Raw genomic sequence first — 144179 nt, forward strand, 5'->3', positions numbered from 1 at the left:
TCTGAATTCTAAATAGTACTGATTCTTAGTGGAGATCTCAAGCAATACAATTGAAATGGTAAGATTAACAAAATCCTTATTCATTCCCAATTAGGGATGAAAGGTTCTACACTTAAGATTGTCATTAGAATGAATAGGATAGATGAACTTGGCATGGTGGCCCAGCACCCAGGTGGCAGAGGAAGATGGAACTCTATACATTTGAGGTCAGCCTAGTCCACACATAGAGTTCCAAGCCATCAGGGGTACATCCTCAAACTCTCTCTAAAGGGAAAAAGATGCAGGGGGCAGAAACTGTGAAATTCATGGTAGGAAACCCCCCAAGCTCAAGTCAAGTTAATCTCAGTGCATATGTCTGTGTGTCTCTGGGCCCAATCCATGTGTGCAAATGTTGACATCTTTTCCAATCTTCCTAGTATAGATTCAGATGATTTCTAGATCCCAGTGGTCATCAGTTCCCACACAGTCCTCATGATCATTTCAGAGTAAATCTATAGAAAGATTCTCTTTGGATTAGGAAGAATCCAGGAAATAGTCACCGTACTTCTAAATTATTATTAGTGGTATTATTTCACTTTTTTCCTCTTAAAAACAGTACCATAACAACAGAATGTTTGAGATAGGTGAAGTAAATAAGGAGATAATATGAGATTGACTGCGTTTCAGGTGGAAGACTTGCTAACATAGATGTTCCTCAATTCTAGGACCTTGTGAACTAATTCTCTACACTTCCCATTCTAGAGTGCTCTTCTGGAGACCCGGGGAAACCTTTTTCTCACTGTTAAGTACAAATAATACAGACTGATTTAAATCAGCTGAATTCCTTTATACTGACAGTTGTATCCTTTTATTGAATTTTAAGGATCCAAACTCCTGAAACCTATCATTTTACCTTATTATCATCTCATCTGTCTCTGTTATATATAATTCTTTATCTTCATCAAACATAAACAGTTGTTAACTATTTCAACTTAAAATCAACTGGGGGCAGGGCGGGGACAAGTCTTGAAAACTGTGGGGCACCACGATGTTGTTTTCCCCCTTGTCTCTCAAGCTTTCCACTATGTTCCCTTCTGCTTCCAAAGCATCTGTTGTTCCGGCTTGTGAACTCCTGGGGATGTAAATCATGCCTTTTTCACAAAAAAAATGGAGGTAGTAAAAGAAGGATCTGGAACCTGGAAGTTAATTAAATATACACAAACAGATTTCTCAGAGGTGCAGAAAGTATATAGTGACTCAGGACCCTGGGCCAGTGAGGGATAGCTGTGTCCATTGCAATAAACATTCAAGATAAGCATATGGTAGACCAATGGTACTGGCCAATCAATCTTTGTGGCAGCCACTTTTTTGGGGGGAAGGAATATACACAGGTGAGAAAATAAAGATAAGACCTTCTCCTAATTCACGGTGGGAAGCACTTTGTGTGAAGTCTCTTAAGCAGGACTCATGCTGAAGCATGCATTTATGCATTTCCTTGGATGTGCATTTGGCCACTGGGGCATGAAAAGGATAAACTTAAAAATATGAGGTACCAAGTCTACTTCAGTGAATAAAACTCATAGACTATATCTACATAGATACAAGACTGCATATGCAAATACAGTTGTATTATTTGGAGACCAGTTGAGAAAAGGTTCATGGGATGTAGGACAAGGTTTAAGTGTTTCAAATTCAGTTTACTCATTTTTAAAATTATGATCATTTTAATACACTCTTTTCTCATTTTATGTAGCTATTCCATTTCCACTTTCTCCCCTCATACCTCTCTTTCCCACTTCCCCATCCACTCTTCAGAAAGGGTAAGGCTTCCCATGGGGAGAAATGAATGAATCTAGAAAAAACTTTCCTGAGTGAGGTAACCCAGACTCAGATAGACAAACATGGTACGTACTCACAAATAAGTGGATATTAGCACAGTCCCAGAGAAGCTAGATAACAAGGAGAACCCTATGAGAGACATACATGGATCCCTCCTGGGAAGAGGGAACAGACAAGACCTTCTGAGAAAATTACCAGTGGGTGCTGTAGTACAATGGTCTGTACCCTATCAATTGTATTTTAATTAAACGTCATTGCTTTATAGAGCAAATTCAAATTGCATGACATGAATATGATTGGAACATGCAGAATTCCCAGATTCGTTGTTTATGTGATGTAGTAGAGCTAGAAATATGAGGAAATTCCACGAGGGAAGCAAAGGTACTTTGTATAACCCAGGGGGAATTAAACTACTCAGACTTCTGTCTCACGAGCAGATCAAAGTGCCCATTTCTGGTTGCTGTGTACATCAGCTGTGAACAGTGATTACTTCCTTGCCTCCTCTACTCGGCTTATGCCGTGGAGGAGAGAGCACAGAATGTATGCTCTCTCCGAAGTAAGGCATCTATAATGAGGTTAACGAAGTGCCGTGGGTCAAGTTGCAGCAGGAGTGATGGTAAATACATGAGAATGAGTCAATGCTGGATTAAAACAAAGAATGTAATTCATGGAAACCTCTCAAATGTACATGTTGGGATGTGCTGAGCTGTCGACCTGAGTGGATCTGTAGCAGCATGTGGAGAATTTACATAAATGGGAACTCATGCCCAGAACATAAATGCAACTAGCAACATTGCAGCTCTGGGATCAGGGAAACTGCACCAAGAATCTGACACAGTTGATAGTAAATTTTTTAAAATGAGCATCCTTCACTAAGTCTAAACATTTAGTGCATGCCTGTGCTGCAAGGATGAGACTGTTTGAGCTGGCCTTAGGAGCTGAAGGGCTAGAGAGCCACACTTATACCCCTCCCTATGGGAGAGGAAGATTACTGTGTTGCAGAGGGTGGTAACTTGGAATGAATTCAATTGGAAGAGTTGAGGAATGTAGACAGAAGGATAAGTTGACTCTGCCTGTCTTATAGCATCCAATTTGATGTGTCCACCTATAAAAGACTTGTTCAAACCTCAAAATTAAGAGTGTTGTCTTTTGTTTTGGATCAACCCTCTCTCCTGACTCTTTTCCTTATCAGGGCATCTATATTGTGAGTTTTTACGGCCACTTATTATTTCTCCTAATCTAAACAATTACCAAGTTACACACACTCTTTTCTGTAATGCCCCTAGAAGCAATAGCTTCTTATACTTTCTAAGTTCAAGTACTCATTATCCCATACTAGAAATAACACCATGGGCTGTTAAGAGGTATACTTATCTCTGTCTCCATCTCTTGCTCCTCCCATCAACACTATGCGGTTGACACTTCATCATTTTAAAGGGCAATATAGCTCTATCACTCTTTCGACCCAAGAAACTTCAGTGACTGTGCACAATCTTCTATTCCCAATGTAATTCCCTCACCCTAACACTAAAGTCCTTAAGTCAGATCCTCAGTCTTATTTCCCACTGACACCTCTGCACACACATTTTGTTGCTACACTATTCTCGGACCATATGTTCACCAGCATATGAACTGATAAACAAAGAAGACATATCACAAAGAAAAGTCATGCCATTTTCATCACATTGAGATCATTGTGTTAAGTGAAATAAGTCAACATTAAAAACGAAAGTTAAACAGATTTTATCTCATGTGAAATCGAAGGACATGGAAGAAGGAGTATGAAACTATGAAACAGAATCAGGACTATTAGATATGTGGAAGGGGAGGAAGGGGGAAACATTGGGGGGGTAAAGAACAAATAATAATAACAAAAGGATTAGAATGATAAAAGTACAGCATATTCCTGTATGGAAATGTCATAATGAAACCTTTTAGCTCATACATTTACAAAAATAGCAGAGAAAATTTAACTTTAATCTAGAATGATTTTCTCAGTTTCAGGGTTATGGGAATGAAAACCTGGATAACTCTTTGCTGTGGGAGGCTTTATTGATACCCTTCACATGTAACAAATGATAAAATATTAGGAGATATTGTCACAGGTCTCAGAGAATAAAACATTGTACTAAACAACATAGATCTATTTTATTATTCAGATATGCCTTAGACTTCTCCCAACCCCCACTCTCACACCCTTATCTTTTTATATCACTGGGTGACTTGTATCTCAAACTCTGTGTAGGCTGGCTTTAAACTCTTGCTTCTTCTACCCCTTCTCCCTCCCCCAGTATTGGAAGTTCAAGAGTACAGACGTGTACTACCATACTTGCCTTTCTTAAGTTAAAAAAAAAGGGATAAAAATATTTCTTTGCGCTTTACATCACTAAGGTATATGAAATGAAGCTTAAATACTTTATCTTCATTTTAACTTTGTTTATTTAATTTGGTTTAATGCCAGGTGGTGTATGCCTGTAATTTCAGGAGGTTGAGCAAAGAGAACATTGAGTTCAGGGCCAGTCTGAGCCACACGCAAATACTCTATCTCAAACAAAATGACACAGAAGCAAAGTTCTTGTCAGTTATTAGATGAATAAATATGACATGACTTAAGCAAACTATTATGTATATGCTTTCAACACGTATTCCCTCACCTTTTAATGCCTCTCACAAATGCATGCACCCTCTTGTATAAATATTGTATTCAGTCATATAAATATTGAAAACATTTTTATTTCAGCTTCTCTCACTGATAAAAACAACAATGTATGCAATGCTCATTTATGAGATGAGGAATACAATAAAACATACCCCTTCTGGAAGGAGACAAACATAAAACCAATAACCAGAGATAGCCTGACCTTAGAAAACCATTTGTAACTTTCTGTTTTTTTAATTGTTTTTATTGAGCTACATATTTTTTTCTCCACTCCCCTTTTGTCCCCTCTCCTCCCCTTATACCTTCTCCCCATGGTACCCATGCTTCAAGTTTACTCAGGAGATCTTGTCTTTTTCTACTTTCCATGTAGATTAGATTCATAAATGTCTCTCTTAGGATCCTCTTTGTTGCCTATCTTCTCAGGGATTGTGAATTATAGGCTGGTTTTTCTTTGTTTTATGTCTAAAGGCTACTTACAAGTGAGTACATATGATATTTGTCTTTCTGGATTTGGGTTACCTCACTCAATATGTTGTTTTCTAGAACCATCCATTTGCCCACAGATTTCAAGATGTCATTATTTTTTTCTGCTGTGTATTACTCCATTGTGTAAATGTACCACATTTTCCTTACACATTCTTTGGAAGAGGGACATTTATGTTGTTTCCAGGTGGAAGAGGGACATTTCAATTGTTTCCAGGTTCTGACTATGACAGTTGTCTTCTCTAAGTCATTGAAATGTTAGGCTGGCCAATGCCTCTGCTGTGTCTGTCACAGCTGGGGGAAGTCACATGGTTAGAATGCATTGCAATAGACTTGCTGTCCCCCAAGTGGGATTATGAAAGCAATCCAACGTGTACATGTGCAGTCATGGGTGGCAGTCTGTGTTGGGAGGATGGCAGGCCCTCTCATGTACCAGCTCTTTGGGAGGCTTGCAGGATTTGTTCAAGAACAGAGTGATTTTGGCCAAATGTGGCCACAGCAGGTGAAGATTAAACTGTTGTGAACTCTTAAAAGCATATGGAATGTCAACTGTGCTCAATATCAAATTAAAAACATCAAGGCAGGAACTGGGGATTAAACTGTGAATTCCTGTCTTGATATAGTAAAAACATTTTTAATTTGCTTTAATTGCTGTAGTGTTTGCCAGTTGCAAATGAGAAGGTCAAATGCAACTCATCCCCAATCCTATATTGTTACTTTTTCAGTTCACGTGAATACAGACAAGCTATGATAAAGGAATAAAAATGAATGCCTCAAGTCATGATGTCTGTATGGTTTTAGGACTGACTGTGTTCCTTTTGATTTACCAATATCCCAAGAGATACTCTGAGAGGGAGGCTGTGGGAATGCACATGGAAGGCAGGCTATCCATTTATCTATCCATCTATCTGTCTCTCTATCCGTCTATCCACCTATCCATCTATACATCCATAAATCTACCTATCCATACATACATCTATCTACATCTATTTATCTATCTATCCTTCTATTATCTAACCATCTAGTCACCTATCCACCTGTCTATCTATCTGATATATGTATATCCACTGATTATTTATATAATCACTGCCTTTCTGTCTCTGTTGGTCTGTCTGACTCTCTCTCTCTCTCTCTCTCTCTCTCTCTCTCTCTCTGTGAGTGTGTGTGTCTCTGTCTGTCTTTCTGCCTGCCTTATGTACAATAATGCAAGGAAAGTCTTTTCATAACTCTATGCCAAGAATAACATCTTCCTTCCAAAAAAAGTCTGTCAAAAGAAGATAAATGTTTTATTCTTAGCAGGTTTTCCACAATAGTATAATCTGATAAAGACTGACCCTAAAAATGCAGCAATGCACACTGAAATAAAAGCCTCATAGCAAGTGATAGATAGAATAGAATCCCCGAGTCTAATGAGGAGAAACACCCTCTTGGGCATAGTGCAGGAAAGGACACAATCTTACACAACTTGCCTTGATAAATATGCTGCCAACCCCTACCACATTTCAGGGACACTGGTTACACACAAGTTCTAGGAAGAACCAGCCTCTTGCTCTTGTGAAGTAACTGATTTTGAGCAATAAGGTCATGTTTGTTAAAGCAAAAAGGCATCTACTGCTCCAGATACATTTCTTATTTGGACATTTATTCTCGTAGAATGTGTGCCAAGAGACTACACTCCTCTTTCCAAAAGGACGAGAAGAAGGAGCAAGTAGCATGTCCAAACAAGACATGAAATCCTAGCCTTCCTGCTCCCTGAGTAGAGTCCAATGCCCCAAGATAAAGGAAATCCACTCCGTAATCTGATAGGCTTGTTACTGAGTGTTTTGCCAAGAACAACGCCTTCCCTTCATAAAGTGCCAGAATCCAGGTGCATAAGCTGCAATCCTGGAGACGCAAGTAGGAAAAGAAAATGTAAGAAGGAAAAGCTCCACTTAACATTCAGCCGAACATGACGGGCAGAGCTGCGGAGTGTTTCAGCAAGTGTGTGGAAGAATGCTTAGCTTATGTCTTCACAGACACTTCATTGGAGGCCTTTGGCTTAATTGCTAAGGTCAGAGCACAAATATAGAAATCTAAAATTAGATTACTATAATTGCTTTTCTCCTTCTCCCTAACTCAGATGCAGGCTCTTGCAAAGAGCACCTTTGAAAATGCAATAGCTATCACAGCTGTAGGTACCTTGTGCTAGGAAAATGTTTTGCAAAGAAAGAATGGGTTTTTCCTGTTCCAGTATCTGGAAGTTAAGGAAAAGAATAACACAGAAAGTAAAAAAAAAAATTGTTTCTGTAAATGTGTAAATAACATATACATAAGAGTATATAATTTTACATGTAGGTATGTGATGTGGGATTCCCCTCTGTATGTTTTGAGTATGTTTTATTAGTATTGGTTATTAAAGAAGCTGTTTCACCCAGTGGCTTAGTAGAGTAAAGGCAGGTGGGAAATCTGAACAGAGATCCAGAGAGAAAGTAGACAGAGTCCAAGGGACGCCATGTAGCTGCTGGGGGAGACAGACCCCGGACAGACAGACTTGTGGTGGTACACAGAATAATAAAAAAGGGTTAATTTAAGATGTAAGAGTTAGTTAATAAAAGCCTAAGTTAATAGGCCAAGCGATGTTTCAATTAATATAGTTTCCGTGTGATTATTTTGAGTCTGGGCAGCTGGGAAATGAATGAGCAGTCTCTGCATACAGGTATGTGTGGTGTCTACTTACATAGATGCTCATATGCCTATATGGATGTATGTGTGTCTATGTTCATGCCCATGTGGGTGTACTTGTGTGTGTGTCCATGCACATGGAGGTCAAACACTGATGTCAGCTGCCTTCTTTCATCACATTCCACGTTTCATATTGAAGCAGAGTCCCTCGTTTGAACTGTAGTCCACCTATTCAGCTGGTCCAAATATGCAGCTTTCTCCTGGGTTCCATCGTCTTTGCTTCTGTGCCCTGGAATAAGGAGGATGCCACAACCACCCAGGCCTTACCTGAGTGCCGAGGATCTGAACTCAGGTCTTCCTGCCAGCACAGCAAGTACTTTACCCACCGAGCCCATTGCATAATTTACAAAACACTTTTGCAAATATTATCACATTCATCCGTACTCCCAGGTGATCCAACCAATACTCAGATTGCTGAAATAACCTGTCAAAACAATTTGTTTTCAAGCACATCTTTGTGAAGATGAGTTCGGAGAAAAGTAATACCTAATGATGAAAGATAAAATACGTTTTTAAACACAAATAAAAGGATGGAGAGAAAGCAAATCTGTTTCATAAAGTCTGGAAGAGGTGCTTAGGAAATTCTTTCTCAGAATTGATGATTTCCTTAAAAGAAATGTATCCTAAATTACACACCATTATATACATTTCGCTATATACATGGATCATGAACTACGATATTCTATAGCATATGATCTCATTGATATATTTTTCTCCAAGGCTAGTCATTAAAGATTGGGCAAAAATAGTGATTGAAGTGGCTGAGCTGGGAGGCAGGAGGTTAGAGGAAATGCGGGTGGGGGAGCAGTACCTTAGCTCTGCAGTTTCCAAAATCTTGAAAACCAGAGGGAAAGAGTTTCTTCTAAGAGTTGCAGGGTGGAATCAAGACAGAATGCACCAAAGCAGAGGTACTGGGAGCTTCTGAAAGGAAAAGCAATGGATCTCAAGAAAAGGCAAAATTAATTTCCCATTTCAAACACCACTAGATGGACTCAATGGATTGGACATGTGTGTGGCTATTGTAATTACCGAAAAAGATCTCAAACTTTAGAGGCAGGGGAGGACATGGGAGGGGCAATAGGAGAAAGGGAGGGGTGGAAATGATGAAAACACAGTAGTTTTGTATGAAATTCTCAAATTAAAATAAATCAAATTTCCTCATGATTTTCTGGAGCCAGATGTAGTTTGGGGATGAAAGGTTTTCTGAACTAGGGGGACTCTTTAATTGTGGGGATCAATACACATGTGCTGGTTGCCATGACAACAAGAGGAACATATACCTTTAGAAAAGTCACAAAACTGTACCTATGTGCACGTGTGTGTGAAATATACTGTAAAAGGATAATTAGCCTCTAAAGTGTTACACGCGAACCAAGAGAGTAAAGGGGAGACACATAGGTCAGTTGGTAGAGTGCTTGCTTAGCATGCAGAGTCCTGGGTTCAGTCCCCAGCACTGTGTCTCCATGCTTGGAATCCCAGCATATAGGAAGCAGGAGAAGGAGGATCTGAATTTAAAAGGATCCTCTGCCACACATAGAATTCAAGGCCATTTCTGCGCTGTGTGAGACATCATCTTGCATACATACATAAATGACAAATAAATAAAGATCATTTTTAAAGAAAACAAGGGAAACATGAATTTTCAGACATTTTCAAATGTATTGTGCATAGCTATTTGTATAAGAAACATGTGTTTTTATCAGAAAGGGAACAAGTATTGAAATCAGTTGACCTGGGACATATCTGAGGGAAGAGGCTCTGCCGTGGATGGTTCATGCATTGCTCAAAGGAAGGGAGTTCTTCCTATGCACTCACTGCTTGTGACTCCACACTGTGGCGTCAGATCCACACTGGAGTTGGAGGCAAGACACTCTTTGTTTGATCACATCACAGTTGTTTCACCTGCCAACTCATAGCTCCGATCCCAAGCAGTACAGACAATTCCCAGAGGGACAGCTTAGACCAAGCAGAATTCATGCGTGTGTCCTTTGTCCTGTGTTCATAGCTCTAGGTATGTCTAGTAGATGTATCTAACGCTCAGGACTGCCTCAACTGCCTTAATGTGACCTGGAATCAGACTTCAAACCAGAGACACTGAAGTGAAACTTCAGTGGTGATAAAGTTTTCCCTCATTCGTGCATCTTGGTGTGACTACAGCATAAAGCACATTGAAGTCCCTGCACCTGAGAAGCTCGCCAGTTTTAATGAGACTCTTCTTATTCGTAAGCCCATTCACTCAGCATCTTCAATGGAGTCTGGAGATAAGACAAGTCACGTGACTGGGTACATAGTGAGGAAAGAAAAGGGAAAGAAATACTTAAAGAAGCCTGACCAGCTTGTGTTCACGAAGTAGAGTGTGATGAGAAACCCTCTCCCATCCCCCATGCGAGTGTTCAACACAGTTGCTATTGTGCAAGGCTAGATGATGCTACTATTTTCGTAAAGTCCAAAGAGGAACTAAGCACTCAATATTAATAAGTGGTAGAAAAATCCTAAACAAACAACAAAGACAACATAAATCAAGACCCCCCCACACCCAAAAACTAGCATACCCAGATGTAGAGAAAGACAGAGCATAGAACACCCTTCTCATATTCTGAGCTGTACTTAAATAAATTTCATTCTGTATTTGTTTGGTAGCCCTGGATACAAAGGTCTGGAAATTATATATTCACTAAGTAAAAATTTTCAACCATAGACAGTCAAGGATGTTTTCTCTCTTGGCAAGCATACACCTGGTTTCAATAGGTATTTAAGCAACAACGTCAGTCTGGCTTTCCAAGTGGCACTAGATAAAGCAGAAGCCTTTTTTACTTGCAGGTTGCCAGCTGTCCTAAAGGGAAAAATCCTTTCATATTTCTCCATGTAAAGGACTAGTTTGCCTTGTAGGGAGACCCAGTGTCCTGCCCTGATTATATAGTCCTCTTAAATCAAAAGCTCCCAGGAGACAGACCTACAGACAACAAATCAGCTGTGCCCTGCCTCAGCAGACACGCCCTGTCCCTTTGCATTTTCCTCTTGAGAAAATTCTATGGTGTACACAACCTCATGCAAATCACTAGCAGGAAGCCACTAACTGGTACAATCACCTTTCAAAGCTTGCCAAGGAGCAGGCCCAGGACTGCCCTGATTCAGCAGGAAGAGGGGGAGTTCATTTTTTCCCTATCAGAAATTTTAATCCAGAAGCCCAATTAAAAAACATATCTACGCAATTTGAACATGTCCTTCAAAGGAGCCACTAGTAAGGTCCTTTTGGCACCCCCCTCATTGTGAAATGACCTGTCTATTACAAGTAGCGACAAGACTTTTAAAAGAAGTAGATTCTGTTGGCCTCCTCTACTAATAGCTTTCTTGGCATTCTGCTGTCTGCTTTTTATTAGCTTACAAAAAAATCTTCATAAACTTACAGAATGTTCTAGACATCCAGATATCCATGAATGTCTAAAGGGTGAGCAATTTCAGGAGCTGCAGGTAAACCTGCATGGCCCAACATAAGTAGCCACTGTAAAGGGATCCTATTAACAAAACACTAACAGGCATATGTCAAGTGTGAGCTAGCCAACGTTGGGAATGAAGAAAGTCTAGCTGTCTTATCTTGGCAAATCTGCACCTCACTTAAGTTAAATAGAAAAATGGAGATTCTCCCTTGAGTGGTTCAAATGACTTGAAATGGGAGGAAGAAGCAAGTGAGCTGTAGACAGAGGCAAAAGTACATACTGTATTTATAATTCAACACAGCTTTTTATATAATTACATCTTTGTGCACTTTTTATTTTTGGTTCTTGAACATAGTCACTCAGATGAAATTAAAGAGCATGCAGGAGAAGGTGCTTCGATGCTGTTTCCAGTTTCTATGGCAACTTGGGGGCATCTTATTCAACTGCCTCATTGACTGTGAGGGTACTCAAGTGATGCTGGTTCCAACTTTTAGCTGATTCTGGAAGTAGTACTTGGTGATCTCACGGCCACCAGCAAAAAGGTACAATAGAACTGAAGGAAACCTCTGACATGTTTATTCAACCTTTCCTTGCTGGCTACAAATAGGTGCCATCTGCGAGTGCTTTGCCAAGAGTGTGTTGGTCAGGATGTGTCTGAACTTGCCTCTGAAATGGTCCTATTAGTAAATAATGTGCTTTTTTATAAGTAGCTTTCTGATGGAGTTAACGACGTATTCTAAAACAAACTCCTACATACTATTTAGTGAGATCCTCTTTGCTATAGTATCGCATTAAAAAAGATTAGCTGATGCTTCAGATAAAGAACAGTCTTAGGAAAAAAAATGTGCAAAACCAAATGCAAACAAAGTTTATAAAATGGGAGAACTGATTCATTATTTTTTTTTGTTACGCCAACATGAACCCAAGTGTTTACTCAAGGCAGGTCAACTGCCCCTCCCCTAGGAGACCATGGACAAGGTGGTCACGGCAGAATCTCGGATCTGAACTGACAACAGAATGGAAAAAAATAAATAAGACTATGTCCATATGAGCACAATCCTTTAAAAAAACCTCTTGAAGTCTGAGCATGAACAATTTAGATTGAGCATTACGAAAAAAAAAACGGTATTTGTCAACTTAAAATCATTTGTATGCAACATGTGTTTGTGTGTACTCATTCATGTGTATGAATGTAGGTACCAACATGCCACCATGCATGTGTCAAGGTCAGAGGACAAGCTTTAGTGTTGGTCCTCACCCTCCATCTTGTTTGAAACAGTGCCTGTCTTGTTGTCTCCAAATGCACTGTGTACACAAGACTGGTTCACCCAAAAATGTCCAGCGACTCTCAGTTCTCCGTATCACCCGTCTCTGCAGGGATCCTGTGATTCTAGGAATTTGTGCTAGTAGTTTGTCTTCTCTGTGGGATCTGGGGATTAGAACTCATGTTCTCCTGCTTTTGCCCACAGTTGTCAACTTGCCTTTTCCACTTTTGTCATTTCATCCAGGTTCTTAATTTTTTCACAAAATAGTAAAATTTAAGAGGCAGGTTTTTTTTAATTAACACTCATTGCATAAATACTAAAATCCATGATGTGATAATGCTTAGAAATCCCTTCACTTCCAAGTGAATGTTTTTAAATACGTATTGTAAGAGCTATTGATCTATATTCGCGAGACCCAATAGGTAGTGATTTCTGAGTAATTATTACTTACTGTCATATGTATACTTTTAATTTCTAAGTCCAACTACGTTTCCTAAGACTAAGAGAACAGCCATGCTGACCACTTCCCAAATGGTAACCTGTTGAAGTCAAATACAACATAGAAAGCTTTAAATACCCAAAACTATACAATCACTACTCCTTTTGGCTGAGTTGGATAAAACTCTCTAGGATTCAAACTTCTGAACAGCTTCAGGATCTCAGAATAGAAGCTCAAACCTGAAATAAAAAAAGTACCTTCGATCCCAAGTGTACTTGCATGAGTCTGCGATCCCAGCTACTCCCAAGACTGAAACAGAGAGAATATAAATTCAAGGCCAGCCTGGACAACTTAGTAAAACCCTGTATCAAAATTAAAACAATAAATGGGGATGGATTTTAGATCAGTGGTTTGCTGCTCACCTATTATTAGCAAGGCTCCAGGGCCATAAAGGAAGAAACTGAGGCAGGGGTGATGGTGAACAGGGTTGAGAAAGGAGAGGAAAGTGATTTCTGAAGATAAATAGAATTATCACAAACTCCTCATTTGAACCAGATCTTTCTTGTTTTACCTGGATCTCTTGACTTGCATGGTGCTGCTAGTCTGACAGCAGTTTTTGATCATCTATAGCCTACGTGATAGACAAAGGAGTTTATGACGGCATCTGTAACATGGCAATACAGGGCCTATGCATCATGGTGCATTCATCTGTGTTCATTGATACCAAAGATCCGAGGGAAAGCCTGAATTGTGCTAGGTGACAAGTGTCAGGGAACAAAAGCTCAGGTTATGGTTTCACAATAAATAAAACATGTAAAACTTTAGATGCCGCCATGAAGAAAGGCCTATATTAGCTTCAGTAACACAAGGAAATGTTAAATAATATATATCATTATTTTAAACCAGAGGGAGAATTATAATTTAAGAAAATCATTTCTCCAAACAATGAATATCCCCGAGGCTACACATTTTCGTTACTTGGAGAGAGCCACTTATGTATAATTATTCGTCATTATTATCCTTGGGATTTGGTAACTCTCCCATGTTGGAGCTGGCTCACCTAGCTTAATCTCCTCCCTCCCATGTTTTCTCTAGCTGTCCCCCTTCATCACCAGTCATCCTACGTCTCCCTCCCAGTCTTCACTGAACATTCCCTGCTTAGCGCTGAAAGACCAGCACCTCGGGAACCCACTACCTTATTTCTGAGCTAAATACTCTGATAGTTTTAGTCCAGCTTTGTCTTAAATGGTGTAAGTTACTTTTGAAAAAGTCTTTAAGGATAAGCCTCAGACAGGGTTTTGATTCGTGGGACCATGAGGTTAACAGGGTCACGTGAGAAAAGCATTAGAGAGATCTCAAACCATGTGCATCATGAACTCGATGTGTGGGTCTGGTGTTCCCTCTGTATATGTAGGTGTGTTTAGCTTTACAAAAACAAATCCATTTGATTCAATCAATTGCCATACCTCTAAAGTTAAATCTTCTAGAATTAAATACATTTCCTTCTCCACAACTATTATCCAAGGACCTGTGGCCTACAACACCTACAGATTGGAGTATTTGAGTGTGTCCCACTCAAAGTCTCACCTGATCAACCAAAGTTTTCTGAAATTTAACTTGGAAGTTTATCTATGGACATTATTATGTTAAATATCTGGATACATATAAAGATAAACATTTATAAAAAAATAAATAAATAAAAAGATAAACATTTATGTGTGGACATACAAACGAATGAATGAATGAACAGAAACAGAGGTGGTGTCTTTATTGCATCTGTCCTGGCTTTATCATGCCATGATCTTCTTTCCCCTCTGAGCCACAGGAGGGTTGTTACCTTCCGGCTGCCCACAGCATGGAGAAAGCAGAAGTGAATGAAGTGCTTAGGTATCTGCTGTTTGGTGAGTGGCAGATCTTGGTGGTTTTGCCTAAAGACAGGCCTGAGCTATTTGAAGTGAACTGAAATGCCTCGGAAGCTTGAAATGTATACAGGTCACAAAATTCGTATTTACACATACAATGATTCTACCTCTTTTCAGTGACCCCTCAGCCCCGGCTGTCCAAGTTATAAAGGAGGAGTAGTCTCAGCCTCAGCACCTCTGCTGCTTGAGCATTTCCTCATTCTTCCTGAACCAACTGGCTCAAATCCCCTGCAAAGTGCTTCTCCAGGCCTTGATCACTTCATTTCTCAAGTCTTGATTGAACAGGAGCCACAGAGTTTTGCCATTAAGGTGAAATTAGTTAATAGTTGCCAAGAAGTTGGAACCACATTTGAAAGGGTTCTCTGAGTAAAAGAAATAGCAAGAAGCACATATTTAGGAACAGCAGGGTCCCTTCTGTCTCCAGCTTTGGAAGAATTGGTGACTTGATAGAAGGATTGACCCTTTTCCTCAGAAACTATCTAGAGCTGGTAGTGCTGTGCTCTGAAATAATAGGTCACATAGTGGAAGCAGATCAAGTGAATTCAAATTTTATCTCAGTGATGTCTTAGCTTTAAAAATCATCCTCACTGTCTTTGTTCATCATAGATATGAAAAATCAAAGGCAACCAACCAAATATGACCCACTTCTTGTACTTGTAACTCAGGTTTTTTGCTCCAACACTTTGGCTCACTTTTGCTACTGTTGTCTGTGACTGTACTACTTTTGGACTATAAGGGTAGATTGCTGAATTAAAACAAAAGCCCTCTGGCCCAGGACGTCAAAATATGTTCTCCCAGTGGTTGCCGCATCTGCCTTCCTAGTCCTACACTAAACATACAATACCTTGATTTTGTTTTGTGGGGGAGATAAAATATAGTAGGAATGTAGCTCAGTTATCAGAGTGCCTAGCATGCACTAAGACCCTGACATAATCTCCTTGGCACTAAATAAACTAGGCATGGTGACATGGTGATTCATGCCTGGAATCTCATCACTGAAGGTAGGTGCAGGAAAATCAGAAGTTCAAGGTCATTCTTGGCTACATAACTAATTCAGAGGCCAATGTAAGATACATTGAGCTACATGAGATACTGTCATAAGATTAAAAAAAAGGAAGAAAGAAAACAGGATAAATAATATACAAGGTAGAATCTACTTATAGTCAAGGGTCAACAAAATGTTATTACTGCAAGCTAGTAATCAAAATACAAAATACAAACCATTTTTTTAGTTTTATTTTGTTTCCTTTTTTCCTATCCTCTAAGCTGTTCTGTCCCAAACGAAAATGCAAGCTTGATTTCCTCTAACTTGGATTAAACTAATCTGCCAGTCCCCTGCACCTGTGTGTTCAGGCCATTTCTATAGTCTACTCATTCAAATAACCAGTGTTTATGCTTCATTGTCGGAGACTATTGATGCTAATGTCCCTACAGCAGTCATACAAGAAATCCAATGAAAGTTTCACAAATTCATTTTCATTTTTTAATTTTTATTTAGAAATAATAAAATAAGACATAATATATAAAAAATATGTACAACCCATGGTTTGTGCAGTACAATAGGAAGACTTTAGATACAAAAAGATGGCAAATGGGAAAAATAATAACTATCATGATTGTCAAAGGCTAGGATTGTTCAACTCGCCAGAGCCCAGAGCTGAAACCTACCATTCCTAGGAAAGAAACTATAGTTTACTGAGGGTTGTGGGAGGGGATGCAATAATGCAACCCTTTTATACTTTTCACCTTAACATCATGAAACAGAGTGATGGGGAGCTTAAGCCACCCCTTAGGATGAACCGTTTGCTTTTAAGGGGTGGCTGATTATAGGAGAAGAGCTGACATTCGTTGTCTGCAAGGGGGACCAAGGTCATCGGACACACAGCAAGACTGAGGGAGAGAGGAAGTGAAAGACAACGAATAACGCGTTAACAGAACAAGAATGGAGTCAAACAAACTTTCTCTAGGGATTTGGAAATGACTACAGTGCTCTACGACATTCTAAAAATGTCTGATTCAAGTATACTCTTAGAGGGATAGAAAACTATTCCTTTCTCGATAATCAAAATAGAATTCACTTTGTCTACCTTTTATTTAAAAATAGAATAACCAGGAATCTATGCCTCCCCCCTCCAAAAAAATATATAATGCCCTTCCAGATACGGGCATACATTCTTTAAAAGGGAATACATCCTAGAGGGATTTGCTCGCAGCAGAGAAGCGATGGGCATCTGGGAATAAACCCCAGATGTTCAAGGTGAGTCTCTCCATCTGCATACTAGTGGCAGGTGTGTGCACTAGTTCCGGAGGCCCAGTCAATAAAGACAGATATTCTGAAGGTAAAAATGCAGGGAGAAATGCCGTGCATTACCTATGTCTTGGCTCTTGGCAAAAACAAAACAAAAAGCCATGTAAAGCGCGTAACTATTAAAATGCTAATAACTACAAAAAGCTCTTGAAAGGAACAGTCCATGCTGAAATAAATAACAGAAGAACATACCAAAACGAACCTCCAAAGGCTGGTAATATTCGCTAAAACCATGCTAACCGGTAGCATAACAGGTGCTAGCTCTCAGAATCACTGCTGTAATTACACCTCCTACGGTACTTTTTTTTCCTTTACAGATTTCTATTTACATTTGGCTTTAAATATGAAAATATCTGATAAACTTTATAAAATGTACACTTTAAAAATGTAGCTTCTGCAAAAGTTTCTTGAAAAAAAAAACAAACAAACGAAAAACAAACCTATGCACCAGAAATTTTAGATGCTTTCTTCTTTTTAAAAAATAAGTTGAAAGACTCCCCTCCCTCTTCTCCTGTCCCATTACCCACCCCTTTTCAAATAACTCAAGTCTTTTTAATGGTAGCACTGTGTGTCTGGAGGGACCCCCAGGTGGTCACCCCCCCCCTCCACTGCATCTTCATTTGATTGACATTTCACTGAATACTCTTTGGTTTGATAATTTTCCTCTGCTAATCTCCTTAATAGCAGCACCTGAAGCCCTCCATATGGCCTCAACTGTCAAAAGCCAGTCCCTTTTGTCTTCAACCGACCCCTCCAACTCTGATTCAAGCAACTTCCGAACCCTGCCTTTAAATGCGGATGTACAATGATGAACCCTTTCTCAACGCTGCCCTCTTGATTTCCGTGAGAATAACACCCACAGTTACCCACTCTTTAGACTTAGGACAGTTGACAGCAGAAACTGGCATCATTTTACAGGCCCTGCGTTCAGATACGGCTGCTCACAAGCCACAGACCGGCACAAACATCGACTGAAATAAAATACATGATTCAAGAACAAGCTGATTTTTAATGGCATATTAGGGTATAATACCATTCGAGAGTTGATTTTCAGACTCCAAACTAAAAGGCAAAATTAGCAACCCTGGGATCCACAAACAGGGGACTTTAAAACCGAAAGAAAGAAAAGGGGGAGAATTTCATTATTGGGCTAGAGTGAGGGTGGGGAGAGGTGTTTTCATCAAGGCAGGTGACAAGGCAGAAGAGGATTCTAGAAAATAGTGTGTCCTTGGTAACCGGCTTCGGGACTTTACAAGAGACAATGACCAGCTCATAATAGTCATGAGTGTGTACATAGAGAGAAATAACCCGTTAGACTCTTAACTCATTAGCTTGTCACTGTGTTGTATTTGTATGGCTCACTAAGACCCTAAAATACTGAGACATTCTCTCCTACCCTCTTCTGCCATTAAAAAGGCAGCTTCCGTCTCCTTTGTAAAGTAGATTTTTGCATTGAAGTAGCACACACACGCACACACACCCACCCCACACACACACACACACACGGAAATCCCCTGCTTTGGCATATTCAGCCCATGTTGTCTCTCTGCAGATGCCTCAGAAGGACAAGCCTGGAGGCCAGATATCGTTCCTAATGTGACACCAAGTTAGAAATGTCCTGACCGTCAAAGCCATGATTCAGTTGCAAAATTTCAAATCTATCTTCCATGCTGGATGGCTCTCTTTGTAGGATGTCAGGTTACCCACCAAATTCAAGCAAGATCTGATCTTATGGAATAAACCTTGGAATGTGCAGAAAGAGAAAAGCTCAGAACGTTCTGAGTGGAGTATCTCTTTCTCCCTCCTTTGAATACATTAGCCTGATCAACGCTACCTATCAGGGACAGAAAGACACTGGGATAGTGTGTATGTAGGTGTGACCCATGTCCCCTTTCCCTTCCCCTTCAAATAAAAAGGATGCACAAAAGAACAAAACTGAAAACACACATTTATCGACTTTGTGTCTCTATTTCAGACTAAGGTGCAGAATGAACAGGCAGGCTGTTCAACATCTTGCTGAGGTTCAAAGTTAGGGTCTCTGGATTTCCCAGACAACCCATGGGGCTTTGTTTCCTTCTTAATATAAACTCCACTGTGCAAAAAGATGTGCATTCTCTTTGGTATTTATTTTAGGTAGTCTAACTGAAAATTGGAGATAACCTATTAGTGTAGTGGAAAGGAAAAGAATAAGACCCAGAGGCTAACATTTGGCTAGGGTTACATAATGCCCTTACATAACAAGAAAGGGGAGAGAGAGAGAGAGAGAGAGAGAGAGAGAGAGAGAGAGAGAGAGAGAGAGAGAGAGATCAGAGAGATCAATTTTAGCAAAAAATAATTACTGGCCTCAGAAAATCAGGCTCTCCTTTTGGCAGTTAATAGCCAAATACTTGACACTTTGAAGCACAGTGTGCGCCTTCAACAATGTTCAACACTGACTTTTTAAAATTATGTAAAAGGTAACCTACACTGCAACAAAAATACAGTTTGTGTTCATGTAGTTAGCAGCTTTTCAAAAATTAAGGCAGAGTCTTGCCTGTGTTATGCCATTAAAATCATTCTTGTTCCCCTAAAGAGAAGCATTCCAGATATGCTAAACACCCAAATTGAGGCTTGCCTGCATATTCAAGTTTTGTAAAAACACAAAACAATACATTTAAAACCCCACAACCTTTCCTACAACAGATATGTGCCATCAGGTCGCTCGGAGGCCTGCCAAGAGCTTGCCGTCAGTCATCCTGCTTCCAGTCTTTTCTTGAAACCTTTGTGCTAGCCTTAGTCTCTTGTGGCTACTCGCCTTCACCCACCTCTCGACCAGTACCATGGTCTGTATAACTGTCTCGGACCTCTGACCAACAACAGACTGTGTAGCGATGTAACTATTCCAAAGATGGAATCCGCCAGTCATATCTCCGATTCTCGTCTTAAGGGCCTGGGCTCTAGAGGTACGCTGGCCTGGTTATGGAGATCTATGCCAGGAGGCGAGTCTGTACTGGTGCTCTCTGGGACTCCATTTTCACTGTCCTCTTCCTCTTTGCTTGTGAGGGCAACTTCATTTTCATAGCAAAATGAATTCGCATTGGAGAGGATGTATTTCTTCTCTGCTAAGTCTCTAGCGCTGCAAAGCGGAGTGTTAGGTACCTCATAAGTCTTATGGAATCTGGAATAGTCCACTTTGTAGTAGTGTTTCTCTTCAAAGAGCACGGGTTCGTAGCGGTGACCCCAGAGAATTTCGTTGGCCAGATATGAACTCCGGCACTGGGTCGTCATGGCGGTGGCCTCCACCATGCCTTCCAGTATGACAACAATTTCAAAGTCTGCATTGTCAATATCCTGTTTACTCAAGTCGTATAAAGGGCTGTCTTCATCTATTTCATGGACGATGGTGATAGGGGACACTAGAAATATGCGGTCAATTCCACTATCAAACCCAACGTTGATATCTATCTGGTCCAAGGGGATATACTCCCCTTCTGAAGTGATTCTGGATTTGAGTAGCTGTGCCCGCACGTGAGCTTCCACGAGGTGGCTTTTGCGAAGATTGCCCACCCTCCACATTAAGCATAGCTTGCCGTCCCTCATGGCAATCACAGCATTGTGACTGAAAACAAGAGTCTCGTTTCTCTTCTTTGGCTTTGCCATCTTTGCCATGACTGCACCAATGATGAAGGCGTCGATGATGCAGCCCACGATTGACTGAAATACCACCATGAAAACAGCAATTGGGCACTCATCTGTCACACACCGGAAACCATAGCCGATGGTTGTCTGGGTCTCAATGGAGAAGAGGAAGGCAGCCGTGAAGCTGTTGACCTCGGACACACAAGCTTTGCTCTCTTTAGAAGCATCCAGATCCCCATGGAGCAGGGCTATCAACCAAAACACGCAACCAAAGAATAGCCAGGAGAGCACAAACGCTAGGCAGAAGATCACCAGCATCCACCGCCAACGAATGTCAACACAGGTGGTAAAGATGTCTGCCAGGTACCTCTGTCCCTTCTCACCGACATTGATGAATTGAACATTGCAGTGCCCATCCTTCTTCACAAAGCGGCTCCTGCACTGTTGTCGCGTGTGGACTTTACTCTTGCCATTCCCGAAACCGTTGGCCACCGCCATGGTGGCCAACTTCATGCCATCTTCTTCCGAAGAGACGATGCTGTAGCGGTTGGTTCGCACACTGCCCATTGCTTCCGCCGTGGACGCCAGTGTTTCTGCTTTAGAAAACAGTCTGAGTTTTTGCAAAACCCTTTGAAGAAACAGTTTTGAATGTTCGGTGGAGACACACACGCCAAAAATTAAAAAAAAAGAAAGGAAAGAAGATGAGGAGAAATGGATGCTTCCAAGGACCTTGGGATTCTACCAAGGTTTGCCTTTTCACCAATAGAGTTACCTTAGTAACTCAGCTGACATCCAGAGAACTTGTCCTATAAGAGAAGAGAGTATTTGTTATAAAACAGCTATACTTAAAGGAGTCCTACTGTCTAAGACAATATCCCCAACTTAAGAAAAACAGACTAAGACACAAACAAATGTGCTTTGGATTGGTTGTGTGGAGTTTTCTTTGTTCCTACAAATGCTCTTTTAAATTTTTATTTAAAAATCACAGTCCCTGAACATGGATGAAGTACCTCTGCTGGTCATTTCACCAAAATTTCAATTTCCATTTCTTCTACTATTTGCCAGCAATCTAGAATATTCTAGAATCCATATCTACTTATCAGTTCTTACTCTCTTCCAGGGTCTCAAGGTAATAAACAGAAGATTCATTCTGATTCTAAGGTTTGCACCAGCTTCTAAAAGCAGGATATGTCCAGAGAATATTTCATAAGAACAGCCAGGGTATTCATCCAGATACATGTGCATGAAGAGAGAATAGCACAGCCCTTGCTGACAAGGTTGACATCTATGGGCATAGACAGTTTTGTTTCAGTCATAATGTTGGGCAGGCAGTCCTTTGCAGCATTTGAAATACACCCTAACTTCTGGATACTGTTTAGACTTGCTCTGTCACTCCCAACACTTGAAGCAGACACAGCGCAGAAATGTCGGATACCATCTCCCTGAATGCAAGTGACTCTGATTCAAAGACGCAGATTTGCTCTGGGGGATAGAGAGCCATTCTGTTGCTTAGCAATATCACTCCTGAAATTCTCCAGGGATGGGATTGCCATATGTAATGACAGGGTAGGGAGGAAGCCACCTCTGTTCCAAAGGCCCAGGTCTTTAGCGGATTGAGATAAGGGAAGGGCTCATTTCATGTGAGTCCAAGGCTGTGTTCTCTCTAACAGAGACAACTTTGTAATCAAAGTCGCTCATAAACGCCACTCAGCTTACTTTCGCTTCTAGTCCTCTTGTTTGCTGCAGGTTCCTATGGAGAAGGCACTCACCTTTACCTAACATGAACAAATAGTAGCTTAGTTTCCAGCTCCCTCCCACTGCTTCATTCTGCCCCAGGTGGAATTTAAAATTTAGCTACTTGCTTTGACTTTACCTCGACTCAAAAATAAAACAAAATAAAAAACTACATTTTTTGTAACACAAAAAAAAACAAAAGGAGGAAAAAAAGGAAAGAATAACTAAGAAATGGCCAAAGGTGTTTTCTCTGTGTAATGGGGATTGATGAAGCCTAGAAGTAAATTAATATTAATATGGCCTAGAACTAAAAACTGAAAGTGATTTCCATCTTTTCAAACTGCTGAATCCATGTCCTGTTTTTAATAGGGACAATAGAGAAGATCAGAAATGTGTTGAGGCCTTGGTGAGAGGGCTCCAGGTTTGATTTTCCCCGAAAGGCACATGAATATGGATCAGTCAACAGAGCTGTTTTCAGCCAAGCCAGCTGCAGACATAGAAAGTGATCCATTTGTCCTTATTTCATGCAGCCCTTTACCAAGAGGCAAGGTGCATTGTCTCTGGAAATGCCATGCTTGGGTCTTCTGGCTTCTCCTTCTCTGTCTACACTATTACCAAGCTGTGCCCCAACTTAGTTTTCTTGAGATTAGTCACCTGTGAAAATTGCAATGTGTGTTACATTTTGCCAGCTTCTGACACCTAAATGATGTTTTATTTGAAAATGCCTTTGAATTGCTTTATTAAAAAACAGAAAGTTCCTATGTTTGGCACCTTCCCAACCTTCTACCTACTTCACTGTTTTGTCTGCTAGCCTACGAAGTGTGCATTTGGACAAGTGCACAAAGAATCATATTTCTTAGACGTCTAGATCCTGGACTTGGAAAGGAATATGTTATCAGTATTTTCAGGTGATTTGGCTCACACAGTGTTGCCAAATGTTTCTCCATGAACATGGAGACAGTGGTAGGACAGCAAATGCAGGTGTGCTTTCCTTTAAAACATGGGAATAGGTCAAAGGGGTCCCTTCAGAGAGTGCATCTGAGTTAAACTTAACTGTAGCGTATTTTAAGATAATCTAGTGCCAATGAATCCCTTTCCACTATTCAAAAGAAGTGTTTCATGCTTTAGCATCGTGGGCCATTTCTTCACACTGACTTCTGCCTCTCTCCAGATAAGAACTTAACAATCCCATGAACTCTGAGGGCCCAATTAGGACTTTCCAATACCTCCATCCTAGGACATCTGTTTGAATTCCACAAGTCCCACAATAGCTGTTTCCTATGAATAGCTTCCCCCACTTGGAACCTTGCAAATAGCCTGTACTGAGGGGGCTGTGATTGTCTCATTTCCATTGCTAATGGCAGAATTTGTTCCACATGCAAGTGCATCATTTTCAGGTCTTACCAGTACTTCCTGGAAAGGAGAAAAAAAATAACCACTCCCCCGCCCCTTTCTTTCCTTGAAATGGAAAATTTCCTCGTGTCAAATACATGTCAAACCCAAACAGAGCAATGTTTGTATGTGTGCACACACGTGTCATCTGTCTTCAGACTCTGGAGGAGCTGGTTACAACTGTGGAAGTCTAGAACCCACTGTACTCTGACAGGCTCGCTGTCTATAGAGTTGGCTGTGCTTTTGCAAGTGACCTGCCCACAGGTCCCAGCGACGTCACGTAAGCAGAAAGTTCTCTTGCCCTTGCCTCCCAAAAATAGGACTTTCATGCAGTTTTATTTCAAAAATTATCTGAAAAACAGCAAACTAGTAATCTACTTAGATACTCTTGCCTCCTTGATGGCTCTAGTTCCAGAGAGCTGATAATGACTTTGGTGAGTAATATACAAATCCCCGTTACGCTCAAATGTTTAAGACACCAGATCTAAACTCAATGGACATGAATAATCATTTCACCCATGCCATAACCAATGAGGTAGAAAGTATTTCTGGGAAACTGAGAGGCCACATGTGGTGCGCTTCATGTTAAGGCTATTTATAGGCTGATCCAAAATTAAGCATAAGCAGTGGAAAAATATAGTCCAGTGCCTCAATCTTAGGTAGATATTAAAGGAGAGAGAGAGAGAGAGAGAGAGAGAGAGAGAGAGAGAGAGAGAGAGAGAGATACAGGGGCAAGGAGATCAGGCAGCAAAAGTGAGGGAATCTGAATTGTTTTGTATGTAGGAAATAGCTCCAGTAGAGCATGGGAGAAACTCGATAAAGGGACTTGGGAAGAATAAATGAGAATCACAGTGTCCCATAGGAGGGTCATTGGCTCTCAGTGAAAATGTAAGCTTTTGACAAAAGACAGGACATAGCAGAAGAAAAGGTGCTGGGTGAGAGAAGTCTGCTAATGAGTGCTTAGGCAGCTATTCCCCAGCTGACGCCATGCAGACCAGTCCCAGAGTGCTCTGGGCACAAGTTGCTATGTGAGTCCTATTGCTGCAGAGCAACCTCTGTGAAGCTCAGTAAACAGAAAGGGGGGGAGGGATCAAGTGGAGAGGGGGAGACACCCATTTATATCTACGTGAGTGCTGCCTCCAACATTTATACCCAGCAATGTTTGTGGAAACTCTAGGCACTTATGCATGCCAAGGACGACTTGTGTTCAGTAAACAAAAATTTACCTTGTTTAAAAAGCTTGAAATGGTCCAAAGTTCAGGTAAATATGGGATCAATCTTTTAGACTTCTCAGAAGTCAGAGAAGGACAGTTGACAAGTGAGTTTTGATAAGGAGTGTCTGAAAGGTGTTGACTGATTTGTTTAAGTAATTTCACAAAGGTGTGCAACAAATATCTTTACCAATATCAAGAACATAATAATAAAAGAATATCACAATATGGAGTTCTAGGCACAAAGCAAGGTGAAATGACCTTGACCGCAACTGCCACCATTTTTATCATACTCGAAGTAACCTATCTCTTTTCCGGGTATGGGGAATTTTTTTTTTCCTGCAGAATGAAAAATAAAAACTTAAAAATAAAAAGCCCAAGACTTGGTTGCGATCAAGACGAGGTGAACAAGCATAGTGGTACCCAAAGGGCACATAGAGCTGGCTGGCAAAAGGAACTATGACAGCCTATTAATGATTAATGTGAAGAGACCATAAATGACAAAGGGAAATATTAAGCCTCGTCTCCGCTTAACCAAAACAGACTTTCAAGTAACACCTGTATTTCATGACAGGTATATTTGGAGGTTGTGTAAACCTTTGGAAAGGACAGTCTCATCCAAGTCTCCACTGACAGACTGAACCAGATCCATTTCCTATCTTGGTTTTTCTTCCAGCCGTCCCAATGAATCCATGTTATGATGCAGTCTTTTTTTTTTCATAATCGTGTCTCTTTGATCACTGCTTCCCTAAAACCACACTGTCTTCAAATGAGGAATTTACACCATTATTACTAAGAATAGCAAAGTCCTTAGGGCAAACTGACATAGGATGGGAAAGTTTTTCGGTCTTGAGGCAAAAATCCAGCTCACGCTCACACTCTGTTTCTCAGCAAAGGAATCTGAGACTCGACTCGAGATGCTCACTCTGGAGCTCTGACTCTGGAACTCTGTGCTGTATTCGAAGCAACGACACACACACACACACACACACGCACACGCACATGCACACACGCTATCCCCCCTCCACACACAGATGCCAAGGATCTGGATTAAGTGCTGAGTCTCGCAGTCAGAGACCTGCGCTCAAGAAGGACCTCCAATGCCCAATTACCTTCTCTTCCTCCCTCGAACCCCGTATAAGAGGAAGAATCCGCTTCAGTCTGGCGCTTGCCTCTCAACCCAGTATCTCGCTACAGCTGGTGCATTGGAAGTTATGAGCACAAACAGATGCTGCAGAGAAATCTGTTTCTATTGCTCAACTCTTCCAAGCATGTCTCAGTATTTTTAGCTCTGAAGATGTTCTGGTGCGCACACAAACTATATAGGCAGTGAGCCGGGACTCCAAAGCTTGCAGAGGAAAGCATTACAGCAGCTTGACAGATGGGCACCTCCAGAACAGTGGAGACAACAGGGTAGGGGACTGTGGCGCTAGTCCACTGCCCTACACACGCAAAGAGGAGAGGAGAGGGAAAAAAAAAACCACTGAAGCCCTTACCTGTTGCTGGCACAGGATCATGGGACCATGGAGTGGAAGTGGGGTTACAGAAGCATGTAAGATCCAGTGGTTTTTGTGAAGGAGAGTGAGCCGAAGCAAGTGAGAATTCCTAAGACCCTGCTTGCCGGCGCCGGGAAGGCTGCGCGCTGGCCAGGGCTCCAGTGCGCTCTGCGATAGCCTGGGAGCTTTTGAGGCGGATCTTTGTGATAACCGGCCTTCTTGGCTCCGCCCCCTGTCCACTGCTGGCCAATCGGAGAGCACCTGGCTACACCGCCAGCCCGGGGAACCGCCACCGGGAGCGGGGAGGAGGGGGGAGGATCTTTACACCCGCGGCCCCTAGCTCTGCCAGCCAGGGAACCTGCGGTGGCTTCCTCTACCTCCTCCAGCTTCCTAGCCTGGTCTGAGAGTCCAGTTCAGGGCTGGGGAGGAGGAAGTCGCGGCCCAGCGGGGACAGCAACAGGTGGGAAGCTCAACCTCCAGGCCACTGCTAATTGCAGCCTGGCCTTGGGCAGAAAAGCTTCCTAGTGCGTCTCTGAGACCCACGCGCCCCAGTTTCTTTCCAGGGTGGAGGCCGGTTGTACACGTTCCTGTAAGGGCCTCGGAGGTGCCAGTGCCTGAGAAAGACGTCTGCAACCGGGAGGGAATGAATGATCACTGTGGTGTGTTTCCCTCTATCCCTTCTCCTGCATAGAGACCTTCGAAATCACAGCGCATTCAACAGCAACTCGCGGGTAATCCGCTAATTAAACAGCGAAAAGTGTCCAGGGACCCGCACTCAGTACCCAGCAAGATTTAGATGCGCACAAGCGTAGCGATGGCTTGTCTAACTGGGCTGTTTCTCTACCCGAACGGTGGTGAATTACTTACAGAAAGCGCCCGGACTTCTCGGGGGAGGGTGTGGAGGGAGGGGGGGGGGCGCTGGTTCCTCTCGCCTTGTCCGCCCTCGATCTGTCGCCCCACCACCGCCTGGCACGCTCTGCTCATGTAAAATCAGAACAATTAGAGAGTAATGAATTCACTGGAACAGAGTCCTACAGACTCTCAGCTCTGCCCTCGCACCAGCGCCTCCCAGCCCTCCTTCCCAAGCAACAAGGCAAGAGATTGCAGACTCTCAAAAACCAGCTATGGCTTTAACTGCGCCTCCACCCTAACCTTTGAGAAATGAATCCTTATCTGAGTGTGTAAAGTGAGTGCTTATTCTCTCTGAGTACGACGGTATCATAGCAAAAGAACAGCGTTTAGTGGTCTTTCTTCTCTTCCACGGAGTTTGCCGTCCGGCTTCCTGATTGCGCTTCAAACGTTCCACAGCATTCCGCGTGCCTTTTTGTTTAAACCCCTAAATATTGCGTTGAGTCACCAAACGACTCTACAAAGTATTTCTCATTCTTGGTTGTACAAGCAGGGTACAAGAGGAGAATGGAAAGGAACAATTCCGAGTTGCTGCTGGATACCCTCCTCCTAGTCTCATATCCTCACGTGGCCCCTAGGAGGTGCTGGTGAAATGCGGATAGATTTTCTTTTTGCGTCTCTTTTCCTGGCACTTAAGAGGGTGTGGAACAGGTCATGCAAACCCCGCGACTGTTTTTTTTTTTGTTGTTGTTTTTTTTTTTTTTTTGAGGGCCAAATACTGTTTCGTTAGTTGGGACTGCCTTTACATCAAGTCGGTTACGGAGGTTTGCCTTTTAAAACTTTGTATACCAGGATATTGTCTCCCACAAGGGAGCTAGGTCTCCTTTATCATATAGTAAGCCATGTATTATTTACAAATAGCTTGGATTAAATCTGCAACGAAGATGACTATAATAGAACCCAGTTTGTAGCCCAAATCAAGAGACCGGGAATAAAGTAACTCTACATTAGCCAAGGCAGAGAGAGAGAGAGAGAGTTATCAGCTCACTTACATTTTTTCTCTTTCTTTCTTTCTTCTGCGTTGTGACTAATTGCATAAGTATATGCTGAAGAATTTTCCAAACTGTATGAACACCCCCATCCCCGGCTCCCACAGGTAAGACTCTCTGTTTAAAATAACTCCACTACCCAGAAAAGGCAAGTATTTTCTAGAATCTTGGTTTGCAGTTGCTTTCTTTTAATATTCTACGCAGTAAAATGAATAAATCCCAGGCCAAGACAGCTCCATGGGACAGGAAAATCATTAAAGAAATGAGCCCAATATTCTATACTTTTGTTTGTATTGTATTTTTAGCTGTAGAGGTATATAAAAGACAGGCCCTGGGCTTTCTATCAACCACCGATTTTATTCTCACTCCTCTCCCAAGAGACTGGATGAATAACAGGCCACAGGGCAGGTATCTTAGAGGAGAAAGTTCAGGAAAATTGGATTTTTCCGAGCAATTTCCCAGTCTTAGTAAAACCTTCCCCCTCATTGTTTAGTTAAACAAACATGAAAGATTTAATTTTGACTAAAGCGTTTTCAGTATATGATAGGTAGACTTACATATCTCCCTTGCATTTAAAAAAAGAGCATAACTGTGCATTTTAATTAATAAATACCTTTTAACTTTGTCTCTATTAGGAAAACTCTAGGCTGCCAAAGCATTGACTTTGATAAATATGCTCTTTTTTTTTTTTTTTTTTTTTGGAGCAGTGAGTGGTACAGATTTTTCTAGTCAGTATACCTCTTTTTTTTTTTTTGACTGACTCAGGTCTTATTTAGCACACACACACGCACACACACTTCCCATTAGTTTTGAGTACTGTGGCAGTTAGGTGTTGGGGTCCATCTGTGGGTTACTTTTTCCAGGAAATGACACTTATGCTCTCACTGGCTCCCTCCACAGCAACCCCCTAAAATATCAGAGCCAATGTTAGTCAGACTCGGGATGAGAGATTCGACTGTGCATGGCCACGTGACATGGAGAGTGACTGCCTCACTGGAAGCATAAATCTTTCCTTCACACATATCTTAAGAAACAGGAACACATGCACTATTAGACAAAGCCTCCTAAGGTGGTCCTTTAAACACTGAATGGCATCTTTATTGGAAAGCTGCTTTGCCTTTGAAAATTAATCAGTATTATTTACCATTCTCATTGTACTTAAATCTTCATTTTGATCTTGATTGACAGACTTTTAAAATAACAAATAACTACTCAGCACAAAGTCAAAGAAGCAATATTTTCCCCCAGGTGTTTACATTTCCTTTTCTTTTTTCTTTCTTTTTCTTTTTTCTTTTTCTTTAGACAACAAACAAGTAAAACAGTTAAATGACCCAATGCTAAAAAGAAAAACAAGACACAAAACACATCATTATATATATTGGTATTGAGGATATTAAAAACATACCAAAAGACAACCTTGCTGCCTGATTGTGTTCATGTCTGCATGTACCCGTGATGTCCACCTCTCTCTATGTTGAAGAAATCACAAGTGTACTTGTCAACTTTTGAATACTGCATCCTCACTGCTTGTCTCTATGTCCTCGGAGCCATTTAAAGAATGAAAGGACTCCATAAACATTGTTTTGCACCAAAATGGAGATGCTCTGGGGAGGGAAGAGACAGATCTGGCATAGCTGGGAGAACAACATCTTGCATCATAGCTTCTCTGAGGAAGTTTGAATTTTGGAAATTATTTCCTCTGAATTATTACACCTAGACCTCTGTTTACTAACACTCTGAAATTACCCCTCATATAACTTATTTTTCTCTGTTTTTGCTGCTAAAATATTTTCCATATGTTTGGGGTTTTTTGTTTGTTTGTTTGTTTGTTTGATATGGAGTTTCTCTGGAACTTTGAAGTCTGTCCTGGAACTAGTTCTTGTAGACCAGGCTGACCTGGATCTCACAGAGATCCCTCTGCCCGCCTCTGCCTCCTGAGTGCTGGGATTAAAGGATTGCATCACCACTGCCAGGCCCATATGTTTGTTTGTACCTACCCACAAGCAGATTTTCAAACTTCAATGTTACGTCATTTTACTTCTATATTCTGGTCTCTTTGCACTTAGGTAAGTGTGTAAGTTACTCTCCACGAAAGTCAGTTTCATGGTGAAATGAATAGAAGAAATAGAAATTCTTTATTTTTTTTTTAAAAAATGGCTTGCATAGTGACTCAGTGTTATAGTTTGCATATGAGATGTCCTCCGCAGCTCATTTGTAGATATGGTCTTTAGCTAGCAGTAATGGAGACTTTAGAAGGTGGGACCTCACCGTCTTTGGTCTCTGCACCTCTCTGTTTCTTTCCGTTGTGAGATGAGCAGCCTATGGCACATGCTCTTGTTGCCATGATGCCCCCACCTCACCTTGGATCCAGAATCACTATAAGCAAGCACTATGAGACTACGAGCAAAATTTATGTCAAATACGTTGCTGCAAAGGCAAACAGCCATGCTAGTATATTCAGTATGCTTATATAATAACTATTTTCGGCTATTTAATTTTTACCTGCAACACGTCAGGCCTATCGGAACACAGTACAATCATTTCCTTACAGCAAATGACTGGACTCACTGGGTGTATGACTTTTTGCTTAACCTTCTTTCTCCATCAGAGAAAACCTTCGCTTTACAATTTTTCTTGTGTTAGCGTGCTGTGAATATCTCAGGCAGGAACCACGCTGTGTTGAGTTACTTGATTCTAATCTCTGCTAGGCTGAGATGTTATATAACCAAGACTGTTAAAAAATATATGGTGACTAGAAAGAAATATAATCTAACAAATCTAAAGATGTATTTTTTTCTTTTAGATAGTCTGAGAAGAATTTCAAGTTACCTTATCTTGGTCAGTTTTCTGGATCTATTTAAGGCATACATTTTAGCTTTGCACACAATTAAATGCCGCAGTATTTGTTACATTGTGAACAGTGAATAGTCCAGGAAGAGCTCTGAGAAAGGGGGTGTCTGTGTGTTTGTAACTATTTGTGTGTTAATAGGTGTACGCGTAGCACAACCGTACTTATTCACTCAGCAAACGCCTTTGCTGACTGTGATGACGTATTATTAAAAGTCTTCACTTCCCGCCCGATCTGTTAACACCAATAACAAATGGGTCTGTTCTTTAAGCAGCCTCCACTTCCAAGGCAGGTAGGTTATTATTTAGTATATCAGCTCTTTTATAATGTTCTGAGAGCCCATGTTCACCTCAGGTGTGAGATAATTACACTCTGAAAATATCAAGTTCATCACAGGCCGGGTCTTAATTTACTGTTTTGAACCCAGTGATTACAAGGACCATTTTGTTTTTATTATCCATGCAGTGATAGTTCTCGCAAAGGTAGTGAGGCCTGCAGTCTTCCTTTTTCAGCTCTCACCACGAATGGCAGCTTCTTAGACTGGGTCATTCTGCCATCAGCACAGGTCACTGACTGCGGAGAATCCAGCTGAGAAAAAAAAAAAAAAACGCTAATTATTTGATTCATCACTACTGCCACTGGGGACAGGCAAGCCTTACTGCTCGAGGCTCAGTGCCATGCTTTGATAAGAGCGATGAAAGTTTAGTAAGAAGATCAGTAGGGAGCCAGCATGGATGGAGAACTTGCCAAGCGGCCAACGCTGCTGTTGTACTTCATAATGTGTGATGCCCAGTGGCTCAGTATCAAATGGACATAAACTCAAGGAGATCATAAAAATAGGAAAGGGGGGGAAGAAAGGGTGATGCTCTTAGAGAAAACTGGTTTTAAAGAGACACAAATGCCTTTGGCGGACTCCAGAAGGTGCACACCTATAAAAGATGCACTTACTTCTAGAACCATGGGTCCTCCCTAATACAGTACAGAGTAAACTCTATTACAATTAGTAACTAAATCCAAAGTCTAAAACACTTGCAGTGATATCTCTTTGCTTTCAAAATAACTCACTGGAGCATCCTAAGTCTCACCCAACTTAACTTTTACTAGCATCAAAGAAATAGACAGCCAAGGCTCACAAGTTTATGCAAAATAAAAAGTGTGAAATATATATGAACCAATCAAATACACTGTAATGATACTTTGAAAAGAAAAGCTGTATTCTTGAGATCTTTGGTTTTAGGATTCTGTCTTGGACACTCCTCAATTTTTAAAAAATACAGTGCATGCTCCCTGCAAAACATTAAATGATTTTAAAACCACTTGGAAATGAAAAGATGTGGAGCTGGAGAGATGACTCAGCTGTTAAGCACACTCTCTCCTCCTCCAGAGGACCTGGGTTCCACTCCCACAGCCACCCAGTGGCTCACAGCCCTCTGTAACTCTAGTTCCAAGGTATGGTGTGCCTCTTCCGGCCTGTGAACTCACTGTGCTCATGTGGTGCATGGACACATGTGAAGGCAAAAGCTCATACACAGAAAATATGAAAAAAGATTAAAAATAAAATATAGATTTATGTTGAAAAATAAAAAAATGAATGAAAGAAGCTCTTTTCTCCTTTATTGAGGTAAATAAACTTTAGCTGTATAGGATTTTTCTGCCTTCCCCTCCTTTTCTGCATCATTTTCATCATTAAGTTAACTAAATTTAAGAACACATGGGTTCTTTTTTAAATCATGATTAATACTTTAAGAATCTGCGATGCAATTAAAATCACTGAAAGACAAACTTAATGACCTTTGTGCTCATGATACCTAGGAATATAGTCATCTCTGAGTCTTCTATGTTTACATTCATATTTGGATTTTCCCTTTGAAAGAATGCTTTAATTATCTGTGAAAATTAGTGTTTATCTTCAGCTTTTCCATTTTCTTTGAATAGATTTCTAGCTGTGGAATGACCAGGTCAAAGACTTCCAAACCACCTTCCTTTCAATTCTCATTAAATTGTTGAATTTTAAGTTCTAAACTTTGGATTTTGAAAATATGTATACTTAAGGAGAAATGTTTTGAGAAGTGGGTCACAATCCTGCCCCGGTATGACTTTGAAACTTGAGTCTGCCACTTAGTACCTATGAAAAAATGTCACTAGTATTGGAAATCACATATTTGAAATTCATGAGACATATTGATTTTCTAAACTATGGTAATTATTTACACTATAGCTCTATCTAATGATACGGAAAACTCCATAGTCAATGGATGTAATTTTGGAAGACTAAGTCATGTGTCTAACAATCTTTTAAATAACCTATAAATCTTTTGCAGTGTCCAACTAAACGCTACAGTGGTAAATGAAATGAAAGCACCCGAGGAAATTGGGAATGTGTCCTGGGCAAGGCTGAAGGTGCAGGCCAGCAGGAAACCAAAGGAGGAAATCAAATGCACTTTCCGGTTGACGGTCCGCATTTGAAAATTTTCATGATGGCTAGGAAGTCAACCCAGTAGGGAGGTGCTTGTTGTGCAAGCACTAGGAAGTATGTTCAGATCCTTGGTGATCATGTAAAAAGCTGAATAGGGCGTGGTAACACATGCATAAAATCTCCGCTCTGGCGTTGCAGAGACATGAAAATCACTGGGATTGCTGTTTAGCCAGTCTGCTCAATGGGTGAGCTCCAGGTTCAGTAACAGAACTGTCTCAAATCAAAGCAAGATAAAGAAATGATGAGGAAGAACAATGGACGTTGACCTCTGACATGCACACACACACACACACACACTCATGAATTTTTTTTTTAAAGAAGTACTCACAGAAACATAAAATCTGGGTAGATTGTTAGTTGTAAAGAACAACCAATCAGCAGTTAATTCTTCACAGAGCACAAACTCTACAAATCCCTCACAAGAATAAGGATGGGTGACGAGGACTGGGACATTAATCAGACTGGCGTTTCTTCATCCATGGCCCCTGGCTATATCCATACCATCTTATCTTCCTTTTTGTGTGTCTTGTTTTAGTTGTTGTCATTGTTTTTTGCTCACTGTAATTCTCCAAATCCCTATTTTAAGTTTAGAAAAATATAGAGACATTAAAATTTTATTCTGGTAACCCTGCTCTCAAGTTTGCAGTCTGATGACACAAATTCTAAGCCAAATCTGCCAGATCTAACATCCCCCATCCCCTGCACTTCACTGTGCAAAATATAACTCTCATGGTTTCCCTAAAAGCGTTATTCAGCAAACAAAGAAGGACTTATATAGAGAGTCACTTATTTCTTCTCTCTAAATCATTTCCATGACTCTGAAATACATAAACTTTGACTTTTTGTTCTTTGTACAGTACCCAGCTCTAATTGTTTGGCTCAGATTTCGTGCTTCCTATTTTTAAAATGAATCTGATCAGTATCTGTGGGTTTTCTCTAGCACTGACCAGTTTTCATTCCCTAAGCTCACATTCTCCCTCCCAGAGTCAAAGTAATTCTTTATAGCTTACAAATCATTAAAACTGGCATTGAAACCGTGAAAAAAAAATCAGAGAGGCATACTCAATTATCACCAGCAACAGTGACAGTAACAATGTAGCTGTAAAGTATGAAATCATTTTTAAAAATTCAAATATCATTGTTCATTTCGCAAGTGTTTTGGTATTTTTATGGACCTGTGAAGATCAGATCCGGGTTTTCTTCCCTTGTACTGAGGCTTGAGCTGCACTCTTTTCGTTTTAAGTATCCACAACCTTGAAATGAGTTCCACACATATGAAAACGTTTTTGAGGTTAGCAATGGGCTCTAAATCCCTTCCGGACTTATATTCTATCACCAGGGCCTCAGCTTCTGATCATCTTTATCAGTAAGGATCTCATTTTAAAGCTTTCATTTAGACAGCAGTCTATTCTTTTGTGTGCTTTGCCTAACTGAGTCACCAAGTTTTAGTAAAGCAGGAACTGGAACCGTAGACAATGCCTTTTCTGCAGCCTGGTGGCCGTTTCCCAGCCACCATTCCCTGCTGAAACCATGCAGTCACACGGTGGCTTTTAAGGCACCTTGGTCAGTAGGACTCTGGAGAACTAGCTTTCACATTTGTTGCGATTAAATGTTGTTTATGTGTTAACACATGCAATGCTTCCAAATAGCTCCTTTAAAAATGATGAATTTCCCACTTGGGAAAATGTCAAACCCCAAATCTCTTGCTCTTCCTGTGCATTATTTTACATATAAACATTATACATTAAGGAAAGAGGAAAGGCTATACCGAATGTGTTAGTTGAGAGAGAGAGAGAGAGAGAGAGAGAGAGAGAGAGAGAGAGAGAGATCCAGACTTATACAAACCCTATAAAGAAAGGAGAGGGCCAGGCTTTGGTTTGCAATGATATGTTTTGGCAGAAAAAAATCAGTGGTCATTTCAAAGATTCTCTAATTGAGAAACACCCTACTGTGAATCTGATTTCATGATGCTTTAAGTCCAGTTACATTTCACAATTTGCATCTTTAAAAGTCGCCTACTAACCCACTGCACCCACTGCACACACAATTTTTTTTCTACATTGGAAGTGAGAAAAATCCTAAATAGATACTGACACCTCCCTCAGAAAGTTTTGGAAGGCTGGCTCACCAACAAAGATCTGAAGCTAAATGGTTTCAACCTTCCAGTAACAATACAAGCTAAGGACAGAGTTAAGCAGCAGAGAACAGAATAGCAATCTTCTTTATATTTCTTTCTAGGATCAATCAGAACATCTGCCTGGTCACAGTGTTGGTTAGCATGGTGGGCTTGATCTTAGTCACCAATGCTGTATCCATAGTTGCAAAATTCAGGCAACAGGATAGAGATTTATAAAAGTTTCCTTAATCCTGGGCTCAGAATAAATCTCTGTTCCTCCCAGAGTGATGTACGCACAGAAATTAGCTCAGCAGTTGCAATGATCTACCTTCTGTCTTTGTATGTTCGTTGCTCCTCTTTCCTTGTATGTGTGTTGCTCCATCTCATTGATTTCTCCTCTCCATGGCCCCTACATTATTTCAAGATCTACCCCAAGACAATTAAAACTCAAATGTAACAGTGTTCCAGGTAAGTTTCCTTATGTACAGCTGTTACTATATTTTTGCATTCGGTTCATCTCTTTAAATGGAGCTCAAGATTTGCATGATTCTAGCTTCATCCAAAAAGCATCACATGTCAAAGGAACATGCCAGAAAAGCACCAGGCACATCTGACAAAGTAAGCCTAGCCAGACTCACAGGATGAAACAATTCAGTCTGGGAGGAAAATAGATCAGTTTAGGAATATTTCATCATAATGGGAAAGCAATTCTTGATGAGTTAACTTGTTGATAAGAATGGGGAAAAGGAGGGAAGAGGAGGAGGTATGAGGAGGATAGGAGGAGGAGGAAGGGGAGGAGGAAGATGGGGATGAGTATGATAGAATGAGGGGTAAAAATAAGGGAAGAAAAAGGAAGAAGAGGATTAAGACTAGCAGGATAGAGAAAAGAAAAACTTCTAGGAATGGACATATGATCCTTCTTTTTCTTGCACCTGAACCTCCTTCTAGTTCCTATTTCTAGTAGTTATTACCTGGAGGTCTCTCATGCACAAGACTTTATCCATGATGCTATTGAGGACCCCTTCAAGAGCCCTTTTTCTCACAAGAGAGCTTAAGAGAGTCCATGAATCCATGTTTGCTGAGAGTTTCATAATTTCCTTTCTGAAATACCAAGGTATTTATTTCGCTTACGTAATTTCCAGGGAACCAGTTGCATGAGCTGACTTCTATTCTGCTGGGCTAGTGAGAGGCCTTACCGTCAGTCACCCTCGGTGAGAACAGACCCAAGGGCTGATACATGACTTCAGAGGACCTTAACAATTCCTGGAAGGAAAAGGGTTAAGAGCCAGTAAAAACAGCATAAATTTACACATGACCTAGTGTGAATACACTTTAATTCTCCTCCTTGCAAGGGACAACAACAATGACAGCCCCATAACTAATGCCTCTTGTATCAAAAACCTTGTCCCTGCAGGACACGTTTTCAGCCTGTGCAGATGATGTCAGCAATGCTCCAGTTGAGACAGATCTGCTACTGAGTTTTCTTTCAGAGGAACCTAAAAGGGCTATTACATCATGGAAAAAAAATAGCCTCAAGAGCTGAGTTGCAAGGAGCAGCATTCTGTGGCTTGAGTCTGGCTGACAAGTAAGTATTTTGTCTCAATCTCAATTTGAAGGCTTGGATTAGGAGTCATACATGCAAGCTACTGAACGTTTTTTGTTAAAGCAAAGGGAAAACCTATCTTAGACAGTTTTCTACTGCTGAGATAACCACCAGGATCAAATTCAACTTGGGGAGGAAAGTGTTTATTTAATCTTATACTTTCCAGTACATCTTCCATGGAAATCAGAGCAGGAACTCGAACAAGAAGGCAGCTGGAGACAGGAACTGAAACAGAATCCAGGGAGGAATGTTCCTGCTGGGTTACTCATCCTGTTTTCTTACACATCTAGGACCACCTACTCAGGGGTGGTACTACCCACAATGGGCTGGGCCTCCACGATGGATCGATGGATCGCTAATTAAGAAAATTTACTACAGACTTGCCTACAGGACAATCTTAAGGAGGCATTTTCTTTCTCAGTTGAGAGACCTTCTTCCCAAATGACTCTAACTTGTATCAGTTGACATAAAACTAACCAGGACAATGGCCCTGATATTATACTCTTTCATCAAACCAAATACTCTGCTACATTTTCTACAATATGCAGGATGAGTATTGCCTAAACAAGTGATAAGTAGTTGGGGGCAAATAGAGAAACTGTGTCTGTCAAATGAAGCAAAAAGTAAGCAAAGTCAATGCTTAAGTCTGCTACCCTAGCCATGCAGGAGAAGCTTTCCCAGATGATGAAGCTGGCTGCAAATGAGCTCTCATTAGGAGGTTGCCAGGAGTGTGGGCAGGGACAGGCTGCAGCTTTTCTCCTCCTACTTCTCAGAACCCATCTTCACAGAGCAGTACATTTTTCTAAATGTGTTTTATCTTCTATTCTTCTCCAGAATGTTTTCATCCATTGTCACATCAGGGTGAACTCGACCCTCGCCTTTGGTCTTGGGTCCATCAGAGGAGCCAAGAATTTGAATGTGGAGCCCACAGATGGTAGGGAGTCACAGGAGTGCTGCAGTAATATCCTATCAGTGGCTGCTTGTGGTCTTCTGCCCTTTTCCCTTTTTATCTACATGCAAACTCTCCCAAGACTACTTCCAAGGTTCAAGTTTCTAGAACAGTGGCTATTCAGAAGAGCTGTGTTTTTGAATGTTTGATGACTGCCGATTATATAAGAGATGTTAATGTAGGACTGAATTAAAATAGAAGTAGTAGCCAAGACAGAAAAATCATAATGAAAGGTGGAGCAAGAGGATCATTGGGAGAACTTTTAAAGTCCACTAGTATGTTCTTTTCTTTGTTTATGACAAAAAATACAAGAGTGAGCACTGTGGATGGGCTAAGTATATCTTTGCTAAGAAGAAGAACCAGAGCAGAGATCTGTGACTTACAAAAATGCAAATGTAAAAAAGAAATGTGACTTAATGGTTCCATTACTGGACTTATAACAAGTGAAATTCCAGGCCTTTTAGGGAAAACTTGAAATCCAGGATCTTACTCAGTGGACTCTAAGACTTGTCTTCACATGTGTACATACAAGCAAAGCTAAATGGATTCAGTAAGTTATATGTACATATGTATGCGCATGTAGCAATAACAGTTAAATGAGAATTAAGATTTTGAGAGGCAGGGAAACGACAGGAGTTGGGGAGGGAGGAGTGGCAGGAATGCTGTAGATTCAATGCTCACGTGAGAAGTTCTCAAAGAAGCAAAATCATTAAACAAACAAACAGAAAGAATGCAAAGAGGCGATTTGGAGAAAATGGATAGAACTGGAGATTATAATATGAAGCAAATAAGGGAAGACTCAGAAAGACAAATATCACATTGCTTGCATTTATAGATATATAAAACCATATGCTGTGAAAGTAGAAAGAATAAAGAGGACCAACAGGAAGGGGGTAGAGAGGAGAATAAGGGACATTATAGGTTGAAGAGAAATTTCCCACATAGGTTCACGTATTGAAATACTTTGTCCCCCCCCATTGGGTGCTGTAAGGAGGCCACAAGTTAGTTCCTGATTGCTCAGCCCCAAAATAATCACACAGAAACTACATTATTTAAAAGATTTCTTGGCCATTAGCTCTAACTTTTTATTGACTAACTCTTACATCTTAATTTAACTCATTGCCATTAATCTGTGTATCGTCATGCAGTAGTGGCTTACTGGGTAAAGTTCCCAGTGTCTGTCTCTGGTGGCAGCTCCATGGCTTCTCTCTAACTCTGCCTTTCTTTCTCCCAGCATTCAGTTTAGGTTTTCCCACCTAGCTAAGTTCTGCCCTGCTATAGGTCCAAAGCAGTTTCTTTATTCATTAATAGTAATCACAGCATACAAAGGGGACTCCCACATCAGTTGGGTGGCACTGTTTAGAGAGAATTACGGAACCTTTAGAAGGTACGGTTGTGTTGTAAGCAGAATATTACTAAGGTGGGCTTTGATACAACCTCACTCCACTACTCTACCTCTGGAACTGTAAGACAAAATAGACTCTCCTGTGAGTTGCTTTTGACCATGTTATTTTTCTCAGGGCAACATAAAAGTAATCAATTCGAGGGGTATGGGTGAAAATATAGTCTATAGTCAAAGGATATTGCATAATTGTATTAAACTTTGTGAAAGTTAATATTCTATATAATGAACAAACAATCAGTATCAAATGCATAGGGCTTTTCCAAACTCTCATTAACATATTTTTTGAGAGGAAATTGAGTTGAAGATGCATTCTATTAGTAACTCTCCTGAACTAGTTTTGCTTATCACAGACGAATACTGATATATGTAAAAACTCTTCAGAAAAAATATTGATTTAGATCAGACCATGTACCCCAAACTGATCTTTAAAAAAGGAAAAAGGTTTTCAAGAAATATTAGATAGCCTGATTAGTCTGCTTGCACAGAGAATAATTAGTCAAACAAATCATGCAGCATGTAAAATTTACAACTGCTTTTAGGAGAAACACAAACAAGAGGATAAAAATAAAATGGACTTTTAAAATACAATGAATTATGAAAATCCATGAGACAATTTTGATGGAATATTCATCACAGTAGAAATTAACACTCACCCAATAATGTTGATGGAATCTTGAGTTTCAAAAAATACTCCAATAAAATCAAAAGAGGGCCTGTAGAGATGGATAAATGGGTAAAATACTTTGTAAGAAAGCCTGAGACCCTATGATTAGACAAATAGAACCCAGATAAAAGCTCAGTATGGGGCAACCTCATATCCAATCAATTCAAAGATATTGTTGGTCATTCAGTCAATCTTTTCAACACACATGTAGAAACCTGGGGTAAAGCAAATATTGGATATGGCTGACAGTAATTAACAATCAATGATACAATGAGCTTGACACTTTCGAGAATGATCCACTGTGAATATTTATCAATAAGCTTAAGAACAATTGTCTGTAGGGCTCTATCATTTTCATGTAATGACTCATATTAAGATGTTCTAAATAAACAAAACAAATAGAATGAATATATATATATATATATATATATATAGTACATAGGGATTTACTAAATTAGATTAACTGATAACAGGCTTCATAGTCTAATCAAGGGTACCTGCACTCCAGAAGGGCTGAGAACTCAGTAGCTGTTCAGACCATGACGCTGGATGTTTCAGAAGTCCCAATCTGGTGCTGAAGACTTCCAGCATTGTTGGAGAGCTTCTGGTCTTCAGTCCTCATTGGAAAGCCCAAGAAGGTGGGTTGTGATATCACTGTAAGATGGCAGCAGCAGTAGCTGCAGCAATAGCATGGTCACACTCAAAAGTAACACTGTTTTCTCTCTGCTCTCTTTATGTCTGGAGTATATCTTTAATGGTCTTCTACTCTGAGAAAGGGTCTTCCTCCTTCAGTTTATACTATCCAGAAATGCCCTACAGATCCTCCAAGAGGTATGTCTCTTAGTTGATCTGAGATATAATCAATTTGACTACTTTCCTATTCTGTTTTCTATTCCTATGATTAACACTGACCGAAACCAACCAGGACAGGAAAAGGTTTATTGGGCATATAGGTTTCAATCCCTCATGGATGGAATTCAAAGCAGGAACTGACATAGAGACCACAGAGGAATGTTGCTTATTGTTGTTCTTTCTCTGTGTTGTTGAGCTACCTTTTCTTATTCAGCCCTGGACAACCTGCCTAGGGATGGTGCACCCAAAGTGGACTAGGCTGAGCTATATCAATCATCAGTCACAAAAATGCCTTCTCAGACAAGCACACAGGTCCTACTGATAGAAGTAATTCCTCAATTAGGATTCCCTCTTCCCAAATATGTCTAGGTTTGTGTCAAGTTAACAAAAATTATGAAAACAATCAATGTTAGCTGTCAAAGGATTTCACAAATTCAATGATATGTCATAGCTACCTCATAGCAACTTTGTTGCAAACCAAATATTGAATTGTGATAAGGGAAGCACATCAAGAGCATTCTAGTTTTTGTTTACATCATAACAAATGATAGTCACAAATGGAACTATATTCATCAGTCACATAGCTGCAGTGCATACCTATATATATATATATATATATATATATATATATATATATATACACACTCAAGCACATTCTGTGTCATGAAAATGGTGTGGCAAGTCCTTCTGTCTATGTGTTTATTGTCTTTTATTGGTTAATGAATAAAGAACTGCTTTGAGCCTATGGCAAGGGCAGAACAGAACTAGGCAGGAAAAGCTAGGCTCTATGCTAGGAGAGTCAGAGAGATGCCAGGGAGCTGATACCAGATCCAGACATGCTGAAACTTTGCTGGTAAGCCACCGCCACGTGGCAGTACACAGATTAATGGAGATGGGTGAAATTAAAATGTAAGAGCTAGTGGATAAGAAGTTAGAGTTAACAGGCCAAGCAGTGTTTTAAATAATATAGTTTCTGTGTAATTATTTCAGATCTAAGCTAGCTGGGTGGCCGGTAACCAAACAAGCCCACCTCCTTCTACATGAAAAGACTTCCATAAGACTGGCAACCACCACTATTCCTTTTGATGGCTTTGCAAATTTAAAGGGCATCCCTTTTATCTCATTCTCTGGTAGATGCTCTGAGATAGATTTTAGCATTACTAAGTGCTCTGTAGCAGTGAATTTTGAAATCAAGAAAAATACATTTAAAAGCCCAATTTAATAAAGTTTTGTACTAAAGGGATTTGAAAGTGTATACTACAAACCAAGGAAATTGCACTAAATTCATTCATATCTGTTTCATTAACCCCTCTCCAACCTTCCAAAAGTCAGCAGAGGAAAGAATCAATTGATCAGAATTTAACCATTAATAGGATTTAAAATAGGATTGAGATTTTAATTAAAAATCAACTTGAACTTACACAGAAATGTGTAAGAAAAAATAATATCCATAGATGGAAAAATGATAAAAAAATCAAGAAGAAAAGCAAATATTTGATTGATGTTTCCTTTACCAGTTCAATGCTGTTTATCTCTAGTACCAATCCATTTTACCCACTGTCTACCACTCATTTACAGTTTGACTTAAACAGATTCATTTTTTATGCAGTTCATGTATTCTCAAATGAGACTTCTTTTATTATGTCTTTAAATAATATATGAAAGCATATGAATTGGTAGACAGAGTTGTGGGCTGAGGTTAAGTATCTCTGATAGAATTCAAACGTATTTTGCAAATTTCCCTTCAACAATTGATTATAATAACTGATCCAATAAAGGGAGAACTTCTTGCTCACTCAGCTACTAAAGTCATGAAATGGTGGTCTTAAGCAACATGGTGTCCTAGTCACTTATTACTAGATCCTTGAAATTGAGTTTTTGATTGCAGATATAATCAATTCTCACTCACTGAAGCCTCAATACATGTCACTTTTTAAAAGGTAAGATGAGCATATAGTTCAGTTCTTGTCACTTATCAAATGATAAGCCCTTAGGAACTATAGTTCAAAGCAAACAAAAGTAAAGCAAATAAATACTGGTCTCCCAAGCTGGACTGTACCTCAGTGGTATAGCATTTGTCTATTGTGTTTGGAAGCCCTGTTTTCAATCATCAGCAATATAAAAAATTGACAAAAGGGGGGTGATCCCAAACATCTCAAGAGATTGAGATTATCAGCAATGTCAAGAAATTGTCTTATTTATTATTTTTCTAATACATGAATGTAATTTATTCACAAAAAAATGAGGTGTGGTTCAGACAATGACCAGGTTAGCCTTCTTCCTGCTGTTAGAGGGGATATAAGTAAACTCTCAAAGTGTCCTAATCTCAGTTATCAAGACATATGAAGGGTGACTGGGACCAGACTAGGAGCTCTTAATGTTTTTTCCTCTTTTATACCAGAGTTTTATAGACAGGGAAGTCAAGTCTGGCTCTGTACTTCTTCACCACATGTTGGACAACCAACATGGTGATTGGTGGGTAGGACTCAACCCTTCCCTTCATCTGGTCAGTTGTTTAGTGACCAATCCTCCCATCTGAGACATAGAGTGCTGGGATTAGAGTTGTGTCTTTTCACTCCAGGCCAGCCCTGTAGTTTATACCCAAATCCACTCAACCTCCTAACCTCTAGGGTGAGTAATGAGTATTTGAATATTTTCTCCCCCCTCAAATTTCTGACAATACTTTTAATTTTCCTATGATTATCTTACTTCTCAATGAACTTTTAAGAAATGGAAGCATCTACCTGCTGATGCTATTCCTTTGTGGTATCTGTAGCTAAGGTGACATGCTACTCTGGGCTATTCATAAACTAGGTAGCACCCCTTCTCCTGTGTTCAAGGGGTTTAATTTTCTTCTTGGCTTCATTTAACCCATCTCTACTAATCTGTGTATTGGCACTAAGTTGTGGCTTACCGAGTAAAGTTCCAGTATCTGTCTCTGGCAGGGCTAGATAACTTCTCCGTCTCTGCCTTCTTTCTCCCAGCATTCAGTTTAGCTTCCCCTGCCTAACTAAGTTCTGCCCTGCTCTCCTATAGGCTCAAAGTATTTTTCTTTAATTAACCAATGGTACTTACCGTATACAGAGGGGAATCCAATATCATTTTTCTCCTATATTGCCTATTTTCCCCTAGCAAGCCATCATCTGTTTATCATTATTATAAACTATCTCCAACTAACAAAAGAAAATAGTTACTAATTTTAAAGAAGATAGTGTATGCTTTCTTTGCCTTTCTATTTCAAACTCATTGTTACTCTGCAATGACTTCTGTTTTGATATTTGTACTTTCCAGAAGTTATCTCTACATTTTCACTGCTCTGCTAGCAGAACCGTTCAGTCAGACACGTACCTCAGACATTTTATTTCACAGGCATTGTAATTGTACCACAGCAGCCTATTACTCTCTGCTTTGGATTGTGTTCTTCATCTGAGTTTTAGATAACTCGTCTCCTCCTGTTGCTTCTTCTCTTTGTTTTTTAATACATTGTTTTGTGTCTAAACTGCACAGTGTTGATGGGTACTGGCTTTTTAGGGTTCTGTGATTCTCTTTTGCTATTTGATCTTTAGGAGATCCAAGCCAGACTTGTATCATTAACAAGTACTTATGCAAATAGCTTTTCAATTTATAACTTCCGGTCTGACCATCTCCCACAAACCCAAGTTCACACATACTCTTTCTACTTTTAGCTCCTAGTTGGTATCAACTAGATACTGAAACACATCCCAGTCAAAACAACCTTTGTTTCTGTTCCAGATTCTCAGATTCTGCTTCAGGCACTGATAGCTATTTGGAACTCTTCCTCCAGGTCTCTGCATGCTTAACTGTCTCTTGCCTGGGTGTCTGAGCACATTGTACCAAGAACAAACAAATTCCTTTAAGCAAATAACTCTGATATAAATATGTATATTGTTCCTTTGCTTAATGTTCCTTTGCTCTATGTACTTTAGGCTGCATAATGACAAGATTTGTTTCTATTTAGTTTATTATTGTTTTATAATGTCTGTGAATGACTCAACATATGATATTCTCTTAATAAAGAAATACATGAGTTTTTTATTGTTTTTAAAATTTATTAACTGACTAGTGACAGCTAATTTTTCTTATCAGCTATGTTAAGTCTAGTTTCGAACACAAAGGTTAAAAAAGAGAAGGTATAAATTAGGAGGGATGAAGGAAGCAACAAAGGAACAATGGAAAGATGGAAAAAAGGGAGGGAGAAGGGGAGGAGATAAGGGACTGGAGGAGTAGAAAGGGAGAGGAGTGTAGGAGGAGAAATAATTTTGGCTCAGAATTGCACTTTGTATTCATTGCCCTGAACTCTGAATAAGAGAAAGAGAAAGCATGGATGTTTTAATGAGTTTTGCCACTTAATAACCTGTGAGTAAAGGCAGGACACCCTTCTTTAGTGTGCTGTGTTGATAAGGCAGCTGTTCAAAGAGGTACATGCAAGAGTCCATATTAAAGTTCTTTGGAAACAGTTCTAGTTTATGGTTATGTTAGACCTATAAAGAAGGCTGTTAATGCCTCTTAAGATCATGATTGGAATATTAAAAACTACTCACTTTTTTCATACAAAAACAAATAAAAATAGTACAACGTATTGGTCAATTTCCCTGATTTTAGAAGATATTTATTCACCTTTAAGTTTTTATTTTTATTTTTCTGTTATATTTTTACTTGTAATTATTTTTTGCACTTTAAAGTGAAATATAATTGCATCATTTCCCATTTTTTAACAGTTGACATGTCATTTTAATTGTCATAATTTTGTATGGAAAGCATCTTAATTCCAATTCAGTGGGTAAGAAAAGACCCTAAATGTTTATATTCATCTTCCTAAAGCCATATGGAAGAATCCAAAGAGTTTGGATCCACATCAAGATTACTAACTATCATAGATTTTAGTGTAAGATAGATGGTAAGAACAAGAGAGGAAGAGACTGAGAAGCTAAAATATGCAGGGAAACTATGGTGTATAGGAACTAAAGAAGATTCATCAATTCATTTCTTTTATCTGTAGCTCTGTGTCCCGCGCTACCGTCTCGCCCGCAAGAACGACGCGGGACACTTAGGATTCTTCTGCAGTAAAGCTTTATGCGTCTTGAGAGGGAGAGCATAAGCTTACATGGCGGAGACCCAGAATGAGGGGAACCCAGCCCTTATAAAGGAAACAGTCCTTGCTTCTGACGTGTCACTCTTGGATTGGTCCGCTGCCCATTATCCCAGATGATGCCTTGGGAGTAGGCAGGGACGCAGCGGTAGAGAGTTAACAAGCACATGCGCTGGGATTAAAGGCGTGTGCTACATCACCTTGAACTCACAGAGATCTGCCTGTCTCTGCTTCCCAGGCATTGGGACCAAAGGCGTGTACTACCACGCCTTGAGGTCACAGAGGTCAATCTGCCTCTGCCGCCCAGGCAGCAGGACTAAAGGCGTGTACCGCCACACCTTGAGGTCACAGAGGTCAATCTCTACCTTTGTTCCTAGAAGCAATGGAGAATGTGGTCCGGCCCTCCACAGCTCTGATTTTAAAAAAAACCTTTAACAAATGCAATTTAAGGGAGAAAACGGTTATTCTCTATTTGAAGATACAGTGTACTGTATTAAGGGTTAAAGGTGTTGGGTACTTGAATTAGCTGGTCATATGACATTCATAGTCAGGAGTGCATCCTGGTGCTCAATGCCCTTTTTCCATTTATACACCCCAGGATTCTAGTCAGGGAGTGGTCAGCATCCACCATGGATGGGTTTTCTCTATCTCATTTAACTCAATAAAGATAATCTCCCACAGGCATGCCCAGAAGTCTGTCTCCAAGGTGATTCTAGACTCTATCAAATTGATAGCTAATACCATCTTAGTAGAGAAGGATCATGATAGGTATAATGTCAAAGAAACAGGTAGAGATCAGAATCTGAAGGATGGATGGATGGATGGGACTTAAAACCAATATTAACAGGGTAATACACCTAGGAGATCTCTCTCTCTCTCTCTCTCTCTCTCTCTCTCTCTCTCTCTTTCTTCACCATAAAGTGAGAAAGCTATTGAGCTTCACTGTTGTCTAATACTTTGACTGTGTATGCCAAGGCAAACAGGCTTTGATGATAGAAGAACATAACCATTTTATTTCTGGATTTTAAAATACAATATTTAGTTCCTAGCAAACATCACTCTGTATAAGATGAACAGTCCTATGTTTCTCTATTCTTAATATCCAGATACTGACAAAGTGAGAATTTAGAAGACAAAACTAAGCAAAAAATATCATGCATGCAAATATCACAGACCTTCGAGGTCCATAAAATTTACTAGAGTGTAATTTCCACACACTCTTGCAAAGCAAATCCACTCAGTCATGAAAAAAAATGTGTTTTGTAAGCTATTTCCCCTTCTTTGTATTTGCATGATCTTTCTATAATCTATTGGTGACATAAATTCTGACTACTTTTCCTGTAATAAATAGATTGATGAATCATTTACTAGAGTCTCAATGGATACTATCCAGACTTCCATGGCTGTATTTGTAGATCCAGAACAATAGCCTCTGTGAATTTCAATTTTTTCTTTTAATAAATATGTAATCTAGGTTGAGATAGCAGAGGGAAAAATAAAGAACATGAAATTCATACTTAGATGAGTGCCACTTGCCTTCAGTGCATACTACTTTCTGAGTTGAATGGTTGTATTTTGATTATAGTAATTACTGGTAACATATACTCCAAATATCCCATAGGCGTGAAGGGAAACAAAAACCATACCAGATTTACTTCATGGGAAAACTCGTGTTGTCCTGTGACCACAAGGTGGCACAATAGGGACCAAGAATGCTCAACCTCTAATGGAAAAGCAATTACCAGAGACATTTCCATAATAATTATTAATACTTCTATTTTACCACCATGGATGTGGGAACAGCTGATGAAGTCCCACCCCTAGCTGAGAAGTTACTGGTGGGTATTAGAAGAAGAAGAATCAGTTTTCTTCAGGGATGAGGTCCCTGAGAGACTACTCACGATCCAGTAGATGGTTATACATTTATACAAATACAAACAGTACTAAGTGGACTTAAGTTTTTTTTTTTTAAATCACATGAAGTTGTCAAGGAAAAATAAGAAGTGATGGAGGAGAAATTAGAGAGCAGGTGGTGGGTGGATTTGATCAAATCATATTACATGCATGAATGAAATTCTCAAACAATAAAAATGAAATTTGGGAACATCACAAACAGTAGCCTGAACGATGGCCTCTCTTGATTTATGTCATGCACATAAGTCATCTTCATCACATCTTTAGTGCTCTTAGTTACATTTTTTCATTACATCAATTCCCTATCTTTGTAGTGGAAAAACAATATTCCGATTTTCCACCGCCAGACTTTTGTTACTTATGTATTCTTCATTCTGTTATTAAAAATAGGTACAGTCATAGAATAGGACAATAGAAGCAGATTTGAAAAACAACAATGACAACAATTATTACATTAATTAAATTGTCACGCTCTTATGTATAAATTACAGAGTATATCATGATTAGTTACTCATTAAAGGAGGATTACCAAAGGTACAGAGAGGAACTGGACACTGGAAATTTCCAGGTAAATTCATATTGTACCAGAATCCTGAGCAATGAAAGTATGAACTACATACTCTATTCTAACACTATAGAGTTAGAGTTAGGGCTATTCTAACACTGTTCTATAAAGTACTTGGCTAATCAAAAGTAAAAATTTATTTCTAGAGATGTTTCTGCATCTCTAGATATCCAAGATCAACCCAGAGTGAGTCTAGTCCATGGAAAAAACCTTCTCTTGGAACTCCTCCTAGTGGGAAGGATGAGGAGTCTCAGGCCTCTTCTCCATAGCGCCTCTTATGAAGTTTCTTGACTTAACTTTGCTCCAAGGAATCATGCTTCATCACTGTTATCCATTTGGGCATTGAGATCTAACCGTGTGACTTTCAGGGCCACATAGACCTGTTAAACCACAGTGATATGCCAGCAACAACAAGTATAACGTCAAGAAGGGAGTCAAACAAACCCAAGGGTCGAGATCAGAAGTAGAATGAAGAACCATGACAACTGATGCCTACAGGGGACCCAGACATTTTTGAAGAATATCTGTTTTATGAATATTCCAAAACAGCGTGGCAGGGAAATTAGGCCATTTCCCTCAGATTCATAATTCATCATTGGTAGCACTGAGATGTGAAACTATCCATACTGGAAATAGAATCATTGAAATCCATTGCGAAGAGTGACCTCAGACATGCACCACTGAATCAAGGGGAAATCACAAACATCTAAGAATTTGTTAAAAAAATCACTATTTTTAAATTTTAAGTTGACTTTTAATCCTTTGATCATTTCAGACACGTATGTCGTGTGCTTTGATCATATGGGCCCTTTTATTCCTTCCGTACGTCCTCAGAATGCTTTTGCCTCCCATCTTTGTGTGCTCCTTTTGTGTGTGTGTGTGTGTGTGTGTGTGTGTGTGTGTGTGTGTGTACCCATTGAGTCCATTTAGTGCTGCCTATATGCACACAGGCATAGGACCACCAATTAGAGCATGAGTACCACCTCAGAGGCTTAACCCTAGAAGAAAATTGACTTTTCCTCTCCCAGTAGCATCTATTGTGAATAAAGTCTTTGCTAGGGGTGATATTTTGTGAGCCCTTTCTCCACCCAAAGCATTATTGCTCAGTAGCTAATAACTTTTGCTTTCAAATGTCTGTGAAATACAGCACTATTAATGATGTATTTTTAAGTAATAGGAATTCATTCATGCTGTTAATGTGGAAGCAGTTAATTATAAAAAGTAACTTTGTCCGACTCTGTCTCTCCTTTTCTCACTCTCCTGCCACAGGGAGATACAATAAAGGAAACTTTTGCCAGATGGCAACCCCTTCCTTAGTCTGTCTTCGTAGTTTCAAGAACCAACATTACAAATTTATCAGCCACAATCTGAAAAGGTAGTTGTGGTGGTTTGAAAGAAAATGGCCCCCAAAGGGAAAGTGGCACAATTAGGAGGTGTGGCCTTGTAGGAGGAAGTGTGTCACTGTAGGGACAGGCTTTGAGATCTCTTTTGCTCAAGTTTCCCTCAGCATGACAGTCAGTAAACTTCCTGTTGCCTTCAAGATATAAGATGTTCAGCTACTCCTTCAGCACTATGTTTGACTGCACACTGCCATTCTCCCGGCCATGAAAACAGACCAAACCTCTAAAACTGTAATCAAGCCCCTTCAATTAAATGTTTACTTTACAAGAATTGCTGTGATCATGGTGTCTCTTCACAACAAGAAAATTCCTAAAACAAGGACTCAGTCCACAGAAGCATAAAACTTGAGTTTGATTTCTAGAATCAATGCGGAAAACAGGGACTGGTGACCTGTACTTCTAACCCCAATGCTATGGAAGTGAAAACAGAGGAATCCCAGGGTTCACTGGCCAGCCAACCTATCTTATTTGGAGAGCACCAGGACAAAAAAAGACTACAACAAAAAACAAGATGGGCACCACCTTGAGAAGACATATGACATTGGCTACAATATTGAGCATTGAAATGAAACCGTTCTTTATCTGTCATGAATTTCACACTGTTCATAAATCACTTCCTGTGGATGGTACCAAATACTGGAATTTTCTACAAATGTTTGCACATAAGTTCCCCCTTAAAGTTTTTAAATTTCATTTTGTGTTGTTTTGGCTCTGATCATTGTTAAAATTTGATGAGTATAAGTTCTCGAAACACTAAAAAGAGGTGAAAAGTTTTCTAGTGGCAATACCACTAGTAGTTTGCATTTTATGAGCACCCATCATGCACCAAACACTGTTTTAACCCTTTAGAAATATTTTCTCACTTAGTCTCGCAACATTGTAAAGTGGGTGAGATTAGTTTTCTTTTTTTCATGGTGAGGAAATTTGTTTACAGAAAGGTGAAATAAATTTCCCAAAGCTAGTCAGTAAAAAAAAAATCACAATAATAGCATCCAGACTTAGGCAATTAATGCTTAGTTCCACATTCTCAGTTTTAGCATCATACAGCAACAATAGCTAAAAATGAAGAAGGAAGATCAGCATCATTAGCTATATTGTTCCAAGTTGCATTCTTACTAAGATATGCAATTGTGGCCAGTCTGTTCTGTATGACTCAGGTGTTCTTATCACTACATATATATGGGTATTGCTATATGTATTTGTTTATACTGCGCATTTCAGTAACAATGGTCACCTTGTCTTTGATAATTCAATACTGCCCCTTGACTCCTGCAACTTCAAGGTTCAGTTAAACCTATTACATTTAATTCATTCAACTGAGCAGTAGCATCTCCAACTCTAAGGTCTGGCACAAGGAAACAGGCACCAGCAAAGCTCTTCAAATATACCAATGCCTCTCTCACCATTTTCCATCTTGTCTTATAGGATAAGTGAAGGCCTGTCTTCTGGGATTTCTCACTGTGGAGTATTAGGTGTTACACAGCATACCCACTGTAGCATCGCAATTTCCCTGAGTCTTAAAAATCCCTTCATCAACACTAAGCCAAGGGATACCAGGCATCTCCAACTCCTTTTTTAGCAGGTCATCTTTTGATACATGCTTCAGTCAATCGTTCAAACAATCTTTTGCCCTCTCCATGTTCAAATCCCTGGGTTCAAAACTTTACACTGAAAAGAAACAAAATATGACCACAAACAAAACCCTGCAACCCGTTATACCTGATGTAACTGTGGTTCTTGTGTAGGAACTTCTCAATAAAATAAAATAAATAAACGTAGAAAAAATAAAATTATATCCTCAGGTCTACAAAGAATATTGACATGATCTTGTCTTTCATTTAATAATTGTCTTATAAAGGTGCTAACATTTCATCCTTAAGCCACATCAGGACCATTTATCACCTGGGGTGACTCGTCCCCCGTAATTGATGATTGGGTATCCAGCCTCTTCTTCTCTCCTTTGTCTGTCTCTGCAGAGAAGGGTTCCTTATCTGTAATACAAAGGTATCTGATAAAAGGGGCCACTATCATAAGCATCTTTGGGTGTGAATTAGCAGCTGGCAGGGTTGAACTCTGCCATAAACTCTGAAGGCCAGCTTCCCTTCTCTAGGCAAACTAATGTCAGAAGGTTCCAACAGAAGTATAATAAGTAATCGATCTCCAACATGTGCTTTTAATTAAAATGAAGCATGTTTAGTCACAGTGAGGATTACATGTGACAAAGTCTTTCATGTGGAAATGTGAAGACTTCTGATAATTTTTTTTCTAAAAACGACTTCACAGAGACTAGCTTTGAGTTGGATCTCTTTCTGTATCAAGTTCAAGTTTCTTCGATAGTGTTTAAGAATGTTTCCTTTGCCCCCTCGGGTCAATATAGCAGTAGAAACAAAAACATTCCATGGTTATGTAATTCAGCAAGAGAATGTCTTTGCTTTTCACCCATTGGAATTACTGAAAAGCTTGAAATAACCATTTTCTCTGTAATCTGGGGAGTTTTCTAAGTTTCCATATGAGATCAGACAAATCAACATCACAGATTTATTAAAAGTCTGGTAACCTCTGTCTGCCTGTTTTATCTTCACACACATCCCCTTTTGGTGTGGGCGTGTAGGTAGACACCTATAGTTTGTGCGTGCACATGTGTGTAGATACACACAAAGGCCAAAAAACTACTTTGAGTTCTAAATGCTTGTTGGTGTTTCCACTTTGTGTCTAGAGACAGTGTCTCCCATTCTCCTAGAGCTTGTGGCCAGTGAATCCCAGAGATCAGCCTATCTCAGCTTGCTGAGCACTGGAATTACAGATACCACCTTATCATGCCCACAGCTTTGTAACTGAGTTCTGAGGAACTAACTCAGGTTCTGGAGCTTGCAAGGCAAATATCTTACCAATTGTGCAATCTCTCCAACAGTTACCTGTTTCTCCTCGAGACAACAGGCACACTCCAGGTATGACACTTTCTTACAGTATTATTTATTTGTTTTTTGCTTGTTGTTTTTGTTTTTCTCTGTGTAGCACTGGCTGTCCTGGAACTCACTGCATGGAACAGGATGGCCTTGAACTCACAGAGATCTGCCTGCCTCTTTTTCCCAAGTGCTGGGATTAAAGGCATCAGCCACCAACATTGGCTTAAACATTGTTACAATATTATTTTGAAGATGTATTTATTTCTAAATTTATATATGTGAGTGTTTTGCCTGTGTGTATGTATATGCACCACCTACATGCCTAGTACTCTTGGAACTGCAATTACAGACTATTGTGTGTCACCATGTAGAAATTGGAATTGAACCCAGGTTCTCCTCAAGAACAGCCAACTGCTCTTAAACTGCTGAACTATCTCTCCAGCCCTAACTTTACAGTATTTATACAAAAGAATAAGATAGTAAGACTGAAAATCGAAAGAGCAAGGGTTATTTTATTCATATTTTTATTGTTGTTTTTTCTTTTTTTTTTTTTACTTTGCTTTCCATGTTAGGTGTTCTTGTATCAAAAGAACTGATGAACCTTAAAGGGTGTATTCAAATTAAAATATAATTAACATTAGAAGTTTTGCACTCAATTGCTTTGACACTGCATAAAGAACCCCAAACTACAGTCCTGAACCTTCCCAAGGAATGGTGTACACAATGACATGACAGAGCAAGAAGCAGTTTCACCCCAGTGAAACCTCAGAAACCATACACAGAATTCCAAAAGAACCCCATTAGAGTACTTTAGTGATTCAAAAACAGTGAATTAAGCATTTGGAACGAAAATCCCCATGGCAGTATAGAGAGGATATCAGCGAGAGGATTGTGTCTTTTCAGGAAAAGGCCCTGCTGGGGACCATGTTTCCTCTTTGCCCACAGATTTATTCAAACCAAGTCGAAAGTGCTAGTTTCCATCTGCCAGCGTCCAGGACGCTTAGCCGAGGATGTGTCGAGGTTCTCCCGTGATGGGTGCTCGATTCATGTGCTCTGTGTGAATCCCACCAGAAGTTTGTTTATGTACCTAGACGGTTTCCTGTCTGAAGGTGGGAATATGTAGCTCATTGAAAGCAGGAGTGGGAGAGAAGGAAGATGGATTAGCTTTGGAATAGAGGTAGGACTGAGGGGTGACCGGGTGACCGTGGGTGTGCAGACATGGCTTCTAGAAATCATCAGGCTAAGCTGATATGAAAAGTCACAGAGCAATGTGATGGCCCTACAAGGCCTTTGGGGTAGCTGCAAGCAAGCCAGCCTGTCAGAGAAAAGGCAGAGAACATCTCCAACTTAGTAGAAGTTTTGCCCCTGGGATTTAATGGTAGATTTTAGAACCTGCTGTAGTCTGTGATCAACTCAGACATAAGAAATTAATTTTTATAAGTATATTAAACATATGCATATGGGTGTTTTGCCTGTAAGTCTGTGTGCTCTGTGCTTACCTGATATCTGTGCAGGTCTGAAGAGCGCACTGACTCCGCTAGAAATACATTACACATGGGTATAAGCTGCTGTGTTGGTATGTGCAATTGAACTCCGGTCCTCTGGAAGAGCAACCAGTGTTCTAAATCACTGAGGTACCTCCCAACCCTTTTTGTCCTATAGGAAAGACTTAAACAGGTATGGATTAGGCTATATATAGCTAAATATGAATTTAAATTTCTGATCCTCATGCTCTTGTCTCTCACCTGCACACGTGTACTGCAATGTCCTGTTTTGTTTGTTTGCTGGAGACAGAACATTCTTTGTGCATGCTACGCAAGCAAGTACTTCATCAACTGAGCTACATACTCAGCCCCCGCCCACCACCACCCCTGGAAAGTAGAAATGTTCAGGACCATTCCTTGGAGTATCTTTAAAATACCTTTGAATGCTCTAACCTTAAACATTTGGTGTTGTTAAGGTCTGCAAAAAATTTAAGCAGGGCTGGGGAGTGTCATTTTCTCTTGTTTTGCTGTTGTCTCTACAGGGCTTGCCAAGCCTGTAATTCTCTCGGGTCATTAGCACCATCAAAAGTCCCACAAAGTCACAGAATTTATGCAACTGGGCTGCAGGGAAGGGAGACCATCAAGGCAGTCACCATAGGAGGCCTGGCCAATCCTGTTATCAAGATCACCAGTGTCCCAAAGGGATTTCTAGGTCAGAAGCAATTCCTTTGTGTTTGCTTTACAATAATAACGGCATTTTCTCAACTCCCGAGAAAATATGTAATTTTCACAGTGACCAGCTCCATCAAATGTCAGGTACAAGTACAAACTGGACTTAAACTGTATGCCCCCCCCCTTTTCTAGCCTTGTTTTCAAAGCAATTCCTTTGAGATGTAGTACTCCCTGTGATGGTTAAAAAGTATTTATTTTTGGTCTTGCAAAGAGAAAGCTAGATCTAGCAGAGGAGCTAATTTCTGATAGCTGATGGCTACAGGGAGAGCCTATTTTCTTCAGGCATGTGGCCTCTGGTGGGTGTCTGTTCTCTAGCGAATGGCCACACACACAGTCATACACAGGCAGGGGTAACTGGACTCAATGGCTAAAAGAGACGAGAGAGCATGAACTTCGCAGGGATATGCTGGAGACATATTTGCACAGGAGGATACAATCCCTCATATGCCTTCTTGTCTTGCAAGAGTGTGCTTCATTTGTCTTTGTCCAACATGGCTACAGTCCCAACAGCTATCAAGTCTGAAGTCCATATGAGACAGAGGGTGACAAGGGAGAATGACAGGATATATGCCTGCCAAGTCTGCCTCTACAAAAGGGCTTTTATAAAAATCGCCCCGAGAGACCTGCACTGATAACGCATGGCCCAGAAAGGCGCTATTTAATCCCATCCCTGCCCCACACTCCAGCCCCAGATGAGAGGGAGACTGAGAAGCGCTGCTGCATGTTCTCACCTGAGCACGCTGCTGCCCTGATCAGAAATGGGTCAGTGAAGAAGAAACAGAACTGAGCATTTGTTAAATTCCCACCTCACCACTCTGTCGTGGAGACTGTTTACATCTATGTGTTGCTCTCAACAGAGCTTAATGAAGTTGTGAAGTAGGGGCAAAGTCCCTCCTGCCTCTCCTGCTCCCTCTTCCTCTGCCCCCAACTCTCTTTCTCTTTTCTTTCATTGGCTCCACTTGCACACAGACAACAGTTCCCAATGGGTAAAGGCATGATACCACAATTTGTTTTCCATCTAATTAACTCTGATGTATAATTTCATGTTTAGGGAGAGATATATGGCATAAGGAAAATATTCAGCTTGACTCATTTATCTTCAATGACAGTGCATTTAAAACCGGAAATGCATTTTGAACCGAGCAGAACTAGGCTGTGTGTAGAAGCAACTGTCACTTCCGACGTAGCCGCTCCACAAGCTGTTGAAAGCCCCTAACAGTGTTTCATGAACTATGGGAAGCAAGATTCTCATTTTCAAGCCGTAGAGTTGACACTGCAGGGAACACAGGGAAATAAATAAATACACAGTGTTTTGCACCACTCTAAGACCTTTATTGTTAAGTAAGCCATTGGGGGATTTTTAAGCATGCCATAAATCTGCACAGATGATTAGAGATGTACAGGACGTAGGAATGCCAACCATTCACTCCACTCTGCATGTGAACACATAGTGCAACAGAATAGATTTAGTCAAACATCAATGATCCCCTCCCCTATTTCACTGGCAGGCATCGTGGGAAGACAGAACAAAGGAAATACAGTGCAGTGGAATGTACCTGCCTTCTAGAGAAACAAATTCAAACTGATGGGGAAGGCATTGTTATGGTGCTGATGATTTCTAGGCTTTGAAATGGTTAATATTCTAATTTAGAGAAGTAATTGCTGTTTTAAAAAGCCAAATTCTCTGTGCATCTCTCTCTGTCTCTCTCTGTCTCTGTCTCTCTCTGTCTCTGTCTCTCTCTGTCTCTCCCTGTGTGTGTGTGTGTGTGTGTGTGTGTAACACATGAGTATATTGTATGATTCAGCTAATGGATTTTCCATTCCTAAACAGTGCAGGTTAAACATGACTTCAGTCACAGATATTAAGTTTCAGGACAGTCTTTAACTTGCCCTTTGAACAGATTTCTTATAAGATATCAGGGTTGAAAGATTTACTTATACATATGCATTTGCAAAGTACATGGTATTCTGTATTGATCCTGGATTACAGAAAGAAGCAAAGAAAGAGTGGAAGAGGGAGAAAAAAGGAAAACTACAGAAGAAAGAAGAGCCCTTCAATACCTCTTTGTTTCACTGTACTTGGTAATCTTTGACTGTGTGATTCAGTTCATTCTACTTATGAGATCAAATTTAAGTAACTGTGGGGTGTGTGTGTGTGTGTGTGTGTGTGTGTGCGTGTGTGTGTGGAAAAAGAGAGAGAGAGATCACTGAAAAAAAAGCAAAATGTATGTGTGTTTAAATTAAACAGCAGCTGTATCATATACTCATTCCTAGCTCTGAAACAGTGGAAAAAATATACAAATCTTGCCAAGCCATAGCTAATAATTCTTCGGTTTATAAAGCTTACAGTATCTGAGACTGGGTTCATGCTAAAAGAAATCAGGAATTAACTTAATCCTTTAACATGATAACAGAACATGCATTTATTTTTTTGTCCTAAAATGTAAGCATTTCCTATAATATTCAGTTTATCCCTCTAATACACAATAAAATCAACTTCATTGCTCTACTTCACAAAGTCAATCATGCTTGTAGCCCAAGTCACCATACGCATGACCTCACTGCCTTTAGGGAAGATTCTAGCTCTTTTAGTTCCTATCAGCCTACAAGTAACCTCTCAGGACCAGCCATCAACAGCATTTATTCTCAGGTCTCAGCTGCCTCTCACTGCTGCACCCCTCTCTGGGATCCCGCCCAAATGCTCAAGAACAGTAGGTGTATGAACACAGATGACTTCTCTGAGGAGCACAGGGAAGGGCCACTGCCTCACTTCTCTTCCCCTTTTGTCTGGTTGAACCAAGGTATTTAAGAGAGAAATAGTTCTCCAAATAATGATGCCCGTGCTTCCTCTGTCACATGAGAGCTTCTAGCACTCACTGATAACACTTTAGGCAATCTCGCTGAAAGGAATCTGTGACTCGATGGCACTGTCCGTTTATTAAAGCCACACCTGCCTGCTGCCACCAAGACACCATGAGAGGGAAATACGGGACCGCAAACCACACTTCATTTTACTTCCATGTCTCGTGTTTCTGTGCTGAGATATGTCTTTTTGTTTCGCTTAGGTAAGGAGATATTATTATAAGATCTCATTCCATAATTATTTCATCAATGCAAATATTTAGCTCACCTGTCTCTATCTTTATCGATTCTAGCAGCCTCGCTCCCCCCCCCCCCGTCCTAAATATTTCACATTCAAGAGAGGATACAAGTGTGTGCCATAATGAGTTTAAGTGTAATCAATTAAGCTTCCTAATAGTTTTTTCTAATACAAAATTTGCTACCAGTGCCAAATTATACTGCTGGAAAGCTGGGGAGTTTTTCAATGATCACTTACCAGGTTTAACCTGCTGTCCTTTCTATTGCTGCTGCAAAGGACAGGCGTAACATTTTGTTAAAAATCACGCTAACAGTGCTGTGCCTCTGAGTAAGAGGAAGGCTACATCTGAGATTCCATGGAGATTCTATTTAAAGTCAGGAGTGCTTTCTGGTAAGGGACTTCCTTGCACTCATCGGGTGGGGAGGTGCCGGTCTCCTCAGGGGTCTCACAACTGCTCACAATGGCAACAGCACTGAAGGACCGCCTCCTGACATTGGTGTCAGAGGAACCACAGGCAGGGGATGTTTTCTCCAAGTTGGTGAGTTGTTGGTCTTTCCAGTCCAGTTGTTTGGCACTGCAAAAGGGGGCATAGACTTCCACACTTCCTTCAAACTGCAAGCAGTTCACTTTGTAGTACTTTCTCTTCACTTCCAATACATCATTAAACCTATGGCCCCAGAGAATTTCTCTGGGGACGTAGGAACTTCTAGACTGGTGGGACGTGCCAGTAGAATCCCCAGTGTAGATAAATGTCACTAAAATCTCAAAATTATCTTTGGCCACTGCCTTGCGATCAAGGGCATACAGAGGACTCTCGTGGTCAATTTCATGGACAATGGTGACTGGGGTTACCAGGATGATCTGGTCATTGACGAGTTTGAGATCTTTAAATGTCATGGTCATCCTCCCTTCACTGTCTTCTGAGTATCGGAGAAGCTGGGCTCTCACCGTACCCTCTACCACATGGTTTGGTCGGAAATCACCTATGCGCCACATGAGGCAAAGCTTCCCGTCTCTCATACCAATGAGTGCAAAATAGCTGAAGCGGATGGTCTGGGCTCTCTTCCGGGCGGTGGCCATCTTTGCCAAGGCTGCTCCAATGATGAAGGTGTTTATGATGCAACTCAAGATAGACTGAAGGATGACTGTCAGCACGGCCACAGAGCATTCTTCTGTGACACACCGGTAACCATACCCTATGGTGGTCTGGGTCTCAAGGGAGAATAGAAACGCTGCTGTGAATGAATGCACGTTGTCAACACAAGGTGTGGTGTCTGGATCATTTAACAGGTCTCCGTGATGAAAGGCTATGAGCCAAAATATGGAGCCAAATATTAACCAGGAGAGAATATAAGACAGAGAAAATATCACGAACATGTGACGCCACTTGGTATCCACAAGAGTGGTGAAAATGTCAACCATGTAGCTCCCCCATTCTCCAAAGATGTGTTTAAAGTACACGTTGCAACTGCCATCTTTGTGGAGCAGACGCCTTCTTGCCCTTCTCTTCTCAGCTATAGCATGCTCTGCGGGATAGCCTGGATATTTGGAATCCACATTTACAATCCGGTAACTACTTCCGTAATAGCTCATTCTTTCTTCGTCTGTTAGTGCATCCAGGAGAGTTTTATATCAGTTCCAAGTTCCAGGTGGATTGCTAATTTTTTTGTTTTCTTTTTTCCTTAGTTTTTAGTTAGAATCTAAAATAAAATAGAGAACAGAAAAATTAAACATCTCATTAGCCTTAGATTCCAATTTCCATCTTGACAGCAGTTTGACGAATTGGGAGCAATTTTGTTCCATCTAAAATAGCAAATACTTCATCTGAACCATGGAGACATTCAGTATTGATTCAACATTCTGGTATAGAAAGCAACTCAGTTATTATAGGAACAAAGTGTGCAATTAGAGAAAATCAGGTTTTTTTTAATGTATACATAGTGTTTGAGTAAACACTATGATGACCCCAAATGGTACCTCACAACCCTTTCTCACCTGATGAGAGAATAGGGGTTTTATACTAACACATTTTATTGCATGAAAGCAATCTATAATATACATAGATGAAGTAATATTCAGTTTAAAGATTTCCAACCACTAACGCCAGAGCAATGAAGAGTTTCTACCTTTAACTTGTAATAAAATGACTGCCCGGTTCCTGGAGAAGGCAGCCCCTCGCTGTGGCTTCTTCTCTGTCCCACTTGGGTTTCTCTTCTCGTCTACTTCCCAGAACAGAACAGAATGAAAACTGACATCTACTTCTGATTAAATTCTTTTTCTCCTAGCTCCACCCTTAGCCTTGATTGGAAAAGAAAACGTTCTTAACCCCCAGAGGAGTTCAAACCACTCCCAGGTGAGCTGTTGGGAAGGTGTAAAGTTGCCTCTGCTTTTGTCTCACAGCCTCTAACCATCCTTACAGCTCCCTGGTTTTTGACACTAACTGCTCTTCTCTCTCCCTCAGAATAGAAACAGAAAATTTGCCAAAGTTGTAAAGCTCGTTTTGCTCTTAAAGGGAGCATACTACCGTTCAACAGACCCCTCTCTTAGCTCTTGCGTGTTTTCGCTGATGCATGAGCAGCATTCCCTGGGCAAAACTAATTGTCAAGGAAAGTGTATAATTCTCATTTTTGGGGCATCCATGTCTAAAAACACCAAAGTCTGAAAGTAAGCTTTAAAAATGTTATTATCCAAACGGTCTTCAGCTCTTTCTGTGTAATAATAGCATCAGCACACCGATGGTTCAGTAGTTATTGGAATCTGCCTTTGACATGACCTACCTGTGCCGGACAGATGGACGGAAGGGAGACGAGAGAGACATGGGCAAGAAGATCCCACCGTCCACTCAGTCACACAGAAACACCATATGGCTAAATGCTATTCCCTAAAAGTCATTTGGAAATTAATCACTATGGATCTACCTCACTCCTGACTGCAGAAGAAAAGAAAGAGTTAACATCTCTCTGGCCAGAAAGAATCATTTTCTCTCTCTCCAGGGACCAGACCCATTTTTTTTTTTTTTTTTTACAAAGAACTCTTTGTCAAGGGGACCACTTACAAGGACAGACTGTGCTTATGGCCAAAATCCCTGTAAAGCATCATGGGCTTCTCTCTCTCTCTCTCTCTCTCTCTCTCTCTCTCTCTGCAACAGTCCATTCTTTAGGTCTGTTTTGAGTAGTTCTTCCTCTCAATGGGCAATCTTTGGCCTTGTATATGGAAAGATATTTGAATAATTGCAAGATAATGGCCTAGATCTACCAAAATGTTTCTAGGATTGCAGAACATAAAATATAAATATTTCTTCTATGTTTTACATTGCAACCATTATCTGTAATATCTGTTGATAAGCTATCAGAGGCACCTGTTTAATTAAATGTAAATGACCCTGAGGCAGAAGTCGCTAAAGTTTTGCTCACTCTTTATACTAACCATAACAGGCAGGAGTCTATGATAAATCACACAAAAACAAACAAACAAAAAAATGAGATAATTTCAAACTGCAGTACACATGTGGAGGTAGAATTGTATTTTTTTCTAAATGCTTCGAACCAAGAAAGTTCCTTAAGGAGAACTACCCCAAACCAGTGGAGACTGAGTGCTAAACAACGAATAAAAACACACACAGTTCACAGATCGAGAGCTACTGTGTGTGTCTGTTCTATTCAGCTGCCAAAAGGGGAAGGAGGGTTTTATTTGAAATGGCTTTCCGTTGGCAACCTATTTGGATTCCCGTGGTGCTAAGAGCTATTATGAACAAGCCACTTTTGAAACACCTTCCAAAACAGGATAATCGGTGGATTAATTTGCAATTAATACAAGTTATAAGCGAGCAAATTTGGGCATGTGGAAATTGTTGTACTGCTAATAATTTCAGGGTTTGCAGTTATGACTGAGAATTCTGACCCAAGTTCCCCAGGACCCTGATCGGGTTGTGATGAGTTTTGAATCCCTGGTTAATGGGAATGTGTCACCACCAAACAAACTGAATTAATAGAGCCAGGTTTAATCTGAACAAAGCACTCCTTGGTGATCTCGGGAGGGTACAGAGAGTATCACATGGCAAATATGGCTACCAAGTCTTAAGTAGCCTATAGGTGTGGTCTTAAGCAGCCCCAAGAAAGGATTACTTTTGACGGTTTTCTCAGGGGCAAAGTTTGAAGAGCAAGATGCTGCTTGGGGTGCTGAAGGCTGACTCTAAAATGGACCTCTGAGCTGGAGATTCCAATCTTTGGGAGTATATAGGGACTTCAGTTGACCTTCCATCTAAACAAGTTGGTCACTGCAACCATGCAGTTCACTTCAATTTATACAGAGATAAACATTCAAATCCTGTGTAGGATCCCATGTTTGCTTTCTTCCTTCCTTCCTTCTTTCCTTCCTTCCTTTTTTCTTTGGTTTTATTAATTTTGTTTTTGTTTTTCTAGACATGGTTCCTCTGTAGCTTTGGAATCTGTCCTGGAACTTGCTCTGTAGACTGGACTGGAACTCACAGAGATGCCTCTGCCTCCACTCCCAAGTGCTGGGATTAAAGGCATGTGCCACTACTGCCCAGTCCCATGATTTCTTTATATATTCTTTGGTTCTCCAACCATGTCAGCGAGACATACTTTGAAACAAATATCTTCAATCTAAATGATAAATGATAACCTAGACAGACCAACCCTTTTCAGCCTCGTGTGTCCCTTACCTACATGATCAATGAAGGGCTCATGAAAACCCTTTCGTCAAAATAGTTAAACAAAATCAACATATACTCATCTGATTAGTGTGTTGTGTTAACTTGAGAATTTTTTCAGTTGCTTGCTATGAGATATCAGGAATGTTCTTGTAGGTTCAGGAGGGTTCTGCATTTCATTGGATGAAAATCTAGCTTTTTAAACATCCATAATGTTGATCAGTGAGGACGACTTAGGGAGTGAAGCTGCTTGCACCAGGACTGATGACTTAACTGGATCCCTGGAATCCACACACTGGAAGGAGAGAAATAACTTCTGCAAGCTGTCCTCTGACCTCCACATAACACGTCACTCACACACACAAATAAACGTAGTGAAATATTTGGAATTGCTTTGATGTTTACATAATCATTTCACCACCACAAATTTCATCAAAAAAAAGTATCTGAAGAGCACTCCCAACTTCAAGATTTATCTCACTCTTCACGCTTTAGAAAGAAAACTAGAGCCTGTATAATTATGAAATTATGGAATATAAAGGTCAAAGGCAGACGCTGAATCAAGAGAAGCCCATTTTGCCACATTATGATTAGCAAAGGCACCAGATGCCCTTTGACTCCCTGGCTGTGGGGTAGTGCTTTCTCTACATGGGGTTAAAACAAATGGAACCTTCACAATCTGGAGGATAAACCCTTCTGATCATTAGCATTTATTAAAACCTCCAAACGTTGTGAGTGGAGAGATGGATCAGAGATAAGGAGCCCTGGTTGATCTTTCGAGTAGCCTGGCTCAAATGCCAGGAACACAGGGCACCTCTCAACCTCTGTAATTCCAGTTCCAGGGGATTATGCCCCCGCCCTACTTCCATGGTTACCAGCTAGGCATATGGTGTACAGGCATATATGCAGGAAATACACTCACCCACATGAAATAAAATAAATTCATCTACAGGTATTTAGATAGCTACTAAGAGGTAGCTTATTTCATTTTGTGAAAATAGCTGGGAGGTGGGTGGGTGAGAAAAAGACAGAATTGGAGAAAGCATGCCTTTTTCTGAGAGCCATTTTTCTAATATCTTGCTAATTATATTAAGAGTAGACACTGAAAAATATTACAAAATCCACTTTAAAAATGACTGCTGGGTTCTGCTATCAGACCTCTCTTTTAATAATTTCTTTGCATGGATTCAAGCTGAGTGCACCTTTTACTAATTCAGTGCCTTTTGAATGGGCCATAGACACAGCAGGGGGCATTTAAAAAAACATGAACACCCTTCTATACTTGTTCTTGTTTTTTCATGCATAAAACTGAAACAATTTATCTTCCATTCAGCCGCATCCTCCCATATTTAACTGTTTACCAAATGAACCACCCTTGCAACTAGGTCTTTAAAAATAAGCTTTCTCCCAGCAGGTTAAGAGTACAGCACAATGACCAAGATTTTGCATCCTCGTTTCTCATCAATGTTAAAACGCAATCTTGCCTCTACCACCTACTTAGCATAAACACATTCATTATTGCTCTTGCGTAATTCAGTAGGCACCACAAAAATGAGCTAAAATATTTTCGGTGAAATCCAATTATTGAAACCAGTGGCTTTGGAGGTTAACAAGTTCTATTTTTTTTCCCCCACATAAAGGATCTGAGGCAGTTGACACTTAAGTCATCAGTAATGAAATTACTCTTCTGGCAGCTATTAAATGAGATAAATTTTGATGGAAATGTGAGAGCTGATAGGGCAAAGAGGAGAAAGGATGGCTTCATTCCTCTCGAAAGTCATGGCTTTGAAAATAGCCTCTTTTGTGGACAAAAAGGGGTAGTGAATTAGAGATGCAGTGGGCGCAGTTGTAGGGAGGGTGGGGTGAGCTCTGGTTGGAGGAAGGAGAGAGAGGAATGATGAACTAGACCCCAAAATAAATGAGGTCTTTTGCATTTTCTACAAAACCTGTTCTTCCACTCCTTGCTTTGGAAAGGTGCTTCACCTTTATCTTTCCTGGAACTCTTAAAAGGCATGCAGACACACAGAGCTCACCATTCAGCAGCTAAATGTGTGCTTCACCAAAAAGACTCTATCCCTATATCTCCAGATCCCACCAACTTCGTGCTCAAATAGCTTCTCTTTGGTGATGCATCTGTTTAGTTCTCCTGTTTCCTTCTCAGTAGGTTCTCAACTCAGACTTTTGTCTCAGGCTCAGAGTGGTTACAGGGGCTGGAGTAGGTGGAAGTGGGAGAGGGGATTGGGGGAATGAGAGGGTGGGGAAGTGGAAGGGTGTGAGTTTGGGGGAGTATGCCTGTAGCTTTCCTTTGCATGAAAATGTCCTGAAGTTACCTAGTACCATGTACAATAAGAAATAGAGAACTAAAAAAGGACTATAATGTGTTAAGAACAAGCAAGTAGACTAGATGTGGGGGCAGGGAGAACTCAGCATTACAGGATCAGTGGGGACATTCACTTGAGATCCTGTTTCTTTCCAGTTTGTGTTTCAGTGATATCCACAACCTAATTTAAATCCTTTCTCACCCCCAATGTTGCTGTGTGTTTTTAAACTTTTTCTTAAATGTATCTCTTTATTCTGTGTATATGTGTGCTGAGTGTAAATGCACACACATGCCATTTGGTCTGGAGGTCAAAGAACAACTTTCAGGCCTTGACTTCTCTACCTACCTTTTTTGGAGTCAGGGTCACTCTTTGGCTTTTGGCTGTGCTTCCGACTCCTAGCTAGATGATACGTGAATTCCACATGATTCTTTTGTTTCCGTTTTTCATTTTGCTATTTTAGTGTTGGGTTATCATTGCTGTTCCCCCACCTGTCTTTTGACATGGGTTCCATGGGTGGAACGTGATTGTTAGGCTTGCACAGTGAGTTCACTTACTCAGAGCTGCCTTGCTGCTTTATAAACAAGTAGAGAGTTTGAGACTAGGATAAGTTTCCCAGTTTCCTAAATGTCAACATTACTGCAAAAACAATTTGATTTTTACAGATGCCATACATATGTTAAAATATCAGTATGTCATATATAATGAGAACATGTATTTAAAATCAAAATTAAAGTCTAATGATTTATAATCGCAAATAATTTAATTTTAAAATTCAACTGTGTTAATAAAAAATGGCTAGAAGGTATTTTTGAAGCTAAAGAGATAGCTAAGTGAGTTAATAGTCCTGACTATTTAAGCATGAAGACCTGAATTCAGGAACCAGAACTCACATAAAAAGTAGAACATGTCACCGGGCAGTGGTGGCACACGCCTTTAATCCCAGCACTCCAGAAGCAGAGGCAGGCAGATCTCTGTGAGTTCAAGGACAACCTGGTCTACAGAGTGAGTTCCAGGATAGGCTCCAAAGCTACAGAGAAACCCTGCCTCAAAAAACAAACAAACAAACAAACAAACAAAGCCAAAGCATGCCCATGTCTCTACCCACATCATTACTGTGCATTGATGCACTGTATGGAGCAGATATGGGAGGCTCACGGGTGCTGCAGTTTGTCCCAGAGATTCTGTTTCACGTAGAGAGTGAATGGTAGAGCAGGGTGCCTCACACCAGTATCTTTATATGACTTTTACATACATGTGCAAAAATGTGTTTTGGGGGTTATTGGGTTATCACAGAGAAACCCTAAGTGCTGAGACGGCCTTCAGTTCAAGGTCTATCCTCAACTCCAAGAGCATCTTGTGTAAACTACTCCTTTGAAATCTAATGTGTTCATTTGTGACCTGAAAGAATATAGCCTGTGTCACTGTGAGGTTGGAATGAAATAATGAATGGCAAGCCAACATCTACTATAACAAGGACAGACTAAGTGTTCAATAATCATTGCCTGAACCTGAATTGTGAGAGGGTTTTTTTCACTCTCTCAAAAGATAATCCCCCAACTGGTATGACAGCAGCAAATCATATGTGGTTCTCAGTAGGTAATTCTAGTTAAATTCAAAGGTAGCACCACGTTCTTGTGACTAAGCCACCAGAGTTGTTTCTTGGTCCTTCTGCTAGCTCTTCAAAGCCCAGATAGCAAATGACATTTCTTTTTGTAACAACTATCTCCTATAGGAGGTTTCTTTTTTTCTACATACATACATACATACATACACACATATATATGTGCACATGCACATACACATGCTCATTGAATTTGATTTGAGAATTTTATTGTTACTTTTTCTGAGGACTCAACCAAAAAAAAAAAAAAAAAAAGAATCCAAGAACTCCCAAACTTAGCAAATTCAACAGCCTAAGGAAATTTGCAAGGCGATCATGCACTTGTTTGCTGTCTAGAGGAGGTGTGCTCGCTTGGGTAAAACAAGTTTTGGTAATTTTTTTTTTGTTTTTATCTTGATCACCAGCCTGCCCATCCCTGTCTTGATTGGATGCTAGCCCACCTTTGCTTTTGTTGGATGCTAGCCCACCTCTGCCTTGGTTGGAGGCTAGCCTGGGTTGCTCATACCTTAGCTTGAGCTGGATTGAGGTGGGTGCAGAAGCCAGTTGTGTTAAGATCAAATGTCCCTTTAAAAGGCACATTTCAATCTTTGTTGTGTAATAAAAACACTTCAGCTATGATTTATAAATTTATATTGAGAACTTGTTGAGCTGACTTCTACTATATATCAGGTCCAATCACTTCCAAACTTTGGAGGGCAGCCTCCTATTCGTGTGGAGTTTACGTTTGTGAGTTTCCCTTTAAAAAAAAATGAAAATGACATTACTAATAGCTTCTAGGGAAGAGGAACAATGTATATTAGTGTGCCGAAGGAAGAACAGCAAAGAGGGAAGGTACCATGTGACCCAGGCCACCAGAAAGGCTTTGACGCAGAACCTGCCTTTCAGGTTCAGTGCACATTACTTCTTGCCCCAGGTAAAATGCTTCCAAGCCGACCTGGCTCTCCACTCTATTTTGTTTTTCTAAGACCTAGTCACTATCTGGTTGTTAAGGCTCTCATTATTTATAGGGGTGATTTCGCTGATTGTTCTGCACTAATTCTAAGAGCTGGTTCTCACAGGAACCGAACATTACAGGAACTCATCTGCATTTTACCATTGAACTCAGGCTTCTGCTGTCTTTCACCTGATTTCACCCAGCTTGTATAACACCTGCCTCCTAACACAGCTCTCGCCTCTCTCTTCCCTGGACCCTTTAAAATGAAATGAAAGCAGCTGCTGTGGGTATTATCCAAAACAACAACCCGAGCCTGCAAAGGAGAGTGGAAAGGACAGGAAGATGAAAATCAGAGACTTGTATCTATCTGTGCCCCTGCCACATGTCAGCAAAATGATATCAACACTTCACAAATGTGTTTCAGCTGATTCTGTTGATAAGGAGTTCGAGAGTAGCGCTTGATGCATCGCAAAAGGTTTTCATGAGGAACAAATGGAAAACCCACTAGCACCATGGATGTTCTTTAACTTTATTGCACTTTCTTAACTGGAAAAAGTATCTATCCTCCACTAGCTCATCATACTGAGTACTTGTCTAGTCTGATAGGGATGGATGTCCAGGCGATGGATTGGAATTAACTAAGAAAGAACGAACAATTGTATCTCAGGAAGAGGAAAACCCATCACAGAAAACTCTATGACCCTCCCCCCTCCCCGTGTGTGTGTGTGTGTGTGTGTGTGTGTGTGTGTGTGTGTGTGTGTGTGTGTATCTGTGTGTCTGTGTGTATGTGTGTGTTTGGGGGATTTGGGAGAGAAGAATCAGGAAATGTAGTGGAAGCTTCCTCTCCCTATGTTTCTAGAGCAGGGCCATCTGATGGTAGAGGGGGTGACCAATCAGAATTTCACAGTCAAGATTGAACTGTACAAATTACATAAAGGCTTTTCAGTACTATTATTTAAGGCCACTCCAGGGGGTCCTGAGGTCATTGAGAGGCTGCATACTGAGTGTCCAAGAAGGACATAGGCATCATTTCTTAGGAGACAGCCTCAGATATTCCAACTTTTCTCATCACTTGCCGTTCCCCAGAGTTCCTTCACATTGTAAAATTTCTTTTATCCTCCAAACTGATTTTTTTCCACCATTTTCATCTTTATATTAACCAGTGACAATTTTCATTGCTTGAACAACAAAGCATTGAAAAAATCAACTTAATGCCAACAGAAAATATCTTCTATTTACAAGAATATATTCTAATCAGTTTTCTAAATTACATTTAAACTATCAGCAGGTCTTAGTTAGTGGAATTAATTTCCTCGCTGTTTTCTCCTCCTGTCAAAATTATTATATTTTCAATGAATCATGTTTTCAGAGAACCATAGTGAAAGCCCCTTAACAAGTCTCCTTCTTTTGTCTTTTGTCCACTTTATCATTTTTTTTGTAGAAAGTGAAATCAAAACCGGTCATTGTTGACTTAAGGAAGTCTTCCAATTGACATTGGAATATTTTACATAATCCCTACTAAACATAGAGTGGTGATATCTGACCTCTAAGCATCTCTCACTATTCTGCAATAGAAAGAACCCTTCACTGCATCTTTAGTCTTCTCTAGTTTTTATGTGTGTGTGTAGTGTCATGTGTGACATTGAGTGTGTGTGTGTGCATGCATGTGTGCTCAACTGTGGAGGTGGAGGTGGAGGCCAGATGTTCACAATGGGGTATCTTCCTAACCACTTCTCCACTTATGTTTTGAGAGAAGTTATTCCATGGATCTTAGATGTTCAGCTACACTGGCCAGAGAGTTTTTCTCTGAAAACTATCTCTGTACCTCTGCATATCCCTCCCCAGTGGTGGAGTTGAAGGTACCCATGGCCCCTACCGGCTTTTCTAAATGCCAAGGATCTAAACTCGGTTTCTCATACTTTTGAAGCAAACATTGTGACCAGTACACATAATACACATGAATGTTTTCTTCTAGTGTTAATTTGCCTGTTGTGTTTCACAGACTCTATTAGTTCACTCTAAGAAGGAAAATCTCTGTCTTACATCATGGAATGTTGGGTAGCTGTAACCAGGGACATGAGATCTGTAAAGCCCACAATCTTTGGATCTTTATGGAAGTATCCAAAACCTGCTCTAATACATGACTAAATTATCAACTAGATTGCATCATGAAAAAGATTGCACGCTACACGAGGAAAAGACCACACTAATCTTTTCACTTCTGCGTCCCTTGTAGCTAATGCAATAGGTGGCTTGCAGGAATTCACTTTTTAAAACCTGGTGGAATGGATGAGCAAATACTGGAAAGACATTATGTCCTATCAAAAAACTTATAGTCCTAAGATCATCAACACCCTATGAATACTGACACTCTTCCAAATTCCAGATCCCAATGATCATGTTTCTTGTCTTCATAACCTCCAATCTAAAACTTAAAAAAAAACAAAAACAAAACAACAGCAACAATAAAATATCCTGTTTGGAAGTCTTTTGGAACAACTATAAGCCTTAGTAATAATAGTTGCATTCAAGCATGTTACAGAATTCTCTAGAACTATGAAATTTTAAAACATTGTACTTGGTACTAAAAAGTGTTTTTCTAGGACTAGAGGTGTAAGCTCGGTTGGGAGACTACTTGTCTAGCTCGCAAGAGGCCCTGGGTTCAATCCTCAGCATCACAATGGGTGAGTGATTGGGAGAAGTAATCTTCCCCAGAAATAAGCTGTCTGCCTAACCGGCTATCCAATGATAAGAGTCCAGATCTGAAAACATATACACAAGCAACATCAAATGGGTTTAGCAGATTGTATGTATATATTTAGGCATTTATATGTGTATATATACACACACATGTATTCATGTATATAAATACACATATCTACATACACATTATGCATATATGTATATATACATAACAGTAAAAGTTAAACAAACATTAGGCCGTGATTTCAAGAGGTAGCAGGAGGGAAGATCATGGGAGGGACTGGAGGGAGGAAAGGGAAAGTGAAAGATGATAGTTTTTGATTTTTTAAAAACTAAACAAATCAGTTCAAATCTAAATTATAGAAATTTGGATTAATAATAATAATAACACTTTCACTGAAAAATTTCATTCTAAAACTTTATCATGGATGGGCACAAAAATCTACCAAAAGAGAAAAGAATACTGTTTGTGGTGAATTTTGACTTTTACCAGACCATCTAATAAGCGTGGGTTTGTGTAGGTGCTGTGCAATTAATAAAAACCCAGAGACAGAGATTGGGGTGCAACCTGAAGGTCAGAAATGCAAAACGAACAGCCACTGGCTCATACCTCTACCTCAGTCTGAAATGGCCATCCTGCCTCCAGGAATCTTAGAATGATACTGAATCTGAGTGCTGTCTCCTCCTGTCTTAGATCCCTCTCTAGTGCTGGGATTAAAGGTGTGCACCACTACTGCCCAGTTTCTATGACAACTGTTGTAGCTTCTGGGATTAAAGGTGTGTGTCACCACTGCCTGGTCTGTACGACTGAGCAGTGCAGCTGTTTTACTCTCTGAATTTAGGAAAGTTTTTTTTATTAAAATATAAATGAAATATTACTACATTATGTAATTAACATAAACAGGTTTGCTCTGTAAATATTAAAAGTGATACAGGAAAAACATGTAACATGATTTGGCACAAATAGAAAAATGATTATTAATTACTTTGAACAATGCAACTTCAAAACTTAAATATACTTAAATGCAGGAAGGTATGATAAACAACAAAATAAGATTTGTAATTCTATCAGTTTTTAGTAGGATTATTTGTTCTCCTTTTTCTATTTATTATTTGTATGTTTATATATCTTGAATTTTACAATGGGAGGCTGTGTAAGTGCTCGAGTAGGTAGGGGTGCTTGCTGTGCAAGCGTGACAATCTGAGTTCAGATCCCAGAACCCATGAAAACAATCTGGCACATTCCACTGCATCTTTGACCTCAGCACCATTGTTAGGGATCAGAGACTGGAGGATGGTTGGGACTTGCTGGCCATCAGCCTAGATTCAGATTCAGGGAGAGACTCTGTCTCAATGGAAAAAGCAGAGAGTGAGACATCATGCCATTCAATGGCCCACTCTACCACACATGTACATATACCCACACTTCACACTGCACACACACTAGAAAGAGAGAGAGAGAGAGAGAGAGAGAGAGAGAGAGAGAGAGAGAGAGAATGAAATTTTACAGTAAACACATCTTTTGCAAAAAAGAAATCCAGGTATTTTCAGTTTAAAATTTGAAAACTGCCAATTCTGAGGCTCTCTAAAGAGAAAACAAACCAATAGCAATCTACAAGCATTTATTAGACCTTTTAAAAGGCAGCTATAAATAGCCTGGAGAAGCAGACAGTCTTACAGACATCTAAAGTCAGACATTGATGCGGTAATTTTTGCTGGAACAATTCACAGAAACAAATATAGTGACATTTAATTCCTCTAAGTAAAACCAGATCTCCTTTGAAACACGGAGGTGGGGGAAAGAGGGAGTTGATCAAATCTGGACACTGAGAACAATTGGGAAAACCGTGAAAGCTACGGGTACCCTATCAGGGTTACATAAAGCAGTGGTTCTAAGGAGGCAGCGTATACATGCCCCTTTTAGTACTGCCTTTCCTACCTTCCCCATTCCAGACTATATTAAACTGCCAGTACCTCCTTTTCTTGGCTCAAAAGAGCCTAATATGTTTTCAGAATCTTTCTTTTATCTTTGGAAAGAAACCATTAACACGTGCCGTTGTGTGTAGAATTGTGGTCTGTAAGAACAGATTTTGAAACCCCAAAGAAATAGGAAGTGGATGAAGGTTCTACACAGTTATTAGGATGTGCATTTGCATACACAGTGCATCTTAATGCAACCTACTGAGGTACAAACCCATACTCAGGACAGCACTGCAGTGTGTTTGAGCGTGTGGTCCTCTAACAACTTGCCTTTAAAATCCCAGAGAAGGAAATGACACTTGGAAATTCTGGGAATTTTTTAGCTCTGTCATTGTACTATGATAGTACCACATGGTTCTTATACATCCTCAAGACCGGAATCTGCTTCATTAAATTTTTACTGAGACTAGCTATGGAGAGATAAGAATTTGAGTTCAAATGTTTGATGGCTCACTAGGAAGAGTTGGCACTTTTGGAAGAGGTTACAATGTCCATGATTGGGTAAGTTTGTTCGTTTGGATGTTGTATTTTTGAATGAGAAAATTTCCTTTATAAGCTGGTACCTGCTTCTCTGCATTTGTGGGAAAAGTACTGCTCTAGGCATGAAATGAGACTGTGCTCCAGAACCTACTCTTGAACGACGTGGAATTTAGTGAAGGTTTAACAACAGGGCTTGTAGCTATGATTACTTACAGAGAATTAAATAGTATGGGTCGGGGTTGCCTTTGCAGAACGTCACCGTCTATGAGGGTAGGTTTCTATGACAAGGGCATTAAGCAGACTTTGTATGGGCATACCTGTGGTAAAAGGGAAGATGTGCAACTTCCAAGACTTGTTTAAAAGTTTGCTTTCCATCTAATTGTCTTGACCTTCAGGGTACTTCAGGAAGATGTGACAGAACTGCCCTGAAGAACTGCTAGCATCCCTAAGAATAGAAATCATGTGATACCTGGCACTCATTTTGGGTAACAAAACAGTCTTCCTGTGGTTCCCATGCCAGGTTGCCTATGACTGACCTATAATAGATTCCAGACAGTTTCATTTGAAAGTGGCTCTGATTAGAACTAACTGTGCATTCCCAAACAAATGTAACTTATGGAAAGCATATGTGCCAAGACTTTTGACCTTCTCAGTTCGGCATTAATGGTATCCCGACAGAAACCTAACTCCGGTGTCTCTGTTACTATTTTCTCATTTGGGATGAGGGCCTGCAAACTGTCCTCTCTAGCAGCATGAAGACTATTTATTAGTCTATTGCATCTGCTGGGAATCAGTGAACTCACAGATGTGTTATGCTTGTAGACTAGGAACTCCCTGGATAGTGTCTACAACTTCCCTGACCTTTAAATGATTCAGTATCTGTTTTAAGTTGTCAAACTGAAAACTCAGGGCATCTTTATTGGGGAAGAAAATGAAGCAACTGTTATCATTTGTTGGCTCAATTCCCATTTCCCTGGTGGCTACGGAAAATTGAGAAGGTCCTAAAATACAAGACAAGACAGCCTCTAAGGAAGATTCAGCCTCTTAAGGATTCTACATGCTGCCCGCTGCTAGCAAGTGGGATTAGTTTTCTATTGCTGTGTGCATTCTCAAGGCTCCTTAGATGGGAAGGTCGACCATCGGCAAGGTTTTGGATGATTTAGGTAGATAGTAAGACTAAAGTACATTTGATAGACCCTTGAATTTTCATGAATCCGATTTTCTGTGCTTTCTCTTCTCATTATACTTTTGTTTTAGTGATGGTGCTGTAGATTAACCCAGCCTGACCTGACTTGAAAGATTTGAATTTCATTATTCATGAATGTCTACACAAAGTGACAACTCAAATCAGCAATATTTTCCTCAGAAAGGCAAGTGAGGATCTCGGTCCTAGTGTTTCTCAGGCAACAGTATTCATTTTGGTGGGACCTAGACAGTCAGGCTAAGCATAGACAGAGGCACTTGTTGAGCTGCATCTCCTTGTAAAATGATGAAACGTTCTCTTAAGTGTCTCTGCTTCACGAACAAATGTACTGATGCCTACAGTGGTATTACAAACATGGAAATGGTTTCATGTATTCAATTTATTCAGTATTCAACTGTATCTATGATGACCTGGACTAAGGACTGGAATGATTCTTATTGTCTTTAAAGAAACCCAGTCTTGTTTTACCAGAGATGTTCTCTCAAAGAGCTCTCTTAAAAAGCACACCTCTGTGAGAGAATAGTATCAGAGTGATTGAGGCTAGGGCTTCATGAGAAAGGAAGTTGGCTTTGCTTGAGACCTTCTCAGCATCTAAGACTCCATCTGACAACCTGACAATATGCTTCTCTGGTTAACTTTGCTTCCTCAGCTAGCGAAGAAAGTTAGGGCCATACATAGATAAACTCTAAAAGTAAAATAATAAGAAATCAGATTGTGTTTGACTCACAATAAGCTCATGCTTCGTAAAGAACACCGATTTGTGTACCTGGGGTTGCTATTCACCCTGGCTTTGTGTTCCCTGAAACACAAAGACAACGTGATCAGATAAAGACAATATTTGCCAGGCAAAAAAAAAAAAAAAAAAAAAAAAAAAAAACACTTAGGAATTCAAATGTTAATCCCTAAGTCTAATTCATGCATTGCCTATGAAAATTTGAGTGATGCTTGGCTCAACCAAATGCATTTCCAACATGCCAAACAAAACTTTTTATTCACCAAGGATTTACACAACATAGAAATACAGTGAACAAACTCTAAAATATTTTGAAACCAGAAACTAATGTGATCGGGATGTGCTGTATGAAATCCCCAAGTAATTAATAAAAATATTATGCTGTAGAAAAATAAAGATGATTTACAACAAGTTTTACTATAGTTCATGTGCCCAACTTCCCTTTGGTTTGTAATGCCTAGAGAAGGACACAGAGATGAGCCAATTGCTTTCTTTGGAAATAAAATTTGATTTTGCTATCACTTCGTCAAAATGCCATTTACATGCCCATACAATAAATATCATTGGCAAGAAATTCATCCACTGATAGGTCTGGGAATTCTCTTGAGATTTAAAATACAATCGAAGGATATGCTAAGAATGTTGGTTATTTTCATTCATAGAACTTAGGAACAGAGAAAGAAATGCTGTTTGGGTGTTGTTTCTACAATCTAAAACTTCATTGGTATTTTGGATTCTTGAATCTCTTGTAAGTTCCCTGTAAGGGCAAACTGGGGACCTAAATTTAAAAAGAAAAAAGAAAGAAGGAAGGAAGGAAGGAAGGAGAGGGAGGGAGGGAGGAAGGGAAGGAAGAAAGGAAGAAAGGAAGGAAGGAAGGAAAAAAGAAAGAGAAAGAAAGAAGGAAGGAAGGAAGGAAAGAAAGAAAGAAAGAAAGAAAGAAAGAAAGAAAGAAAGAAAGAAAGAAAGAAAGAAAGAAAGAAAGAAAGGTAATGGCTGAGGCAAAGCTCAAGGTTAGGGTACTTGCCTTGCATGTGTGAGACCATATAAACATGCAGTTAGAATCCAACCCTCCGAGGCAGATTTCCAGCCAGTGTGAGTGTTCCCATGCCAGCTCCCGTATCCACAAACATTTTTTTAAAGGACACATATCAAGCTAAGAAAATATTTGTGCTTTTATTCATTCACATTTAGCTAAATGGCACCAGAAACTTTTGAAAGCCAAGAATTATAAGGCTGACTCTCTGACCCTCTGGGATTTCCACTTGGATCACAGCTCTCTTTCCCTGAACTGCAAAAACATGGCAACAGCTTGGGTCTGCCTAACCATCAAGCAAAGCAGGCCTTCACCTGCTTTTCTGAGACTGATCTCTTCTATTTTGAGGCAAAAAATACCTTGTATGGAAACAGCACATTGGAACCATTGGTCTTCCCTATGTGTGGACATGCCGCACTGCTCCTTTCTCTGAAGAGATTTTATTCTCAATCACATCTAATGGCACTAACCAAACAGCAACTACATGAGCAGTGATTGCCAGGAAGTCATCTTATCAGTGTGTGTACAACTTAGCAGTGTGGTCCAACCTTGCAGTTCTTTGGTGATGACAATCAAAATTTATCTATGTGTTCCCTGTTTCTACTTTTCGGGACACCACCCTCACATTGCTTCATCTCTTCTCTAAGGGTTGCGAAGCCTGACCACTAATGCCTGCTTCCTAATGATAATCATATAATGCAGGTTGCAATAAATAATTTTTGAAGCTACAATTTATATTTTTTCATTGTATATCTTTGTTGTACAGATATTGTGTTGCATAGGGACAATTTCCTACACATTTATAGCATACACTGAGCATCCCATTCCGTCCCCTGGCATTCTATCCCATCGTCCCTTCCCTCCCCATTTCTCTTTCCCATCAACTCTCTTTTGTTCTCCTAGACAGTTTTATTCCCAGACCAAAAGCATTAAGAATCTGAAGACTCTGCACTTGGGAGGGAGAGGCAGGAGGATCTCTGTGAGTCTCCTGTGACTGTGAGTACAAGCCAAGTCTGGCCTAAAGAGGGAGTTCCACAACAGCCAAGGCTACAGACAGAGAGCCTATTTCAAAAAGAAGGAAGGAAGGAAGGAAGGAAGGAAGGAAGGAAGGAAGGAAGGAAGGAAGGAAGAAAGAAAGAAAGAAAGAAAGAAAGAAAGAAAGAAAGAAAGAAAGAAAGAAAGAAAGAAAAGAGGAAAAGAAAATGAATCTAGAGTCTCCCATGACAAGAGGCCAAGGATGATCTGATAGGTCATCCAGTGATGCCCGTTTATGGGCAGTGTTCAGTGTTATCACGTGTAAGATTACGCATTTAGTGATTGAATGAGGGACAAGCCTTCTTGTCTTTGAAAGCCCTTTGGAAAGAAACCAAAATGTTTAAAGACAATGGGAAATACAATTCAGTGTGGATAATGTCATAGAGTATCCTGAGGAGGGTAGCAAGGGAAAAGCTTTGTTTGCACACATCCAACGTATACAGGATTCTCTCTACACTGATTCCTTCTGCAGGCAGATGCTTGGCTCTTGTGTGTGAACTAGTTCTAGTCTCAGAGACCCAAGATTGGGTGTGGCAGTGCACACCTGTCATCTGATATGGCAGGCAAAAGGAGAATTATGAGTCTGATGCCAGCCTGAACTATTTGGTGAGACCTTGCTTTCAAAACAAATTACTAAAGGTCTACAGAGATGCTTTTTCATGACTTCAGGTTTGGGTTCCAGCACCTACATGGCAGCTTGCATGCATCTGCACCTTGAGTTCCAGGAGAAGTGATGCCCTCTTCTGACCTCCTCAGTCAGCAGGCACATACATGCAGGAAAAAAAAAACACTCATATGCATAAAATAAAAACAAATAACTTTTTGTGTCTGGAGAGATGCCTCAGCAGTTACAAGCTCTTGTTCTTCCAGAGAATCAGGGTTTATTTACCAGTATGTGGAGCAAAAGACTATCAGGGCTTTATTATGCTTAGTGGTTAAGAAAAGAGGAAAGACAAGGAAAGGAGGACACAGAGTTAAGGAATTTAGAGGACTGACCATGCTTAGTGTGTAGTAGATTCAGGCTAGCAAGTTTTCCCCAATCCCAGGTCCCAGATACAAAGTTGAGTCTAGGGATCTCCACATACGGACAGTACAAAAATATGACACATTCCTCAGTCAGAGAAGAAGAACTTCTTAACTGTTAGGCAGTTCATGTCCAAGAACATGCTTAATTCTTCTCCCAGCGGCCCTGGAAACTAGGCATCAATATCATCCCCTCCCTCGGATACAGCAATGCTGTTTGAATAACTTGATAGACTTTCTGGGATCAATAGGAACTATCGGGAGGAAAGGAGTATGAAGAACCCATCCCATTCCATCCCTAAGGTTTTGTGCTAGGAAATACTTTGCCCACTGAGACACTCACACGGCTAGCTCAGTCAGTAGAGCATGAGACTCTTAATCTCAGGTTCATGAGTTCATGCCGCACATTGGGCACCAGATGTAGCACAAATTCTAATCAGTCTTAATAATAAAAACCCAGAGTCAGATATTGAGGTAAGTTCTGAAAGATCAGAGAAGTAAAGGAGCCAGCCATTAAAGAGACCTTTTACCTCTATTAAACCACCACCAAAGTGGGAAAGATGCTGTCTCCATGAAAGCATGCTTCTGGGATGTCATGACAGCTTTACACTGTTAGGAGCAAAGAAATGGTTGGAAGCAGGATCATTGTTGACATGTTATGGGACACTTACTTCTTATAGTATAGACCTAGGTTCAGTACACAATTACCTGCAAGAATTGTTGATCTTTGTCCCCAGAGATGTGTTACAGAGCCATGTTAACAAGAACCTAGGAAATTTCCAGCTCAGAACCGGAGCTGAGAGGGCTACACATGAGATCAAATGACCTTAACTGTAGGGCTTAGAGGAGGTCACAGGCAGGGATATTAGAGAAGCTGGATCCTAAAACCTCATCTGAGTTCAGCCCACACATGGAGCAAATAAACTGAGATACAAGAAGCAATGACAAACAGAATGAAAAACATCGTTCCCAGAAAATTCAAGGCAACTACTAAAAAAAATAGATTTTCATTCACAAAGAGTTCCTAGGGAAAGTAATAAAATGTGTTGAAATGTAGAGATATTTTAGATCTGGGGGGTCTATTAAAAGCATTTTTAAGCAGTCATTGTAATGGTAATGATGACAGTAGGAAACAAGAGATGAAGAATGAATGAAGGAGAAACTAAGATATACACTCAAAATATATAAAAACATATATTCAAAATCTTTATCAGTTATCATAGCGAAAAACAGTTTTCTTTTTCTAGGTTGGACATGCCTATTACTGTTCTGGAGCTGAATGGCTGTAACCATTCGTACGAGAAGCTCATAAGATCAGTGTTATTAACATTCCCCACAGAAGGAGCCTTAAGGGTCCTAGCTCATGAGACCTTCATCGGGTCTCCTTCAGATTCCTTTCAATGATTACTGTTGATAATGTAAGCAATTGATTGGGGTAGGATTTCTTGGTGGGGTCCATTAAGATGCTCAAGCTACCTCCCAGTTGATGCCCTTTGAGCCATCCCTCTTACTATAAGTAACCACGGAAACCTCATAAGTTCACTTTTTTAGACTTGAATGAAACTCTTTCTTTGTTTGTCGGTGATCTAACTAGGTGTGTTAGTACATTCGTTATGATTTCTCAGGAAAAAAAAATCAACCAAGAAACATCAACTATGCTTTCTATTTGGTGACCTAGATTTTCCCAAACACTTAAAACATGACTCTGATCTATGTAGCTGGCACCCTTGCATGTAGAAATGGAAAACCATATGTATGAGTTGTGTGTTTGTGTGTGCGTATGTGTACATATAAATGTATATGCAACAGAGACAGAGGTCCTGCTTTTTGATGTTAGTCTGAGTAAGAATTTCTTACTGAAAGTATACAGCTACAAATTTAATACCCTTATCAACAAGAGTATTTTGTCACTAATATTTTTAACAATAGACACCATCCTGAGACTGTTTGAAATTTGTGTAATCAAAGGGTTTGTGGAGGAATTTCCTGCATTTGTTCAGAAGTTGGGCTAGATAACTCTGAAGTTCTCTTTTAACAGAAAGATGCTAAAAGGTTTCATGTCACGAAGTTTTCAGCAACAAGCACACAATATTTACTGCAGTATTAGGAGATGAGCAGTTGTGAGTCGCTGTCTAAAATTAAAAGTGCCACAAAGGCTTCATCATCTCGTTAGGATCCAAGCACTGGTATTGTATGATGTCAAAGGAGAATTGTGAGCTTTGCTGTCATATCAACAGGAAATGTCACTTCCTGTCTTGCCTGGTTGCTATCTTTGTTTTTGATCAGTGTTGACTTTTATAGTTTAGTTGACTTGTTTTCATTTTTTTTTTATTTTGTGATCTGCCTGTAGCTCAAGCCTTAAAAACAAATCAACAATAGGATGAGAAACAGTTCCCATGTGATTTGGTTTTTTTGATTAAGAAAAACTCAGGAAGTCACATGTAGGAGCACATACTAATTATCACAGTACTTGGGAAACAAAGGCAGGGGGATTGCTAGCAGTTTAAGGCCAATGTGGTCTACATCATGGGTTCTAGTTCAGATGCGGGTACTTAAAGAGACTCTGTCTTAAAAAAAAAAAAAAGAGCAAAACAACCAAACACAACACTGCAGGAAATGCTCAAGAACCACAAATTATTCTGGGCCAGTAGCTTTTGGGCTCCAGGTGTTCCGATCTCCTGTGAGGCTAGAGGTACTTCCTCTTATAAATGAGTAAAATTCTGTTTTTCTTATATCAATATCTGTATCTGTACCAATGTACACACCCACCCACCCCCCCACACACACACACATGTCTGTGTCCTATGAAGAGTTTCTTATGTTCTAATCACCTAATACAGCAGATACATCATTTCTCAAACCAAACATTGTCTTCACTTTTGCCATTCCGCACTGACTCGTAATGGGCAGACTGATTCGCATTTGAATCTCATCATGACCACTTACTTCACGTAACCCAGACTAGTTACTTTACTCCTTGAAAATAGGTAATTACAAAACTAAATTGGAGAGCCCTGTGGAGTAACAGAAGTCCTGTCAATATTTAGAAGTTGTATACTGAGCTTAAGTACTTGGGTCAAACAAGGGCTGACCTGAAACAATCACATGTCAATCATAGATGAAGCTATTGGGCAGATTCACTCAATAGTGGATGGCTCTGATATGAACCAACTTAAAAGATCAAAATATAAAATGGTTAATCTTTATTACACCATTACACAGAAGAGAATGTGCCTGGCCCTAAATCGTCTTGCTTCTTCCTCATGCCAGCCCATCCCAACATACCATCTCTGACCTCAGCTGTATCACAAGCCACAGAGACTGCTCACCCGCAGAATGAGGCCCAGGGGTGGAACACAGCTATCGAATAAAATCCATGTTGCTAGAACTACCTTTCTGAAAATTCTCCCTTCCCTACTGCACATTCACAACTAGCTGATATTCTTCTCAAACCTGAGAACAAAGTGTGTGTCTGTGGTTGTTGGATCTGAGCCATTTGTTGGAATATCACTCTGAGTTCAACTATTAAATTAAGTCATTCTATGCACCTGAAATTCCCTCTTCTTGAAAATGGAGCTAATGGAAATTATCTCCATGTAGTTTGTGGTCCCTACGTGCCAGGTACCATATCAATAGAGATTATATTCTATCTAGGGACCGATACTGCTAAAGGCTTTTCTGAAGGAGGTGGGGAGAAGCTGAAAACCTTGGAAAGGTCACTCTTGTTAAGCAGTCAATTCTGACTGGACAGTAAGCTTTTGGGAGCACTGAAAACACTGTCTCAGCCTCCTCTAGTTCTCAGGATGATTCAAAGACTCACAGGAATCAAAGGGAGCTTTTGGAAGGCAAAGATTCATGTGGCTGAATAAGATGCTTACGGCCAAATCCATGATCCTGTACCTACAATAGCCTTGGAACCTCCACACAGGTCAACTGTTTTCTTTCGGATTCTGTTTTTTCTACCAGTGAACTGAAAACTTGCCGACATGGGATAGCATGAGTATTATTTTTCTCGATAGCATCAGTTGAAATAAAGTCATTAATGCAAGCAGTTAATGGAAGTTAAACATTAAATTTTAGAAAGCCTTGTGATCGTTTGTCCCTAAACAGGTTCCCATGTTTAGGGGTCGGGTGTTACTCTTCACAACCAGTATTTGCTTTCTGCACATATTTTAATAATCATAATCCATTCCCATGTTTCTAGCTGTGAAGAAGTAATTGTGAGTAAACCACTGCAGAAGCAGGACCCATTGCGCAGTTTCCAGCCCGTCATATTCTTCTGTTGTCCCTTGGAGGCAGAGGAAGGGTGACGAAGATGCACAGCTTAGCTTTGTTTTATGAATGCCTCTTTGTACAGGAAATTAAAGACTCATTTCTTCCACACCAGCCACATCAAGAAGCAAAAATAATATCCAACTGGTGAAGTCACTCCTCTTTAGCCTCCCTCTGTCTGAATGTTGCTCTCTTTAAAAAAAAAAATCTATAAACAGCACATTACATTCCTAGTCTGTTTGGTTTGGTACTCCCTAGAAATGATAGGAAAGAAAAAAGGAATTCCCAGTCATTGGCTTTGTAGTTATAAAATATGACTGCATAGACCATGGAAGATGCAGGTGCCCATTAAAAGCCTGAACACAGAAAGCATGAGCTCAAAGGAACTATGAGTAAGTAAGTAACCCAGGCTTAGACCACTTTGTATATGACGGCAAGTTCTTACCTTAGTTACAGACCCAAACCCCGCGACCTTTTCATCTTCACCACGCCTGCAGCGGACACATCTCATGCTCTTTTCTCTGTGCCCTTCTAGTTCACTCTCTGAGGCTGTCAGCACCTACCACACCACCATGGAGATGAGAAACCCCAGAGCAGAATCTCGCTCTTTTTTGCTTTTCCGGACACATTCAGCGCAGACAAAAGCCAGAGTTCTCGGCGTTTACTCGAGTGAATCGACACTTTCTTTAACTGGTTCCCATGCCTACTCATGGTAGAGATGCTTGCCAAAGGGGACTGACAGAAAACAAGAAGCCAGGAGAAATATCTTTTCTCTCTGCTCATTTACAACCCAGTCTTTTGATTGCAACTCTGGGAGTCTGTTAGATCACAAGAATCTCTCAAATTACCAAGTGGCCACATGCTGCCCCCGAAACATCACATTGACCCAGAAGGCTGAATCGTCTCGTGCTGACATCCCAGGACTGGTACAACTTCATCTAAGTCTGATCTTCCTAAGTGTGGGCTCTCTGTGACTGTCACAGTGAAGTTTTCTGGGAAAGCACACACCCTGTCTGACGATGTAACCCTATACCAAAGGCAAACAGCCTCTTGCCCAACATCTTTTCTCTTGGGCCCCAAGGTAGTAGGTGACCCTAGAAAAATTATCAGCAACCTTGGTATTAATTCCAAGGACGTTAGATGTTTTCTGAGAAGCTGCTTTCATTCCACGTAGTTGAGTCACTTGCTCGCTGTCCAGCTTTCATGCATTACCAAGGTTTATCCTTTTAAATAATTAGTCATGAAAATGTTGACATTTTAAAGATACAAGTGAATGCTGATGAATTCACTGAGAAGTGAGAGGAGGAGTTTTGATATATGAGAGACTCGGTTTAGTAGTGGATTTTTGGGTGGGGTAAATTGAATATGCTCGTCAACCAAGTAGACAAATCAAGAGCTAACAGTTCAGAAGTCCGGACCAGAAGTTAAAACCAGAAGGTATTGCTATGTATCTGGTATCTGCAGTCGTGGGAAATGGCAGAGTTCTCACAAGAATTCAGACTAGTTAGCGGAGAGAAGGGTTCCATGACTAAGACTTGGTAAATACACCAATGTGAGGCTGGAACGAGGAAGAGGAGCCACAAAAGGAGACCTAGAGAATTGTTCCACACAGAACAAATAAGATATAGTACATCAAGACAGGTTGGCAGAGGCTGGGGAATGCCATCGCTGTCAGGTATGGAAGATAGCTAAAGATGACACCTTGGTATTGAGCGGTGATATTTCACAGTGAGATGCCCCTGGTGACCTGGTGAAAAAAAAATGTCACGTCACTATTTTGGAGACAAAGCCTTCATTAGATGAGGGGGATAATAGAGAGAGGAGGCGCCAAGTTTTCAAAGGGCTCTGCGCTCCAACGGAGTAGAAAACTGGGATGGTTAGAAAGGCATGTGGTTCCGGGTGGTGGTGGCGCACGCCTTTAATCTCAGCACTCAGGAGGCAGAGGCAGGCAGATCTCTGTGAGTTCGAGGTCAGCCTGGTCTACTAGAGCTAGCTCCAGGACAGGCACCAAAACCAACAGAGAAACCCTGTCTTGAAAATAAAAAAAAAGAAGAAGAAGAAAGACATGTGGGAAAGAAGAGAGGCTTCTTTCTCTGGGAAAGAGAGACTTGTTTTCTCTTTAATAAAGTCCTTAGTAATTTTGTAAATGTATATCAGTTTGTTTGAACATGCACACTCTATTACACTTTCACACCAGCTAAACCCTTTCTTCTTCCAACATTTTCCCAATTCCCCTTCTTATTTTATGTTGTGTGTGTGAGTGTGTGTGTGTGTATGTGTGTGTGTGTGTGTGTGTCCCAGATTTTAATCGGGATTGTTTGTATGAGCATGGTGTGCGTAAGCACCCAGTGCTGGCAACAGCTTCTTTTCCTACCGAGACCCTGGCTGCCTATGGCTTTTTAGGGAGAGCCGGGGACTCCTGGGCTATGAGAGGGGTGACCATTTGTCATTGAAAATGTTTTCAATTGATTAATTTTCTTAATTAAGTTGATGTCCTGACTCTTGTGTATCATTTGTTTTAAAACCATGTTCTTTAGGTAAGTATGGAGAAGGTGTCCTTATTCTCATGGTTTTATTTCAAAAATCACAGATAGTGAAGGCAATGCTAATATTAGAGCCATCATTGAGCCTCGTGAATCTGATGTTACTAACCACTTGTTTAAATGATTTGCAATAAGCGAATTATCTCATCTACTCTTTCATCTTAATCAATTTATTGAAAATGCTATTTTTGTTTCTTAAGTAATGATTGTTTTGACACATGTAAAATAAGATAAACTATAGAATATAAATCTCATAATTTTCATAATCACTAAGATAATCCTGCTATTTGTGCACAAATTAGCCATTACCTTCTACTAAGCCATATGCTCATTTAAAACATCTATTAGCATAGAATCATTGCTTAATGTTTATTTCTCAAAGGTTAGAATAATTACATGAGTTAATAAATCACTTAGAAAAACAAAATTGCAATTATTTTCTTTGAGAGTGGTCTGGTTCTTTTATATTTGAAAATAAAATTTAAAGAAGCTTAAAATTTACACATTTAATTTGCTTACCATGTTAAAGCACTAAGTGTGTCTGTGTGTGCACATGTGCATACACGTTTGTGTGTCTGAGTATATATACACATTTTATGTAGCTCTTAGTAGAAGTAAATAAATAATATTTGAAAAATAGATGAAACAGTAGCAGACAAAGTAAATGCTGTCAGGATCATTGCAAAATTATTCTAATTGGAAGGCTAGGGAGAAGGATGCCTTCCAGAGGCTGGGTGAGTGGTTGGGATTAATTTTTTTTTTCTCTAAGCATTGACAGGAAATGGGTGAACTGAAAAAAGAACAAGAACAACAAAAAACCACATAAAGTTGACAAGTGTCAGGTATAATTAAAGTTATGCAAATGAAACACACTGATCACTGATTTTGGAAAAAAAGAAACCCTGCCAGTTATACTTCTGGTAATGCTATGACAACTATATAATTTGTATATAGTAATTCTACTTTTAAAGTAATTTCTGTTTCCTTTGAGATAGGATCTCATGAATGGTAGGCTGGACTCAAATTTGCTATGGAACCTTGGAGGACCTTGAGCTTCTGATCCCCCTGCTTTCACCTTCTTAGTGCAAGGAAGGCAGGAGCAGGGCACCTCCACCACCTTCACCACTCTGGGTTTCTGCAGTCCTGGGGATAGATAGAACACATGACTTCCTTCACAGCAAGTCAGCATGAATTCTCCCGATTAACTTTCACCCCCAGCGCCCCAGCCCCATGTTTCAGTAAAAAAAAAAAAGCCTGTCTATTTTTGCACAGCACCATGTCCATATGAATAATGAACAAAAATGTAAACTTTAGTCTGATTTTTCAATACTCAGTGAAAATGCCTGAGCTGTTGCACCCGTCCCAGCCTCTGCTGATTGACTGAAACAGATTGCGCAGGTGCCATGTTTTGCTCGCCTGAGAACTTCCTGTTATTCTATCTGCAGGGTTTACACTAGGATGTGGAGGAAGTACTTCAAGTTCCCATCAGTAAACAGGGTGTCCCACTTGAACGTCTTTCCCACTACTTAAGATCCTCACGCCTGTTGCACTTTGCTGATACACTTCACTCCCATTGGCCAGGAAATGCTGAAGTGAAGTACATTATCCTGATAAATGTTAGCCTCTGAAATCATGCATAAGACACTGGTGAAATGTTTACTTCCTTTTAGATGAGCGAAAACATTTAATTTTAGAACAGAACACCAAAGTGCCCCATTTCTGGGTGGAGCTTTTACTTAGGAATTTGGATGATTTTTTTTTTTAATGGTTGGTGTTCCTCTCTGCCAAACACACACAGTATCAGGCAAAGTCCTTCTGAGAATGGACAAACTGATTGATCAAGGGATGACCTGAGATTATTCAGCATATCACATCAGCCATGGGAATATGAGAATAAGACTCTATCACCTGCGCCTCCTCTGTAATGTCCCTCTCAAATGGCTTTCAGCATCTTATTCATATAGTTCTCACAGACAGGAATTTCAATGGTGCCCACATGGTCTGTTTGTTTTATGGTGACTCTACACAATTAAAGAGGAAGTCCTTCCTCAGACTCAGATAAAAGTGTGCCTTCTTGCAGGTGTCACAAACTTTTCTGTATTCCTACTGTCCCCAAATTGTTGCAAAACAAGCCTTGCGGCATTTCCAATTCTCAATTCTTCTGTCAAATAAAGAAGAGAATCTTGTGGTCACATCTTACCTTCTAACACAGACTTCAATTCTTCGAGGAATGAAAAATACCCAAGTTTTCCATTATTTCCAGTAGTCATAGTAATCATATAATCTGCCATTTGATTATATGGGGCAAATATTATAGCTCTAAGTCTTTGAAGAAATGTGTGTGCCAACAAGAACTGCTGGTCATATTGTCTATTCACTAACAAGCTGTGTTTGGGACCATGCTTTACTGGCAGTACAACTCAAGGTCTTAGTCATGCCAAACAAATATTCTACTGATGTGGGAGTCCCCTTTGTATGCTGTGAATATGATTGGTTAATTAATAAAGAAAACTGGCTTGGCCTGATAGGGTAAAAGAATAGAGGTAGGCAGGGAAAACTAAACTGAATGCTGGGAGAAAGAAGGGCGGAGTCAGAGAGAAGTCATGTAGCCCTGCCAGAGACAGATACCGGTTGGAATCTTGCCTGTAAGCCACAGCCATGTGGTGATACACAGATTACTATACTGGTTCGGATCTGATGAGAGTTTACCAGGGCCAGCCGGACTGGGACTGAACGAGGACGTGATCTAGCCAGATTCTTGGAATTTGGCCGGATTCTCTGACTGTGGCTGGCCCGGGGTCTTTCTGAAAAGCCATTGACTATGACACTGGGACCTGTTTCCTCTGCATATGCTGGATTTTGGGGATCCAGTCTGTTTGGACGCTCGCCTTCCTGGACCTGGAGGGAGGGGGAGGGAGCTGGAGCTTCCCACAGGGCAGGAAACCCTGACTGCCCTGGGGGACAGAGGGGAAGGAGGGGGGGAGTGGGGGGAGTGGGAGGGTGTTGGGAGGGGGGGCGGAAATGGAAACTTTTATAATTTAATAAAATTTACTAAAAAAAAAAAAAAGAGTTAGCCAATATGAAGTTAGAGCTAATGGGCCAAGCAGTGTTTTAAATAATATAGTTTCTGTGTGGTTATTTTGGTTCTGGGCGGCGAGGATGAACAAGCAGCCTCCTTCTACATTCTACCACTGAGCTACAACTCCAGCCTTGTTCTGGTATATTTTAACAACTCTGTTACAGAAAACATAAATTACTGATTTGTAAGACATCCAATCTCTGGGGTGTAAATATTCCATTCATGGCCAGTCGCAAATCATTTTACAATTTCTGTGTTGTATATATTCCAATCATGACTGATTTCAAGCTAAAAAATATGAGATCTCAGGATAGGGCAGGAGCTGGTAAAATATCTGTAAAAACTGGGGCTTGTGAGCTGAGGGTTTAGTTTCTCTTCATGGGTTACTGAGGGTACCTCTAAAAGTGCAATGTAAGCTGGACTCAGTAGCAAATTCCAGTAATCTCAGCAGCTGGAAACGCTAAGGCAAACATAAAAGGGGTATGCACAAAGGTCAGTTAAAGGACTACAGAGGGTTGTGTGACATTAAGCTGTAACTAAAGGCTTGTTGTTGTTGTTGTTGTTTTAAGGGGAAGGAAAAAGAAATGAAATTTAGCAAGAGCTGTGTTTGCATGTACTTGCATGAAGTTTGTCTTGTGAAAAGTTATAACCACCAAAAAAAAAAAAGTTCAAAAAGTCATGACTGATGGTAACATCTTAAAATGTTCCATGAAATTTGGCTAATGCTCACGCCCTTATCAGGAGTTAAGGAAAATCCATACACACTGAGCTTAAACGTCTCCTTATGACTAAGCTTATTTTTATATCCAGTCTTTTCCTCTCTGGAAAAGGCTCCTCTTTTCTTAAAAGTGTGAATGTGTTTGCTTTTTGGTTTTGAGTATATTCACTCTCCAGTAGCTATTTGGTGAGTCATGGTTTCCCAAGGGTACAATTCACACCCTTCCTCTATTTGTACTGAATGAAACTGATGGAGATGAACCGTGTGATGATCCCTGAAGAGGAATCAGTAGGTCAAAGGAGCATGCTTACTGGGTTTCCTCTCTAGATCAGTTAATTGGTGAAATATAAAGAGCTGAGGTGGTGAATGGACACTGGTAAGTCATTCAAAACTGCTGGGATCATTCTCAGTATTCCCACGGAGAAGGAAAAATGCCTTGATCAGGAGACTAGAATAAGCTGAAGAGCATATCAGCAAAATATGTGTGTGTATGTGTGCATGCATGTCTATGTGTGTATGCATGTGTGTACGTGAGTGTATATCCACTGGAGGATAGAATTGTGGGGGGGTATGGATTATGTACACATTCCTGTAGTTGTGTGCACTTGTTTATGAAGGTCAGAGATTAACATTAAGCATCTTCTTCCATTGCTTTCCATTGCTTGGCCTTTTGTGCAAGTCCTAGGAATCGCTTCCCAGGTCTTCATGATTTCACAGCAGGCGATAGACTGGTTTGCCAGGTCTCCAGTCCCAAAGATAATGTGCTGATGCTACACTGAAGTTTCTGGGCCAAGGAGAGGGGTTCAACCAATCACACAAGAGATGAAGACATGGGTAAGGAGAATATTACATAATGCCAGAGAATAAAGAAAGGGGGATAAATTATGGAGATGCTTAGGAGTCAGCTAGGGGATCCACAGCAATAGGAGCTAAACGAGGAAAGGAGGAGGAAGGGAAAGACAGTGGAAGAGCAGATGCAGTAGAAAATGTGATGAGAATCCCGATGACTCCAAGGACCTTGGTTGAGAATTTAATCATGCAAGTGTCATATCTATAACAACAACCTTTCATGGCATCAGTCAGTGTCTTGAGATATAGAGGGGTTCAAAAGAGAACAGAAAACATTTACAAAATCCAAACTAGCCGTGTCTTCAGTTGGCTGTACTTCTGAAGTATCGTATTTCAAACATAGGTTTGTCTATGGTCCAAAAGGAAGAAAATGCCACAGGCTGCGTGGCATGAAGTACATACATGGCATTATTTTCTCGTAGGAAGCATGCTGAGTAGAGGCAAGAGGAGCATAGATTTAAAGAGAATGGAAAATATTTGAAAAAGACAAGGCTGGAGATTTGGAAAGTTTGTCCTGTGAGTCTCCTTTGGTGGTCTGCATTTAGTCAGATTTCTCAGACTCTGAAAGAATACAAGAGTCTGGAAAAACTATTCCAGGTGCTCCCTTCGCCATCATCACGGCCCTGGCCACTTCTATGAAAATCCGCCAGATTAAATAAACACTTTTAGATTTGAGAATTTTAATAAGTCACTCACTCCATTTTCAGTTTCCAGCTTGATTATGAACTACCTTTGTGATAAGAACAATGAAGTTACCATAAACTATCTGCTCCAAAAATGCTTGGTACAGACCCCTAGGCCCAGGCCTCTGTTATCAGGGAAGAGACGTGAGCTCAAAGGCACTGTGACTGATGCTGTCCTTTGGGAAGGAAATGTAATTTGGTAAAGCAGCAGCAACCTTCCCCCACTCTACCCAGGTGAGGTCATGTCTCTTTTGAGATTGAACAGCTAATTGTATCTGGGATCAGAGTTGCAGAAAATGCAAATAAAATGCCCAGAGATGCTCCCTTTGTTTGCCTCAGAATTTAAATGTGCACGCATCGTGACTCTATTTCATGGTGTTATAATAATGTGTTAAATTGCTGTACAATTCAACAAAACAATAGATAATGTTTTGTACATCAGGACATCCTTGACTCTGGTTCTCTGTGCTTGTCTATTCTTCCAGAATAGAGTATTTCAAAAGTGGGTTTGTCTCCATTCCAAAAAGTAAAACCAATACCTAAATACCTTGGCCAAGACATTACCTGTGATCTGCTCAAACAATAAAAGCCACGGGGAATGTACAAGTCAAACAAACCCCCAACTGCATAGCATCAAATAGTGCTGGGTCCAATGCTTCATTTACGGTATAGTGGAAGGTCTCCCTCTCCTGAGTTGTGAGCACAGCATAGTTATTCTGCTCAGCATTCAATACTTAGGTTTTCTTGCATAAGTGCTTATTCGTTACCTTATAAAATCTGACACGTTATCCAGTTATTGGAAATTTTCAGGCCTTAGCAAGTCTTAACATGAAACGCTGAATGATTCACTTCAAAAAGATGTCATTTTGAAATGTAAGCATGGATACTGACGTAGTGACAACAATGGGAACAGCTATTATTTATCTGAATAAGTGCCTGCATATTAAAAGTTTGGTCACTGATTTACAGAAAATAAGTTTTAAATCTTAAGAAACCTCATACACTCACTACCAAGGTCACTATAGCAATTTTTACATTAACAACATGCAGCTTCAGTGTGTTGATACATCATTTCAATGCCACACAATGAACAGAAATTATTGATTGAAATTGAAATCATCTAATAGATGCCATACACACAATTCTCAGAGAATAAGAAAAAAAAAGACATTCTTAAAGAAATAGCACCAATCTCCTTTAGAGTTCTGTTAAGGAGTCTTAAAGAGAACCCCCTAAGCCATATAATGACCATTAGTGTTGCTCTTGTGCCTTCAAGTAAAAGAAAGCAAGTCTTACAGCTAAGGGTACCACACACTTTGCACACAGGTCTTGGAGAAACTGTTCTAGATCTGACGTCTTTTCCTCCCCGAGGTCTAGAGTTCTCAGTGTTGTAAGAAGCTATCTGCAAACTGCCAAGGGAGAAAATAAATCAATAGTGCTACCTAGATGTGCCACCTATGAGCCACAACAGTGACCAGCATGGTATGATACTAAAATGTGCAATACTGGCCTTTATATCCAGGCGGTAAACAAATGCCATCTTATCACTTTTATTTGGCAAAGATACAAAGGCATACAGAGGTATGGGGAAACATTATAGTAGGGAGTAAAGATAATTCTTTGGGTTGTTGGCTGCAGAAGCCGAATCTGAGCCAAGCAGAATTAGAGCAGACATCCATGAGCTTGGTTTAAGAGCATCACCTCGGTTTCTGGTGTGTTCTGGGTGAAAAACAGGGGGCAAGCATTAGGGAGTCTTGGAGTCATTGTTCTAAGTCTAACCATTTGTGGACCATTGCTACAAAGGCTGCCTTGGACTTTCTTAGGCTGTTTGTTATGGATGGGTCAAAGCTGCATTGCTATATGTGACCTGGTTGCTGTCCATTTGTACACTCATCCTTTCAAAGTAATGAAACAATAAAGTATGAAATGAATGGGGCACTAATTGAACAAAACACTCTCCTTAAAATGGTCCTCTCCACTCATGTAACACCAGAGAATTAATTACTCAGAAACATCCATGGCAATATGAATCAAAATACATTTAATAACTCAGCTATTTTAAGGTAACTTTTGCTTCTTAGAAATATAAGTATCTATTAGTCAACATACTGAAGCTTGATGGATTTAATTGTATTTACATCTTCTCGATTTTTCTCCCTCCTCACATTGTGTGTGTGTGTGGGGGGGGGGTTGAGCTTCTCTCTGACTCTGACCTTCTTTTTCCCAGCATTCAGTTTAGTTTTCCCTGCCTATCTCTATTCCCTGTATAGGCCCAAGGCAGTTACTTTATTAACCAGTGGTATTCACAGCATACAGATGGGAATCCCACATGATGCCATTCAGTTCACAGGTTACAGACACATGCTTACAGAGTTGGTTTTTTACATGAATGATAGTGATCTGGCCTAAGGCTCTTGGTTCTTGTGCAGCGAGCACATTATTCACTGAGGTTCTCTCTCCAGTCCAATTTTTTGATCTTAAGAAATCTATTACAACAATGCTCAATGACTCTGACATTCTGAGGACAATTTCCATGGCTCCTCCATGCAGACTTTGGAAAGCAGTGGTTCCTGCCATTTTTCAGGACTATAAACACTCCCATGTCAACATGCCATGTTATTGGAAACATAACCTGCCTAGTTTTCCATTACTTTCAAGAGTGTTACTTTTCAAGAGCCCCAAATTGTTTTAAACCTGTGGATGGGCATGGCACGACAAATTCATGCTTCATCAAATCTATTACCTGAAGAATTGTAATCACTAAAGTCAGGAAAACCTATTTTGCCATTTCAAATTTTGGATGGCTGTTGGCCCTGCTCATTTTTGCTACTAAATCTGTACAATGATGGAAGCGATCCTTTTCCTTTGCAGCATGTTTTCCCCATCAATGTGGTATCGCAGTAAACCATATATTCTTTGATTGACTATAAGTTCAAGTTCTCTCAACTTCTGTAATTTGTTCTGATTTACAGAGTAATCCGTGTGGATGTTATCTCTCACAGAAATATTATTGCTATTCGCATCTCTGCTAACTCCCTTATTGCCTGCTTTTGCTTCCATAAAAACAAGGACCTGAAAGCAGCCTTGTCCAAAAGACTTGCTTGACTCAGATATCTGTCCCATGCAGTGCTCCTGGAGACTCACTTTGAAGGGTAAGCAAATGTAAATGTTGCTATTGTTATTTGTCTTTAAGCTGCAGATGGAAAATATTGGGGGAGCTAAATAATGCTGGCTGTGGGGACCCGTGGTGTGTTTTAGAAGAAAATCTGAGTCAAGGGTTCTTGCATCAACATCCAAATGACTATGTTATCCCTGTTTATAGGATAACTATTTATAAAAAAGCTTAATGTCCCCTATATACATGGTCAATTGTTCCTTTTATTTTCTATTTTTATTTGGTTTTTTTCCTCTGTGGAACATGTCTTTCCATTTTGTTTATCACCAGGATTAAGAAAGCTTATTAACACCTAATGAAAAGAACCATCCTTAAAAAAAAAATAAAAAGAGCAAGTGCTCTCACCTACAATTAGCTTCTATACAGTAGACTTTACTTCTGTAAACATGATTGTTTCCTTTTTTAAAAAAAAAATGATTCTTATAGGTGTTTTGCCCACATGCTATGTATGTGCACCACATTCATGCAGTGCCCTCGGAGGCCAGAAAAAAGGGTGGATCCTCAGGAACTGAAGTTACAGACTTCAGTTAGATTAAGATCCGGGTGCTGGGAGCTGAACCTGGGTCCTCTGTAAGTGTTGTGAGTGCTCTTAACTGAGTCCGACATGATCCTATATAGGAGAGTCTGCGCATGTTCTCGGATATAGGTTAAGATGTGTTCATTAGACTGGACTTTAGACCATCATGACTGACATTCTGTAAGAAGGCAGTCCAGTTATTGACTCACATTCATGGATGGGAGCCTGTTCTAGTTTCCAAGCTGTTGCTGTGATTAAATACCTTGACTAAAATAAAAATCAGACATAGGCGAGGAAGAGTTTATTTGGTTACCATTCCACATTCTCCAGGAGGCTGTCCCACATCCATGGACAGCAGTAATTGGTGGGTTATTAACAACAGCAACAAAATGTGAAATCAGGCTTGGGAGAAACTTTTAATTCCAGGACTAGGCAGGCAGAGGCAAATAGATCTCTGTCAGGTCATCATGGTCTCCAAAGCATGTTCCAGGCCAGCCAGAGCTATGTAGTGAGGCCATGACTGAATAAATTACAGAACAAAAAGACTTATGGGGGAAGATGCAAAGAGGCAAAATAGGGAGTGGCTTGCATATTTCAAGAATAAGGACAAATTATTTAAAAATTTTTGGTTGAACATACCGCATACTCTGTACTGTTGGTACATACGACTGTAAGGCAGAATTCAGACCAATAAAAAAAGTACCTGAGAAAATTTAAGTCTAAGCATTTCTTTGACCTCAGTTCCTCAAGTATTTGTGTGCAATTGTATCCAGCCAAATAAAGACAATCTATTTTCCTAGTCACTGAAGGCCTTTGAGTGAATAAAATCTGGTGGACTTTCTCCTTATCTTAGAGCTCTCAGGCCTGTAGAATTTTCTTTAAAGGGAAAAACAACAACTCAGAACAATTTCCCCATTCAGTCATGAAATCACTACCATCAGCCTTTCTCCAAGTACCCTTTGGACAGAAGCAGCTACAAACAGGTTCTTACCAGTTTGCCTGCCCTGTTCCAGCAGCACAGATACTTTGACAGCAAGATAAGTAAATGATTAAGTTCTAAGTAGAGTCTAAAGACTAAATGCTCCAAAGGAGGGAGTAGCATTCCTTGGGTACAGTGAACCAGCCAGAGGAGGCCAGGCAGAAGTGGATTCTACTCCTGTCTCTCTCAAGATCTCTTCCATTAAAGCGCCAGGGCAGAATTTAGTGCTAGACCAAGAAGGACAAGCAGGAACTGGTGTTTCTAGGGTTAACATATCAGTGGTATCATATTCTGCCTCTGTCTTGAGTACAATGTAATTGCAGACTTCAAAACATTCAGAGTTGTGTGTTACGTATAAATACTGGGGTAATAAATGGTCATCTCTTTATCTACACATAGATTTGGTAAACAGAGATTTAAAAGAATTGTTACATGAAGTTAGAGTCCAGTTTATGGCTAAATATTTTCCCTCGTTTCAAGCAAGTTAAACTTACTGCATGGTATGCCCTCGGGTTGTGAATCCCCAAAGTCCCGGACACCCTGTTGTTTTACACTTCAGTAATTTGGACATTGTCTTCCCTAAGTCAAAAATATCACTTTGGAGTACTGCAGCAATAAATAACAAAATGAAGTGGGGCAAGGAGGGACAACGGGAAGAGCCAGAGCATAATACAACTGCTCGTACTTCCAGTCATCAAAAACGATTACCGAAACTATACACAACAAAGCATAGGCAGTCAGTCGATACAGCTCACCACCCGTCAGTTCATGCTGTAGAAACCACCCACTGAAAGAGACTCATAAATGACAAAACATGGCCCTTAAGACACAGCACAAAACCTGATGCATGGCGAACATTTAACAACTGTTCTTACCTTTGACGATGAGTCAAAAGGAAAAAAAGAAGAATCAGAATCATGAATTGGCTTTTGTATTTTTTGTGTGTAGGTGCTGCTAGATTCCATCTAGCAACATAATTGATTTTACTAAATTGTTTTATTATAGCCCCTATAAACACCAATAAAATTAATACTATTGCTACTCGGCAAAGGAAGGTTGTAGATAAGCAAAGTAGTTGCTTGCAGAAGGAAAGAAGATAGAGCTAACATGTGTTTTGTGGAAAACAAGACTAAACTCCATTTTGGATAAGAGTTTTTGAATTACATTTGTAATTTTTTTGTAAAAGTGGGACTTTTAACTTATTAAGTCATATTTTGGTTTATAAATCAGAGGTCATTCAAACCATGAGACTAAAATCAGCCTATGGAGCCAAAGTATTGAAATATAAAATCTAGAATCACATGAACAGCCCATGAGGCAAAAGTGACAAAGGAAAGGGTCGTATCTTGCTCATGCTTCCTCACCTACCCACCCAAAGTGCCTATGTGGGGGCACAAAACAAAGGCACATGTCAATGAGCTTCATTTGACTCCTTTTCAATGGCAGACACTAACCACTTTGAATCCAGTCAGTGTGCCCATAGATAACTCAGATACATATTGAAATTACCAATCAGTCCCAAGCTAAAAATGCTACTGTATCCAAGAAAGGTAACTGTCTTGCTGTGCTCCCCCATAAAGAGCCAATTTTAAAGAATTATTTAGATTTAATCCTTGACATGAACTTGAATGCCCTGGGAAAGTTTGCATTTCCAACATGCTGGCTGGATTTCTCTCTCTAACCACATCCCCACCTGAGAGCTCTGAGGCCTGGTTGTCAGGGACCCAATTTCCAAAGAAAGTTCTGTATCAGTACTTTGTCCTACACCTGACCGCCAAACTTCAGTGTGTGCCACAGTCTTGGGGTTTTTTGCACAGACCTCTGTCCCCAGAGTTGTGGATGACCAGGTCAGGGCCTATGACTCTGCATTTCTGACAAGTTTCCACAGGACACTGTTGCCTCTCCGCACTGAGAACGGCTAGATTCGACCATGTAGCTCATAGGCAAAGAAGTGTAGATTAAACTCCTTTCTGGTTCTAAATAGCATCCTGAGAATACACCAAGAAGGTAGCTGTTTGACTATAAGGGGTCCTCGGTGCAGACATTCACAGAGGGGAAAATGTACTGCTCTGTTTACATGGTGGATGAATGAGTAGTGTATACTGCAGTTCAAGCTTAGTGTTTATTCTAGTAAGAATTCTAACACCAAGAGTCATTTTGATTAGTACCTGGGTCAAGTTAATGGTTGCTAGTGGGGAAAGGGTCTACTAGACTAGAACTTTCTCTGAGGATCTAGAGACAGATAATGGTTTCTGCGCATGATAGATATTTTCTTCAGTAGTGTAGCTACTGTTAAGTTTGACATGCTCCTATACACAACCCCTCAGCCATATTCCTATATACGGCCCTAACTAAATTAATTAACTTAATTGAATTACACACACGAAGAGATGTGAAAATAAGGAGGGGACTAGTAGAGGCTCAGAAGGAGTGAGAGCGGACAGGAGAAAGCTAAAGGGGTGACTATGGTAAAAAAAATAAATAAATTATATACATATATGAGAATGTCATCACACTAATTTTAAAAGCCTACCAAATATGCTAATCAGTGTAAAGGAGTTTTCAAAGCCCCAGCATGCCACCGCAAATGCCGTTTGTTATTTCCAGTGGGAATCAAAACAGCAACGGACTAAAGATGGACCTAGAAGGAATAAAACTACGCCAGTAAAGGAACTGATCTTTAGTTTAAAAGCTGAGCTGACGTTAAAGGAAATGACAAAGAAGTTTATTAGCCCCTCAGGGGCTGTGTCATCTTTAAAATGACTGAACTAATGGTTTGCAGGGAAGGACAGCACAGTGTCCTCTTCCAATAATACTTGTTCTCAACTGAGAATATAAGCATTCTTGTTTTCCCCCTGAGGTGATCATACAAGTGCCATTGCTTTAGCAGCAGTTAAGGTTGTACTCTGGCTTTCTTAGGTGCTGTAGTTTTCTGTCAGTCTGAAAGTATTTCACATTTAAAACTGTTAGTTTTGGCGACTATCGGCTTTGTCTGAAGTTCGTTGAGAAAATACCATTATGACTTCATGGATAATATACTTTGGGGAATAAATAAATTCATTTATAGCATGAATATACTTCGGGACAAAAAAATTCATGCAGTCAGCAGCATACAAAATTTTTACAGGTGACTGCATACCACTGTTATTTGTCATTAACGACATTTTGCCATGTTAAGATAAAATGTAACCTTTGCCCTTCTTTTCTCATGAAACTCTGGCAGTGATGACCCAGAAGCAGCAACTTTAAAGTAGTATACATGTGCTATTAATGTTGTGTTGGATTAGGGAGAAACCTTTCATCTGAAACTAAGAAACCTGCCAAACACTCCTGAATTCTACTTTTATGTTCATTTCTTCACTCCCAAACGGTGTCACAGTTCAATATTTGGTATTCAGTCCATCAGACTGGCACACATATCATAAAGAACACAAGGAGCAAGAGGATTTTTCCACATCAATGAAGTATTACTCTCTTTTGATTGGATATTATATTTGCTCACTGAGCCAAGATTCCCATTGACTTGTGTTACTGAAGTTTTGTTTGCAGTTACCTTTTGAGGTAAATGGCAAGCCCTGCACTGGTACATCAGACTGTACCTGTTCAACAAAATTCAAATACAGCCCCCTTTATTTTCCATCTGCTTGCTGTGGTCGTTGTTACTTTTAATGCCTTGGTAGTAAGTGAGCTATTTAGTGTTTGGCATGTGTTATGGCTTGAAAATGAAGTGTCCTTTACTGGTCAATGTTTTGGCCAGTTGTTTCCCAGCTGGTGGCACTATATTGGGAGGTTGTGAAACCTAGATGAGCCCCAGCTGGCGGAAGTAGGTCAGGAGGTGTGGGTCTTTGAGGATGATATGCAGCACGAATAATGAAAACCCAGAGACAGATATTGGGGTTCAACCTGAAGACGAGAAAAGCAGCCAGCCACTGACTCTTACCTCTACCTCAGATTGAAAATGGCTTCCACGAATCCTCAGAATGAGACTGAGCTGTGACCTGTCTCCTCCTGTTTTACATTCCTGTCTAGTGCTGGAATTAAAGGTACATACCACCACCGTCTGGCCTCTATAGCTAACTAGTGTGGCTGCTGGGATTAAAGATATGTGCCATCACTGCCTTGTCTGTTTGGCTGACCAGTGTGACTGTTTTACTCTCTGATCTTCAGGAAAGCTTTATTTATTAAAATAAAAATGAAATATCACTACATTCCCCATTTTTCGTCTAAAATAAAAAAGAAAGGCTATAGTTAATATAAGAAAGACTATATACAGTAAGGACAATGACTTTATAAAATATACACAGACAATAAATACATCAACAATGTTTAACCATTTGCATTTGACAAATTCAAAGAAAATACTCTGTATCTATCCTACCTCAGTGAGTCCACAGTCTTGTGCCTAATTTACTTTTTATCATAACTTGTTTTCTGTGTCTGATAAACAAGGGAAACTATAACTAGCTAGTCTTCAACTCCCTTAGAGATCCAAGAAGGAAATAATATAAGCTGAGTAAGCAGAAAGTATTAACAAGTGACATCTAAATATTGTGAGAAATGACAGAAACAACTGGATGCCTTGGACAGTCATTCAAAGTTCCTCATCAGTGTTGGGGCATCCATCTTTGGTCTAAAACCATCTTTAAAAGACATTTCCATGAAGAACTGTCATGCCTTGTCTGGCCAAGATTTGACAGTCACTCTCTTTTGCTTAACCCATTCCCAGTGGCATATTTTCCCCCTAAGAAAGCATACTCCATATGGAATTTCTTCCATGCCTATTATCTTCTTTGAAGCAGATGCTTCTAGAAGCATCTTCTTGAAGTGCTGCTAGAAGCAAAAAAACTTCATTGTCATAAAAAAAATGAACCTATGTCATTAAAACATCTTAAATGCTATATTCTGTAGATTTCTGGAGAGGACATGTTTATTTAAAATTTACCTCTGTTTGACCTTGAAAAAATACCTAATGTGACTACAAGTTTTATTATAATAGGTGACTAACTACTAATCTGCATTTCTTTATTATCATCACCAGTTGATAATAATAACTTTCAAGGACTAGAAATTTGTATTACATTGTTAAATGAACTGTATAGGTGTAATACCTTGAACAAGATTAGAAATGTATGTACAGTTTGTTTCAATAAAACTAATCTCAAATTTATATTTTTATACAAAATTTATATGCAACATACAAAGTTCAATCCAATGTAAAACATTTAAAACTGGTAGTTGCTTTCTAAAAGTAGATTCAATAATTACCTTTTTAACTTATCATATCTATATCCTCCCTTTTTTTCTTTTCAAAGTAGACTCTACCATTTTAGCCTAACATGATAGCCTAGTCTATTCCCAATTCCTGTCATAATCTGTGTTTTCTCATCCACTATGATGTGAACAGCCTCCATGACATAATCCAACTGGCACAAGATGAAATGCTCTTTCATGATTTTATTGACACTCTCAAAATCATAGGTCAAACTACCAATTTCTTTTTTTTATGTTCAGAATGTATTTTGTCACAGGGTCAACAAAGTAACTAATGCGGGTAAAAAAAAACAGGGTAATTTGATACAACAAATACTCCGATGCCTAGTGCAGTAATGAAGTAGAGAATCTTACTCTATTTCATCAACTCAGGGTCCAAGCAACTCTCAAGATAACACTTAAAAGTTATGCCCAAATACATTTTACCATTTCCAACAAACTACACAGATATAAATACATGGAAACTGAGTTTCGAGTTTCTGGAGTGCATATAGCTTAGTGATTAAGATGCTCACTCTGGAGAAAGAGTGTCTAGTTCACACTCAATTACATCATTTAGTGTAATACGCGTGTAATTGTCAGAATATCCCATCCTTCTGATTCCCATTCTTCATATATAATACTCTGTCTTTAGGAATGAAGAATTAATATTTCAAAGCACTCATAATCACTCACAGAATGTATTTGTGAATTTAATAATATGATAAACATTAATTTCAAGATATAATTTCTATTATGAATTTATAGGTGTCCCTTTGTTGTTTTTAGGTGATGGTTTCAGATCGTCTCCACAAAGTCTATTGTTAATGAAAGTTTCAGAAAAATAGCCTTTTCACGAGTGAGTAACAGAACATTTGGCAGAAATAAAATAGTCAGGTAAATTATTTCACTTAGATGGACACTCTCTTTGCAAATCCAGGAAATATAAAATCTTTAAACACATATACAACTTTCCAACTACATAGCACTAGCATAATCAAAACTGGGATAAAGATTAATAAAAATGTTAACCAGACTCAGCTGAATAACATGAGAAAGAAATAGAAAATGCAATCTGTAGTTGGTATAACAACAACTCATTTATGAGGTGTTGACATCATGTTTTGAGAGAGTGCATTTCCTATCCTATCCTTTTGTTTCAATTATTAAAGGTCAAGGAATTTTGATAATATTTTCAGTATTCTTTGTTGCTTTCATTGTTTAAAGTAGATGTAAAGTTTATAAACATGGTGAGAAAGTATACGGTGGCTTTAAAAATTAAACATACTTACATAAAATGAAGTGTTGTGGTTAATGGAGCTGTTCAGTTGTCATCCATTCAATACCTTGACTCTTCCAATAGACATGACAAGAGATGACTCAGTCTTACAGAACTCAAGCTCATTAAATTACCTAGGATGGATTCATTCCCTGACATTTCATCTTTTAAAGTAGAAATAATTTGAAAGCAGATAGTCAAGATGGGTCTCTGAGAACTCATTAAAAATCTAATAACTTCAAATCTTGTTAGCTTGCATTGATCTCACTTATAGTCACGAGCAGGATGACATTGTTACCATCCAGTCAGCAATTCAGTGGCAAAAGCTAGGCATCATGCATTTGCTTTTCTTGTTCTGAATTTGAATGTGTGCAAGTTTTGGTATGAAAAATCTTAGAATTCCTTTTCATGCACACTTCACAATTAGGTTCCCAGTTAGCCCAGGCTATAGGAAATATACTGCATCTCATATGCAAGGGAGAAGAGAACTAATAGTTGCATTCTCCCTGCATCAAAGGTCCCTGTAGGACATGAGGCTGTGACAGTTATGCAGGTCATAACTGCTTCACTGAAACCACTTTCCTGGTGCCTATCAATGGTCCTGCCAGTCTTCACTAACTTCCATGGCTCCAGCTCTTCCTGATGATCATCATCATTATCAAGTTGGAGTCTTCAACGTCATGAGTGAACAATGTAGACTTTATGCCTTAATGGCGTCAACAGGTCATAATTGACCTTTATCCATTGCCTACTTCCTCTTCATAACCGTTGGTCCTTCCAACTGCTTGCATTTAGCACTGGTTCTAGTGTCAGATAGTGTGGAGGCCCAAAAATGTGTGCCCATTTCCACCTTGTCTGAAGGTCAGAGAGTTGGAGATTGCTCAAATGATCCACAAGTGTAGTTGGATGTCCCAACTCAGGGTGTGATTGCTGGGTTCTTTTAACATTAAAATAGCTCATTCAAGTAGATCCATGCCAACCTGACAGGTGGTCAGGATATATAAATATACTTTTACTCTTTTTTTTTTGTAACAATGAGGTCACCTGGGCAGTAGCTGCCTTCAGCATACCTGGTCTAGAGCAGTTCCACTGCATAAACAATAAAATGCCAATGATTTGATGTCTCAGAGTGATAAAATGTTGTCTGTTTGATGTGTCCTATGTATCATGTTAATAAAGTTTTTTGTTATCTTCTCACCCCACCCCCAATTTACATTGGGTATAAAAGCCATGGGAAAATAGTGTGGTGATTTCAGTAATCACTGGAATGCCCTCCCAGTATTATTCTATGGTTTCTGTTCTGTTATTTTTTTTCACATACCTCTGTATTCTTCACTTATATTTCTAAAGTCCCATGCCCCTACCCTGGTAAAAGGTATTTTTGTTGAGGCTGGTTATCAACAAGATAGAAGCAACTGCTTTATCCAGGCTGTGTATCCACGTGAAGAAAGCCAATATTATATGTGTATATCACACACACCGCTTCTGACCTCGTACCAAGAACCTACACTCAACCATGCTGAATATCGCACATTTCCCAAACCTGATTGGTCCTTCACAACCAGGTGGATAATCCCTCTCTCAGATTGTAACACAAAAATTACCCCCATAAAGCATCCTAACTTTCCAGGTATTGTGCTTTCTTTTTTTCTGAAAATGACTTCATTCACAAACTTTTGACTTTACGGAAGGCTAGGAACTGAAAGTTTAATCTGAATTCCTCCAGTATCCAACAGAGTGAGTCATTGCATGGCTACTTAGAAGAAAAGGAAGTGGTATTTGTTCAACTTGGGAAAACAACATGTGAAAGACAACATTTTGCCTATGGAGAAGCAAAATGGTAAGTGAACACTGTTAGTTTGGTGCACAAATAGCTAGGTCTACAAAATTGCATTCACTATATAGCAATTATCATGACAGTACTTTATACATTAAACATATATTGATTTTTTATATAATCACACATTCAAGGCATTGTAAGGGAACAACACTATCACTAGGACACAATGTTATGTTACTCCTAGCCTTCCATCTCGGTTTGTTCTGTGTTTCTGCTTCTGTTTTACAAGATAGATGACCAAGTGGATGACAGCCAAATTCTATGCACAATTCAAGAAGCAATGCCCGCTATTCACATTTTCAAAGAATAAGCATGAGTTGATTCATCTGTACAGGAAAAGCTACAAATATATTGTGTCTACAGCAGCTCAAAGTATAGAAACAGTGTTCGAAGTCCTACTTGTTAATTTCATAAGTATAAGGCATACTGCATTTTGATTTTGTCTGGACTTTAGTGTGTTTTGTCCATGCCATTTGCTACCCTCTCATTTGTTGCCTTTAATAGTTCTTTATCAGATAAAACCTTAGAGCAAATCATGCAATCTTATCTTCATCTCAATATCATTACTAATAAAATTTTAGTCATGAGGAAATGAAACAACCTTCTATTGCCAGAAAGCCTAAATTGAAAAATGAGCAACTTATACACCTTAGATCATTTGTGCCAATTAGCCACCACTTTCTCTTTGCACCCACACAAAAGTTGACTCAATCCTAACCCAAACAAAAGCTGGCCTGAACATTCAGAGTAGAGCTTTTGATGAGATAAGCTCGGCATGTCACTAATAATCTGCAATTTACTGGCACTTCCTCAAACTCCAGTTACAAATTTGGGAAGGATTTCACAATATCACCTGTAAATATAATTCAAAATAGAACACAAGAGACATAAAAGTTAAATCCCTACCTAATTAGCTGCCCAGAAACGGCTGTGTCTTTTACGTATTAGTCAGCAAGAACTATTACAATCTTCTGCAGCAAACTCACTGTCCTGACATTGTTAGTAGCCCTGAATCACAGACCTTATTTTATGAGGTTATTTTGGATTATTTTCCCAAAATAGAGACAGAATATCCTAAAGTTCCCATTGCTTGGGCTGGTCTTATTGTTGATGAGATTAAAACACAGTTGTAAAAAGTCTGGCCAAACTCTTGATTGAATAGATATTTTTCATGCATAGAGTCAGCAAATTGATTAATTACTACTAGAGCTTAAGAACTTTGTCTCACAAAATCCATCCTACATTTGGAAGATGGGTGAAGAACACACAGATCTGAGTTGGGACTAATAGAAGTCACGTGAAAAGTTTAGCAGGGCTGCTCGTAGGTCTTAAATCCTAGCACTGAGATGTAAGGACAGAAACAGAAGGATTCCTGAGGCTTGTTGACTGCCAACCTATATCCAGGTTCAATGAAGAGACTGTCCCAAAAGAATCAAGTAATGAATGGGTAATGCAAGACACCCAGCATCCTCTTCACACATATAATACACAGACAGACAGACAGACAGACACAGACACACACACACACACACACACACACACACACACACAAAGAAAGAAACTATACCCTCTGTTGATGCTTCTCAAACTTTTCTATTAAAGAAACATGACTTTACACAGAGGAAGAAAATTGAATACATTAGTCTTATTCAACAGTAAATTATAGAGACTATCAGAATATAATATCTCTCATTATATTCCAGTCCTAGAATTTTTTTCAGTGCCTGCCAGAGTTGAAGAGTTTTAAAATTTACACATATTATATAACAGATATTATTTATTGGAGTATATATGCATTCCAAACTGTTTGTTTCAATGGATTATCATTTACATTAGACATTTTTCCTTACTTCAAATCTAAATGTTGCAATTACATGAGCAGCATACTGTCTGTAGCCTACAGTGCTCATAGCACCTTCTAGTCTCCTACCACTGTGTGGGCAGCTATTCAGAGGCAGGACTCATATGCATGAACAATACAGTACATGAAGATGCAGAGGACAGTGAACGGCAGTTAGGACAGGAACATGAGTGCCTTTTACATTAACTTATCATCCACCTCACTTAAGAAAAACCACTTTCTCATGATCAAGTTACATTATTAAAAGGTATAGCACCAGAAATAGTGTTTTAAATGAATGATGGACAATTTTATATACAAATATTATTTTTAGGAACATTCATGCCATGCAACTTAAAACATATGCAATTAATAGAGTCTGGATTTCAATTTCCTTAAAAAAATCTGAAGCTTAAAAATGCATTATGTTTCTTAACCAGACTGCAAAATGTCTTAAGAAGAAAATGCCCAGGATACCATCATGGCTAACTCTTGTGTCAACTTGGTTGCCAAAAATGCCAAGTTTGATGAAACAACAATCTAAATATTACTATCAACCTGTAAGTTAGATTGTGTTTTGAATATTTCTCATCAGTGGACCTTGGGTAAGCATACTACCCTACAAAACATGTGATCATTAGATCACTTGAAGACTCCAAAAGTAGGGAAGACAGTCTTCCTGAGGAAGCAACAGTCAATTCTTCCTCAAATTTGCAGTTTAGAAACTGCATAAATTTTCTGTCTGATTCTATAAACAACACTTATTAGAATTCCCAGTCTGCTCAATATATTTCAGAATTTCCATTCCCCATAAGTCTATGAACCAAATCCTTAAGTTCTCACCAACACCACCCTCCATGTCTTCCTTCTTCTTCTGCTTATCATTTTTCTCTACTCCTTATTATATTTGTTTTCTGGGGAACCCATTTAGTAGACTGAGATAAGAGAGGCAGTCAAGGTAAAGGAACTGTCAGAGTGATCTTTTGATGGCAGAGAATCTTGGAGGTCAGAGAAGAACCTCTATGTATTTCAAAGCATTTGGATTTCCAAAGACACACTCTGGACAGCATAGCAAGACACAGACTTGGATGCTTACTCTTCCTTTCCTGTAGAAAGTGTAGTTGGTGTATCACCACAGTAGCTGAACATTATCTTCCCCTTAACTATTGACAAATTAACCTTCCCCTGCCTACCCCATTCAGATCTTAGTTATTCTTAGTATCATATATGAGAAAAATGGGAATCACTGAGAATTGATGTTATGGGAACATGGTTTTAATTTGGAATAGGGCTTAATGAAAATTTAAAATTTGAAATTACGATTATATTTCTGCCACACATTAAAGTTAAAGTTATCTTGCTGAGGACTTCTGAAAAATCTAATTGGAGGGTATTTCATTGTCTACATATTGTCTTTTTCCTCACTATCCTTCTGTACTTCTGTATAGTTTGGGGTTTATTTTTAGGACACGTTATATGAAACAAAGGTACCTGGAGAAGTTGTATTTTGTAATGGACACTTCTATTGAGTTTTCTGTATATTTTATATAGAATCCTTGACCTTGATATAGTGAGACCCTGGAACAAGCAGAGGGAAAATTGTTTTTATCTTTTCCTTTCACTTAGAAACAGTTGCAGGGAAGGCAGCCATCTTCCCATTTGCTGGGTGCTGTTAAACAAAAGCAAAGTCAGAGGAACCCAGGATCTGAAGGATGAGGACAAAAAAAGTCTCCAGAGAATGGCCAGCTCTGAAGACAAGACGGAGCTCTTCTTGATGGGGGAGATTCCATGACATGCATCCCAAAATGTAAGCCATCTTGCCCACAAAGCTGGACCATTGGTATTAAGAACTTTAGCCCAAACCACCTACTAGTTTATTTTTACTTTGATAGAAATCCCAAAAGGACTTCTTTAGAAAATGTCACTATCCTGGTTTCCAACAGAGACAGTTTGGAGGTGCTGAAGCTTATGCACTGACTGGTCATGAATCACCCCCATGAAAACACAGCATGTCTTCAGCAGGAAGGCATTGGAAGAATATCTTCTAATTCTGCCTAGTGGCCCTGAAATCTATGCTCACTTGGTAGTATCTTGTGTTACCAACATCTGAGACAAGCCATAGAGTGCCTCGCTTTTGTGCTGATTACATGTGTGCTCATACTAGTGTCTTTGTGGTAACGGCACTCTTAACTTCAGCACAGTATTGGTGCTGTGATGTCATTGGCTTATTGCACTGGGCAAGCTAGAAGAGTTGTGTATTCAGCTCTCGTAATGACTATACTAATTCTGCTTGTTCTTATTTCTGCAGTTTACTCACCCACATAATTCGTCTATCATCAACTAGCCTCTCAATAGACTTCTACCTACTTAAAGACACCGCCATTTCTTCCTAAAAACTTGCTCTGACGCATCTGACTTGTGGAATCCACGCACCACGTTTGCACTCTTCCAAGTCTGGTTTTGCCCTGTACATCTCCTTCCTTTTTCTTGAGCATGATACCGATCCTGTTGCCTTGGGGATTTTCCATGGACCAGACTTGTTCTTCTTCAAGGTATTTACGTTGGTGACTTCTTGCCACCTCCAGATCTTCTCTCATATATCACCTTTCTGTTTGAGGCCTTCCTTGCCAAGCCTATGTGCAAATTATAACCTGTAGTAAGTAGCTTGAAAGATGGGGTCCTACCTCCTGGCATTCAAACCACTACTTAACAACTTGTCATTCAGTGTGACATGTATTAAGTGACTTATGTTAATGTATTTCTATTTATTTTATGAGTCTGAATGTTTTGTCAGCATGTTTGTATGTATATGCACAGATGTATATTTTATTTATTTTTATATATTTCTGTTTATTCGGGCTAAGAACTAGTACATATAAAATTAATTAATTAATTAAAAAACATTTCACCAAATAGCACACTGAGTGTTCCTTTCATTCTGATTTTATGGTTTCAAATGTCAAATTTCGGTTTTGTTTGTTTTTATCTGCTTGCTTTTGAAGCACCGTTTCTCTATATAGTCCTTGTTTGCCTGCAACTGACTATATAGACCAGGCAGACTTTGAACTCACAGAGCTCTGCCTGCCTCTACCTCCTGACTGCTGAGATCGAGGATTACACACCACTCCCAACGTTTCATACGAGACTGAAGACTCGTATGGATTTACCTTAATTTCCCTGTTCAATATTAAATTTGTGCAAGATGGTATGCTTCAGAAGCTTTTTAAGTCTCTTTTCCCTCCTTCCTTCTGGCATATTAAGTTGGGGCAGAACCCAGCCCTTCCCACCTGAAGTACATCTGAGTATGGCATCCTTCCCTCTCTCCCTCACTTCTCCTCTCTCTCTCCAGCCTCCCAACTCCTCCCCCCACACTGTTCTCTCCTAATTTGAACTGAACATTGAGCTTTGTCATAGTTAGTCTTTCCTTTTGCCTTAATTTCAGAACATCATTGCATGTGTTCTACAAATCAGCTCTGATTCAAATACATCATGTTACTTTTCATTTTGTTTTTTGGCTAAATTTGTACACAGAGAATGCTTGGTTTACATTTCCCATAGTAACCAGCAAGAGTACTTAAATTTATTCTTTATTTAAAATTATTTTTAAGGCTCTGGCTTTACCTGAGTGGCAAAGGGTAACATTAAAAAGTCCTGTTACAGCCTTCTCTCCTAACCTCGTTCTCCTAGACATTCAACTCCACAGGGATATATTTCAGTCAGCAAATGTCATTGACTCCGTAGAAAAGTCCTTATGGACCACATAAGCCTGTGAACAGCAATTCGATTTTATATATGTCTGAACTTCTGGAAGCCAGAGAATAGATGTTAAGTGCAGAATTTTCTGAATAAATTTATAAAAAAACAAAATTTCTAAGATTTTCCTAGACAAAAGCAAATAAACTCAATACAAAACTTTAAGTAGGGGCTCTCAACCTTCCTAAAGCTGCAGCCCTTTAATAGGGTTCCTCAAGGGGCGACGATTCCCCCAAACATACTATCATTTTATTGCTATTTCATAACTATAAGTTTGCCACTGTTCTGAATTGCAATGCAAATATACGATATGCAGGCTATCCGATAGGTAAGTCCAAAGAGGTCACGCCTCACAGGTTGAAAACTGCTTGCTGTAGAGGAATGAAGGAGAAAGTTCCTGGTATCGAATTCATGTTAAAACAAGTCTGGAGAAATTGATGTTTTATTTCCTCCTGTATCTTTAAACATACTTGTAAGTAAAAGTAAGTTTCTTGAAGCATTTGGAAGGATGACAAATACATAGTTTTGATAATTACACATTGATAAATCTACATATACAAATCTCGGTTCAATAATCTGATTTTGAAAGAAGTCTGAGAACTCGCCAGGTTGCATAAAAAAGTGATCTTGAATTATCTACCTGTATAATGATAGTAATGAGAGAGGAGATCTGTTTCCCAGGCACTATAAATGCCCATGAGAGCCTGCTTCTACCCAAAACCTCAAAGGAAATTCAGGACTATGACACACTATGATTAACTCATTTTAGTTATAATTCATTCAACCTGGACATTTGCAGTGGTGATCATAGAGCCTTGAAGATTCCCTGCACAGAAAGACCAGCAGGCATAAACTCTCGATATAGCAAAAGACCGCGTAACAACAAAATACAAAGTCAAGCTTACCTTCATTCACACTCTTCCATAGAGAGGTGGGAGCTGGTCGCTCTCAGCTTGCGATGGTTAAGAATGGTCTTTAGTTAATAATAAAGGAAAGAAAAGCCTCGGATATCAAGAACCCAGGTTAACCATTGACACTGGTTTGCTCCTCTAGTTCTAGCCTGGAATCTACCTCAGCAGTCCCAGGCATCTTATAAAGCAGGCGATAACCGGTCACCCGAAACTGCAATGACTTCACTGGTCCTGTTCCCCTGAAGGTCAGTCAAGTATACCCTGACAAGTTTTTTCTTCAGTCAGGGGCAGAAAGAGGAGGAAGAAATCCTTCACCAGAATATGCTCAATCATGCCGGTAAATGACTCTGATGTTTACAAACGAGACTACTCCTGTCTGTCGAAGACTTTGAACAGTGCTTTAAAATGAAACTCTTTCTGGCAGAACTATTTGTCTTTATCTTAGCAGGTGAGGGCTGGGATTGCACGCCAATGAGCCGTGAGACAAGGCAACTAGAGATACCCAAACATTCATTTCTCTACTCAACATAAAATTAAATAAAGATAACTCATCCTGGGCAGCACAGTAGGGTAGCCCTGATAAGGTGGAAGAGAATGCATTGGGGCTGGAGATGACTCTTTGGTACAAGCCCAGAAGTCAGTGCCTTACCAGTGAGGTGGGTCAATACAGCTCATGCTGTTGTTTAGGGTCCTGATAATCAGTTTATCATACCTGGAAGTGCATCCTAGAGGGTAAGTGAAATGTTCAAGCCTCAGTGTGGCTCCAGAAAGAGAGAACTAAGCCTTAAAATGGAACAGTTGGGTTGAAATGCCAGAGGAATGTAAAAATCAGTCACTAGGAACTAAAGAAATCACTCCCAAGCTCTTGAAGCACTTTCTGCACCCAGGAGAGCTGTTTTCAGGAGAGTGCAACGGGGCGTTTTTCTAACTAGAAGTTTCCTTTATTTTACTCCGAAGAGCAAGGAGAGGCAGAGGGCAAAAAAGACTCCTATAGCTTGGTTCAAACTCCAAATTTAGGCTCTGACCCTGATTGTTGTTTGCAGCCTGCTTTGTTTTGAATTCTATTTTCAAAGACTTCAATGTTTGGGGAAATAAGGTCCTGTGTGGATGTGGGTGTGGTCAGCAGTTGTGAGAGATTTCTGATGCTTCATATATATATATATATATATATATATATATCCTTTTCTTTATTTGTGAAAGGGGGAGAGATGGTGGCAGTGAGCAACAGCTGCCACACCACTCCCTCAGGTAGATAAACACTGTGCCAGACTGTTAGCGAACAGAAGGTCTTGACATTCTAATGTAAACACGTGCTTGGCAAACTGTAACACAATACCTGAGATGAATCTGAACCTACTGAGAGACCTCACTTCTCAGTTGCCCATCAATGTCAGGCAAACAGTGGGCCCACAGCTCACCTTCTCTGCAAAGAAGTGCAAAAACTAGATTAAGTGCCTGTGTGCCTTCATTTTAGTCTTAACTGGAGCAACAAATTTCATTCTGATGTGTATTAAATCAATCTGGCTTCAGTGTCTAGTGGACATTATCACTTACACGGATCTAAAGCTAAGTTTCCATTATATTCTGCCTCAGACTTTGAGTTTGTGCACATGTGTATGCCTGCATATAAGCATGTTCCTCTGGCATAAATACATGTGTGTGTGTGTGTGTGTGTGTGTGTGTGTGTGTGTGTGTACATGCACGTGAACGGCAGAGAGCAGCCTTGGATGTTGTTCCTCAGGTAGACTGCAACTTTTATTTTATACTCAACTTTGGGCAAGTTTCTCTCACTGACCTAGAACTCACCTGTTTTCACCTCTATAATGTTGGGGTTACCATACCAGTGTGCTGGTTTTGCTGTTGTTTTTGCTTTACAGAGTTTCCAGGAATTCAAACTCAGGTCCTCATCCTTATATGGGACCACATCATCTTTGCAGCCCTCAAAGGACTTTTGCAAGAATGTAAAGATACAGTGACTCATTTGGTTCTGGGAGGATTATTTCAGGGCAGGAAATTTTATGCTAGTTCTTAGATTGGTCCAAGAGAATTAAGGATATGATGTCGTAGGTTAGACAAAAGCAGGAGAGGAGGCAAGATAAAATCAACTTCTTGACTCCAAGAGTCATACCAGGGGCTGTAACTTCATTGCTTCATTTGAAGTAGATTTTGGGAGTAGAAGGCGTGCTCAAACTGATCAGAAAGTAGAGAAACACATTGTAAAGCCAAGAGATATTTAAATAGGTTTTTATGTCACCATTGTATTCTGCCCCTTCTATCCACAGTCACTGAGTATGAGTTTAAGTAGGTTTCAGGCTCTGTGAGCTACAATTTTCCCTGAAGCAGAAAGAGAACAGACAATTGAAAGCAACAGGTTTTCTTTAAGATTTGTTATATTGCAAGGTGATAAAAATACTTGCAACTCGAATGTACACGCTGCCATTGAGATATCATTTTTTTAATCATCTCTTTTTTTGTGTGGAGCTTTGGTGGTATCATAAGAGAGTGTGTGTCATTCAGAGGGACTTTAGAATGCCTGTCTGGCAAGCATGGGGATCTGATCTCAACACTCAGCAGGTATGAAGGTGGTCCTCTGTAACCCCAGTGTAGGAGTGGAGACAGGCAAATTGTGGAGTTCATTGGCCAAGCAGTCTAGCCAAACTGATGAGCTCCAGGTTCAGTAAGAGATTCCAACTCAGAACACTAGAGATCGAAGAAAACATCAGTGTTGGTCTCTAGCTTCCACACTCATGTGAACACATGCATACACACACCCACATAAATATACACATACAGAGAGAGGGAGAGAGAGAGAGAGTTCTTACAATTTAGAATTCTCATACTCTGTTCCCCTAGCCCTGACACTAGCAACTACCCACACAGAACAGTTCTTACATTTTTAAATGGCCACAAAGAGAAAAGAAAGAGTAACGTTCTGTGACATGTAGAAATGATATAAATTTCCATCTTCCTGTCCATAAATAAAGCTTATTGGAACACAACCAGACTCATTCATTTTCATTGGATTGCGAATGCTTATGCTATAGTAGCATGATTCAGGGGCTTGCAAGGACTTGTGGAGAGTGTGGATCTCAAAACCTAAATTATTTAGCATTTATTCTTTCGAAAGTAAATGTTTACCAAACTTCATTGTCGCTACACCATCTACTTCACTGCTTGCTAAAAGCAAAGCTTCACTTCTCTGATAAATTAATTTGCTCATGTGGTTGAATGAAAATGCACTGACTTTCTGGATCATAAAGTCCTATGGGTATGGGTGAGATGTAAAATGTCTGTCAAAGGTCACAGGCTCCTACCTTGAGTTGTTAGCCACAGTGGAATACAGGGCTTCTTTGGAAGCAGGTTGGGTTAGATCACTGGGGTCCTGCCTGTGAAGGGAAGGTGGGAACACCTGCGGCTCCCCTTTCTCTTTGCTTCCTGATCACAAGGAGGCAAGCAGCTTTGCTCCACTGAGACTTCCCATCATGCTGTTCTCCTTTTCAGAGCTCCTAAACTATGAAGATACTGATACCACAAAGACAAGACAGGAATCTGGACTGAGCTGTAATCTTCGAAGCCCCTCAACCTGTGACCTATTTCCTTCAGATAGCTTCAAGCTCTTCAGGGTTCCACAGCCTCCAGACAATGCCCTCGAAGAGAGACCCAGTGTTCGAGCATTAGGTCACATAAACCATGATTAACACAATGTAACACAAATTACATTTTCTGGGGGATTAAAATGAAAGGAATAGCATTTTCAGTCTCTTCTATGTCTATATCTGTGTGGGAGTATATACGCATGAGGAAATGCCGCTTCCTTCCCGGAGGACAAGAGGCTGTCAGATGTCTAGAGCTGAATTTAGAGGCGCTAGCAAGCTACCTGACATGGGCAATGGGAAGCAAACTCCAGCCCCTCTACATGAACGGTACTCTTCATCTTGAAGTCATCTCTGCAACCCTACTGCTCTCAACTTTTTATCTTTGGTTTTTATGCATATAATGCATTACAACCATAGTCACCCACATTACCCCTTTTGTCTCTCTCCCAGATCTATTGACGCCATTGTTTTCGATATGCTCTCCTCCAATGTGCGTTTGTGTGAGTGCATGTCTTCTGCTGGTAGCTACATCTGCTGTTTGTGACCGCAACAGCCACGGCACACCCGCACACCCAGCAGAGAGTGGCATAGCATTCTTCCGTCCCTTTCCATCCATGCCTCTTTGCATCTTTCCGTGTCCTCTTCTGCAACACTTGTTGGGCCTTGAAGGGGGTGATATTAAGGTCCTATTGAGGCCAGAGGATTCAGCAATCATATTTGTAATACATGCCTTATTTTAAAGACCATTTTGCGTGTATTTTCCCTGTCGTCATCTCTGTGAGAGATGACCTTGCATCACTACCTCAGTATTTCGAGTCCTGTGTTCCTGACTCTGTTGCCACATTCTCTTTTCATTAAGTAACATTTGAGGGAAAGAAAATTACCTGCACCACCTCCTCTATTTCTCTTCATTTTCCATACAGAGGTACAATGCTTTGCTTCCCAATTTAGGACCTTCTGTTGCTGTTTCGAACTTCAAGAATGAACTGTAAAAAGGCAAGACCTTGTTGCCTCACTCCCTTCCAAGAAACTTTTTTTTTCTAATGCTTTCCTTTCCCCAAAATAAGAATCAAAAGTGATATTTCTTTTGACAGCTGGTAACTAATCCTGCTTTAGCAGGAAGGAGAGCAGGAAGCCAGCAAAGGAATTTTCCATTCCTGTCTCTTTCAATTTTTTTCCACATCAGGTACTTTTCAAAACCTAGACATTTCCAGTGAGTCTGTAAGTCTTCTTGTTTTGTCTAGCAGAGTCACGTGTCCTTTTACTTCTCCTGCGCTGATGAGAACCTGACTGGGCCTCTGTTTGCCTTTGGAGCAGGGAGAACATGAGAACTTAGGAGTCTCCAAGGGGAGTTCAGCTGCAATGAGACGCCTGGGCTTATGCAAATGAACTTCTTTTCCTTTTGTAAAGACAAAGATCACACAGTCCATCAAATCGCAGATCAAAATGTCCCTGATGGTAACAAGAGCCACAACTTTGCCCCCTAGCATAGTCACTGCTCAGACATCACTTCTCAGCTTGACTGCCTTATTTCCCTTTAACTCCCTCCCCCATCCTTTCTTTATTCAGTCCTTGCTTTTGCATTTGATTACCAACAGCTCTGGGCATTTCACTTTATGCCCAGCCCTCCAAGACTCTAATGGTAAGATGCTGAAGTAAAAAAAAGAAAGAATCAACTTGAATCTGCTGGCTCAAGGATTGTTCCCGTTGCTTTTGCAAGACAATACAAAATATTTCAATGAGTAATATTTGCAAAACCATGCAATTACGGTTTTATTGGTGTGATGTTTTGTACGAAATATGAATGAAAGGTTTGAGTGCAAATGGACAACATTTGAAGCCAGTGATTTATCTAAGATGACGTCTCTGGCAGCATGTCATATTCTGCACAAGGGAATGATGGGATGTGATATCAGTCTAAAACCGAAGTAGACTATTGCTGAAATGAGAACCAAATTACATTGAGAGTGTGGGAGGGAGCTAGAAGGAACAAGTTCATAGGGTACTGAAGTTAGAAGGTAAGAAAGAGAAGCAAGCAGAAGCTACTAAAATAAAATTTCTTACATTGTTTAGCAATTGATAAAACCAAGTTGTATGAAAGGAATAAGAAGTCAAAAATATTGTGGGTTTTTATTATCTGAATATGTCTGAAGATTTTTTCTAAAGATTCTTCAGTTCTTCATGAGAACAAATGAAATACTTCAATAGTTTCCACTTGGTAGAAACCATTAAGTATAGTGACAGCATAGTCAGAGAAAGCATTAGAAGTAGGGTTAACTTCAGGGCAGGTAAGTAGAGGGCTGGGCCCTGGTAAGACGTTTTCTGTCTGTAGATCTGAATTTTCCAAAACATAAAGCATAAGATTTAGATAATCTCTGTGATGTTTACAAATAATTTATTATTCCTTTTGTTCACATTTTATGGAAATGGAACTACAGAGGTTAGAACAAGGATTAGGTCCTACCACACTCAACAGTCAGGATAGTGCTAACCTAGAATGTATGCTCAGTAAATGTATGATTAGGAGATGCAAGTTTCTACAGAAGTTGATATAGAGATAGAGATGATAGATAGATAGATAGATAGATAGATAGATAGATAGATAGATAGATAGATAGATTACAAGAAAGAAAGAGAAAGAAAGAAAAAAGAAGGAAGGAAGGAAGGAAGAAAGGAAGGAAGGAAGGAAGGAAGGAAGGAAGGAAGGAAGGAAGGAAGACAGTAAAGGAACTAGTAATTCAGTTGTTTTTTCTATTGTTGAATCATTTCAGGTCCTTGAGTGTAATACTTTGTTCAGGTCACAGGACTTGTTTAGGTAAACAATCAATATAATTTTGATTTTTTTTGTAGTCTTACCTATGTAGTCCTAAAATATATTTGGTGTGAGTGTGTGTGTGTGTGTGTGTGTGTGTGTGTGTGAGAGAGAGAGAGAGAGAGAGAGAGAGAGAGAGAGAGAGAGAGAGAGAGAGAGCTGTCTGTGTTTTGGTGTGCATATGAAGTATATATGTGTAAGTGTGTGTCTGAGTGTGCTCCATGCTTATGTATATGCAGGGGGAAAGGGTGAGCTTGTCTATACCATGTACATGTGGAAGCCAAAGATTGAGTCTATGTGTCTTTTTCAATCATTCTCCATCCTATTTTTTTTAAAACATGGTCTCCCCCTGAACCTAGAGCTTATCTTTTTGGATCCAGAAAACATCAGGAATTAACATGTCAACAAAAAGTGTTGGAGTTACAGATATACATGGCCATGCTAAAATTTTTTATATAAACACAGGAGATCCACACACAGGTATTCATGTTTTCACAGTGCATACTTTACCAACTGAGTCACAACTTCAGCCAAAGTCCTTCAATCTTAAAAGGCATCTGCAATTGTTCACATATACTTTATATAGTATCTATATATTTATACAAACACTATATACATATAGTGTGTGTGTGTGTGTGTATGTGTGTGTGTGTGTGTGTGTGTGTGTGTGTGAGAGAGAGAGAGAGAGAGAGAGAGAGAGAGAGAGAGAGAGAGAGTTGTTATTCTAATTGCCCTCTCTGTAGGTCATTAGTATCCCACCATAAAAACCATAGATCCATAGATGTCTAGCCAGGCTCAATTGAAGGAATTTCCTCTGAAATTTCACAAGCTCAGAACTTTTCATTTATTTGTAGATTTGTTTGTTTAGAGCTATTTTATGACAGTTTTCTTATTTCCCCATTATATTTCTCCCAACAAACTGATGGATTTTGTGTATTTATAATGAGCAGTTGTTTCCCTGTCTTGCGGCTTAAAAAACAATGCATTGTGTACTTAAATTATGTGCTTTAACTTACACAAAGCATAGAGTAATAAATGATTTAAAATTTAGAGTACTGCACACAACCATTTTAGAACTTTATTTTGTATTCATGATATCTAGGACCCTGGTGTATGTGTTTCAAAACCAGACTGCTAAATCAGGAAATAAGCATTTCTAAAATGTAATACATTTTCATGAGTTCTCTCTCTCTTTTTCTTTCTTTCTTTCTTTCTTTCTTTCTTTCTTTCTTTCTTTCTTTCTTTTTCCCTTCCACCCTTCATCTCTTTCACAAATATACACATACAAGTACTTGTTTAAACAAAGAAGAAATGATGCCTATAGTTCTAAGTCACATTAAAATATTAAAATCTCTGCAAAAATTGTGTTCTCAAAATGCTAAAACACCACGTTTCTAAGTGAATTTCAATATCTTTGTATCATATACGTGTAAGCCAATGTCCAAATATTTGAGACTCTAAACAAAATGTCAAATTGATGGATTGTTTATTTCTATTAACAAAATTTGAGCAGCAAGCCAAACGCTCTATGCGTTTTTCCATGACATTCACAACCCACTATCATTTTTCTTTAAAATTATATATATACATACATGCATATATACATAAAAATTTATATATATTATATATATATGATATCCCAAAAGTTCAATATATGGTATATATTTTTATTGTTTTCTTCAAAGATTGTTTGATTTAATCCCAAACAAATAACTATTCTATATATTTTAATAACTATAGAATACAGATTCTTTTAACAGAATATTTAAAATAAATTAAAAACAAAGAGGCAATTGTTTATCCATCAAGTAATTTTAGAAGTCAGATGTGGACATAATTTTATTCTAGCAGATAATTTGGAATAGGTTTAAACAACTTCATGTTTCTCTTATTTAAATTAACCTCTCCATGGAGTGGGGGTGTGGAAAGTATGCATTTCTGTGAGTTTGAGCATGTGTGCACTCTAACTGGGAAGCTAAGTATAGCATTGCTTAAACAGGTGTAGTGATTGGGTCTGGTGGAAAGTGAGAAATAATGCCATAAGCCCTGCAGTTGTAACTCTTGAGGCAATCCAGTTTTCTTTCCAGGCCTCCAGAACAAAATGACATACATTCCTCTAACCACCTTCTCCTTCCCCTTGATTCAAATTTCACAAAATGGAATTTAATGAAAGAGTAAACAGGGGTTCCCAAACACATACTGAAATGTAGTCCAGTTTTCACTCATCAGAGAGCAAAACTCAATGACTTGGGTGACCCAGCTTCACTTCCCCATGGCCTCGTTGCAAAGGCCAGTTCATTCCATCAGGGAACCAGTGAGATGAATCGTAATGAAAAACCGTGAAATTCTGCCAGAACTTAGCAAAGGCCATGAATAGCCCAGCTTAAAAGTTGAATTTCTTGTTTTCCTTCCTGTGTGGCTCTCTTTGAAAAGGCAAGAAAAAAATGGTACATTTTGGTCTTTGGAAAACCCATCACAGAATATGAGACACTGCCAACTGGTTAGGTTCATACTAGGTAAAAGAAACTATGGGGATTATGAAGGAAGCAACCAGAGGACAATTCAGAAAGGGAGACAAGGTAACTAACACAAGTAGATTCTCTTGTTACCAAGGGAAGGTAATAAAGACATCCTAGTATGCTGGAAACAACCTCTCCAGGGCTCATATCCTTGGCAGGTTAGAATTTAATGCCATGCATACCCAATAGACAAGTGCACACAGTGTTCGGAGTACAATGATTTACCCCCTGGCTCTGTTATAATATGCCATTAGCACATTTAGAACTACGTAGTCACCAAATTACTCATGCTTCACAACGAAAACTACAAACAGAGGTTGGGAAGATGGCTCAGGAGATAAGAGTGATTGCTTAAGCTAACATGAAGACCTGAGTTTGAATCCCCCAGAACTCATGGAAGCAAAACCACAGATCTAATCCCACCACTGGAAGGGCAGAGACATGCAGATTCTGGCACTTGCTGGCAAGCTAGTCTAGCCAAAAAACAAAGCCTAGGTTCCAGTGAGAGACTCTGAGTCATGGAACTAAAGCAGAAAGTAATAAAAGTGGGCACGCACTGGATGCACTTTCCGCTATCTGTGCACACACATTAATGCATTCACTTAGACACACATATGCACCACACACACACACACACACAGAGAGAGAGAGAGAGAGAGAGAGAGAGAGAGAGAGAGAGAGAGAGACTAAAAATACACAGTAAAGATCAAGTACTGAAAAGCATTATCAATAATCACAGTAAAAATGGCACCCAACAGAAAGGGCAACAAAGTTTTACACATAAACTTTAATGAATAAATACAACATGAACTGGGAATGACTGGCAGAAATGGGCACTGGGAGAAACATTTGCAGGTTGTAAACTACTGGAACCAGTAGAAGCAACAGCACCTGCGATCCAATTAAACATTGCCGTGGCAGGTGTGGGAAAACTCTTGCCTCACACAACCAAATGGGGTACTGTAGATAGCTAATGTCTCCCCATGTGTGCTTTTCGGTTGAACACACAGTTCATGGGTGGATTTTTTTCTCATTTAGCTGATGTTTCTAGCAAAGAGAATTGGACACAGCATCTACAATTTACTCAAACTCCCCGGCAAGTTCATGTAGGTATAAGTGATGTTCACATGTATTTTCTGTACACAGGAAGTGGTTTCCAAGGTTAAACATGAGCTATGAAATAACTGACTGTATGTCTCAGAGGACCTTTCGTGTTGAAAGAAACAAAGCTTTCCCCACGTCCCATAGAGGGTTTCAGATAGTTTTTAGCGCTGTGTAGACCTAAGTAGTTTCATTGTTATATTTTTACTCCGCCCAGATAATACTGTTTATCTCCTCTAAGTGCAGAATTGTTAAGTAGTCAAAATTGTTAAAGAATCACATTTCTTCTCATATTATGGAGTGCTTTATCGAATCTGATCTTCCCAATTTATTCACTATCATCTACTTAGGATTTTAATCATCCTTCTGATCTCAATTACAGTATTCTATAGCATATGAGGTTATTCTTGCTATGAGGCAACTCTCTGCCCTTGAATCATCCTCTTCTTATTCAGTTCAAGTTGTAGTAGGCTGCTATTTGCAGCTTGGCTGAGAGCACATATATGAAATTCTTGAAATAAAAGCTCTTCAATTTCTCATTTAAAAAACAAAAAGAAACGTACGGACCCAGAATCCTCTCTGTCTAGGAATCTTGCTGATCCTTTGGAAAAGATTGTGCAAGGATCCAGAGTCAATATGAAACAGGAACACTCACACCGTGCTTGACCTCTCTTTCAATTGTAGCCCAGAAAAACAACCTACATGGCATGCACACAGGCGTGTACAGTGCAGATCGCATTGTAAACATCTCTTATGCGCTTAAACTGATTCCTGAAGAATGGGCCAAGGCAACTGGGACCAAAGATCATTTTTCAAAACTTCCCGTGCCCCTAAAAATGTTTTGTGTTGATAATACACCTCGGTTTTTATAGTCACTTCAGAAATACTTTATGCCAAATTAGAAACAGAGCCAAGATGAGACATGGGGTGTTAATCGTGTCATTTTTATAGAATCAAATGAAGTAAGAAAAAGTGGAGGTTATATTAAAAGGCTCAATGCCTTGGTATTATATTCTGTCCCCAGACCTCCATGCATAAAGCCCCAAGACTCTCTCCTACCCAAGACAGAGGCTATGGGATGATCCAGACAAGATGATAGACAAGGAACAAAGGAAGTAGCCAGGGCTAGATTAAATTAAATTAGAAAAGCAAAGGACAAGGGTGTTCAATGTTCATAAACTTAACAAATGGTATTGATTTACCATTAAGAAAGTATAAAATTTTAAAGTTTTTTAAACATCTTAAAAACTTTTAGACAATATGTTTGCTCAATTTTCTTAGATATAAATAAGTAACTGACAACCAACAATTTTAGATGATTGCTGTGGAACTTTGTACCAGCACGTAGGAATTCAGGATGAGAGCAAGGTTAACATTCCATAATTGAAAGAATGACATCCTTTGCCTTACAGAAGCTTTTCAGTTTCATGGGTTCCCATTTATTGAATTATGTTCTTGGTGCCTGCATTATCTGTAGTCTGTTCCTGAAGTCTTTACCTGTACCAATGTGCCCAAGGCTATTTCCCAATTTCTCTCGTATAGGGTTCAGTGTATCTGTTTTTATGTTGATATCTTTGATTCACTTCGACTATGGATCTATTTATATTCTTCTATGTGTTGACATCCAGAGTATGGTCAGCCCAGAGATGCAGAATAGACCAAATATGACTGGCACAAAAAATGTCAACAAAATGATTCCTAATGTTATTTTGTTAGACTCATAGGCCAGCACCTAACCCAATTGTCATCAGGGAGGCATTGGTCAGACCACCAAGTAATAGAAGCAGTTACAGAGATGCACAGACCAACACTAGATGAAACCATGGGTGATGGGGAATCTCAGTCAAAAACATTCTGCTTAAGGTGTGTCCCCCTGGGGTCACACAAAACAAATAAAAGATCAAAGTGCCTTGCCACTTCCTCTCTTTGGTTCCCTACTCACCTGGTGTTTCTAGGATCTCTGGTCATGTAAGTTTTCCCCCTTTTATTAAAAGCTAAATCTTTTTGTATTGAGTTGGCCTGGTTAATTATCGATTGACCACACCCCTAGGGTGGTCATTGGTCTATGTGTTACTCTCATTGGTTAATTAATAAAGAAAACTGCTTGGCCTGATAGGTCAGAATATAGGTAGGTGAGGAACACAGATTACAGAATGCTGGAAAGAAGGCAATGAGGCAGACACCATGACTCTCCTCTCTGAAACAGACCGCAGGTTAGGATCTTTCCCAGTAAGCCACCACCTCGTGGTGCTACACAGATTAATAAAAACGGGTTAGATCAATATGTAAAAATTAGCCAATAAGAGGCTAAAACTAATGAGCAATGCAATGTTAAAATGAATACAGTTTGTGTGTTGTTATTTCTGGATGTAAAGCTAGCCATGCTGGAGCCAGGCGGGAATGTAGCCCGCTGCTCCTTCTACAACAGAATGGTGTCTACCTCATTGCCTTCTTTCCAGCATTCTGTAATCTGTGTTCCCCACCTACCTATCTTCTGACCTATCAGGTCAAGCAGTTTTCTTTATTAATTAACCAATGAGAGTAACACATAGACCGATGACCCTCCTCCATCACAAGGGAACCTCACAGAAGAGAGAAAGAAGAATTGTAGGAGCCAGAGAGCTTGAGGACACCATGAAAACACAGCCCACAGAATCAATGAAGCAGAGATTATAGGGACTCACAGAGACTGGAATGGCAATTAGGGAGCTAGCATGGGTCTGACTTGGGTATTTCTTTTTTTTTTCCTTATTTATTTATTTAAAGAATTTCCACTTCCTCCCCTCCTCTCAATACCCTCCCGCTCCCCCCACTTCCTCTTTTCCTCCCTCTCCAGTCCCAAGAGCAGTCAGGATTTCCTGCCCTATGGGAAATCCAAGTTCCTCTCCCCTCCCTCCAGGTCCAGGAAGGTGAGCATCCAAAAAGACCAGGATCCCAAAAAGGCAGTTCATGCAGACTAAACAAGACCCAGTGCCATTGTCAATGGCTTCTCAGTCAGCCCCCATGTCAGCCACATTCAGAGAATCCGGTTTGATCACATGCTCGTTCAGTCCCACTCCAGCTGGCCTTGGTGAGCTCTCATTCGATCAGTCCCCTTGTATCAGTGGGTGAACGCACCCTTCGCGGTCCTGACTTCCTTCTTCATGTTCTCCTTCCTTCTGCTCTTCATTTGGACCTTGGGGGCTCAGTCCAGTCCTTCAATGTGTGTCTCCATCTCTATCTCCATCCATTGTTGGATGAAGGTTCCCTCTGGTTCTGCCTTCCTTGCTCACGTTCTCCCTCTCTCTGCTTCTCATCTGAACCTAGGGAGTTAAGTCCAGTGTTCCAATATGTGTCTCTGTCTCTATCTCCATCTTTCGCCATATGAAGGTTCTGTGGTGACATGCAAAATACTCATCAGTATGGTTATGGGCCAAGGCTAGTTCAGGCACCCTCTCCTCTGCTGCCCAGGGAACAATCTGGGGAGCTCTCCTTGGGCCTGGGAACCCTTCCAGAATCAAGTTTCTTGCAAACCCTAAAATGGCTCCCTTAGTTGAAATATAAACTTCCCTGCTGCCATAACCATTCTTCCTCCCTCCCCCCTCTCATTCCCCCAAGCCATCCCCAATCCTCCCCCTCTCCCCTCTCCCCTCTCCCTAACCATCTCCCCTTACTTCCACCCCCACCCCCCGTGCACCCAAGTTTACCTGGCAATCTTGTCTACTTCTAATATCCAGGAGGATAACTATATGATTTTCTTCAGGTTCACCTTCTTATTTAGCTTCTCTAGGATCACGAATTATAGACTCAAAGATCTTTAACTATGGCTGAAATCCACTTATGAGTGAGTACATACCATATTCCTCTTTTTGGGTCTGGGTTACCTCACTCAGTAAAGCGTTTTCTATTTCCATCCATTTGCATGCAAAATTCAACATATCATTGCTTTTTACCACTGAGTAGAACTCTAAAGTGTATATATTCCACACCTTTTTTAACCATTCTTCTATTGAGGGGCACCTAGGTTGTTTCCATGTTCTGGCTATTACAAATAGTGCAGCTATGAACATAGTTGAACAAATACTTTTGTAGTATGAAAGGGCATCTCTTGGGTATATTCCCAAGAGTGGAATTGCTGGGTCCTGAGGGAGGTTGACTCCCAGTTTTCTGAGAAACCACCACACTGATTTCCAAAGTGACTGCACAAGTTTACATTCCCACCAACAATGGATGAGTGTTCCCCTCACTCCACATTTTCTTTAGCATAGGCTATCATTGGTGTTTTTGACTTTAGCTATTCTGACAGGTGTAAGATGGTACCTCAAAGTGGTTTTGATTTGCATTTCCCTGATCGCTAAGGAGGTTGAGCATGACCTTAAGTGCCTTTTGGCCCTTCAAAGTTCATCTGCTGTGAATTCTCTGTTCAGTTCAGTACCCCATTTTTTAATTGGGTTAATTAGAGTTTTAGTGTCTAGTTTCTTGAGTTCTTTGTATATTTTGGAGATCAGACCTTTGTCTGATGAGGGGTTGGTGAAGATCTTCTCCCAGTCCGAAGGTAACCTTTTTGTCTTACTGACAGTGTCCTTTGCTTTACAGAAGCTTCTCAGTTTCAGTAGGTCCCATTTATTCATTGATTCTCTTATTGTCTGTGCTACTGGGGTTCTACTTAGGAAGTGGTCTCCTGTGCCTATATCTTGAAGACTACTTCCCACTTTCTCTTTTATCAGGTTCAAAGTGGACAGATTAATGTTGATGTCTTTAATCCATTTGGACTTGAGTTTTGTGCATGATAGATATGGATCGACTTTCATTCTTCTACAGGTTGACATCCAGTTATGCCAGCACCATTTGTTAAAGATGTTTTCCTTCTTCCATTGTATATCTTTAGCTCCCTTGTCAAAAATTAGGTGTTCATAGGTTTGTGGGTTAATATTCGGGTCTTCTATTCGATTCCATAGATCGACTTCTCTGTTCTTATGCCAATACCAAGCTGTTTTCAATACTGTAGCTCTGTAATAGAGTTTGAAGTCAGGGATGGTAATGCATCCAGAAGTACCTTTATTGTATAAGATTGTTTTGGCTATCCTGGGTTTTTTGTTTTGCCATATAAACTTGATTATTGTTTTCTCAAGGTCTATGAAGAAATTTGATGGGATTTTGATGGGGATTGCATTGAATCTATAGATTGCTTTTGGTAGAATTGCCATTTTTACTATGTTGATTCCCTGAATCCAAGAGCAGGGGAGGTCTTTCCATTTTCTGGTATCCTCCTCAATTTCTTTCTTCAAAGACTTAAATTTCTTGTCAAATAGGTCTTTCACTTCCTTGGTGAGAGTTGCCCCAAGATATTTTATGCTATTTGTGGCTATCGTGAAAGGTGATGTTTCTCTGATTTCCCTCTCTGCTTCTTTATCCTTTGTGTATACAAGGGCAACCGATGTTTTGGAGTTGATCTTGTATCCTGCCACATTACTAAAGGTGTTTATCAGCTGTAGGAGTTCTTTGGTAGAGTTTTTGGGGTCTCTTATGTACACTATCATATTGTCTGCAAATAACGAAAGTTTAACTTCATCCTTTCCAATTCGCATCCCCTTGATTCCCTTATGTTGTCTTATTGCTATTGCTAGAACTTCAAGCACTATATTGAAGAGGTATGGAGAGAGTGGACAGCCTTGTCGTGTTCCTGATTTTAGTGGAAAGGCTTTGAGTTTCTCTCCATTCAATTTGATGTTAGCCGTCGGCTGGCTGTGTATTGCTTTTATTATATTTAGGTATGATCCTTGTATCCCCAGTCTCTCCAACACCTTTATCATAAATGGGTGTTGAATTTTGTCAAATGCTTTTTCAGCATCCAATGAAATGATTATATGGTTTTTTCTTTCAGTTTATTTATATGATGGATTACATTGATAGATTTGCATATGTTGAACCAGCCCTGCATCTCTGGGATGAAACCTACTTGATCATAATGGATATTTTTTCTAATGTGTTCTTGGATTTGGTTTGCAGTATTTTATTGAGAATTTTCACGTCGATGTTCATGAGTGAGATTGGCTTGTAATTCTCTTTCTTGGCTGTGTTTTTATGTAGTTTTGGTATCAGAGTAACTGTAGCTTCATAAAAGGAGTTTGGCAATGACTCTTCTGTTTCTATATTGTGGAATACATTAAGGAGTATAGGTATTAGCTCTTCCTGGAAGTTCTGGTAGAATTCTACATTGAAACCATCTGGTCCAGGGCTTTTTTTGGTAGGGAGATTTTTGATAATAGCTTCTAATTCTTCATGACTAACAGGTCTATTTAGATTGTTCATCTGTTCTTGGTTCAACTTTGTATATGGTACTTATCTAAAAAAATGTCCGTTTCTTTTACATTTTCCAACTTTGTGGCACATAAACTTTCATTGTAAGATCTAATGATTCTCTGAATTTCCTCTGTGTTTGTGGTTATGTCCCCCTTTTCATTTCTGATCTTATTAATTTGCATGTTCTCTCTCTGCCGTTTGATTAGTTTGGATAGGGGTTTGTCGATCTTATTGATTTTCTCCAAGAACCAGCTTTTAGTTTCATTGATTTTTTGTATTGTTTTCTCTGTTTCTATTTTGTTGATTTCAGCCCTCAGTTTGATTATTTCCAGTCTTCTACTCCTCCTGGGTGAATCAGCTTCTTTTTTTTCTAGAGCTTTCAAGTGTGCTGTTAAGTCTCCAATGTGTGCTTTCTCCATTTTCTTTAATTGGGCACTTAATACTATGAACTTTCCTCTTAGCACTGCTTTCATAGTGTCCCATAGGTTTGAGTATGTTGTGTCTTTATTTTCATTAAATTCAAGGAAGACTTTAATTTCTTTCTTTATTTCTTCCTTGACCCAGGGGTGATTTAGTAGTTGACTGTTCAACTTCCATGAGTTTGTTGGCTTCCTGGGGGTAGCATTGCTGTTGAATTCTAACTTTACTCCATGGTGATCTGACAAGACACAGGTAGTTACTAATATTTTTTTGTATATGTGAAAGTTTGCTTTGTTACCGAATATGTGGTCAATTTTCAAGAAGGTTCCATGAGCTGCAGAGAAGAAGGTATATTCTTTCCTATTTGAGTGGAGTGTTCTATAGATGTCTGTTAAGTCCATTTGATTCAATACCTCCAATAATTCTCTTATTTCTCTGTTAGGTTTCTGTCTGATTGACGTGTCCATTGGTGAGAGAGGTGTGTTGAAGTCTCCTACTATTAGTGTGTGTGGTTTGATGACTGCCTTGAGTTCTAGAAGAGTTTCTTTTACATATGAGGGTGCCTTTATATTAGGGGCATAGATATTCAGGATTGAGACTTCTTCCTGATGAATTGTTCCTGTTATGAGTATGAAATGTCCATCTCCATCTCTTCTGATTGATTTTAGTTTGAAGTAGATTTTGATAGATATTAGAATGGCCATACCCGCTTGTTTCTTAGGTCCATTTTCTTGGAAAACCTTTTCCCAACCCTTTACTCTGAGTAGGTGTCTATCTTTGTGGTTGAGGTGTGTTTCTTGTAAACAGCAGAATGTTGGATCTTGTTTTCATATCCAATCTCTAAGTCTGTGCCTTTTTATAGGTGAATTGAGTCTATTGATATTAAGTGATATTAATGACCAGTGGTTGTTGACTCTGGTCATTTTTTGGGGGGGGTAGTAGAGTGTATGTGTTTTCCTTCTTTGAGTTGTGCTTGTGAAGGGTCGCTAGATGTCTGAGTTATTGTAGGCAGTGTAGGGAATGTTGGATTCCTTGGGTTGTGATTTTCCTTCTAATATTCTCTGTAAGGCTGGATTTGTAGCTACGTACTGTTTAAATTTATTTTTATCCTGGAATATTTTGTTTTCTTTGTTGATGGTGAACAATAGCTTGGCTGGATATAGTAGTCTGGGCTTGCATCCATGGTCTCTTAGTTTCTGCAGTACCTCTATCCAGGACCTTCTGGCTTTCAGGGTTTCCATAGAGAAGTCTGGTGTAAGTCTGATAGGTTTACCTTTATAAGTTACTTGACCTTTTTCCTTTGCAGTTCTTAATATCCTTTCTTTAATCTGAATGCTTTGTGTTTTGATTATTATACGGCGAAGGGATGTTTTTTTCTGTCTATTCGGTGTTCTGTATGCTTCTTGAACCTTCATAGGAATATCGTTCTTTAGGTTGGGAAAGTTTTCTTCTATAATTTTGTTGAATATATTTTCTGGACCTTTGATCTGCAATTCTTCTCATTCTTCTACCCCTATTATTCTTAGATTTGTTTTTTTTTATTATGTCCCAGATTTCCTGAATATTTTGTGATGAGAATTTGTTGAATTTGCTGTTTTCTTTGGTCAGAGCATTTATTTTCTCTATGGTGTCTTCATAATCTGAGATTCATTCCTCTATCTCTTGTATTCTATTGATTATGCTTGTTCCTGAAGTCTCTGTTTGTTTACCTAGATTTTCCATATCCACCTGGCCCTCGGTTTGTGTTTTCTTCATTGCCTCCATTTCAGTTTTCAATTCTTGAACTTATTCCATTACCTGTTTGATTGTTTTTTCTTGGTTTCCCAGGGTATTGTTTATGAATTTACTCATTTCTTCAATCTTTTTGTTATATTTCTCTTCTATTTCTTTAAGTGAGTTATTCATAACCTGTTTAAGAGACTCTATTGCTTTCATAATGACACTGTTTTCCACTTCTTCCGGAATAGGGTGTTCAAGTCCTTTTGTCGTAAGATCACTGGGATCTGGTGTTTTCATGTTGTTTTTCAGATTGTTGAAGGAATTCTTGCCTTGGCACCTGCCCATCTCTTCCTTCAGATACTCTCCAATGGCTTTTCCTCCGCTGGGTCTTCTGCTACAGGATCAGTGCCCCTTGTTGGCCAGGAGTCACTTTGCTTGCACTCCTGCCTTGCTGCAGGCAGGCTATTAAAACAAAGGAACTCCCTCCCATTTGCACTCACTGCCCTGTCCTGGTGGTGCTCACAGAGGCTGAGTTGGAGGATTTTATGCCCCGAAAAAGAGAGAGAGGAAGGGAAGTGGTTCCTGGCTGAAAGCGGGAATGTGGTAGGAGGAGAGAGGGTTTAGCTGGGGGAAGCCGCCCCTTCGGAATACCTGACCTGGGTATTTCACATATACTTCATGGTGGTATAACTTGGTGTTCTGTGGGACTCCTAACAGTAGGAGTGGGTAATACCTCTGACTCTTTTACCTATGCCTTCCTGCTAATGTGTTGTCACATTCAGCCTTGATATGAGGGTTTGTGCATAGTATTATTGTAATTTGTTATGCCATGTTCAGATAATATTGATGTGGGATTCCCTGTTGTAAGTTGTGAATATGTTTTGTCACTATTAGTTAATAAAGAATCTTCTTTTGCCTATGGAAAGGCAGAATAGAGCTAGGTGGGAAAACTAAACTGAATTATAGGAGAAAGAAGGTGGAATCAGAGAAACACCATGTAACTGCTGAAGGAGAAAGATGGCAGAACCTTACTGGTAGACCACAGCCTCCTGGTGATACATAGATTAAACAGAAAGGGTTAATTTAAGATGCAATGAATAGCTAGGAATAGCCAGCCAGGAATACACTTGAACCATTGGGCAATCATTGTTGTAATTAATATAGTTTTGTGTGATTATTAGAGTCTGGGTGGTCAGGAAACCAAAGTGTGTAGTGATGGGTTACGGGCAGGCCTGCTTTTCATCCTGCCCAGCTCCCGCACGGCTAGCTTAGCCCCAGAAATAATAACACATAAGTTGTATTTATGTAAATACTGCCTGGCCCATTATCTCTAGAGAGTTAGTTACTGACTAACTCTCATATCTTGATATTAACCCATTTCTAATAATCTCGTGGTAGCACCACGAGGTAGTGGCTTACTGGAAAAGATTCAGCATGTCTGACCTGGTGGCTGGCTCCATGGCGTCTGCCTCATTGCTCTCTTCCCAGCATTCTATTCTGTTTACTCCGCCTACCTAATTTTCTGTCCTATCAAGGGGCCGAGGCAGTCTCTTTATTGACCAATGAAAATAACAAATAGACAGATAACCCTCCTCCATCATTTCCCCTTTTTCTGTTTAAATGAAAAAGAAAGGCTTTCATTTTAACATAGTAAAATTACATATAAAACAGTTATCAAGCAAGAATTATAGTCATAATATTTATAACTATGTCCTTATCATAATAATGGAAAACTATAACTATGACTATCCATTCTTTAACTTTATCAAAGACTCCAGAAGGATATAATATTACCTAAGTAAACAAGAAGTAAGCAACTTCCAAAACTCTAGAAATGACAGAGACATCTTGCTGCCTGGACAGTCACCCAAAGTTCCTCTGTATCGTTGGGGCACCCATCTTTGGCCTTCAGGCCCATAATATCCAGAGACATTTCCATGAAGCAGGAAATTTCAAAGGCAGTTCAGTCATTATCTGTTGTGTCCTGTAGAATGTCTCGCAGACTCTTTCATGAATCAAGAACCTCGAAAGATCATCTCACCTTTAGGCAAGTTTAGCAGTCCTCTCTCTGCGGGTTCTCTGTGTCCACTTTATACAACAGTCCAGGCAAGAGCAGTTTCTTGCCCAAATGGCTAACCAACTCCATAAGGAGCCTCTTTGATGCCCATCTTCCTCTTGAAGTAGATTGGTACTGCCAGGAGCAGACGTGTCTCATTGTCATGAAAAGTCCTAAGTTATTAAAACATTAAATGCCATGTTCTGTAGTCTTTGAAAGATATGAAGAATGCATATCTGAAATATATCTATGTACATCTAGAAAATCAAATTAACATTACTACAAGCTTGACTATTATCAATGATTACCTATTAACAACCTATATTTTTAACTATACATTGCATTTTTAAATGAACTACACAATCAAAATCAGAAATATATACACATATAACAAAATTGACCTTAAAATCCATACCAATGCAAATTATTCATATCTATATCATATCTATATCATATCCCCCTTTAAATGTAAAAGAACATTTATAAGCAATATTTGGGAATATGGACGTAGTTATTTTCTCCAAACTTTTTCTGCTGTATAGGGGCGCTGTTAATCAGGTCTTTCATGGTAAAACCTGTCTGCCAGGTTCATCTCAGTTGGCAGTTGAGTGTGGCGCCATCTGTAGTGATGGGTTGCGGGCAGGCCTGCTTTTCATCCTGCCCAGCTCCCGCACGGCTAGCTTAGCCCCAGAAATAATAACACATAAGTTGTATTTATGTAAATACTGCCTGGCCCATTATCTCTAGAGAGTTAGTTACTGACTAACTCTCATATCTTGATATTAACCCATTTCTAATAATCTCGTGGTAGCACCACGAGGTAGTGGCTTACTGGAAAAGATTCAGCATGTCTGACCTGGTGGCTGGCTCCATGGCGTCTGCCTCATTGCTCTCTTCCCAGCATTCTATTCTGTTTACTCCGCCTACCTAATTTTCTGTCCTATCAAGGGGCCAAGGCAGTCTCTTTATTGACCAATAAAAATAACACAATAGACAGATAACCCTCCTCCATCAAAAGTGGAGTCTCTGTTAACAAATGGTGCCTACCATCGGGCATGGATCCACATAATACCTAAAAAAGCTTAAAAGGTGGGGGATTCTAGACCCACAAAAGTAGGAGTCAATTGGAGCTTTTGGGGTAGCTGCAATTTTTTTCAGAGAGGCTCTGTTTCCTGGTGGCCAGCAGAGATGGCAAGGTGGTTCATGCTGGCAGCTGGAATGGCTCCGGCTCTTTCAGGAGGTACTGCTATGGAACACTTAAGTGGGATCTGTGAGCATTGTGTTCCAAATTGCTTTATGGTGACATAGACCTGCTGCATCCCTGGAGCTGGGGCAGTGGACATGGCTTGCAGAGGTGGTGAACATATCTCTGTCATGTTAGACTGGTAGAGCCAACATGCAGAACTGTAGTATTAATCCTAGCCAAAGCCACTCAGCAAAAAATAAAAATAAATAAAAAACATAAAGATCTCTCTTGGTCAGAAAATAATTACAGATACACAATAAGAAGACATATTCAGATAAAAAACAGACCTTTGAATGGATCACAGGGTTAGATAAATGTACATGGACTTAAGAGAGAAAGAAGGAAGAATACAGATAGTCACAGATTAAAGGAGAAAAGATAATAAAATAAATGTTAAAAATTAATAGAGTGAAAAAAAGCCATATAAAAATTGGAAATACACAAAGTATGTAGTAAGAACGGTGGGCCGCTTCCCACTGCCTGCCCGGCTAGCTTTACCTGAAATAATTACACGGAAACTGTATTCATTTAAGCACTGCCTGGCCCATTGTCTTCAATCACTTATTAGCTAACTCTCATATATTAATTAACCCATTTCTAATAATCTGTATATCACCACGAGGTCATGGCTTACCGGGAAGATTCTAACCCACCTCCATCTCAGAGAGGAGAGCCATGGCGTCTGCCTCGCTTCCTTTCTTCCCAGCATTCTGTTCTGTCTACTCTACCTATGTTCTGACCTATCAGGCTAAGCATTTTCTTTATTAATTAACCAATGAAAGCAACAAACAGATTACCCTCCTCCATCAAAAGTGTCTGGATTATGTATATTATTTTGTTTTCTTTGAGTTTTTTGACTGTGAATGAGCTAAGTAGAGAAAGACACTTCATTGTATGGGCTGCTAAGCTAAACCAACTTATATATTTTAAAGGTACCTTGACTTCAAGATTAAATCTAAAGATATGTTACTTTGGGAAAGATGTTCTGCTTTTGTTTCCACAGAGAATAAGAGCCTGTGGATTCTTTCCAGGCTAATATGATTTGATGGAACAAGACTCCCCAAAAGGTCTCTGTGAACTCCCAAAATACTTTGCTCAATAAACAAGAGGAAGTGGTTTGGAAAAAACAACACCCAAATTCCAAAAATGATTGTTTTTAAATGTTTGTTTTCATTTATACAGAGATATATAAATTAATACTTTATATTGGTATGGACTTTGATTTTTTTATTGATACAAATTTAAGGTCAAGTTTGTTATATGTATATTTCTACTCTTGTTTAAGTTATTATTTTATACAACTCATATAGCAGGAGGGCAGCTTCTTTGTTCTGGCTGCCCACTAACTTACACCCAAAACAATCATACAGAAACTGTATTAGTTAAATCACTGTTTGGCCCAATTATCTCTAACTTCTTATTGGCTAACTCTCACATCTTAATTTAACACATCTCCATTAATCTGTGTATCGCCACGAGGCTGTGGTTTACCAGGCAAAATTCCCAGAGTCTGCCTCTGACAGGTCCATGGCATCTCTCCTGGACTCGGCCTTCCTTCCTCCCAGCAATCATTTCTGTCTTCCCTGCCTACCTAAGTTCTGTTCTATCAAAAGGCTAAGGCAGTTTCTTTATTCATTAACCAAGAAAAGCAACACACAGATGGAAGGACCTCCCACACCAAACTCATTTAAAAATATAATGTATAACTAAAAATTACAGAATAATAGATAGCCATTTATAAGAGTCAATCTTGTAGTCATGTTAGTTAGGTTTTCTAGATATATAGAGATATGGAGATATATTTCAGTTAGATAGATAATATCGGGAAAACTAAACTGAATGCTGGGAGAAAGAAGGCAGAGTTAGAGATATTCCATGTAACTGCCAAAGAAGAAAGACACCAGAACCTTACCAGTAGGCCACAGCCTTGTGGTGATATATAGATTAATAAAAATGGCTTAATTTAAGATGCAAGAGCTAACTAGGAATATGCTTGAATCATTGATCAAACAGTATTGTAATTAATATAGTTTCTGTATGAACACTTGGGTCTGGGCAGCTGGAAAATGAAGGAGGAAGGATCTAGGGAAGAAGAAATGGGTAGGGGATAGGGACTTGGAAGAGGGGACATAGGGGAAACTGTGGTCATAATGTAATGTATATAGAGAATAAAATTTAAATTAAAGTAAAAGTATACCATCAAAAAAAAAAAAGAAAACAAAAACAAACAAAAAAAGAGCTGGAGAGATGCCTCAGTGAGACCTGGATTCAATTCCCAGCATTTAAGTGGTGGCTTAAAATTGTCTGTAACTCGATTTGCAGAAGCTCTGATGCCCTCATCTGGTCTCTTCAGGCACCAGGCATGCACTCAATGTGTAGACATTTATGCATGGAAATCATCTGTGCACATAAAATAAAAATAAAAAAATAAAAAGTCTAAAGAAATAGAAAGAAAGGAAAGAAAGAAAAGGAAGGAAGGAGGGAAAAGGAAGGAAGGACAAAAGGAAGAAAGGAAAGAAAGAAACAATGTATGTTTCACACAGAGAGTCACGATTGCCTTGAAGGTGTTATGCCTTCTTTTCTAGACTTTACTAATGACACATTTTATTCCTTTACAAAATAAAGTACAGATACTCCTCAACTTAAGAAATGGTTATATCTTGACAAATCTGTCATACGTTGAAAATATCATAAGCAAGAATTCCTAAACTGGTCATATTACTTAAATACACCTATGCTATGAAACATCATAGAATAGCTGACCTTCTTAAGGTGTGTTTGTAACATTCATTAGCTTACAGATGCCCATTATCACCTAAAACAAAGACCATTTTATAAGGAGGTGTTAAATAGCTCATGTGGTTTATTAAACATGGTGCCTTAAGCATCTGAGCATCCTTTGTTCAATTTTAAAGATTGCCTGTATGACTGAAAGTTGCTGACCCTTAACCAATATCATGAGGCAATGTTTTCCCAAAGTTGGAATTATGCTTTCTATTGAATCATTAGTCAAAACGGAACTTGTCAGAGATCATTTTTATTCTGCTTTCTTGTGATAACACATTACAGTCTTCTGACCCATAGACTTCAAGGAATCATTAGTCTCCATTTGTGCTGCATGGGAACAGAGATCATTAAACTTTGAGGTTTAATTTTTATATAATTATCCTAACTCCAAAAAAAATCAAAACAGAGAACAACAACAACAACAAAAAATTCCTTCTGAAGTCTTAAGCAGAGAAAGAAAATAAGCTTTTAAAAATATACATCATATTCTTTTACAGTGTGAACTCAAATTACCAATACCCTGACCTTATTATATTGTTGTCATAAAATGCTATCTGAAAGACTTTTTTCCTTGGACACCAATACACAAAATAAACAGGCTATTTTTGTGTACCTTGATGGCTAGCCCACGATACTTTCCAAGGTAAGGATTTGTTAAAAGAAGAGCTATAGATGAACGTGTCATTGGGATTCCAGAGGCAAGACTTTGATGTAGGACTCTATTTTATTTTTCAGCACAGTTCATTTGTACTGTCCTGGCTTGACTCAGCTCAGCTATCAGAAACTGGAGATGGAAAGAGAATGATACAGATAGTTGAGCTACTCATATCTCATTATTCTAAGCTTGACTGGTGATGTACATCCTTGATGGAAGGGGGTGGGGTGTTGCCCTTTGAATGAGGGATGTCCCCATAGGCTTATGTGTTTGAAAACTTGGGTCTCATGTGGTGGTGCTGTCTGGGAAGATTGTGGGGCCTTTAGTAGGTGGAACCTTGCAGGAGGATGTAGATCACTGCAGTGAGGGAGGTCTTCAAAGTCTTTTAGCCTGGCATCACTTCCTGTTCATTCCTTCTGTGTTCAGACTGCCGATGCAATATGATGGCCTGGCCTGATGCTTCTGTTACTGTAAGCCAAAGTAACTATTTCCTTCCTTACGTTTCTTTCATCAGGGTATTTTAGCCCAGCAACAAGAAATGAAACCCATAAATACATGGGTCTCAACCTGAACTAGATAACCTGTAAAGCTGTATGGCCTGGTTGCTAAGGCAGAATACTACTCTCTAGGGAATAGAATATTCCACAGTGGTAATCTTCGTAATTATGCTAGCTTTAGCAGTGAGTATTCATGCATTAAACTTATTCAATCACAGAAGACAATAACATATCCTTTCATGAATCCTTTGATCTTTTAGATGGTCATTCATAATAAACTTTCATGTGATGAATTTAAATCTCCTTTGTCATGAGAATTTTTTAGTGACAAGCTTATCCCACAGCAAAAGAATAAAAACTAGGCTTGCTGTCTGTGTTCTTCATCTTTTTCTTAATATATATATATATATATATATATATATATATATATATATATATATATATAATATTACAACCATTAAGGGAAAAGAAAGAATCCCAACAAGGAAATCGCCATCTGTAAGTGTTAATCCCTGCAGTATTCTAAGTAGTATTTGCCAAGGACTGGGCAGAATGATTAGCGCTTTCATTGTCTTACCTCACTTCATCCCCATAATCTTGTGAGTCAACACAAAGCTAATACTCCCGTGTTACAAATCCAAACAGGAGACTCAGGTTGACCTGAAGATTGTAGCGGCAGTAGGATTTCATGGTCTCTTCATCACTGCCTCCCCTCCCAGTCACTATCTTCCGCATCTGATACTTGGAGCTAAATAGAGTTATCTTGATAGGGGAAATTTCCTCCCAAATTAAAATAGATAATTCTTCCATTCTACAGGGAGAAAGCTGTGTTAGAGTCTATCTATTGAGTGACTGTCACTGTTTCAAATACTACAATTACTTTGTAAGCAAATAAGACCCAACATGCTTTATGCTTCCCTCTAGTTGTCCTCTTTCCTACAGGTGGACCAACCTGTGTTGTGTCTGGTACTTTCTTCCTTGAGTTCTTACACTCAGTCAAGTATCTATTCTTCCATTTAGATTTTGGGATATGGCTGAGGTTGCTGTGGAAGTTATTTGCAAAGCCATTTGAGAAAATGCCAAGTTTTCCAGGGCCAGACACACTGACTGGAAGTCTGGAGGGCACCACATACATTTCCTGGAGTTAAACTGAGCATTTGAACCAGATATTTATTTGGAAGTTCCTGGATGCTCCAAAAGCCCAAACCACAGTACAATTGTGGAAAGTGAAAGTTACCAAGTGGTTCTACTGGATTATCCTAATAGGATTTTCATTCGCAGTGTAATGAGCAAATTGAAACCCAAGAACTGGAGAAGATCTCAGGAAAGAGGAAGAATTGCAAGACTAGGGAGAGTAGGATCATCCTCGGCCCAAACCTGTACAGCAGATGTTCCAACTCCTAGCTAAAGTGTAATGTTGAGCAATCTTTTACAGTGACTTCCTCAGTTTTGCTTTCATTCAAATAACAGCTATTGTGGATGCTAGAAATCATTGGAAGGCTTACCAGTCAATGTTCTAAGATATGCTACTTTATGCTACTATGTCAATGGGAAAGACATTTTGTGTCATTGGATTGGTATATATATATATATATATATATATATATATATATATATGAATTTTCAAATTTATGACTACATACAAGTATACCAAATTTAATTATTCTCTTAATGAATTGACATTACTGAAAAAATGTGTGAGGGCATATAGGCAAGATACCACAGGAATTCAAAGTCATGGAAAGACTTTCCTAAGTACAGAATAAAGGTAGCACTCTTTTCTGATGAACTTTAACCTCTGTGCAATTTCTATATCCTAGCAGAAAGGAGGGAAGGACAGAAACAAGGGTGGAAGAAAAGGGAGGAGATGGGGGAGAAGGGACACCAAGAACAAACAGTGTCACATCAAATGTAAGGTACATGTTATACATTTAACAATTGCAGTACAAGTCTAAGTAATTATTTGAGTTTATTAAAATGTGATATTATTTTAATCATTACTAGTTACAGTGTTTTTGAAATCCATATCTTGAGTTTGCTTAAAAATATAAATGATTCTCATGAAATGCCAGTTTCTTAACACATATAACAGCACATTTTAAACTGTTTACGGATTCTGCCCCTGTAGTCTATCGTTTCTTTCATCAGCATGTAAGGTCCAGAAGCCAAGGTAGAACTTGTTCTAGCTACGATTAAATAGGTGGAATCTAGTTTCACACCAAATGCTTTTCAATTTTCTCCTCTACTTCCTTATAAGACTTTGGCAAATGATGTCCTGGAAAGACAGTTCCCACAGGACATTAGGAGCTATAAAAATCTCAAGAGGAAGAAAGATCCTGGGGGGAACCAGTGGCATGGAAAACACCCACAACTTTGACCTCACAGGAACAAATACAACACTAGGAACTTAGAGCTGCAAAGGTGAGTTCCTTTGCAGGACTGTGATTTGAGTCATTTCCAGAAGACAAACCAGAGATCTTTCTAATTGCAGCCCTATAGCACCGTGAGGATCTCTACCTCCAGAATCCAGAACCAATGAGGCTATTAAAGCTCAAAGGGTCTCTAGTTCCTCCTCCTCTGCTTTGGTTTGTCATTGCCAAGGTCTGGCTGCTCCCAACTAGATTAAAACATCACTCAGTATGGGGTAAAGGTCACAACATATTTGTGGTAGAAAATATTCACACAAAACATGGTGATTATATTTCTCTTACCCATGTACTGGTCAATATTGATGAATTATGAGATTGCAAAGCCCTGAAGAACTAGATATTGCAGATAACTCACTAGAAGCCTACATAGCTTCAGTAAGATCCTCATTCTAGGCAACTATTAATTTCCATAAAATGTATTTCAAGGTCCTCTCAGGACATTTATAAATACAAAATCTGAGTACTCATATGTGTATTTTACTTACTCCATAGTAGAGTAAATTTCTTGTCTCTCTCCAACCCAGCTCCCAACCTCCCAGTTCTCTCTTAATAAGGAAACAGAAATGAAGAGAACATTCACTATGAATTCTCAAAATAAAGATGAAAGTGAATTAATATCTGACTTTTAGTCACCCTCTATATTATTTAAAATCATGTTCGTAACAAAAGACATGATATGTAATATTTCACATCTGTCTTTCATTTGAAGCTAAGTAGGCATAATGAGGTACAGATAGACCCCATTTATACTTTCTCCCTGACTGTGAAGCAAAGCTGCAGGCTTCCCCTTTGCTAAGAAAAAAAAAACCTGTTTGTCCTTAACTACATTTTGGAGCCTTCTTTACCTTCCTCAATGGCCTTGTACACGTTCCTTGTACATTTTGTCCTGATCACACCTAAACAAGCTATCTATGTTTTCTAGCCTGTTATTGGTGACCTTCTCAGGAATAGCTCAGTGGTAGAACACCTGCAGGCATAAGGCATGGATTTTGTCCATAACACTGCAAAATTAATAAGTATAATACAGTAAGTAAAAACAAATGAACTTTTTTCCTATATAGAAGGATACTTGACCATTTCCTTGTTCTTTTGTATTCTCATGACTTTCATGATTGGAGCACCTTGGTGCTATCCGGAACCATGTTTTGTAGCCATGCCCTGAGACTTAAGAAACAGCAGAACATAGACTAATATTTATTTGGTAACTAGATACTTTCTTTTATTATTGTCATCACCTACAAAAAAAAGTTTTATTTAGAATGCAGGCAGATGCAATTCAATATTTATCTTGTAACTAGATGATCTCTCTAGTCATTGTCATACCTAAAACGAAGCTTTCTTCGGAATCCAGGCAGATACAATCCAAGTGAAGACTCCCCCAGCAACTACAATTTGCTTTGGGATTTAAACGTTAAATTAGGTAGTCTGAATTCTCAAAGACTCTGACCTTCTCTTGTAGGAGTGAAAGACAGGTACTGAAGAGTTGAGAGGACTTCTGGAAAGAGAAGGAAGTCCACCGAACCAGTTTCAGAGACACCCCCTAAATGCAATTCCCATGGACAAAGGTCTGCTCCTGGGGAAGGAGCTGACTTCCTGAGAGTTGTTGATCGAAAAAGGAAATGGGTTCAGAAGGGAACTGATCTCTGTGTTGCTTTGGTCAGAGTGATAGCTGAGTCTTCTCAAGTGTCTTTAACAACAGTAGATGGAGGGAACACTAGGACCATGGATTTTGAGGGTTTTAAGATTGCAGCAAAATAGAATGGCTGACTTTTAAGAGCTATATTCCTTTCAAACAGCTCTAGAAGTTGTGTAAAAGGAAGTTAGCCTTTGCATATCACCCAGAAAGCCAAGGATTGAAGACATAGAGCATGCCAGTAATTCTCCTATTAACTAACTGAAGAAATCTCTGCCAGAGTGCACACCACATACACACACAGAGACACACTCACACACACACACGTAGACAGGGAGGAGGAGCAGAGACACAAGTAAGCAATAAATCATGGATCTTAATGCTTACAATTCCCAAACCGTTTTTTTAAAGTATAGAGAGCTTTTAGTGATTTTGAACAATTCTGTTCTGTTTTATAAATTTAATTCACGTTATTTGTATTACAACTTGTATGTGTGTACACTCAGCAGCCGTATCCTGTGGAGATTAGAAGATATATTGTGAGGGTCTGTTCTCTTTTTCACCTTTCCATGAGTGCCAGGGGCCACACTTTTTAAGAAATGCTAACTGTTTAAAAGAAAACAAACAAACAAACAAAACCATTAGGGTTTAGAGGCTGACATCACAGTGCCGGGAACAAAGCATATTTAACCAGAGCTTACATTTAGCTATAATACTGAAGTCTAGAGGCAAGAAAGCAATGTGATGTCACTAACTCATCTCAGACTTGCAGGCTTCTGTCACCATTTCCTATATAATGTCTTCTTTTAAGCTCTATTCTGTGTTTGACAACAAATAAAAAATTGGTTTAGCTTGGGAAAATTAAAAAAAATTAAAAATAAAACAACACTTAGCTCTCTGTGCAATTGTCTGCCAATCTGCCTGTCTTCCTTTGTAGACCAAGGTCCTTATCTAAGGGACTTCCAATCCCCACTGAATTCTTCAATCTATGAAAACATCCGGCAACTGGTAAGCATTGATTAATGTCTAATGGATAAAATAAAAAGCTCAACATTTTTAAGTATATTTAAAAAAAAGAAAAGAAAAGAAAAGAAAAGCTAACTCTCCATCTTCTGACAGCTAAAGAATCATGGTATTTTCAACCCCTAGTGGCTTCTTTTTATACCAGACTTCACCACAGAAATGCCTGATCCTTTCACAACAGATTACGATTAACATAGAGCCTGCAGAGATTAAGGGACTGAAGTGAGAACTTGACCATAGATGGACATCAAGAACATTCTCCTTCCTACCAGGGCTCGGAGATCATTGTAGAAGAGAGGTCAGAATGAGTCTAAGAGCCTGAGGTGGTGGATGATTGAAAAACAAGAAAAACAGCAAAACCAGTACATTCCAGATTCAACATTTTTGCACAAATGAACTCAGAGCAATTGTGGGAAAGCACACACAAAACTTGTGCTACCTTAAGCCTGACAAAATGCCAGCACAGATGCGGGCAGAGCACATAAGTAAATGAACTCCCCACCCCATGAAAGTATGCCTGACTATTTTCTGTTTCTTCTAAATTCTGATGACTTTCATTGTCCCTTTAAGGATTTTAAATGATCTTCTTTTCATAGCTTTGTAAAGAGACTTGGGTCCCTTGTAACATTATTAACTTCTGTATTAGACAGTAGTTGTGAAATTTTAGAATCAAGTACTAAGATGCAAAGTCTAGGAATGTTAGAATAATCTCCCATATAAGTAATAATTTTATATTTCTAGAGAGATATGCCTCTAACCTTAGAAGATAAAGAAAATTTTAATTTAGAAAACTTGGGGAAGTATGAGCATGTCAGAAGCCATGGCCACAGCTGAGCAAAGTGAAAGAGAAGTCAGTGACACCTGCATCCATCAGAGATGTGAGGTTTCAGGGAGATACCACTGTCCCCTACCAACACTTGGAAAGCCCGACTGGTGAAGACAGAGAACCAAAACTCACCAGGGCAGGAATCTTTGAAGTAAGCTGCTCTGGGGAGTGCAATATGATGTACTAATGAGTTGGTAGAGGCTGAATGACAAAACTTTCAAGGAAATCTTTGAGGCAGGTAGAGCTTGGGGTGAGCTTCGAGGACTCCCCCCAGTTCCATTGTGGCTAATGAACTAAACAAACAAACCAATGCAACAATATTTCTGGGGAGAGTTCCTGGGATAGTGACTTATAATGACTCTTCAATTTCCCAGTTTGCAATGATTCAAATGCGCACACTGACATCCATTCTTTTTACTTACACATAATAGTCCATAGACTACATGTGATAGCCAGGACTTATCAAACACAGTCTTTACACTAAATCATTTTCCCCAGTGATAAGCTCATAGCATACGGGTTCTGAGCACATACAAGATCGAAGGCATGGGTATGTTCAATGCATTTTTCACTTCAATGAAAATTTCAACTTCTGATGACTTTGTCAGTGCATAGCCCCGAGTTACATTGAAAACTGCTGTGAACTAGAGAACTCTGCTTTTAAGTGGGTTTGCCTTGTGAAGAAAGTAGAAATGATAGAGGGTTCCATCCCGGCAACCCCATTCTAAGTTGACAATGTCATTAAGTTAAAAGTGCATTTAGTGCACTTAAGCTGTCGACTCTAGCCTGTCACAGTTTCATCACAACCCAACCAACACAGAGAAAGGGAAACGCTCCAGCCTCAGCACCAGTCATCCTGTCACACCCACGGAAGGAGAGACTGGGGAGGACATGTGAATTACAGTCAGAAGCAAAGGTATACTAAATAATTGAAACATTACGATTATAGAAGGCTTCATCTCCCCATCACCTGACTACCGCATTTCTAAAGATAAATTTAAAACATTTCTATTTACGATTCCCAGATAACAAGTCAACCCAACAGAACACACAGAAATTCAAAGACATTGTTAGGGGGAAAAAAAGACCAGCAGGCATCAGAACCTGACTTCAGTATTGCAGGGATGTTGGGGATTATCAGATCTCAAATTTAAAATAGCTCTGCTTCATATGGCATAGGCTCCAAAGGATAAAGTGAACAGCATGTAAAAACAGATTGCAATTTGTTCAGAGATGGAAGTTCTATGAAAGGACTAAAAATAAGTGCCGTAGATCAAAATCAGTCTAACGGAGATAAAGCATGCCTTTGATGGAGTGTTTGGTGAATTCAACATGGCTGAGGGAATAATCTCTGAAGTTGGTGATATAGCATTAGAAATTCCAAAACTGAAAATAAAAATAGAAATGGGGGGGGGAATCAAACACCCAAGAACCTTATAACAACCAGAAAACAAGTATAACATATTCTGGATGGGAATAGTAGGTGGGAAAAAGAAATGAGCATAGGCAACATTTGAAACAGTGAAGAAAGAATTCTGCACAGATTAACACTAGTCTCCAATTCACAGATATGATAAACTTAAGAGAAGGCCCCATGTAACAAATTTAAAAATCCTGATGGCAGGTCAGAGAGCCAGTTCAGTGGGTAACAGTGCTTGTTCTATAAACACAAGGTCCTGAGTTTGAAACCTCAGCATCTATGAGCATCTATGTCAAATATTAAACTATGCCTTGCATGCCTGTAACACTAGCATTGGTGGTAGGGATATGGAGACAGATTCCCAGGGGTTAGCTGGCCAGCTCACCTAATTGAAATAAGAGCTTCAGGTTCCGTGAGAGACTATGCCTCAAAACAATAAGGTGGTGGGAGATACATAACGATACCCAGCATCCCACTCCGACCTCTACATGCACATACACAGGCATACAAATATTCATGGGGAGGAGAAGAAGGGAGAGAGAGGGAGAAGGAGAGAGACAGAGGCAAAGAGACAGAGGGAGACGGAATCAGAGAGCACATCATTTTCCCTGGAAAAAATTAAATTCTGAACCTCATTCCTGACTCAAGGTTTTCAGGAAGGGGTGAAAGGAGCCCTAAACCAAGGCTCATCCTCATCTCAAGCCATCATTCACTGTGTTACTCAATCAAATCATTTCCTGTTTCTAAGTCTCTGTGTGCTCACACACAGAATGACTAAGATACCAAATCATCTCTAGAATCATCCGTCTGTCTCATCATTAAATAAGTTATTATAGAAATCTAATAACCAGAAACAGTCCTACTTTATATTCATTTTGGAAATTATAACAGACAGTATAATTCCAACAGGAGTTTCTCGATTAAGGTCTATACCTATTGGGAGATAATCTTTTTGTAAACAGTGAAGATATGTCTCTGTTTTACCTCATAAGGTGACACCGCATAAGGTGTCTTTGGATTATTTTAGTAAAGAGATGAATGGCCAACAGCTAGGCAGGACTTCTGGGGAGAGAGAAGGAACCGGGAAGTGGGAGATTCACCCGTGAAATGAGAAGGAAGTTAGAAAGTGTGGAGAATAGATAACGAGCCACACGGAAGAATGTAGATTAATATAAACAGGTTAATTTAAGATTTAAGAGCTAGTTG

The 144179-nt window shown here is 39.6% G+C and overlaps 2 protein-coding genes and 2 long non-coding RNA genes across 8 annotated transcripts; 2 read left to right on the plus strand and 2 right to left on the minus strand.

Annotated features, from left to right (window-relative positions):
* Positions 1–16213: 16213 nt before the first annotated feature.
* On the minus strand, positions 16214–26692 carry Kcnj2 (potassium inwardly rectifying channel subfamily J member 2). The gene is made up of 2 exons (XM_087909834.1): positions 26504–26692; positions 16214–21476 (listed from the first exon to the last, which is right to left on the minus strand). Exon 2 carries the CDS (start codon positions 21235–21237, stop codon positions 19954–19956), a length of 1284 nt encoding a protein of 427 aa, XP_087765960.1. The 5' UTR covers positions 21238–21476; positions 26504–26692; the 3' UTR covers positions 16214–19953.
* A 105-nt stretch (positions 26693–26797) lies between these two features.
* Positions 26798–47938, plus strand: LOC125408063 (uncharacterized). 2 transcript variants are annotated; one of them, XR_015738726.1, is made up of 6 exons: positions 26798–27234; positions 28453–28508; positions 37256–37426; positions 38279–38378; positions 40971–41100; positions 46335–47938. It is a non-coding gene; the product is annotated as an uncharacterized LOC125408063 (long non-coding RNA). The 2 variants fall into 2 exon arrangements; XR_015738725.1 differs by having other exon boundaries at positions 38279–41100.
* An 8797-nt stretch (positions 47939–56735) lies between these two features.
* On the minus strand, positions 56736–110235 carry Kcnj16 (potassium inwardly rectifying channel subfamily J member 16). 4 transcript variants are annotated; one of them, XM_048446124.3, is made up of 3 exons: positions 109947–110235; positions 107722–107921; positions 56736–60225 (listed from the first exon to the last, which is right to left on the minus strand). In XM_048446124.3, the coding sequence occupies exon 3, from the start codon at positions 60116–60118 to the stop codon at positions 58865–58867; it is 1254 nt and encodes a 417-aa protein (XP_048302081.3). In that variant the 5' UTR covers positions 60119–60225; positions 107722–107921; positions 109947–110235; the 3' UTR covers positions 56736–58864. The 4 variants fall into 4 exon arrangements, with proteins under 4 accessions (XP_048302081.3, XP_048302079.3, XP_048302083.3 ...); XM_048446122.3 differs by lacking the exon at positions 107722–107921 and having other exon boundaries at positions 109947–110233; XM_048446126.3 differs by lacking the exons at positions 107722–107921; positions 109947–110235 and adding an exon at positions 107656–107679.
* Positions 110112–113703, plus strand: LOC146893335 (uncharacterized). Its single transcript, XR_015003874.2, has 2 exons — positions 110112–110289; positions 113454–113703. It is a non-coding gene; the product is annotated as an uncharacterized LOC146893335 (long non-coding RNA).
* Positions 113704–144179: the final 30476 nt, after the last annotated feature.

This window comes from Myodes glareolus, chromosome 9, assembly GCF_982192425.1.
Source record: "Myodes glareolus chromosome 9, mMyoGla1.1, whole genome shotgun sequence".
NCBI lineage: Eukaryota > Metazoa > Chordata > Mammalia > Rodentia > Cricetidae > Myodes > Myodes glareolus.

Coding starts and splice junctions, on each gene's coding strand:
- Kcnj2 (XM_087909834.1), bottom strand. CDS start 21,237: ATGGGCAGTGTGCGAACCAACCGCTACAGCATCGTCTCTTCGGAAGAA.
- Kcnj16 (XM_048446124.3), bottom strand. CDS start 60,118: ATGAGCTATTACGGAAGTAGTTACCGGATTGTAAATGTGGATTCCAAA.